At 46.4% G+C, this 144179-nt stretch overlaps 1 protein-coding gene across 3 annotated transcripts; it reads right to left on the bottom strand.

The window, feature by feature from the left end:
• Nucleotides 1-7917: 7917 nt before the first annotated feature.
• On the bottom strand, nucleotides 7918-75371 carry TAF1B (TATA-box binding protein associated factor, RNA polymerase I subunit B). 3 transcript variants are annotated; one of them, XM_042933701.1, is made up of 15 exons: nucleotides 75321-75371; nucleotides 73631-73729; nucleotides 70546-70633; nucleotides 67212-67309; nucleotides 64317-64406; nucleotides 59340-59493; nucleotides 51802-51958; nucleotides 45793-45892; nucleotides 24944-25091; nucleotides 22993-23170; nucleotides 22380-22426; nucleotides 19637-19727; nucleotides 14985-15055; nucleotides 14091-14313; nucleotides 7918-8357 (listed from the first exon to the last, which is right to left on the bottom strand). In XM_042933701.1, exons 1-15 carry the CDS (start codon nucleotides 75336-75338, stop codon nucleotides 8153-8155), a joined length of 1767 nt encoding a protein of 588 aa, XP_042789635.1. In that variant the 5' UTR covers nucleotides 75339-75371; the 3' UTR covers nucleotides 7918-8152. The 3 variants fall into 3 exon arrangements, with proteins under 3 accessions (XP_042789635.1, XP_042789636.1, XP_042789637.1); XM_042933702.1 differs by lacking the exon at nucleotides 75321-75371 and adding an exon at nucleotides 74898-75078; XM_042933703.1 differs by lacking the exons at nucleotides 45793-45892; nucleotides 51802-51958; nucleotides 59340-59493; ... (3 more) ...; nucleotides 73631-73729; nucleotides 75321-75371 and adding an exon at nucleotides 32166-32290.
• Between the last annotated feature and the right edge of the window lie 68808 nt (nucleotides 75372-144179).

Consider the following 144179-nt stretch of genomic DNA (forward strand, 5'->3'; position numbering starts at 1 on the left):
CGGGCTCTGCTTGGGATTCTCTCCCTCTCTCTCTGCCCCTCCTGTGCTCTCTCTCTCTCAAAATAAATAACGAAACTCCTAAAAAAAATAAAAACACTTCTATTTGGTTCCAAACCAACATTTGCAAGGCAGACAACCAGGTGCGATAGTGAAACGGGGATCCTTGCGGTGCATAGCTGATGAGAAAGTAGGAAGGTTTTCGCGACCTTTTCCCTTTTTCCCATCACTCCTTCCATCGGAGGCGTCTCCTGAACATCCGTGGAATGTAGGGTTCTAGACGGAGCATGAGAAATGGCCCCCAGTGTCAGAGGCTCACCGCCCGGCTCGGACAATAGGACACGTGCGGAAGTAGGTTTCAGACAGAGGACGTGCTGTGGGTCCCGAGGAGCGAGAAGACCCCTCCCCGACGCTGTGGAAGGACCCGAGGGCCCTTTCAGACGGAGGGAGGATGAAATCAGTCTGAGGGACAGAGCGAGCTGGGGGCTGGGAGGCGGGGACCAGGTGGGAGAACAGAGAGGGGGCCGGGGGGTGCCAGGTGATGAAAGGCAGGCTCTGGGGCCACCCCACCTGCTCTGCCCCTCGGGCTGTGGTGAGGAGGGGGGCAGGCAGGGGAGTCGGGAAGGGTCTGAACTTGATCAGACGCAGATCCCTGGGCTGCCCTTGGAGAAACTCGGTGGGTAGACAGGGAGGCGTGGAGAGGGGTTGACATGTGCAAGGTGTTTTGGCATCATGGCCAAGCGGTGAGTGGGGGGGAGACAGGGCCCAAGCAAGGTGACCGAGGACCCCAGGCGGAGGAGACCTTCCCTGGTGTGGATTTTGTCCCGGTGTGAATTTCTAAGGAAAGAAAGGTAAAAATAAATGAACATGTTTATGATATTTTCTTCTCCTCCAACGTGGTAAAGGACACATTTTTCCTACTTCTGGCTCTGGAGTTAAATTCAGAGACCACCTTTTTCATTTTAGGTAATGTTTAACTTCATCACTGAATCTGAATTAATGTGGACAACAATGGTGACAAAAGGTAATTACATTTAAGTGGCATTCTAACTTAAAAATTCTTTTGGAAATATCTGTGAGTCACCCAGTTCAACGCAAATATCCATAAAACATGCACTAATCGTTCCAGAAGGAAATAATTGTAGCAGAAGGGCAAAAGGCCAAGTGAGCTGAGAAATACCAGGTTCTTAATTTATAAAGTCAATAAAAGCGCTCTTTTGTAAGTCCTCCTCAAGTCATGGCGCATTATTAGGTAAGTCTGGCACTAACATCACTTTATGCTTAAATACTTCACAAGGATACGGAACAAGGGAACGTACCCTGAGAGCTTCTCGAAAACATTTTGTGAGAGACTTCATACGGTGTGAACTTACTCAGCTTTCAAGAATACAGAGGCACTGTAAATGGAAAAAAAAAAAATGTCACTGGCTATATGCCCAACATGAAAACACACACTTTTAACTCGCTGCAGTGTATAATAATTCACAGAGCTTTGGAAATTCTACTCAAAGTTTTCCTTAAGTCTTGGAAATAATGCGCCTTCTCCCCTAAGCAGTATAGCTTTCTGTGTAAATACGGGGTTGAATTAATAGTGCTTTTTTTTCTCGGCTTTGTGCCAATGGAGGAAAAAACAAAAAACAAAAAACAACCCAAAGGGCTAACAAAGAACTACACACTCTCCCCGGGGTAAACGTGCTGCCCCTGCTGGCCCCGGCCCTGGGCTCTCCTCCTTCCTCTGGGCTATAGAAGGCTCCATCCACTTTCGTGTGGCAATGACACGCCTGTTGTGCCCCCAGAGAAATACTGCCCTTTGGTGAGATAAATAAACAACGTTACTTCCCCATGATGATGTCGCTTTACCCAATGTAAGAGGGGCCAAATCTGGCAGGCAGAAGAGCCCTCTCTCCTTTCAAGTCTAACCCAGAATTCCAAACTGCCTGAAGAAATCCACGTTTTTTGAAGGGTTAAAAAAAACAAACCCTGGGGTACCTGGGTGGCTCATTTAAGCCTCCGCCTTCAGCTCAGGTCATGATCTCACAGTCTGTGGGTTCGAGCCCCGCGTCGGGCTCTGTGCCGACAGCTCAGAGCCTGGAGCCTGCTTCGGATTCTGTGTCTCACTCTCTCTTTGCCTTGTCCCTGCTAGCACTCTGTCCTGTCTCAAAATTAAATAAACATTACATTTTTTTTTTTTTAAATACCCAAACCAAGGGAGGGAGCATGGGCCAAATGGGTAAGGGGCATTAAGGAATCTACTCCTGAAATCATTATTGCACTATATGCTAACTAATTTGGATGTAAATAAAAGATAAAATTAAAATAAAAACATTAAATAATAAATAAATAAATAAATAACCCAAACCAAAAATGTATGTTCAAAATTTGTGATATCCGCGTAGATTAACAAAATATTTAGGTCAGTGTTCTATATTCTCAGGAGAAAAGATCCTCATCGCACCTCCCTGAATTAATTTTTTAATTAAAAAACTTTAGAGGTTTTTTATGTTAATCTTCTAGATCAAACTTAAAAAAAATTTTTTTTTTAACGTTTATTTATTTTTGAGACAGAGAGAGACAGAGCATGAACGGGGGAGGGGCAGAGAGAGAGGGAGACACAGAATCTGAAACAGGCTCCAGGCTCCAAGCTGTCAGCACAGAGCCCGACGCAGGGCTCGAACCCACGAGCCGTGAGATCGTGACCTGAGCGGTAGTCAGACGCCCAACGGACTGAGCCACCCAGGCGCTCCTACTGGGCTCTATTACATCCATATGGCACTTTGCCTACTTCTGCCTTATTTCATAACCGCGTACCTTTCTAGTTTAGAAATAGCTGAGGCAAGTATTCAAACAGAGCTAGGCCTTGAGGAGACCACCTCCAGGGTGTCCTGTGCCCATGTGGGGGGACTGCAGCAGAGAAGTAATGGCCGCCCACTCCAAAGGGCACCCACTGTACTAAGGCACGCCTGAGCGTGGAAGGGGTCCAGAGGCACCTTCGCTCTCCCCGCCAGAACATGGGAGGCAGCTGGGGGAGCTGAGGGCTGTCATTCCTCGTGGACACCCCGAGCCTGTGGGAGCTGAGCGGAGCGATCAGCACCCACGACCATCTGCATCAGAGAGCTGGCAAGGACCTTGAGGACACACGTAGGGTGGGGGCTCTTTCTCCATCTCACCCTTGAACCCAGAGGCCATCTAGGGAAGGAGACAGATTGGTGAAACAGCCCTGATCGCTTTACTAAATATTTATCCCAAAGTGGTCGTTTTAACCCTGAAGAGACGAAGATGTCTTTAATTGGTAAGACTAAAGATCCAAAGCTGTATCTTTGCTGCCCTCCAGCCCTACCCAACAGGATGGAGACGAGGGAAAAGTTACAGATAATAAAATCAAGTGGCATAATTTTTGTGTATTGAATGTGGCCAAATACATTTTGACTCTGTTGGGGCGCCTGGCTGTCTCGGTGGGGCGCGTAACTTTTCATCTCAGGATGGTGAGTTCGAGTCCCATGTTGGGCATAGCGATTACCTAAAAATAAAAATCTTAATAAAAAAAATTAGGCTCTGCTAATACTGTAAGCTTTGGGGAAGCAAAAGCTGTTTAAGTCTCAGGAGAGACAGTATAGTTCAGCAATTTATTCTAGACTGTCTATGTGACTTTGGGCAAGGTATTCAACCTCCCCCATGTCTCAGGTTCCCCATCTGTAAAATGGAATAATAATACCTACATCATGTAGTTGTTGTGAGGGATAAACTAATAACTCATTTATTAATTTAACTAATAACTAATAATTAATTTAACTAATAACTCATTTATTAATAACTCATTTATTAATTTTAATGAAAAAATACGGAGCATTTAGGAAAACATCTGGCATATAACAGACCTTATGCAAGCATTTACTATTAGGTCATTCTCTAAGACTAGAACAAAGCTGGATGCTAATAGTTATAAAGTATCTCACAGAATGTCCTGGTGGTAGATGATCAACAGCTGTTAGGAATTAGTTTACTCGTAATACCCTAGCATCATAGTTTGCACATATAAGATGTGAAGACTTTGACCTTGAGAGAAAAGACCGCAATGAGATATTGCTCATTGCCTGTCAATAGACAGTCCCCCCCACCTTTCCCTGTTAATAGTACCCAAAGTTTGCTCAAATGTAAAAGAAAGATCCTTAATCCTGGGGAAGGTAGGAATGCAACAGACAGCCCGCTCCCCCGACCTTTCTCTGTTAATAGTACCCTAATTTTGCTCAAGTATTAAAGAAAGACCCTTAATCCCAGGGAAGGTACGAATGCATCACGGTCATCTAAACCAGTCATGGTAATCCTATCCCCCTTTGCTAGTTATGGTGCAGTTCTGGCCAATGGACGTAAAGAACACTCTACCAGAGGGCTTCTAGAAAAGGTTTTCTCCCCCCGAGAGATTCTTGAGAAAGTGTTTAGTCCTATTCCCTCTTTGTACCAGGATTTGTCTGTGTGGAATTGTAGCATCCATCTTGTGACCCTGAAGTAGCAAGCTGGAGAACAAAAGGCCACCATGCTTCGAACCACCCGAGCGCCAACGGTCTGGGTCCCTGATGGGATTGCTGGGCCCCTGAACCAAATCTGGAACCACTTACTTCCAGAGCTTTCATGAGGTGTTAAAAGAAAAAAAGATTACCTCTGATTTAACAGTTAGGGATTCTGTTCATTGTAGCCTAAAAGCATTTGCTTACCTCCCATTCCCTGTCATTTATTTTTGAACTTTACCGATACGTGATACACCTGTGGTTCTCACATTAGTGTGCACAGAATCACCTGGAGGGCTCCACGCCGAGTTTACAAATCGGCAGGTCAGGGATAGGGCCTGGACTTCTGCATTTCTTTTTTTCTTTTTTTTTTTCTTTTTTAGATTTTTGTTTTTAATGTTTATTTTTGAGACAGAGAGAGAGACAGAGCATGAACGGGGGAGGGTCAGAGAGAGAGGGAGACACAGAATCCGAAGCAGGCTCCAGGCTCTGAGCCATCAGCCCAGAGCCCGACGCAGGGCTCGAACTCACAGATCGCGAGATCGTGACCTGAGTTGAAGTCGGACGCTTAACCGACTGAGCCACCCAGGCGCCCCTGGACTTCTGCATTTCTAATAAGTTTCCAGGTGATGTCAATGTTGTTGGTCCAAGGATCCCACTTTGAGAACCACTGTGTAGATACGCAAGACATTTTTATTGAAATAAATTTACAGAAATATCCATGAATCTTCTTCCTGGCAGTGGAGAAAAGAAAGCTACTGAACAACATTTCCTAAGAACACAGATGCAAAACCTCTTAATAGTTCAGCAAAATAAATTCAACAATATGTAAAATGGATGAGAGATCATGACCAAGTGGGGTTTATACTAGGAACGCAAGGTTGGTTTCACATTTGAAACTCAATTGAATTTCAAATGTGAAACCACATTAACTGGCTAAGAAAGAGAAAATGGGGACGCCTGGGTGGCTCAGTCAGTTAAGCATCTGACTTTGGCTCAGGTCATGATCTCACGGTTCGTGGGTTCAAGCCCCGTGTCAGGCTCCGTGCTTATAGCACAGAGCCTGCTTGGGATTCTCTCTCTCCCCCAAAATATATAAACCTAAAAAAAAAAAAAAAAAAAAAAAGAATCAAGTAGACAAAAAATAAAACAAGAATTAAAAAAAAAAGAAAATGTACCATTATCTCAAAGTTGCAGGAAAAGCATCTGGAAAAAAAAAGACCAACATTAATTCCTGATTAAAAAAAAAACAAATTCTGCAATCTAGGAGTAGAAGGAAACTTGCTGAACTGCAAACAGCATCCATGGAGAGCTCTATCTATACAAACCCTCTAGGAGATCCCATCTGGCCCCGCAATTTTTAAATATTACTTATATTCTGGTGTTTTCCTACATTGCCATGACCCCAGACCTCTGAACCACAGACCGACCCCCAGCTTCGTCCTTTGACATGTCTCCAGTGTCTGATCAGCATCTCAAACTCAACGTGCCCCAAACAGAACAGATTTCCCGATCCCCCCTCTTCTGAGTCCCCCTGTGGTATGCGGCCTAAAATTAAGGCCCAATCCCATGTGGTGTCCTGACATCTGGTGAAACTGGGAGGGCCCCAAGTGGCCTAACTGCAACTTCCCCTCCCTACTCTGCTCCGTGGATCGGGTCCCCCAATGAAACACACCTCATGAAGAAGACCAAGGGGCTGCTGAGTACCAGGTTTGAGCTCCCCGCTGCCCATCGGATTATTCAAATAAGCCAATGACACCCTCGGGCAGGAACCAGGGGTCACTCCTTCCCCCTGATACTGCAGAGCCTGCCTCCCACGCTCCCGGTTGTTCCCCGTTCCCAAGCGTGCCCGCCCCCCCTCCGCCTTGGCCCTATGTTGTGTGCTGTGTCCTCTCCCGGGTGGTAAGTACATACGATCCATAAACTGCTGTCAACCTCATCTATTCAATGTCAGGTACAGTGTGTTTGGCTAGTCCCACAACCTTCTAACCCAGCGGTTAACTTCCGTCACAGGGGGAACAGCAGGAAATTAAAGGAGCCCCACCTTGATAAATGGTACCTTAATTAGCTACTCGGGAAAAAAAAAATTGGGGTATTTTGATTTCTCACACCCACAACCAATCTATCACCACATCCTTATTAGTTCACACTTAAACTGTGTCTGGGATCTAATCCCTTCTCGCCACTTCTGCATCGTCTGTAGTCCCCACCACCGTCGTGGCCCCAACAAGGACAGTAGGCTCTAATGAGGCCTCTGCCTCTGCACCGTGTGTTCACCACAGGGCAAAGCGGGCCTTCTAGGACACAGGTTTGATCACATCATTCTTTTGCTCAACATTTTCTAATGGCTTCCTATGACACCTTTGGGATCAAACCCAAAGCCCTTGCCAGGGCCTTGAATGCAAATTCTTCCATTTCATGTGCTATTAATCTCCCTTTCAACCATAACATTCCAGCTGCCCCGGACCACAGGGTATTCCTTGAATCCATCAAGCATACCCCTGCCTCAGAGCCTTTGCACGTCTCCTCTGCCTGGAATAACCTTCCCCTGGAAGGTTATTAAGCTCCACGGCTTAGGCCACTGGTTGTACTTCATAGCAGTTGATCTCTGCTCAAGGTCACCTCCCAGGGGCCTTCCTCAATCTCCTTTGATAAAAAGGCCCACCCTTATCACCCTTGCCTTGCTTTTTCTTCATCGTATTTCCTTAGCCCAACTATTATATATTTGGTTACTACCTGCCCCCACCCAATTAGAGTAGAAGATCCTTCAAGGCAGGGACCTTGTTTAATGCTGTTATCTCCAGTGCCTGGAATATGCCCGGAACACAGGAGTTGCTCAGCATTGCGTGAATAACCTGTGAACAAGAAGGCCTGACTTTCCAATATCCTCACCAGATAGTCGAAACCTTTATAAATCTTTGGCAATCTAACATGTGGGAAATAGTATCTATTTTAATTTGTATTTCTTTAATATGACCGGGGTGGAGTATCCTATCATTTTTTGGCTTGGCCTTTGTATTTCTCTTTTCCAGAAAGCTACCTTTTCATACCTCTTGCTCAGTTTGCCTTTTTTCTGTTGCTTTGCAAGAGCTATTGATACATGAAAGAAATTAGTCCTGTGTCCGTCATGTGCTGCAAATATATTTTCCTAACGTGCCATTTGCCTGTGGCTTTGTAGTCTTTCCCTTTTGGCTTCTGGTTTTGGGGCATGCTCAGAAAGTCCTTCTGCACTCCAAGATCATCCAGACAGCTATACTCGTTTACTTCTAACACTGTAACGTATATGTGGATGTAAAGGTTACGACGTTTGGATCTTTGATCCATCCGGGATTTCCTCTGGGGCATAAAGAATAAGGAAGCGATCTAGTTCGGAAAGCAAATTTAGCTTTAAAATACAATGAATACAAATTTCCAGGTATTATTTATAAAACTTATTTTAATTTTGTCAAGGAACATTCATAATTTAAAAAATAATACAGAGTTCACTTGTTTTCCAATACATGTTTTTAGAAGCACATTGGCTACATATGTGTGTCTATGTAAGCATGTATATGTAATAAAATTCTACTTTCCGCGATTCTCTGGAATATTATAATTTGACATTATTGTCACTATTGAGATATTTTCCCAAGAGAGTTTCGATTTCATTTTTCTCAGTATTTTCTCCCTTTCCTGGATCTTGAAGATTTCTTTTTCGTTTTCCCGTATTTTGTTTTGAAAAGTCTCTTTTCAATTAAGCTCACTTCTTCATGGAGAAAAGAGGTCTTTATCCTTAGCAGGAAGGCGAAGAGGTTTATTATAAACTGATAACTCAGAGAAAAATTTGATTCTTCATAGGTCGTCACATGTTTACAATAGCTAGAAAGGGAAGAAAAAGGAAGAAGTTATCTCAAAATGGCCATTTGGAAATGTATGCACCTATCCCTGACACATCCACTAAACAACCTAGCAAGTATATGCGGTTCGGCTTAAAATAGTACTCTGAGTTGGGAGGAAACTTGGAACACTGGCAAATCTCCTTAATTGTAGAGGACAAGAGGTCAGCACCACCCATAGCTACCAGGCCAGGGTACCGGACGCCCCAGAGCCAGGCCTCACAATTCCTCGCCCAGACGTCCTTCCGTCCCAGGTGGACTGCTCTCCTTATCCGGCTCGAGGCAAACAACGGCACACAGGAAGGGATTCTGGGCGTATTTTTTAAAATAAAAGAAAATAAATAATCCCTAATCCCCACCCAAAATAAGACACCAGCCTTGATAACGTAGCCCGCAATCTTGTGCCTATTACAGAAACAAGAGTGTACAAAGCAATTTCGCTTATCTTAAAAAGTAGTAGAACCTGAATCTGAGCAAATCTCCAACTACCACCAAATCTCTAATTACGGATCTCTAACTCATTCTAACTCTCCGTCTCTAACTATACTAAGGTGTAGGCAATCCAGGGCACAGATGAACTGGTCTCAGGGGCTGTGATCAGCAAAATGCAGGCTATGGGAAATTATACAGAACAAAAGGCCTGGGTTCCTCAACAAGTAATTTTTCCCTGCCAGGGGTAAAAAAAAAAAAAAAAAAAAGGCATACAAGGGGAATTTACAAACGAAAACACTTAAGGAACACCTTGGCTACTTGCAGTGTATAGGCCTTATTTGGATTGAATTCTATTAAAAATTTCGTAGCAATTGGAAAAATCTAAACATTGGCTACATGTTTGATAGTATTACAGAATTACTATTAGTTTTTAAATGTCTGATTAATGCTATATGGTTTGGTTTTTAAAAATATTATGACATTTGAGATATGCTTCCAGATAATCTGGGGGTGGGGGTGAGGAGGGAGTCGGCGTGGGTGAAGCAAGTCCAGTCACGCTAACGGCAGTTAAAGCCGAATGACAGGTACAGGGAGGAGGGTTCATTAAACTAGTCTCTCTATTTTTTAATATACTTGACATTTTCCATAATAAGAAGCTTAACAAACAAGTAAACAACATACACAGGATATGCGCTTTTAAGATTTATCTAACATAGATGATCCTCGGTTCCTGAAAGTTAATGTTTGCCCCACAAAACTCTGCCCCCGTCAGTTGTGACTACGGACAACTATACTTGGTTCTCTGACCTGTAAAATAGGAAAAGATACCAGTGCCTGCCGCCGAGAGTAGACAAAAGCATTGAATGAGAACATATATTAAGCACTTAACCCTATGGTTGGCACATAGCAGGGGCTCAAAAATGTTCACTTCCACTATACTCCTTTGAAATTGATTTTTGTTTTCACTTAAAGTCTGAAGACTACTCGAATGATGATATACAACAAAGCCAACCTCCTACCATATTCACTAAGAGGAAATTTAAAAGCCTCAACTATTCATTGATTGGTTTAACAGAAATCAAATATAAGCCATTTACATGAATTCTCACAAAATGGTGCCTCTTTTCTTTTAAATTTCAGCTATTGTAAGAGAGATTCTTTCAGACAAACAGTTACAACCAAAAGGGTTGTTACCTTGGGAGGCTCTACCTCTATACCAGAAAGATAACAAAAGGCATACAAATTATTTGCTCCCATAAGGGCTTTTATTTTTAAGCTGAATCCCTAGGAATACCTTCGAAGGATTATATTCTTTATCACAAACTCAGAAAACTATCCTAGAGTTATAAGCCATCAAACTGAATATAACATACAACAGTTTGTTATTGCCAAGTATTCTGCTGTGAGAAGAACAAGGGCCAGCTGATGTTCCTTGATCTCTGACACGGAAAATAAATGAGTGTGGCAAATGGATGCTATAAGAATATGCTTACACAAACAATTTTATGTGAAGGGATGAAGCATAGGTTTACATTTAAAAGAGGGGGCAGTCAGTGTAAAGGTACATTTGAACTTCCTCATGAGAGCTTCCTTGAAAGAAGTTCAAATGTCTGCAAAAAGAATAGTTTCGCAAGTCTGTATACGTACAAAAATAAACCTGCTAACACGAGTTGATGTTTTGGTGGTCTGAAATAGGTTCAAATCTGGCATGTGACATATTTGAGTACTTTTTTTTTTACTATAGTTTAAAATACTAGTTAAAATTAAAATTTTTATTTATTTTAAAAAGTTTTTAAAATATTTACTTATTTTTGAGAGAGAGACAGACAGGCAGACAGACACAGCGTGAAGGGGAGAGGGGCAGAGAGAGAGGGAGACACAGAATCCGAAGCAGGGTCCAGGCTCCGAGCTGTCAGCACAGAACCTGATACGGGGCTTGAACTCATGAACCGTGAAGTCATGACCAGAGTCAAAGTTGGATGCTTAACTGAAACCCTAACCGGATGCCTCTAAAATAAAAAATTTTAAATTCAAATAAGATTTTTGTGGGAGCAAAAAAAAAAAAAAAAAAGTGTGTGTGTGTGTGTGTGTGTGTGTGTGTGTGTGTGTACATCCAAAGCCTCTCCATTTCCCATGGGTGGCAACTTGAAATACCATGGCTGCTCCTCTTCCTGCGGAAGGGGAGAGGAACCACGGCTCGTCTCAGGGAGGTCAAGGGCAGACACCTGATTAGCCAGTGCCTCCAACAGGCCTTCAGACCGAGCTAACTGCCAGCAACTGGCCTACCTACAGACGGGCGCTTGTGGCAACTGAGGAGTATGAGGGGCATTTTGATTCATGAAGACGGCTGGCTCCGCCTCGGGTAAGAAGGATAAACGGCCTCTCGTCGAGAGGTGCTCTTGTCCTCCTTGCCTAGTCCCCCAGGCCTGAGAGTTCGCATGAGATTTTACAGACGTGGGTCTTCCGTGTGACAAAATTCTCTACGCAGCTGAAGATCTGCTCTCCTCAGCATCGGAACACCTCATTTTAACCATTTTGTACGGACACCTTCTAAAACCGAATGATACGTGACTCGGGTATCTTAAACGGAGCACGTTCGATATAATGTGTTTTAGCCTTTACAATTATATTGTTACCGGCTGTCCATTTTTGCTGTAAAAATACTAGAAAATACAGCTAAGAAAAACAAACCCGAAGAGAATGCACACGGCGTGTGGGTCTTGCTCTGTGTTCAAGCGGAGACCCCATCAGGCTTATCTTGTGGCGTGGAGGGACTGGACTGTGTGTCATGAATGAACTGCAGACCGCTGTCATTTGAATTCTTCTGTCTGCTTCTGCTTCTGATGCCGGCTCCTCTACCGTTTACCGGGTGGGTGTCACTTACGTTTGCTGTCAAGATGATTATCGGCACAGCCCTTGTCGGTGTCCCTCCTACTTTGTTTCTTTTGATGGTGCGGAGTTTGGAAATCAGACAACTCGGCCTGACAGAAATACACCCGAAGGCAGAGTAAGCAGGCTGTGAGCGAGGGGCCGAGGGGCTTTCTGAGAAAAGTGCATCAGCTCTAGTCCTGGACCCTGGGGCGTTTTTATTGGTTCGCTGAAGCCTTTTTTGCTCACCCTCTGGTTCTAGGCTATGGTCGAAATAGGCAAGGTTGACAGAATTTTGGCGCATAAAGTCACGGTATCACTGATGCTTCGTCTATAGGTTATAATTTTTAGCCTTAACAGTTGACGCAGAGAGAAAAAAATCTCCGCTGTTTCAACTCTGGCTATGCCAAGGTCTCTTTGTAACTGTCTTCTATCACCGTATGACATCTGTGAAGAACGTCTAGAAATACACTGACTGCGCCACGGGAAAAGCATAAAGGTACAATGAGCGCCTCCCTCCCTCCCTCGGGACTGACCCTGCAGGTGGACGAGACAGAAGGGCGCCAGGTCACCACTTCCTAACGTACGGGTCTCACGCGGGGGCCCCTCACTGGCCGGGACTACGACCTTTTCTCTTCCTTTCGATGAAATCTGAAAACCTGAAAGAGTCGTTGCGCTGACCACTGCAAAGGAATGTATCACCTCAGACACGGAGCTGACCCGGGGGTTGGGATTCCAGCATTTCCCTGTTGCTGCTAAGACGGCGGCACCCCAGTCATTCGAGACTCTGCTCAGCCTTTCTTAAGCAGTAAATTTGAATGCAGATGACTTCATTTTGTTATTTACTTTTGGATTTTCTACAGTTTACTTACCTTTGATTGACACTCAACTTAGGAAGAGAAACTCTTTAACAGAAAATTAGGTTTCCTGAAAACAATGATCACAGTTATCATTTACTGAGATTTACTAGGTGCCAGACACCAAACACCTCATTTAATTCTCATCTCTATTTTCCACTCATTCATTCAACGAATAATTGGCGAGCACCTAGGCCCCGTTTTAGCCTCTGGGAGCTTTCATTAATTCATTAAGACAGAGTCCCTGCACTCAAGGACCTTACAGTCTATTCCAGTGTGAGAAGGCAGGCAAGTAAGCAAATATAATAACAGTCTAGTCAATAGTGACAGAAGCTATAAGAAAGAAAAAATAGGCAAGAGGAATAGGGGGTGATGAGGTGTGTGTGTGTGGGGTGGGGGGTAGCTGGTGCTAGTTTAGACAGGCTGGTGAAGAGAAACTACAGCAAACATCTGACAGAAGTGAGCCCTTGAGGACACAAGGAGGAAGGCCACTCCGGGCTGGGGGCACAACAGGTGCAAAGGCCGGCGTGAGGAGGGTGCTTGGCCAGCTCGAGCAACGGCGAGGAGGCCGGCGTGAGCAAAGGCAGTGAACACGGAGAAAAGGAGGGAAGCAGGGAAGGTCAGAGAGCTCTGGAGGGTCTTCGGACTTTCCTGTGAGTGAGAGGGGAGCCCGTGGAGGTTTCGAGAAGAGGGCAAAGATCGGCATCACGCGCTGTTTGCGCCACGGGAAAAACAGAAGGACGTGAGCCCCCCCCTCACTCACGCAAACGCTGGTTTTGCAACTGGGGCAACAGAGCCGTAGAGCGGGAAGTGACCTGCTCGCTGTGGGCAGAGCGGAGCCGGGGGATGGACAGCCAGCTGCACTGGCACATCCTCTTTACGGGGAGACTGCCGGACAGACGGTTTCTATGCATCAAGACTGAGATTAGTATCAGATGAGCTTGGTGTAAAAATACAAAGTCACAACGAAAAAAGTCTTTATATCCTAAAACTCTTTTCAGCTTTGTTGAGATAGTATCGACATGACGTCTGTTAAGTTCAAAGCGTGCGACGTACATATCGTGAAAGGATTATCGCAGTAAAGTGAGTTAACACCTCCATCCCTAAAACTCTTAAACGGGACTCAATGCATTAATTCCAATTTTCTTGATTCTAAGCCCAACATCTTCTTCTTCTTTTTTTTTTTTTAATTTTTTTAACGTTTATTCATTTTCCAGAGATGGAGAGAAACAGAGCATGAGCAGGGGAGGGGCAGAGAGAGGGGGAGACACAGAATCCGAAGCAGGTTCCAGGCTCTGAGCTGTCAGCACAGAGCCGATGCGGGGCTCGAACCCACGGACCGTGAGATCATGACCTGAGCTGACATCAGAAGGTTAACCAACTGAGCCACCCAGGTGTCCCGCCCAACATCTTCTAATTCCAACAAATGACTTATCTGGTCCTCACGACAGCTCTAATTTTAGGTGACTTTTTGAATTAGAAAAGAATACTGCTTCATGCCAAACGAGGGATTTCATGATTTTTTTTTTATCCTTTGATTTTTTAAAAGCATCACATACCTTCTACAGAATTTCTGGGTACTTAGCCAGTAGAGTGAGTTCTTGGTTGTCAGTGACTGGCCTTTGTTCTTCAGGATCCCCTGGAGGCTGTGTCCGTGGAAACAGGTTCTAGCCGAGTCTCCTTCAGCCCAGTTGAACTGAAAACTTGAAGGCTTTTTTCTTCCAACAGTTGGTGTTGAATCAACCAATGTGCTAAATTGTTTTTGTAGGTCCACCACCATTTCTGGAAATGGGAGGAAAAAAGGAAAGGAATAAAATGAAAACTAATGTTAAATCACAGATACTGCCTGTAGTTTGTTAGTAACGTACTAACTAACGTCGGTTTCTGAGTTTTGATAAACGCACCAAGATAATGAAAGGCGAAAACAATAAGGGAAACAGACTGGATGAGGGACACTGGGGAACTACTTAAAAAAGACTAAAATGGTAAATTTTATATTATATATTTTTACCACAATTAGCGGGGGGGAAATTAACAAGACAACCTAAAGGCAATTCTCCAAACCAAAGAGTTCTGAGTGTCATAGAAAGATAGGATTTCAGATTTTGGTGGGAACTTAAGTTCTGTTTTAAAAAATGCAACGTTCCTGAAATAGATTCCCATGGAGATTTCTTGCAGATGATGATGTTTCTTTGGATGTGCATTGAAACGCTTGTTGAAGAAGTAAAAAAATTTCCTTCGGCACTCACTTTTTTTTTTTTTTAACTATTTTTATTTATTTAACGCAATCTCTACACCCAAAGTGGGGCTCAAACTCATGACCCCCATATCAAGAGTAGCATGCTCTTCTGACTGAGCCAGCCAGGCACCCCTAGGCACGCCCTTTTCAAGTCAAGATATTTAGCTTTTCTACATGGTGATGCTACGGGGGATTAACAGAAACCGCAACTCACCTCTTCTTTTAAATGCCACTGCTCTGTCAATGGATGAGTGGTAGAGTGGCTTTTCGCTTTTCCACAGATACCTGCACAACACAGAAAAACATGCGGAGTACGATGGAGAAGAAATGGACCTAAACACAGTTCAGAAAAGTTTCTCTGAAGCGATCTCTGAAATTCCTGCTGTTCAATGTCGTACCTCTGCCTTGGAATGACTACTGACACGGGTCTGTAGCACTTAGGTCATAGATGTAAGTGAGGAGCGCTGAAGGTGACAGCAAGCCAACAGAATGACGTGCTCATCCCCAAACTCTCCCAGGTGTCATAAGGTCCTGAAGAAGCTATGAATTATATAAAAATGTAGAAATGGTTTCCTTCACCATAAAATTCTCTTGCTGTCTGTTCTCATAAAGTGAAACCACCTAAGAAACAACTGTTCTTTGTGCCTTGGCCAACTGCCCTTTTGCTGAGGATTAAATCAGAGGTGTCCTGATTCTGGTAACTCATACGAGGTGAACAGTCAGCACCAAGCTTCTGATGTAGTGATGCGATCGATGCTGATAAGTGACAGTTTTCCTGAAAATTATGTACGAACTAAATTTTAGTGAACCATACATTTAAAATATATCCGAGAGCTTGTCATTGAAACTTATGGGGAACAAGTTTGTGATTCTTTCAAATATCTTTTTTGTTATTTATTTTCTTAAATAATAAGCATTAACAATGTACTCAGGGGGGAAAATAATAAAGAAGTTTCCTAAATGCTTTAATCCCAATCAGTGGATAAACCCGCTATTAAAAATTCCTTGTGGAGGTGCCTGGGTGGCTCAGTAGGTTGAGCGTCTGACTTTGGCTCAGGTCACGATCTCACGGTTCGTGAGTTCGAGCCCTGCATCGGGCTCTGTGCTGATAGCTCAGAGCCTGGAGCCTGCTTCGGATGCTGTGTCTCCCTCTCTCTCTGCCCCTCTCCCCACCCAAAATAAACAAACATTAAAAAATTAAGAAAAAAATTCCTTGTGATACCTAATCTAGATAGATTTTCTTATGCATTTATAATAAATGCCTCTACAGGTAGCAATTGTGCTATAATCAAGAAGGCATTATTTCCTTGGGGTCATACGCCTAGAAAATGGGAAAAGCGATGTAAAATGACATTTTAACTGTCTAAACACTCCTTCTTTAAATTTGTACTTTGCTTACCTCTTCCCCAAACTATAAAAGCTACAAAAAACAGAGGCACGTCACAAAGTCCTAATGTTTTCTGTAGGAATCCTATATCCTTCCCACCAGTCTTCCCATTCTATTTCCCAACTATTAAAACCTAAGGTATAATTTACATACCCCCCCTCCCCCACAGCTCAGTGTACAGGTCGGCCGGCTGAGACACACACACACACAGCAGCGTAACGACCACCATGGTGAGTATACAGAGCAGGCCCGTCGACCCAACGTCTCCCGTGCCTCTTCACAGACAACCCCTCCTCACGCTCTCACGTCCCTGATCTTGAGCCACTACTGATGTTTTTCCATTTCTCGAATTTAGCCTTTCCCAGAATGCCATATAAAGGGAATCATACCACATGTCACCTTTGGGGACTTTTATTCAGCATAATGCATTTCAGTCATTCGTATTGTGGATGCATCCGAAGTCTGTTCCTTTCACTGCCGAACAGTATCTCATTGTACAGACATATTCCGCTTGGTTTATCCATTCACCTGCTGGAGGGCATTTGGGTTGTTGCCACTTTTTGGCCATTGTGAATGGAACCCGTACAAACATTCGAATGGTGATTTTTACGTGAAGTTGTCATTTCACTTGGGTAAATATGTAAGAGTGAAATTACTACATAGTGTTATTAATGTTTAAATGTATGTTTAACATTATGAGAAACAGTCAAACTTCCAAAATGGCTGAACCATTTTGAATGCCCACATTTGGTATGGTCTTTTTTTGTTCATGTCGCTTTGGTTTTGGCCATTCTAACTGGTGTGTAATGATATCTTGTTGTGGTTTTAATTTGCATTTCCCTATTAACTAATGATATTGAGCATCATTTCATACATCTTTAAAATTTTTTTTTAAATAAGGTCAGCTGCTGCTTCTTTTTTTTAATGTTTATTTATTTATTTTTGAAAGTGTGTGAGAGAGAGAGAGAGAGAGAGAGAGAGAGAGAGAGAGAGACCCCATGTGCGTGCATAGGGGGAAGGGGCAGAGACAGAGGGAGACAGAGAATCCCAAGCCGGCTCTTTGTTCTCAGTGCAGAGCCCAACACGGGGCTTGAACTCATAAACCATAAGATCATGACCTGAGCCAAAATGAAGAGTCAGATGCTTAACTGATTGAGCCACCCAGGGGCCCCATACATCTTCTTTAGTGAAGTATGTAGTGAAATTCAAATCTTTTGTCCATTTAAAAAATCGGGTTTTTTGTCTGTTTTCTTACTGTATGAGAATGCTTAATATTATTCTAGAAACAAATCTTTTATCAGGTATGTGATGTGCACATATTTTCTCCCACTGTATCGCTTCTCATTCTCTTAACAGTGTCTTTTGAGGATAGATATTCTTTCTTCTGATGAAGTCCAACTTAGAATTTCTTTCTTTTATAGATCACACTTCTGTTATCATATCTACGGAATTGTGCCTCACCCAAAAGGCTGCAAAGATTTTCTGCACATGCTTTTAAATTTTCCTTCATGTTCTTCCCAGCATCTTCTGTAACAACTGGAAGTCATGAAGACAAACTCTTAAGCTGTGATTAGGCTTTCAACTACTGTTTATTAATGTTTTTCATGATCTCATACATAGTGACCTATACTTAGCTACAGGAGACACTTTAACATTCCTCTGACAACATGGAAGATGATGTTCAGAATAACGGGAGAAAAAAATTACAAATTTACATCAACAATAGGGGTGGGGTAGGGTGAGACAGACAGGTAACAGATTGCACACACAGGGGCTGTGTGCCCAAGCACTGGTCAGTAGTGATTCACTTAGCTCAGAGAACCTACTCTATGAAGAAGGATTTTGGTAACAGATCCCCTGGACAGTCTCTTCCCTGGGCACTGTTCTCCCAGCCATTTTGAAGATGCCATTTTGAAAACAGACATCCTCTCTTTGGTCAGTAAATTCTCCCCTAGAGTAGCTAAAAGTCAGCAAGTCTTTGAAGTGCAATTGAACGCTGAAATATCAGCTGGGGTTCTAACAGCTATGTCTGAAGTGTGAGCCGGTGCCTGGTTTGAGCTAATGCATGCCTAGTTCCCACCGAGACGCCAAGTGGCACGGCCCCTGAATACCTAGCCTCTCAGGATCGGTCAGGTCGGCCTGCTGGCACCATAAAAGGCCCAACGTCTGGTTCTCCAACATAACCTGAGACAACGGAACAAACTCCTGTTCTTGCTGCTAGTATTTTACCTGCTGAGACCCAACGACTGAGGAGACCTTCCTTCTCTGACAAGGAAGAGGAAGGACCCAGTTTCCTGGGTCCCCACAGGCTGTCAGAAGAAGTTCCCGCCCCACCTCTTCTCTTCCATCACTGTGTCAAACCTGAATCTCGAGAAATTGCTACACCTCTCCCCTTTCTGGCAAGGATCCTCCTCCCCACAGGGCCTCATTCAGCTCCACAAGTCTGTTTCTCTATCTAAAAGCTCTCTCAAATGTAGATGAAAAATTCTACCTATGAAAAATTCTACCTGTGAAAAGTGAAATTTAGGTCTTAGAGCACAAAGCAGGCATTATTATCCCTATTTCATTGATGAGGAACCTGGAGTTGAATGAATTCTCATTTTAACTCATTTGAGGAGCCTTTATTTTTCTCAAAGTATACAAAATTAGTTGATCAAATGAGGGTTATTCTCAATTTACATACAATACACAGACATTAATTTTTTCTTCAAAGTCTTGTAAAGACTCAAAGTTCTAAGAATCGATATAAAACTCTTCAAACCAGAGATCAACAGAAATGTACTCTATGTTATATAAAATATAATGTCTACGAAAATTTACAAGCGATCCAAATTTCAGTGCACCAAGGCTAAAAAATTAAGTAACTTGCCCACGGTCACACAACTAGTCTGTATGCAATCAGGATTCAAACCCAGCACTGTCCGTCTCTACAGCTATGCTCTTTCCACTCTATCGCAGTGAACCTACATCAGAACGAGGGTTCAAAGTCAAATGGCAAGACCGACTGAATTAAATATCTTCTCTTTCAGTTTTCTTCTGTTTTGCTTTTTGTGGGGATCTTTATTTGGGGGAATATTCCAACTGCCTGTGTCAGACTGATATCTGTAGTCTTTGTGATACTGGAAAGCAGATGAAAAATGTTCAACTTCGAGAAAGGGGAAGAAGGAGGAATATTAGAAATGGAGGTGAGACTCATGCAAATTATAAAAAATTAATAACTGAGTACAATGTGGTGCTCTGGATTGGATCCCAGGTTAGAAATAGGACATTAATGGAAACACTGGTGACATCCAAATAAAATCTGGAGTCGAGTTAATAAGAACACAAAAAACAAAGTTGATTAGGATATATGGGCTAGTATTTCTAGAAAAAATGTCACAGTGCTGATGAGTCTAACTAATGAAACTTCAGCTTTCAAATAGAAGGTAACAGACCTAGAAATCAAGTAGGTAAATCTAGAACTAGAAGAGATAACATACTTTGCCCTGGCTTCCTCCCATTCTTGTTTTTTCTCATCAATAGATTTCTTCATAACTTGGTACCATTTTCTGAAATCAAACCATGGCTTATCTGAAAGAAATGAAATCCATGATTAGTAGCCAAATAAGTCACATTATAACCACATACCTTGTTCATTTGAGTCTTCATTCATTGACACAAACAAACACTATGGAGTCAACATTTTGGGGATTAAGGAGCCACTGTGTCTGTACTCCCACATGATTCCTGAGCAATCCGTCACTAAGTTCCTACCTATATTGTGGCCCTAACTAGATTATACTAAAACCATCTCTGTATATGCCTGTTTCTCCTACATTTGACTATCATCTCCTTAAGAAGAGAGGACATATTTTAGCTGTCACTACAATCATGACTCTTCTTCCCAACCCAACACCCAGCATAGCGTCCGGCACATGGTGAGGCTCCGATATGTCTGCGAATACTTTTGAATTAAGGAACAAATGACTGATAAATGTGCGAAATGGCACTGTAATAGTTGACTCTGGACTTCCAGTTTCATCAGTTCCTATTCCTGTTCTTCCCAATCTGAATCCGAATCCAGAGAATCTAGAGATAAGTAAGAAAGGGGATTGTACTGAATAGCTGGGATGAGTGTGTGCTCAAGATGTCGAGGTTAGAGAGACAACAGAATTGAATGTAGTCGAATATAAGAATTCACTCCTCACTCTTTTACTCAATCCACATGGGGGGATGGGATGATTTCAGAGGGAAAAAAACAAAATTAAAGGTAAATCAGAAGAGAGGATTATAGAGTGAGGGAATCAGAAGAAAGGAAAGGAAGATTATTTTAGTGTCTCTAACACCCAACATGGGGCTCGAACTCACGACTTTGAGATCAAGAGTTGCATGCTCTTTCGACTGAGCCATCCAGGTGCCCCAAGGCTGAATTTGTTTATATATTTTCTAATGAAGACAGTCTCCTTCAATGTGTACCTAAGAATCTTTTCAAATGGCCAGTATCATCATCACTGAATTCAATATGGCATCATAGACCATATTGCCACAGAGGAGCAGGAATTACCAAAATAGCTACGAGGACAGGGAAAAACTATAGTGATTCATGCAACACAAAGTTCTGTGAACTTAAATAAGCCACAACTTCGTTAAACCTCAAGTTCCTCATCAATAATGTGGGGAGGCAGGGGACGGTGGACAGCAGGGAAGCAGAGAGGGTGGGGACGGCGACACTCGCCCCGCTGACAGCAGGGATTTATCTGGAGCATCACAGGGCAGATGATATATCAGAGCCCTCTGTTTACTCTAAATGTCTACACAGTCTATGATGGCCCTTTAGCCTGAGAAGGGACATTAGAAGACATTTTGTTCAACCTTCCACTCTGTGTCGAAACTGACATGAAGCAATGTACAGAAAGAAGTATTCTGCACATATTCTGGAAAGAACTCACGAACTGATTTCTACCGTTAAATCCAAGCTCCTAAAACCAATGTAGGTGCAATATTTGGGGGGGGGGGGGAAAGGTCAAACTCTTAGAAACAGAGTAGAAAAGTAGTTTCCAGGGGCTGGGGGTGGGAGATGGGGACAGGTTGGTAAAAGGGTACAAAGTTTTGGCCCTAAGATAAATAAGGTCTGAAAATCTAATGTAAAACATGGTGAGTGTAGTTGATTACACTGTATTGCATCATGGAAATCTGTTAAGGGAATAGGACTTAAATGTTCTCTCTCTCTCTCTCTGTCACACACACACACACACACACACACACACACACACACAGGATTAAAATGTGAGGTGATACATGTGTTAATTAACCAGATGAGAGAATCCGTTCACAGTGCCAACAAATATCAAATCACCATGATACACGCTTTAAATATCTTACAATCTTATATGTCAATTATAACCCAATAATAAAGCTGAAATTTTTAAAAAAAAAAACCAATGAACATAAATCCTAGTGAGGGAACTAAGAAACTAGAATTGAATTTAAGAATTCATATATTTTCCAAACTGCCCTGAATTGCTCCCAGGCCAGACACTGTGTTAGGCAGTAAGATACATTTAAAAAAAAGAAGAAAGAAAGAAAGACGTGGTCCCTCCCTCTGGAGCTCACAATCTACCTCTCTCTCTCGCTATCGCTTACGTTGCCCTTACTCTCTGCCAGCTTTTCTTAGCACTTTCCAGGTCCTGGCCACCTACCAGGGCTGCACATACCTTGCCCACCAGCTCTAGTTCACCGTGCGAAACCTCCAACAGAAGTTTGTTCGGGAGCGGTTGGGCAGGAGTGGTAAGTTCCGATCTGGGGAGTGGCGGGGTCACGAGCGGGTGTGAAGGGAAGGTAGAAGTTCGGAGAATAAAGGCGGCTTCGCCAGGGGTCGGGGGAGGAGGGGGGTAGGAAGGAAAACATTTCAGGTGGAAGGACCAGGGTGAGCAAAGGCCGAGGCGTTAGAACAGACGGCACAGTCCCAGAAGCGCCAGCATCTTCGCGGTCTAGTGAGGAGAAGCTGGGACTAAAAAAGCTGGCTGGTGTTTACACAGAGCAGGAAATCACTGAAGTTTAGTAGCCTAGATGTATAATTAGGTAATTATATGAAGAAATAATTCTGGCGTAAGGTACAATTTGTATACATGTGTGTATATGTGTGTCCTTGCATATTTTTCAAAGTTTCTTCCTTACATCTCTTGCTTCTTTTAATCCATCACTTGCAACCACTTTGAAGTTGAATGATAAAAAGTTAAGTACCTTCTTTGTTGTTTTCATTATATTTCTCAGCGGTATTAGACAGAGACCTGGAAACACCAATAAGCAAGTCAATTCATTGAGAAATCACTTCTTCGAAGACGGTTGCATTTTGAATTCTTCTTAAAGAAAAGAAAAGTGTAGAATAGTACTTGACACCGATGCCAACTTTGAATGGAGAAGCAAATCCCTACACGCCCTGCCATTGTTTACGGGCATTCGGGAGGGGGGACGCTTCAAGATTCCTTTACTCTCCGAAATGATCTTTGAAGACACACAGCGCCAGGAGCCTACAGGCATACAGATAAAGCACTACAAGATTCTTTAGGATCTGTGTGTGATGATTTAAAGTCCAGAATCAGTGAAGCAATGAGAACATGTGTATCTACCTCAAAATAGCAAGAAAACGCAAGGCAAATAACTTCTAAGGTAGAATGAAATCTCTGACAACGAGCTGAGTCAAAATTCTTGTAAGAAGTGATTGTCGCTACTAGCCCGTGTTCTACAACAACTGAGAGGCTCTATTTTCTGTGCAGATAATATATGGAATCCTTTACCTCTGATAATTAGGTAAAAACAGTACGATTTTTTCCTCATAAAATCGATATACACTTACCATTCTAAATTGTCATCCAATAAAAAGAGCAGTTTCAATACTACTACGATAACGGCGACAGCTTGTACATCATATTTAACAGTTTTTGCCATTTTAGCTATGGGGTCAAATGTCAGAAAATCCACTTCTCCTACTCCAGTCATTTTTACCACTTGGCAGGTTAAATCATTCATTTCATCTGTTGAAGAGCAAAACAGCAAAATGTGAAATAAATTCTTTGCCTAACTCGACCACGCTAAACTGTACCTCTGTAAGACAAGTTTTATCATCTTAAGACGCGGTACGATGCTAGAACTCAGAGGCACACATTTTGTGAAGAAAAGAAACACAAAAATGATATCTGTATAGAAACACTAATGGCAGAATCCTGGCAAGGCGTAGCTCTTCCTATTTGGGCTTCCTAAGACATCTACTATTTATAGGACACATTCTGGTACCTAACTCACAGCCACACACTAGTTTTCTATCGTTTCATACAGGTTTCTTGTCTGTGTTTCTACAGCAATTTGTCACTTGAAACTAACTCCCTTATAAGACCAAGCGCTTCTCTACGAGTATACACTCACTCGCTGGCTGACACGCTGGCTAGCACGCTAGAAGGTTCGATGCATATTGAACTTGATGTACTGCTTTCCCAAAGACATTATATGTTCAGTTTAGCCTTCACCTATCATTCGAAGCTGAATAATGTGGCACTTGAAACCAGACGGCCTAGCTAGGGCCTATATATTTAAGCTTTCGATCATTACCTTTGTGACTCTGGATTAGTCACTTCCTCATTTGTAAAATGGGTTATGGGAGGATAAGCTGAGATTAAGGAAGATAGTACAAGTGAACATACTTTGAAAACACTGTTACTAAACAAATTTCTTTACTCACTAAGTACATAAGATATGCAACATTCTACTTTAACTAATTTAAGCAGAATAGCTGTTATTTATAAGAGCATAATAAATTGTAATGAATTAAATTGCAATTTGATGCATGCATTCAGTCGCCATTTCCTCTTGACTTTATTTCCCTCTCTATCCAACAGCAAGCCCATGAACCAGACGCTTGCCATGAGCCGACCTGTGTCAGTTACATTTTGGTAAGCCCCTGTATTCCTTCTATTACCTGGTGTAACATTTGTGCATATATTATGTTATGACATATTTATATTTATTTTTACCGTGAAAATTACACTACACAATTTTGAATATTGCTTTGTTCGTGAACATATGCATTTTCCTTCCCCATTTAAAAACTATATTCAATCACATTTTTTATATTGCTCAAGCAATAGGAGAGGCACACCATGTTTGTATTTTCTCTTAAGAACATAAGTCCTGAATTTCTCACATTTCTAGTTTAGCAAGAAATTCAGGAATGGATTCCATTGGCAGATTCCATCGAGCTACCTGTGTCTCGGTATATTGTGAACAAGGTCTACCGAGGCTGTCTTCACATTTGTGTTTCATTGCCTCAGACAGTTCACTGGGATCCTACCAGACTGATCTCTGTTTGTTTTAGGGACTGGAAATAGCATTATGTTACCAAACAATAAAAACATTACCATAGGCGAGCTTCTGGGATTTTTTTAAATTAGAATTCATTGTGTAATAATCATGCTTCACAAAGCATTGTCTTTTTTTTTCGGGAGGGGGGCACCTAGGTCATTAATAACACATATTGAAACGTTTGTTACTTTAATCGCACTCAGCAAACTTACTGTAAAACCAAGCAGATCCCTCGTATCAAAACAGAACTCTTTAATTTCTGAACAATGTCCTTTTAACCTTGTTACGTGGTCTGAAATATTTTAAGAAAGGATTGTGAAATTAAGCTTCATGTTACTATGGACCCTGTCAGGTGGCTCTAATAGTCAGTGATTCGAGAGGATTCCGTATTTTGTTCATTATAATTCTACAACTCGATAACAGCTTCCTCACCACATACCCCACACACTTACCAGGGAGATTGACTTCCATCAAGTATTTCATACACAAGGTGTTTGGATGAAGATAGCAGTCTTCAGTTATGTCTGGAAAACGTGGCAAATCTAAGAATTTGGCCATTTCAATCATTTTTTTATAGATATCCTCATAGGTAGGCCAAGACTGAAATAAAAGATAATCAAGGTAGCAACTTTCGCAACATAAATTCCTTTTAGAAAATATTTTCTGATTTTAAGAGTAATACGTATTCACCGAATAAAATTTGGAATGTGGAGAAAAGCATTAAGAGGAAAACACCCATAAATCCTTACTATCCTCTTAGCAGTTTAAAACAGTAATAACGCTAAATAAAAAGGCCACTAAAATTCCATTTGGCTCATAAAACTCCTCCTGGCCTTCCCCATGACAGAGCGAAATCCTTACTTCTTGCCAGTCACAGAAGAACCTGGGGGAAGGGACAAAGCTGTGACCCAAACTGGAGTTACAGAGCCATCGTGTCTGCTCTGCTGCACGACCTCCCTCCCACGCCTCCTCACCACACCCTCTCATTCACCTTCAAAGTCCTGGCTACCAAGTTTAGCTTACTGTTTCGCTACGTTCACATGCTTCTGCGTGGCCGGTAATACCAAGGCTTAAGTCTACTAGGTGAAAATGCACAACTCAACTTCTCCCATATGACTGCATGTAAGATTCTCTTATAGAATTCAGGAAAATCTATGAGCCATTATTAAGACATGTATGCTGTTCACTTTCAGATCACCCCCGTAGTTTAATTGCTATGCTATTTTTATTTTTGCCAGTTATAAACATCTTTGAAATTAATACTACATATAATTTTGCCTCATTTACTCATCCATTCACATAAAAAATGTTAAATCTAGAGTCTACGCGAGGTACTTTGGGAAAGGTGGAGATGAATAAAACAATGCCTTCAAGGAGTTTATAACCCAGAAAGGTGTGTGAAAGGTGTGTGAAAATAACCACAGTATAAAAATAGAAAGTTATCAAGTAACTCAAGTAAGATTCTTTTTTTTTTTTAAGGCTTATGGAATTTCAGAGAAACTAACGTTTCTGATATGGTAGGACCCTGCTAAAGACAAACATTTTGGCCACCTGGTTGGCAGTGTTCAAGTTGAACATGTGCACATTCTTTGGTGAAGCAACTCCATTCCTAGCTACATACCCCCAACAGAAATGTACATGATGTCCACATAAAGACACGTGCCAGAACATTCTTAATAACGCTATTTTCAAAAGCCCTAAGCTGGAAACTACCCAAATACCATTAACGACAAGTAAATTTTGATATAGTCTCATAAAGGAGCACTTTGCAGCAAGGCAATGAACGCTCTGCCTGCAACGACCTGGATGAATCTTCAAGACATCACGTTAAAGGAAAGAAGCCAGGCGCGGTAGAGAATGAGCCATGCATATAAAGTACAGAACCCAGCAACTCGGCACCGAGCTCCTACGGAGTGAGAAGTCAGGACAGTGATCACTCTGGAGTGGGGGCGGGGGGAACGACTAGAGTGAACCCAAGGGTGGAGTCTCAGAGGTGTGAGTAATGCTGTTTCTCCCTGTAGCAGTGCTGCCTTTTCAGTTTTTTTCAAATGTTGAGACAGAGTGATTCTACTTGTACACCGAAATATTGTACATTGTATTCTAATCTGCGAATTTAAAAGAGAAAAAAGGAAATCAAATTCTCATTGACCTTCGAGATGAACTGGTCTTTTTTCTTCATAAAATTACTTCATTTAGAACAGTTGCTTCGTTTTGCACGAGACTTGAAGTGTCTTTTCAAGTTAAGACAATTTTAACATTACCGACAAGATTTATGGCAATTCTAATCCTTTTAAATTTTTTTTTTTAATGTTTTATTTATTTTTGAGACAGAGAGAGACAGAGCATGAACGGGGGAGGGTCAGCGAGAGGGAGACACAGCATCTGAAACAGGCTCCAGGCTCTGAGCTGTCAGCACAGAGCCCGACGTGGGGCTCGAACTCACGGACCTCGAGATCATGACCTGAGCCGAAGTCGGCCGCCCAACCGACTGAGCCACCCAGGCACCCCGGCAATTCTAATCCTTTTAAATAATGCAGGCAGGATGTAGAATTAAGCATTTTTATCTGCAAACAAAATAAACACCAGAGCACTGAATGTTCCCCTTAGAAAACAAATCATCTCAAAAAACCAATTTGATGTATGATAAATTCATGACTAGTATCATGTACGATAAGTTCATGACTGTAAGGTCCTTCATGAAAAGCAATCTGGGAAGCTAAGAAGACCCAATATATTTTCAAATGTCCACGCTAAAAGCTGGTAGGTCAAACTAAGTATCTGGTGACAAATAGGCTACCACTCTTTCACCTATGAACAGAGGGTAAAATAATTATTAATAATGCAAATCTACAGATTTATATTATAGTTTACAATTGATTCTAGATTCTCCTAATCTCCATTCCGTAGGGTAGACTTCACTTTCAAGTGTTTCATTTATTTTTAAACAGACTTTTCCTTTTTGGCTAACACTGAAAAGCTTTTTTCAAAAGGCGGCTAGACGGTCTTCAGCATCCTTCCACTTAATGTTTACCAGTCTTCTACAACTGTTACACACATAGGTCGTTTCCAATTTTTACACTACTATAAATAATGCCATGAATGTATTCGAGTAACACTTAAATTTGATTATAAAAATAATACATGCTCATTACAGAAAAGTTATGAAATATAAAATACTATAATAAAGACAATAAAAAATGCTCATAACTTAGGGAAAGCCACTGTTAGGATGTGGGGGGACTTTTCTCTCAGCCCTTTGGGGCATATTCACATTTATAACACCGGGATTTCAATTCGACAGCGTCTCTGACGACTCCATTTGAGTATCTTTCCACTGTGTCAGACGTACACGCTCCAAACTGAGTTATTTCTCTTCCATACCCCTACTTTTAGTCCTCCGTTGGTATCCCTTACCAAGCCACAAAAACCCAACATCTGGAACTCGTCCTCGACAGTTCCGTTTCTTACACACCACGTGCACACAGACTCTTTGCCTCAAGGCTGGGTCTGGAATGCTGCTCGTCCCCATCCCTTCCATAACCACTACCCTCCTCTAAGCCTCCATCACCCCAGTCTGGGCTCCCAACCAAACGGTATCTCCATATCCGCTTTTACCTCTTTGAAACTAGCAGCAAGAGTGAGATTTCAAAACGAAATCTGACATGTCACTCGTCTACTAAAATCTAATGGTTTACCTTGCTCTTAGGCTAAGCTCCCATCTGTCTGAGAACCTTTGCACAAACCGAATTAGCTGTATAAGTTTTGTCTCCTAAATTTTCACCTAACGTTATATTTCGTGTGTATTTTCTAATGTCATGAGATAGCCTTTGAAAACATCAATTTAAGTCATTGGAAAGTATTCCCCTGTGAATCCAACATTTCCTTATTAATGGACATCTATGTTAGATATACGTTCCATGCATACATATCAAGCAGCTATTAAAAAGCAGCTATTAAAAAGGCTTTTTAAAAGCTTTTTTCATAGGCTGTTCCATGACTTAGGAAAATATTCACAGTGCAATACTGAGTTTAAAAAAGCAAGAAAGAAATTTGTACGTAGTCTTCAATCCTAATTTTGCAAATATGTTAATGCACATTAAATAAGACAACTAATATAAATGTTAATGGCATCCGTGAGAAATTGGATTGTGGGTGATTTTTATCGCCTTCTTTATACATTTCATTGTTTTCTACATTTCTTTTAATCATTCTGAATATATTTCTTTCATAAGAAAAAAATAAATATTCAAAAACATATTACAGTAGTCTAAAAAATTACACATAGAATTACCATATGATAACGGCAATTGCGTTTCTGTGTAGATGTCTCAAAAGAACTGAAAGCAGGGACTCTGACAGATATTCGCACGCTAACATTCACAGCAGCATTATTCACTACAGCCAAAGGTGAAAACAACTCAAACGTCCAAGGATGAATGGATAAACAAAATGTAATATTATTTAGCCTTAAAAAGCAGGACGCCTGGGTGGCTCAGTCGGTTAAGAGTCCGACTTCGGCTCTGGTCGTGATCTCGCCGTCCGTGAGTTCGAGCCCCACGTGGGGCTCTGTGACGACAGCTCGGAGCCTGGAGCCTGCTTCAGAGTCTGTGTCTCCTTCTCTATCTACCCCTCTCCCACTCACGCTGTGTCTGTCTCTCAAAAATGAATACACGCTAAAAAATTAAGGGGCACCTGGGTGGCTCAGTCGGTTAAGCGTCCGCCTTCGGCTCAGGTCATGATCTCACGGTCTGTGAGTTCGAGCCCTGCGTCGGGCTCTGTGCTGACAGCTCAGAGCCCGGAGCCGGTTTCAGATTCTGTGTCTCCCTCTCTCTCTGCTCCTCCCCTCCTCATGCTCTGTCTCTCAGTCTCAAAAATAAATAGAAACATTAAAAAAAAAATTTTGTTAAAGAAATTTTCATCTCTGACACACGCTACCACTTGGATATACCTTAAAAACATTCTCCCGTGTGAAATAAGTCAAACATAAAAAGACAAATACTGTATTACTTCACTTCCGCACAGTACTAGAAGAGTCAAATCCAGAGAGGCAGAGTATAGAACAGTGGCTCTCTACCCACCCTAACTGGGGCTGGGGGGCAGGGTGCAGTGGGGAGCTGGAGTTTAATGGGGGCAGAGTTTCAGCTTGTAAAGATGAGAAAGGTCCGGAGACGGGGATGGTGGTGGTTGCGTCGCAATGTGAGTGTACTTCGTTCCGCTGAACTGCACACTTAAAAATGGTTTAAGTGGTAAGTTTTAAGTTATTGGTGCCACAATTGTATTTTTTTTAATAATTTTGAAGTATTTTTTAACGTTTATTTATTTATTTTGAGAGCAAGAGATGGAGCACAAGTGAGGGAGGGGCAGAGAGAGAGAGAGAGAGAGAGAGAGAGAGAGAATCCCAAGCAGGCTCCACATTACTAATGAGGAGCCCAACACAGGGCTCGATCTCCCGAACTGTGAATTCATGACCTGAGCCGAAATTAAAAGTCAGATGCTTAACCAACTCAGCCACCCAGATGCCCCTACAATTTTTAAGAGGTATAAAAAAGGAACCTAAATAACATCTGTCTAAAGGAAAAAAAAACAAACACAACATATTAGAGAGGTCATAATTAGAATTAGAAAGTTGAAGATTAAAAAAATCAAAATATATATAATCTACATTCAAAATCTATTACTACTTGCTATTTTCTACCTTTATTTTAAAATACCTTAACAATAAAATGCCTTAACAATAGAACCCTACATGGGTGGGTTTATGAAGCTGTAATTATTAGATGTGTAACACTAAGGTATGGGTCTGCCTTTCCCTGAAGACAAAATTTACAGAGCAAAAAGAAAATACGGTAGCAGAATCTCTATCTAAAAATGATCACTTAACGGTTCTAGTAGAATACGGAAAGGGACGGTCTTCTTAGCGTCTCAAACGAGGGAAGATTAGAACTGAACGTGGCCACTGCACGCCATTGCTGTCCCAGAGGACGCCATCAAAAGGATCAGAACGCTCCCCTTTGCCTGCAAAGACACACGAAGTCCCTGCAGGGCTGGGCCGTGGACTAGCCTCCCCATACAGCCGTCTGCTTCCACTGCAACTAAGGCCAGTTGGCGGGGCCTGCGCGGCTCGCTCAGCAAAGAACCTTAGGCGGAAGGCTGGAAGCCCGGCTCCACGGCACTGTTTTAGAGAATGAGACCACAGTGAAACCTGTTTGTTCCCGTCCCACTGTCCTCAGCCCACAGAAGACTCAATGAATCGATCTCTGACATCCAAGGAATCTTGTGCTTTATTTTATTACCTTTTGTCAAGATTTTATTTTTTAGTAATCTGCACCCAACATGAAACTTGAACCTACAACCCCGAGATCAAGAGTCACGACGCTCCACCAACTGAGCCAGCCAGGCACCCCAAAGAATCTGTACTTTGCACAAGTTCGCCAAGATATTCTTAGGCACCCCGTCCCCCCCCCCCCATAATAATAAAATGCAGTGGTTTTCCACCCTGATCCTTCCTGCAGCCTGGAAGAGTGCCTCGGATGGCGTTCCCCCACAAGCTTGAAAAGAGCAGTGCGCCCACGAATCCCAGGGCCGGTCAGGATATCGTGGGAGGTCAGGAACAAAAGAAAGCCTCCGCTGGCCTCGGTCCACGCTGTGTGGCAGCAGTGACTCTGGAAGGAGTGGGAGTGAGGGAAACTGAGAACACCTGTTCTCCTTACACTCCCCTGAGCCCTTCGGCTGCACCGAAACCCGCCAGATTCTTCTTCTAACAAAGATTGCACAAGCAATCCCGAGAGCTACCCGTGGCCTACAGAGCGAGGGGGTGCGCGGAGCTAGGGGGAAGCTGGAAGACCCGAACGCCTGCGTCTGGAGCCGCTCCAGGAGCGTCTGACAGCTCTGGGCGGTCCTTTCCCTCCTCCAACCGACGGGGACCTAGTCTCACAAAGGGTGTTAAGACAGCTCGGAGGCAGGATGAATCATCTTGGCAAAGTGCCACTCAGTGGGTCTGGCTGAACTCGCATTACATCTTTTCTTTCTACTCATTCAGAGAGAAGATCAGAATGTTGCTGATCAACATTCAAAATACTGGAGATGTACTTCAGAACGAATTTCCAGTTTCCTCCTTATCCCTTCTTGCTGAGTCTAGCGAGGGATGACGAAATGCCTAATTCTTGAGAGGATTTAGAAACACTGTCAAGGAGCACAGCAGAAGAACACGGGTATGACATACTCTCTGTGTAGAAACCGGTCTGTGGGTTTAACATCCAGAAAAATAAGGAAAAGCAGTGCAGAAAAGATGGACCACCCTCCTGTCTCCAAGTCCTCTGCAGAATAAACAGTATAACAGAGACAGGTATGTCTAGGCCCAGCTCCAGTTCAAGCGGCGATCTGATTATTTGGGGCTCGGCCTCGAGAGGGTGTCCCTGGAAGAGACTACAGTTTAGCTTATTCCACCGGGAGAACTGAGAGACTTTTTCTAGAAGTAAACAATGCTTTGAATCAGCACCGTGCTCCAGAAACGTAAGTCAAACATACAGCAGAAGAGGCAGAAGCAGAAAAAGGAGGAGGAGGTTATCTCTAAATTTATTAAATAAATAAGAGGAAAAGCCTATCTACCTGGAGTTGGGAATCACAACTCAGCAAAAGGAGACGGTGTGAAACACTAAAACTTAACTCGCGCACCTTCACCTCTTCTGAGCTTTGCTCTTCAGGGAGGGTGACGGCAGGAAGAGTCAGGCGCTCCAAGTCTCCGGCTCGGAGAAAGAAAACAAACCACATCGACCGTCTCTGGGTTCTGGATTCTGTTCCCCCTGGTTTGAGTTCCGCCAGATTTGTCATTATGGGGACACAGGGGCCCACTTAAAGGCCAACGGAACAACTTAATGGAGAAAAAGAGGTCACCTAGGTTGAAGGTTTAAGGGTCTTTAAAGCTCTTTTGGGGAGTGGTGGTTTGTGTTTAAGGTGTGCTCAACTGTCTAGAATAACAAAAACAAAACAAAACCAAACACAGAAGAAGAAACAGTCCAGGCAGCCCACACACAAAACACTGGCATTATCTCCAACGCCATCTCCTAGAACAATCGCACCTTTTGTCGTTGCTGGTGGAGGTACAGCTGCCGAAGGAGCCAAGACTTACTGGAGAAAGCTAAGACGTGGAAGGACGAAGGAAAATGCTTCCTTTGTTAACCAAAAGCCATTTCCATTGAAAAGTTTCAACATACCATGGAACAGTGAATGCACTTTTGTGAGCAAAGGCAAAGCGTACAATGAAGAAAAGCTGTCCGTCAATTAAATAAACAGTCATCTGAAGACATCCCAAACCTGCCCCCTTTTTCTTGAAAAAGGAGGGGACAGGAGAGAGGGAATGCGACGTATTGCCAGATGTGGCCGAAGATGCATCTCAAAGGTATAGCAATCGTGCTACGTAGGGCTTCCAGAGGGATACAAATTCACTTAATTACAAGAATAAGAAATCGCAAGGTTAATATGTTTTTTAAAAGGCCACAAAGCTATTAGAAATTCTTCTAGCATGCGCTAAAAACAAAGTGCCTGGGAAAGCATTTTATTAAATTTCACAAATATTCCAGTGAGTTTATTTTCCTTCATGAAGCAATGCCTCCAGACAGGTAAGGACAAGCTAGAGTTTCTGTTACCCAACAGCAGGCTCTGGTGATAAACCTGATTACAATACCCTGTCAGAGGTGAACTTCCTGCTTCGCTATTAAAAAAAAAAAAAAAAAAAAAAAAGAGTACAGTGCCTCACCCTTACTTATTATGGTTGTTTTGAAGCAAAGATTCAGCCGAGAAAAAGCTAATGCTACATGCACCTGTTAATCCAAACTTAAAACAAGACTTTCCATTACAGAGAAACACTAATAAGAAATAAAAGTAATGTCAGAAGTAACGACAAACGCAGGAACATATCGTTGAAGGAGGAAGGCTGAAATGATTTCCACGGGTAATATGATTCACAAAACGGTTCACTTTGCATTTTTAGTCTGCTAAGTGGTTGTAAATCTACCATGTACTAACGTAAAAGACTTTTTTCTGTTCAAAGTCTAGTCTGGAAGTTTGTGGTGAACACATTACTTTATGTGAAACAGGGTCTTGGTCTGGGGGATGGGACTATTTTAGAATTATGTCGTCAACTTGCACAAAGACAGGCCTTACGAACAAATACAAATTTATGAACCGATAACCAATGAGGGCTCACCAAGTAAATGGAAAATAGCAATCTGTTATGGGCCCAGGATGAGAGCAGGGGAAAACCTGTTGGAGTCCTCCTTCTTAAGATGTGTCTGTTCTCCAAATATTCTCCTGATTGCTGCAAAGCAGCTAATGTTCAAATTTCACATATGTGTACTAAAGAAGGTTAAAAAGCCAGTATTCTGAAAAGTAGAGGATCCCAAAATTATTTCAGTTTGATTCTGGAAGGGTTATGTGATTATTTCTACAGCAGACCGACCTTACACCCGACGTGTAAAACCTGGGTACCATTTCTCTTCTCCCGGGAACTAGCGATGAGGGGAGACCTGGGCCAAGCATGCTGGGTACCGGGGGTACCGGCCGAGGATCAAACTAAATCACAGATAATCCACGTAAGTCACTAGTTTCACACAGCAAATATGAAGGATGACTTTCCAAAAAGAAGGGTCCTCAGTGTAGCCTCACACATGTCTTTTCTGACCAAAGTAATTCATTATTGGTTTCAGTATATTGGTGAATAGCACGAATTAACTGGTAAGATTATTTATCTCACGCAATGGTTTTCATGAGTGATACTGACACACCCATAACTGGCATTTTCGATGTCCTTGTTTATACATCAAAGTTATGTCCGTCATACACTTATTGCTAAAACATTAGTAGAATGCTTTCTTATTTTTTTTTCACCAAATGCCACTATTTAATGGCCTCCTCATATTTTATGTAATAAATACATCTGAAAGTTTCCTACTTGGGTGGAAAAAACTCCCCAACAGATCAATTTGAAATCCCCTGAAAATAAAGTATTTAAACGTATCCCGGTTTTAGCTATTTCAAATCATTTAATCAATAAACAAAGACTGAATCCTTACCATGTATACGGAATTATATTAGGTCTTATGGATAAAAAATAATAGAAGCATTAAATATGGCTCAAAGAATAGTCGGGGATGCAGGACACATACAAACAAACCCATGTATCCCATATTGCCTTTTATTCCTATTTGAGAAATTCTATTTGGACAACCCTCCAGCTGCCTTTAAAATCTGAAAAATACAAAAGAATACATGTAACATATTTGTAATCTTGAAGCCTGATAATAAAAACAACACCCATGAATCCACTACCTGACTTAAGAACTAGAAAATCACCAACACCGTTGTATCTACCAGTATATTCCTTCCCTCCCCTTCCACTGCCTCCCCTCCCTCTAGAGGCATAACTAGTATCCTGAAGTTGCTCATCACAAACTTACTTTTTTTTAAATTTTTTTTAAGCTTTATTTATTTTTGAGAGAGAGAGAGAGAGAGAGAGAGAGCGAGTGGGGGAGGGGCAGAGAGAGAGGGAGACACAGAATCCGAAGCAGGCTCCGGGCTCCGAGCTGTCAGCACAGAGCACGACGCGGGGCTCGAACCCACAAACTGCGAGATCATGACCTGAGCCGAAGTCGGACGCCTAACTGACTGAGCCACCCAGGCGCCCCTCAAACTTACTTTTTAAAAAAGTAATATCATACACATAAACATACTTAAATAAATATATTTATTTTACCTTCTTTTTGACTTAGTGCAAATGGCATCACACTATGTGTAGTTTTCTGAATCTTGCCTTTGATACTCAATAGAATGTTTTTTACATTCATTCATGTTGCTTGTGGCTGTAGCTATTTAATATACCAGTGTGTGACTGTCACTTTTTATCCATTTTCCTGTTGACATTTAGATTGTTTCTAGTTTTGTTTGCTTTGTTTTTTTCATTACCTAGCTGCCTTCTTTAGCCTTTTATCACCAAATACAAAACTCCATCAATAAAGAACTAGCCAAGTACAGGGTGCTTGGGTGGCTTAGTTGGTTAAGCGTTTCTTGATTTTGGCTCAGGTCGTGATTATGCTGTGGGATTGAGCCCCACATCAGGTTCTGTGCTGACAGCACGGAGCCCGCTTGGGATTCTCTCTCTCAACCTCGCTCTCTGCCCCTCCCCCTTTCATGCTTGCTCTCTCTTGCTTAAAAATAAACAAATAAATAAACATTAAAAAAATTTTTTTTTAAATAAAGAACTAGTGGGTTCTTTATTTAAACCCACTGGGTGGGTGGCTCAGTCAGTGAAACATCAGACTTCGGCTCAGGTCATGATCTCACTGCTTATGAGTTCGAGCCTCGCGTCGGGCTCTGTGCTGACAGCTTGGAGCCTGCAGCTTGCTTCACATTCTGTCTCTGTCTCTCTACCCTTCCCCTGCTCACACTCTGTCTCTCTTTAATATAAATAAACATTAAAAAAATTAAAAACAAATAAAAAATAAAAACAAATAAATAAACCGTGACATATTGTCTGGTTCAGTTCTTAGAAAAATGAAGAGTTAACTAAATTGTAGTTATGTAAAAGAATATCTCTCTTCTTAGAAAATATACACTAAAATATTTAGGGGTAATGGGCCATGATAGATATAACTTACCCTCAATGATTCAGATATAAAATTGCACAGATAGGTAGCTAGACAGACAGTGAGAACAGCACAAATGATAAAACAAGTGGGATAAAATGTTAAGAGAAGTTGAGGATCCATGGGTGTTCTTTGTACTATTTTTGTTTTTGCAACTTTTCTGTAAATCTAAAATTCTTCCAAAATAAAAAGTTTTCCAAAAAAATGTTCTCAATATGAGCAAAAAAGGCAAAGTACAATGGTTATTGCTACCAAGACATAATCTCATATTATTTTTATGTTTACACTTTCCACCAAAATCTCTAAGAAATTACTCCCCTATCTTACCCCGTCCCCTCACTCAAGAGTAACTTAAAAACAGTCAACAAAAGAGATTATTTCTAGGGCAAGTATTTTGTGTCAACAAAAGCCTATAACCGTGACCTTCCAATAACACAGTCCAGCTGGGTGAAAATTTTTAAACAAAGATCATACTAGTCATAACATTCATGAATAGAAATTATAATTTTATTTAAAAATCCAAGAATGAATGAGCAGTGAGATACTTTAGGCATTCAAGTAAGAATTTTTTTAGGTAACGCTCATCTAAAACACATTTGACTACTGAGTCTACTTGTAAATGTCTACAGATTAGTATCTGGCATACTTCCATTTCCCCTCACCAAGGATTAAATACAATGGGAATTGACTTTCCACCATAAACACGGAAGTAGAAAAATCCATGAAATAACAGTTTCAGGCAATGGACACAAGAAGCATAGGACTATAATCCCTGAAAGAAGAGAAGTGAAAGGCCCGGTTCACTGCCTGGAGGCGGTCTCCAAGCTGTGGTTCAGGGAGTGGGGAGTGAGACAGAGCCCTGCGGTCTTGCTGAGTTGAGGAGACAGAGACTGGTGCTCCCGAAAGCTGAGGTGGCGATAATTTGCAGGCAGAGTACCAGCGAGGATAAAACCACACACAGAGAGAACTCTGGAGATCTGCAAAGAGGTCCTCTCAAGTCTTTGGCTGAGTGCTGATTCATGCATGTGTGAGGAAAAACCCAAGGCCGGTGGGGCGGGGATGGAAGGGTGTCGGGGGAGAAATCACTGGATTTTTTCCAATGAATCCAAATAATTCCCAGAGCTCATACAAGGCACCAGCTGCAGTAGGAAGACTTCATAATACTGGGAGTATTGGATAGAACTTTCTGAGGGAGTATACCATAGTAGCAGGGTTAGGTTAGTCCCAGAATAAAGGCCTTAGACCAGCAATGAAAAAGCTTAAAAACAAGCTTCTAAAGGATCAAACTGATCTCTAAATTACCTAATTATACACCAAAACAAAGATCCAGTATTCAACAACATAAAATTCACAATGTCTGCATCCAGTCAAAAGTTACCAGGCATGAAAAGAAGGAAAATATGACACATAATCAAGAGACAAACCAATCAATAGAAACAGACCCAGCAATAACAGAGACAATAGAATAAGTAGACAAGAACCTTAAAATATCTACTATAAATGCTGGCCATATACTCAAGGACGTAAAAGAAAACAAGCATAACAAGGGAAATGGAAAAAACAAAACTAAAGTGAAATTTCTAGAAATGAAAATAAGAAGGTTCTGAAATCAGAGCCACACTCATTGGGTTTAACAGCAGATTAGACATTCAAGAAGTAAAGATCAGGGAATTTGGAGACATGACCATATCCAAAACAAACACACTGGGAAAGAAGATATAAAAACCAAACAAACAAATAGACCAAGAGCCAGAAGCCTTAGTGAGCTGTGGACAATATTAAGTGGTCTAACATGGAACTGGCATCCAAGAAAAAAATCAAGGGGAGGGCAGAAAAAAATATGTAAAGAAATAATGAAGGAAAAAATTCCAAATTTGATGCAAACTATACACCCACAGATCTAAGGTCAATGAACCTCAAGCATAAGAAACATAAAGAAAACCACGCCAAGGCACATCGTAATCCAACTGATGAAAAAAAGTGATAAAAAGAAAATCTTAAAAAGCAGCTAGAGGAAAAAAGACACATTACATAAAGAATAGAAAAGACAAGAATCAGAAATCAGGCAGGCCTATATATGACAAACCCACAGCTAACGGCATACTCAACGATGAAAAGCTAAAACCTTTTCCTCTAAGATCAGGAACAAGACAAGGATGCCCGCTCTCACCACTTCTATTTCACATTATATTAGAAGTCCTAGCTAAAACAATTAGGCAGGAAAAAGAAAGAAATTGCATCAGATCAGAAAGGAAGAAGTAAAGCCACCTCTACTTGCAGACGACATGGTACTATATATAGAAAACCCTAAAGCTTCCACCAAAAAACTATTAGAACGAGTAAAGAAATTCAGTAAATTGCAGGATACAAAATCAATATATGAAAAACAGTTGTGCTTCTATACACTAACAGAAAACCATCAGAAAGAAACGAGTTCTGTACACTGAAAACTATAAGACACTGATGAAAGAAATTGAAGACACAAGTAAATGGAAAGATATTCTGTGCAAGTGGGGTAGCAGGATCACTACCGTCAAAATGTCCATATACCCAAAGCAATCTACAGATTTAATGCAATTCGTATCAAAATTCCAATGTCATTTTTCACTGAAATAGAAAAAAACAATCCTAAAATTTGTATGGAACCACACAAGATCCCAAATAGGCAAAAACAATCTTTAGAAATAAGAACAAAGCTGAAGGCATCATGCGTTCTGATTTCAAACTATGTAACAAAACTATAGTAATCAAAACAGTACGGTATTGGCATAAAGACAGACACACACATCAAAGGAACAGAATAGAGGGCCCAGAAATAAACCCGTGCATATATGGTCAATTAATTTACAACAAAGGAGCCAAGAATATCTATGGGGAAAGGACAGTGTCTTCAATAAATGGTGCTGGGAAAATTGGAAAGCCACATGCAAAAGAAGGAAACTGGACCACTATTTAACGCCATACACAAAACTCAACTCAAAATGGATGAAAGACTTAAATTTAAGACCTGAAATCATGAAACTCCTAGAAGAAAACATAAGGGGTAAGCTCTTTGACTTCAATCCTGGCAATGATTTTTTGGGTTTGACAAACCCCTCCAAAAAAAAAAAAAAGGTGCAAAAATAAACAAGTAGGACTACATTAAACTAAGAAGTTTCTACACAACAAAGGTAACCACCAACAAAGTGAAAAGGCAAGCTATGGAATGGGGAAAAAATATTTGCAAATCCTGTATCTGAGGAGGGGTTAATATCCAAAAAAACATAAAGAACTCACATACTTTCATAGCATAAACAAAAAAATCTGATTAAAAAGGGAGCAGAGGAACTGAATAGACATTTTTCCAAAGAAGATATACCAGTGAACACCAGGTACATGAACAGGTGCTCAACATCACTAATCATCAAACTAAAACTAATACAAACTAAAACCACAAGGAGACGTCACCTCACACCTGTTAGAATGGTTACTATCAAAAAGACGAGGTAACAAATGTTGGCGAGATTGTGGAAGAAAAGGGAACACTTGTGCACTGTTGGTGGGAAGGTAATTTGGTGCAGCCACTAAGAAAAACAGTACGGAGGTTCCTCGAAAAGCTAAAACTATAACTACCATATGATCCGTCAATTCCATTTCTGGGTATACACGCACAGGAAATGAAAACACGGGGGCGCCTGGGGGGTCTCAGCTGGTTAAGCAACCCACTCTTGGTTTTGGCTCAGGTCACGGTTCATGGGATCGAGCCCTGCGTCAGGCTCTGTGCTGACAGTGCAGAGCCTGCTTGGGATCCTCTCTCTCCCTCTCTCTCTCTCTCTGCCCCTCCAGCGCTCGCTCTCTCTCAAAATAAATAAATGAACTTAAAATAAGAAAGTACGCTGGACACCAGAGAATGGGAGCAGGGAAGTTCAACACATGTAGCGGTGCACTCGTCCTTGAGGTGGACTGTGAGAAGCTGAAGATGAGTATTAGGAGTTCTAGAACAATCTCACACATACAGAGCCCACAGAGCTACAGTTAATACACTGATGGTGGAGAATAGAATCATAAAAAAAAAAAAAAAAAAAAAGTCAGTTCAAAGAAGGCAGGAGAACAAGGAAAAAAATAAAAACTAGCTGGGACAAATAACAGCAAGATAGTAGATTTAAACCCAATCATATTTATAATTACATTAAATGTCAACGGTCTAAACATAGAGTTATTTTAAAAACATGTAATTATAAGGCAGAGAATATCAGACTACATAAAAAAAATCAAGACCACCACATACTGTCTACCGGGAAGCCACTTTAATTTTTTTTTTTTTTAAAGCACCAGCAGGCATGAGCGTGCATGGGAGAGAGAGAGAGAGAGCGCGCGCGCACAAGCAGGGGAGGGGCAGCGGAAGAGGGAGGGAGAGACTCCTAACCAGGCTCCGAGCTCAGCACAGAGCCAGATGTAGGGCTCAATCCCACAACTGTGTGATCATGACCTGAGCCTGGATAAAGAGCTGGATGCCCAACCAAGTGACCCACCCAGGCACTCCCCAAGAAGCCACTTTATTTATTTTTGTTTGTTTGTTTGTTTGTTTGTTTTTAATATTTATTTCTGAGAGAGAGAGAGACAGAGCGTGAGCAGGGCAGGGGTAGAGAGACGGGGAGAGACAGAATCCAAAGCAGGCTCCAGGCTCTGAGCTGTCAGCGCAGAGACTGACACAGGGCTCAAACCCACAAACCACGCAAGATCATGACCTGAGCCGAAGTCGGGTGCTTAACTGACTGAGCCACCCAGGTGCCCCAGAAGCCACTTTAAAAATAAAGATGTAGAGAGGTTAAAAAATTTGTTTAAGATATATTAGGCAAATAATTTTTTTAAAAAATTGAACTGGCTATATTAACACTGAACAAGGTAGATATGAAAGCAATTATTATCAGGGGTGGGAGGGGTGGGAGAAAGGACGTTACATAGTGAAAAGAGTCAATTCGTCAAGGCAAAATATCCTAGTTGTTATGCACCTAGTACCTGAGCTCCAAAATACTTGAAGCAAAAACTGATAGAACATGAAAGAAAAGGTGGTCATCGTGGTTTTAGATTTAAATATGCCTCTCACGGTAACTGATAGGATGAGCAAAAATTAGTCTCAGAGTAAAAGTAAAACATGCAAGTAAACACTAACTCATTTTGCTTCTTTAAAAAAATTTTTTTTAATGTTTATTTTTTGAGAGAGAGACAGAAGCGAGTGGGGGATGGGGAAGAGAGAGAGGGAGACACAGAATCTGAAGCAGGCTCCGGGCTCTGAGCTGTCAGCACAGAGTCGGACATGGGGCTCGAACCCACGAACCGTGAGATCATGACCTGAGCCTTAAGTTAGACCCTTAACCGAGTGAGCCACCCAGGAGCCCCTCATTTTGCTTCTTAATTTACAAAATATTTATTAAGTCTCAAATTATAAAAACTTAGGAGGCGCAGAGAACAGTCTAGATTTGATACAATAGTGAGAACATACTATTTCAGGCTGAAAACCCGAATCACCAGCAGATATAAACGTGGCTCTAACAGTCGCAGGCAATCCTTCCCCCACTGCCTATGAGGGCAAAGCCACTCTTAGCTAAAGGCTTAAGCCGGTCTTCTGGGAAACGTAAGCCACACTGGCTACAACAACAGCAGTTTCTTGATTGTGTGCCCTATGTCACTCTTGCAGTCATTTACACATTTGGCAACAAGGGGATCTATTACTATTCGAAAGGACAAGGTATATATTTTTCAAAATAATTATTTTTTATGGAGTGAAGTTTGAGTGTCTCTGTGAGTATAAAGTGAAACCAAATTTCTAAACTCAAAAGGAAATTACTGGTTAGCCACCACTCCCAAGCATATAAACTCAGCCCAGGAAGCAATATCCTCTGCAAGAAGCTGCATTTATGGTAACCAAAATTAGAAAACACTATACTGAAAAGCAAGAATCATATCCATGAACTTCCTGGCACCTCCTTTCAGAAAACGTAGAAATGTGCATATTCAAAGTGGGTTTTGTTTTATTTATTTTTAACAGAGTTTTAAGATGAAAATTTTAATTTCCAAAAATGATACGTTTTTTCCCGCCCAGTAGCGTGAGGATAACTCTTCATCTTCTCCTCAGAGGAAAAGCTTTTCCATCCTGAGACCTAGAAGGTGTGTCCATTTCGACGTCTGTGATTCACCTGCACCTTGAATATATTATGTCAAATAATCCTCAAGAAAACCCTAATGAAGTAGGTGTTTACTTCTTCCCAAATCACATCTTTTCTTAGGCCTGTTTCCTTATTGAAAAACTAAGAAAAGTGGACTCAGTGATCTATAAATTTCCCTCCAGTTTTAATATTTCATGATCCATATAAAAGATCCCAGTGTCTATTTCTAAGAAGCTTACGATGTGGTTAAGGAGTTAAATACAAGTAAATAATTTTAGGCACTAGCAAAAAGTACAAATAACCTCAACCAAGCAACATTATCGATATAACTTGAGTGGTGAATGGTTCTGAGAAATCAGGTTAAAGCCCAGTCAGTTAGGATGTAAGACACAGAACATACTGAAGATTAAGGAAGACGAGACAGAAAGGGAGAGGAAGGGGAAGGAGGGGAGAAGCGGGGGGTAGGTGGAAAGAAGGGAGGGAAAGAGAGAGATAATTTTTTATTACCCAAGACTACACTGGGGCGATTAATGCAAAAATGCTGAGTTCCATTGGTCCCTCTAGAAAAACCACACAAATATAAAGACACAGACTGAGAATTACCGAGCTAAATGTCTTTTCCTTTCAGGGAACACTTGAACGAGGCTCAGATAACTAACCATGAACAATTTTTTAGCAGTTAAATTTGAAATTACTAATTAACGAATTATACAGATTTTCAAATCAATTATTTTTTTGATGTTTATTTATTTACTTTTGAGTGAGAGACAGAGAGAACAAGCAGGAGAGGGGCACAGAGACACAGGATCCAAAGCAGGCTCTGACAGCTCAGAGCCTGACACGGGGCTCAAACCCACGAACTGTGAGATCATGACCTGAGGTTCGTGGGTTCGAGTCCCACGCTGGGCTCTGTGCTGACAGCTCGGATTCTGTCTCCCTCCCTCTCTGCCCCTCCCCTGCTTGTGTTCTCTCTCTCTCAAAAATAAATAAACGTTAACAACAACAACAACAAAAGATGAAAAACCGATCAACCTTGAGTGCAGGCTAGTTCTGAAACTAAAAACTTGAGACAAACAGGGCTCCTAAGGTGGTAGGAACATCTTCTACTTTGTAAATATCTCCCTGACTTTACTCAAGTTCAGTCGCTCCACCACACCTCTGGCAAATTAGCTGGGGTCCGGAGTGCGGACTGGAAAAACAGGATGTGTCCTCTTGTCCCCAGTCCTCTAAATAAATTACCACAACCCTCCAGTCACGGAATGAATAAGTCACAGGAAGAAAACGTACAGCATAGGGACTACAGCCGGTGATATTGTAATGGTGCTGTAACGGGGCGCCCGGATGGCTCAGTCGGTTGGGCCTCTGACTTCGGCTCAGGTCATGACCTCCTGGTTCATGAGTTCGAGCCCCACGTCCGGCTCTGTGCTGACAGCTCGGAGCCTGGAGCCTGCTTCGGGTTCTGTGTCTCCCTCTCTCTCTGCCCCTCCCCCGCTCAAGCTCTGTCTCTGTCTCTCTCAAAAATAAACGTTAAGAAAAAATGTGATAGCGCCGTATGGTGACAGACGGCGGCTACGCTTGCGGTGAGCACCGCGAAATGGACAGACGTGCCGAATCACCACGCTGCATACCTGACACTAATGTCACACCGTACGTCAACTGTACTCAAATTTAAAATTTGTTTAAATTAAAAATAAAAATACGTGATCACAACCCTGCCCAATCGGAGAAACAGACTAACGTGCCTTTTCATAAAGATCCATCTGTCAGGAAGGCCACTCTGGCCGGCCAGCCTGTGCTTCGTGCCAGGACACGTGACCCACACGGGCACTTCCAGCCCAGATCATCCTCCCGTCAGACCCCCTATCCCCTGCCTTCCGGTTTCGGGTGCCATCTCCACCACAGGGCCACCTCTCGGTTTTGGTAACCAGTCCGGAGCTTCTTCGCTGCCTCGATGACCTACTTCCACTTCCTGTCCCCGCTTCTCATCCAGTGCTCCCTGCGTGGCGGGGTCCCACATTTGTCTCGCTCCAAACTAAGGCTGCCTTGGCCATGCTGGACTACGGTCAGAGTGAGAGTGCCAGGCAAGTTGCCTAATAGCTCTGTGCCTCAGTTTCCTCATCTGTAAAATCAGGGTAATAATAATATGTACTTCACAGGATTGGCCTGAATAATCAAGGAGTTCATAAAATATGTAAAACGGGGCCTGGTACATAATAAGTGCTACCACTATTATTATTTCTTCTTTGTCTCTTCCAGGTTCAGTGCTGGCTGCAACCATACCCTCCTTCCTTGTGCTGCCCGTGGACGCACACCACCGCAAGTCCAAGTGCACGAGGGACTCGTCTCCTCTCTCCCGGAGATGGAATAAACGGTGAGGACACAGAGGCAGCACGGGGAACCCGCCTCCAAACTTGCTTCCTCTCTTTAAATCTACAGGACCTGCTCCTGCACAACTGGTTCTGAAAGTGGAGCCATTTCTGGTTTAAAACTCTAATGTTCCCTGCAGATCACTCGTAGTGACCAATATTCTAAATTCAATGCAGATGTAAAATGTTACGGTCTTGTGCAAGCTTGTTTATCTGCATTTCCAATCATCCAGTCACTTCTGGCTCAACGCTTCAAAATCAGTACTTTATACAATTGTGTTTTCATAGCACCTACTTCAGTGTTTTGAAGAACCAGCGTAAAAAGGAGGGCAGAGCGGCAGGCGAACAGAGCCCAAGATGACACAGTGAGGAAGAGGCTGCAAGTTCGGTAGCTCCAAGCCGGAGACTGCCGACTGTATGGCCTTGGCATTCGTTCTGTCTCCCCGAGCTGTTTGCTGAGATGTAAAATTGGGATGACAGTGAACCAGACTTATGCAGGGGTTTAGTAAGGATCACAAATGTCTCTTGAACGAAACCACAGACGATGTAAGGTGGTGAAGGTTGGGAAGGCTATAACAATCATTCCTTAAGCGGGTAAACAGAGGATAATAGTTATAGTTAGGATCCTGCAAACCTTCTGATGAAGAACAAAGAGAAGATAATCTGAGCACTATAAACAGTGATAAAGACTGCTAATTAAAGGGACAGAAGCCCTTCCACCGGAGACATCTGAAGACGGATCTAGAAAAAGACTAATAAGCAAAGGACTGAAAATTGCACCTCTTGAAACAAGATAATAACTTTCTTCTCTTTTTCTCAAAAGCAACATAGTATGCAAATAACAAAAAACATTTTTTTAACTTGAGATTACCTAAAGGTCTCTACATAACACTTGTAAAATTCAGTCTTAACAATATACCCATTGGCAGTATGCACACCTCACACTATAGCTGTCTTTTTAGGATACCCTAAAGGATTAGAAGAAACCACGTGAGGAAAATAAATTATGACAAACGGGCAGAACAAAAACTAGATGCCACTTTTTAAAAAACTCCCGACACCAAATAGTAAGTCAGGAAAGGAATACAAATCACCATACTGTTTTTGTGTCTTATTAGTGACCACCAAGTAAAAAAAGAAAATAACTTGCCTCTATAGCAAAGATTCCTTTGTCACGCCCATATAATTTCATCTCTTCTGGAAAATGCTGAAAAGCATTTATGTAAGGAATATGTCCCTCTTCAACAAATCTGTATTTTGGAAAAGAAAGCTTCAGTAAGGAGTATGTACTGATTTCGCAAAGTAGACAAAAGGGCCGAAAACATCGTATTTCAAAGACAAGGTAAGACTCAGTTGAGAACGTCGTTTCTGCCACAAGATGATCAATCTGAAAATATCAACGATTCTCTGTGCCCACGTGTGGAGAAAGCATTTAGCCAATTATCTAATGACATCTTAAGCTTCTAAATAGATTAAGTCTTTCTAAGAAGTATGCGTCCTACTTGTCAACTCACCACCAGGCTTGCAGACACGGCATCCTTCTACCCCTCGCTCCCCTCACAGGATTAGCATCTGCTCTTTTACGTTTTTTTTTTAATGTTTGTTTATTTTTGAGAGACAGAGGGAGACAGCATGAGCGGGAGAAGACAGAGAGAGAGGGAGGGAGACCCAGAATCGGAAGCAGGCTCCAGGCTCTGAACTGTCAGCACAGCGCGCGACACGGGGCTCGAACTCACGAGCTGTGAGATCATGACCTGAGCTGAAGTCGGACATTCAACCGACTGAGCCACCCGGGCGCCCCAGCATCTGCTCTTTTAAATCACTTCCTCAGGGAGACCTTCCTGGACCCATTTTCCTCATTAGAACAGCTCCCTTGTCTACCCTCCTGTCACCAGGACCTGCCACTGGAAATAATTAAGGGAAGGGACCTTGCCCATTTGCTTATCACTCCACCCCAATGTCCAGTACCCGGTAGCTGACCAAATATCTTGAGTAAATTATTGAGTTGAAGAAAATCGCACCTATACATGTATATAAATACACACACATATTTATTTACAATTCATTCATTAATTCAACAGAAATTTATCGAGAACTAAAACCCAGCACTATTCGAGGCTGTGGGCACACAGCAATGAACAAAACAGGAAAATACGCTTGTTCCCGAGGAGTTTTATGTCCCGTGAAAAGAGAGGACAAACAAAACAAACAAATGGGATCTACAGTCTGTCAAGTAGGAAAAGATGGTAAGGAGAAAACTAAAGCAGGGAAGAGCACAGAGTGAGGCCTGGGGTCTTGCAACCTGGGCCATATATACGTATGCATCTGTTAGACTTTTAAAATAGGAAAATGGTTAAGGAAAATAAGATAAAGACAGGAATAAACTAGTATACAAATGTTCTGGGTCAAAGTCTCTGCTGTTGCTAGAACTAACCTGACATCTAGTTTTTAGCCTTTTATGTGTTAAAGAATATTGATTCAACTTTAGTTTCAGATTAAAAATGTGATTTAACTTTTTAGTCTACTGAAAGTTGAGAATTAAGTAGTATGTAAAAACGGTGCTTTGTGGGGGTGCCTGGGTGGCTCAGTCGGTTGAGCGTCTAACTTTGGCTCAGGTCATGATCCCACGGTTCATGGGTTCGAGCCCCACGTCGGGCTCTGTGCTGACAGCTCGGAGCCTGCTTCGGATTCAATGCCTCCCCCTCTCTCTGCCCCTCCCCCACTCGTGTTCTCTTTCTCTCTCTCTCTCTCTCTCTCTCAAAAACAAATAAACATTTTAAAAAATGGTGTTTTGTGGAGTTTAATGATAAAGCAGGCTTCTTTGGAGCAGCCCTATAGGGAAAACCACCCTCACCTAGTGTTCCTTCATTTCTTTCATTTACAAAAAGTGTTTGTGCATAGTGATCGGTATTCAATTATTTTGGAACTACATTCTTGGTTTTTTATATACAGGGCATATTACATGCTTATCATTTTTATAACTATGTAGTATTCCATGATGTGAATATATTCTTAATTTATGTAGTCATCCCCGCTATGTGATAATACATTTACGACAGCCCCAGGTGAGGATTAGTTCAGAGGGAATAAGACCTGAAGAGCCCCCACCGTGGTCCTAGCAGGACAGACAGATGGCTGTGGATGAGCCAGTACAGACAGTGCCGCAGTGCCCTACAGAGGCACACGCTCAGTGCTGTAGGAGCACAGGAAGGAATATAAACCTGACCAGGGGAAACAGAGACATCCACACAGAGCAGGTTTTGGCCATCTGGGGTTTTAACAATCTTCACCATTTATAAGAGTGCTGCTCATGACCTCTTTCCAAGTTTTGTGGGTTTTTAATTTTTTTTCTTTTAGAAAAATATAGAACTTTTCCAAAAAAAGAGTCTGAATCAATCCAGGAAGCTGACAGAGGAATTGCCAGAGACCAAAAGCCTCCCATATGCCCCTCCTGACCACGTTCCCTGAAAACAGAGTCTCTGTTTATAATTGGGAGGTGGTATTTTGCAAAAGTTTTAATCTGTGACAGGTTGGAAATTTAACAAATTGCTTCTCCATCACAGATCATTTAAGAAGTAATGCATCGGCGTTAAGCCGGGTCCACCTGCAAAACATCCGGAGCCCACGTACCTTGTTCCATTTCTGCTGCCACCACCCTAATCCAAACCACTGTCTCTTGCTTGAAATATAGCAAAAGATCTCCCAGTCCCTCTGCTTCCACCTCTGCCTACCTAGAATCCATTTTCCTCAGAGCTGCCCGAACGGTCAGAAAACGTCTCCCCTGCTAAAATCTTCCAGGGGCCTGCTATCACACTTAAAAGCCAAATTCTTAATGAGTGTGGGGTTTCCTTCTAGAGTGACGATTATCCTCTGGAAATAGAGGTGATGGTTGCACAACCTTGTAAATATACTCAAAACCCCTGAATTGCACATTTAAAAGGGTGAACGTTATTGTATGTGAATTATACCTCAATTAAAAAAAACCCAAACTCCTACCCTGGCTTACAAAGATCTGGTCCCTGCTTATTATCTCCCTGTCCTCACCCTCCTACGACTCCTTCAAATTCTTACTCCCGTCCCACGGGCCTCCTCTGCTCCTTAATCACACAGACCGTGCTCTTGCTTTGGGCCTTGGCACTGACGACCTCCCTCGACCTGGAGTTCTAGCATTTCTGATACTCACTGCTGCTCTGCTCCCATTCAAAGTGCTTCTCAGTGAGGCCTTCCCTCATGGCCAGTCTACAGTAGCCATCATCTGACTGCAATCTTCCACACAGCACTTCACTCATCATTTTTCATTTATTTCAGTGCTCATCTGTTTCCTCCTCTGGTCTTGAACTTCACGAGAGCAGGAACTTGTTCTGTATGGCTCACAACTGTAATTCAAGGGTCTAGACTCTAGAATAACCCCTACGTCGAGTAGGTATTCAATAAATATTTGTGGAACGAATGCACGTTGGCTATTTTTATTACTATTGTTATCGCTGGGGTAGTAGGCAGGCTTCTTTAAAGGCTGCCTTAAGATTTATGAATTTATTCTAAGGACTATGGATGCTGCTAAAGGATTAAACCGAGCAGTGACACGTAGGACGAGTATAAGAAATATGGGTACTGGGGCCAGGCTAGTGATGTATTTCCTTCAAATCGATGTTCTTTAAATACTTTTCCAAGTTTGGCAGTAGTTCTCCAGCTTTAGCATCCATGAGACTCCCCAGGATGGCTTATTAAAACAGAGGCTACCAGGCCCTACCCCCAGAGTTTCTGATCCAGAAGGTTAGAATGGGTTAGAATTTGGTTAGAGTTTGCATCCCTAACAAGCTGCCAGGTGACGCTGTTGCTGCTGGTCAAGGGACCACACTTTGACAACCTGTGACTTGCAGCTCCTTCTCTGAGAAAAATAGACAAAGAGGATCAGTGGTAACTATCTCCCTTCCTGTTGCCCCAGGTAATTAGGCTCGGTTCCCAAATTTGTATGTCCCACAGAGCAAAATAAAAGCCCTCCAGCCAACTAGATCCAATCTCCTTGAAGGTACTTCAGAAATCTCCTTTAAGGGAGGGGAGGGAGGAGGGAGAAAGAAGGAGGGAGAGGGAGAGAGACAAATGTGTAGGATCTTGCCCCCATCCTTCCAAACACATATAATATTCTCCCTGAGAAGAATTACCGGTGAGTACTATTTTCTACATCTTGTGAGATCTCTAGCAGTCTTGTTACTCCCTTATAGATTGCCCTGGGTAGCCGGGCAGCCCCTTTACTCAACTGGGTAGCCGGACAGCCCCTTTATCCAACTGGGTAGTTGGACAGCTCCTCTACCCAAGTGGGTAGTTGGACAGCCCCTTCATCCAACTCTAGCGACGTGATTTGATTGTTGTTTCTGGGTTATCGAAAGGAAAATAGAGAGACTGTAGACACGGGACCCCCTTGGGAGGTTGCTAAGTAATCCAGGTGGATTCCAGAGGGGATGGGGAGAAATATGGTTTCAAGTATGACTGACAGGACGTAATGACTGACTGCAGACGTGGAGAGAGGAAAGAGTCAAGGATTCTGAGGTTTCTGGATAGGAAGAAACGGAGTGCATGGTATTTACGAAGGAAGAAAACATGGAGAGAGAGCTGAATGAAAGACAAAACTCTTTCCGCCATGCTGATTTTGAGATACCGTAAAGACGCCCCAGTAGTGTCCAACAGGCAACCGTATGTATGAATAGACGGGTCTGACCCTCACTAGACAAGTCTGGGCTGCAGATATAAATTTGGGCGGCGTCATCATCATATAGATGGTAATTAAAGCCTTGAGAGAAGATGAGATCACCCAGTGAAGGCATATGGAGCAAGGTGAGGTTTTTAACTTAACAGTAAAATTCACTGAATAATGGACTATCTGCATGCAGAGTTAATCACCCCTGAGAAAAGCCTTGTTATTTGGTTGATGTGGCCAAACTCAAAGGCACTATCATCATTTACTGGAGGCGTTTTATTTAATCAAAGGGCCTAGTACCGATGATGGTGATGAAGACAACGAAACAATAATAACTAGCATTGAGTTCTTACTATGTGCCAGGCACTGTGGTGAGTGCTTTTCGTGGACTGCTCATTACTGGAAGTGGTTACAACTCTGTGAGGTAGATATTATTATTATTAGCTCCGTTTCACCAGTGATGAAACAGAGGCAAAGAAAATTTAATAATTTACTCAAGGTCACATATAAGTGGCATAGCCAGGATTCAAACCCAGGAGTCTGGTTCTAAATCTATGCTCTTAAAATCACTCTACACACGGATTAAACCTAATGCTATTGTTTAGAATATATATATAGGGGGTGGCTGGGTGGCTCGGTCGGTTAAGCGTCCAGCTTCGGATCAGGTCACGATCTCGCGGTCCGTGAGTTCCAACCCCGCATCGGGCTCTGTGTTGACAGCTCAGAGCCTGGAGCCTGCTTCGGATTCTGTGTCTCCCTCTCTCTCTGCCCCTCCCCTGCTCCTGCTGTCTCTCTCTCCATCTCAAAAAAAATAAATAAACATTTAAAAAAAAATAGAATATATATATAAAGCAAGAGAGATATTAACACGCTAATGATTTTGGCACATCCTCTATTTAATGAGAAAGGCTTACACACAATGCCCTAATTTACTCATTAACTACAAAACACTGTAAATTATCTTGAAAAATGTAAATACTGGCCATCTACTAACAGGTTTTCCTAATAGTTTTGTTTTCAATTTATCTTATAAACACAGACAACCTGTATTTTAGCTTTTGACGGCACCAATGTATGCGTCGGGGTAACTACTAGTAACCATATTCGCCAACATCAAGGTCTTCTGTTCATCTTCTCTCTTAGAAATGCAAAATACTTAATACCACTACTCAGGTACTTGTTACTTTTCATCTTCAAAGCATTCTACTCACAGTAGATAATTAATTTTCCAACACACCGAGTAAGGTAAATACCATTATTTCACTTATATAAAGCAAGAAACCCAGGAGATGAGCCACCGGCCCAGGGAGGGTTACAGTTCAGAATTGGAACCCAGGGTACCCAATCTTTCCGTTCTCTTCCTCAATTGAAGCCTCCTTGACAAATTCAAGATATCCAAAGGCTGTCCCCCCCGTTCACACAGATAATCAGCAAAGACATCATCCTACGAGAGGCCCGGCTTACCTCAAAAGATCTGAGAGAGTAACTGTCTCTCTCTGCCACAGCAGTGACAGGTAGCAGAAGGCAAGTGTCCTCGGCACCGTCATCTTCACGATCCCCTTCTCCTTTCGTAGTGAATATTCCACTCCATCAAGAGATCCAGAACAGATGGAAGCTGTTTCTTAAGAGATAAATGGAGATTTTTTTTTTTTTAAGAGCAAATAACTATTTGGACAGCCAAAGAAGAAAAACCACAAAAAAATCCGAAGAGGCATTTTCAATATCTTAAAATCAAATTATCATTGATACGATCTTTGCAAAGAGCAACTGGCAAAAAAGAGCAATGATGGTTTAGAGAAAATTGGCTAAAAAGGTTAACAATTGTTGGTTCTTTACGGGAGTGGGATGGGCTGAGATTCTAAAGAGGGACTTGACCTGCCTGAATGTTTTCATAGTGAACTGGAACAATTTTTCAGATAAGTAAAAGGAAAAACAATTACAGAGCAGAGCAAAGCAAAGCAAAGCAAACAGCGTGGAAGTGCTTTGGTCCAGGCCCCAAGCTACGTGTCCCTTTTGTGTGAGGGGCTCTCCGCAACACCAGCCAGGACAGCACCTCCGCCCACTGCCATCCTCCAGGCACCCTTCCCCACAGGACGTTATCTGTCCTCGCTCCTTCCTTCAACACTCCCTCGTCTCATTCTTTGTGCCCCTGTTCTAGGTCCGGGGAATGAACAGTGAACAGGGTCGCACATCACTTGGAACTTAACATTCTAGCAACGGGAGATGGTTATTAAGGAGAAAAAAAAAAAAAAATGCAACTGACAGACGGTGGTAAGGGCCACACAGGAAAATGGCAATGCAGGGGCGTACAAAGTGACGGGAAGACAAGAGACAGGTGCTACTTTACATGGATGGTGGAAGAAACCTCTGGGGGAAGGTGGCATCTGAGCGGCGACGTGAATACGTTCAGACAGGAAGTCTTGAGGAGCTCAGGAAGAACACTGCGTTCATCAGCAGGAGTGAACTCAAAGGAGCAGCAAGGAAACCAGTGTGGCGAGAGCACCCCGCGTGAAGGGAAAGTGGTAGGAAATGATAAGGAAGAAAGCGATATGGGCGCCTGGGTGGCTCAGCTGGTGAAGTGCCTGACTCTTGATTTTGGCTCAGGTCATGATGATCTCACGGTTTTTGAGTTCGAGCCCCCTATCGGGGTTCCACGCTGTCAGGAGCGGATTCTCTGTCTCCCTCTCTCTCTGCCCCTCCCCTGCTTGATCTCGCTCTCTCTCTCTCTCTCTCTCAAAATAAATAAATATACACTTAAAGATATTTTTTTAAATATCACGCAGGGCTTGATAGGTCACGTTTTGTATTTTGGACATTATTCTGAGTATTATGAGGAGTTTCTGGAGAGTTTCAAACAGAGAAACCACCTGATCCCATTCATGTGTCTAAAAAGCTCTCTCCGGCTGCCGCACGAGGAACGGAGCTGTCGGAGGGCAGGAGTGGACACAGGTCACACCAGCCAGGACAGAGATGACGGGCACTTGGGCTGGGACAACAGCACTGCAGGTGGTGAGAAGTGGTGGGAATCCGGACATATTTTGAAGGCAGAGTCAGAAGAATTTGTTGATGGACTGAACACGAAGTATGAGAGAAAAAGAGAAGACAAGGATGATTCTCAGAGTTTGGGCCTGAGCAACAGGAGAACGGAAATGCCATCTACTGAGATAAGGAAGGCGGCAGAAGTGCAAGTCTGATGAAAGAAAATTAAGGTTTCAGAATTACACGTGTTAAATGAAGGCCCTACTAACTGCACAAATGGAGATGTTGAGTAGGCAGATGAGCATAAAAATCTGTAGTTCAGAGAAGAACCTCGAGAGAGAAATTTCTGAGCCGTCATGATACAGCTGGTGTTTAAAGCTGGAAGGAGGGTAAGTAGAAAGCGGAACTAAGAACGACCCCCCAAAACCCCACTTTCTTGGATAAAACTCTCCAAATTACTCCTCAAAATCCTTTTTTCCAGCTCCTATAAATCCTCTCCTCATAGCATTTATCAGTAACTGAACTTTTTAATGAATGTGTACATTTATTTTCCAGCTCCTCCCACTACAATCTAAGCAGGTGGCTGACCTTGCTTGTCACCGGGTCCCCAGGGCCTCGAGCAGGCCCTAGCACAAAGGAGGAACCCAATAACTATTTGGTGGCAAACAGGCCAGCAGTTCAAGACTGTCGTCCTAGTGAAATGATTTTTAGAACATGCAAAGACTCAAGGTCAGGGCACGTTGTGGCAGGACCGTCTATAATATGAAGCAAATTAAAAACCATCGGGGCACCTGGGTGGCTTGGTCGGTTAAGCGTCCGACTTCGGCTTGGGTCATGATCTCACGGTCCGTGAGTTCGAGCCCCGCATTGGGCTCTGTGCTGACAGCTCAGAGCCTGGAGCCTGCTTCCGATTCTGTGTCTCCCTCTCTCTCTGACCCTCCCCCATTCATGCTCTGTCTCTCTCTGTCTCAAAAATAAATGAACGTTAAAAAAAAAAAAAAATTTGAAAAAACCACGTAAGTGATGCGAATAGAAATTTAATTCCAGGCAATGGAATACTGCATGCCAATTTACTTAATGCTTCTGTCGATGGTTCTCAAAGTAGAGTCCCTAGACCAGCTGTTGGGCAGCTCAGTCAGTTAAGTGTTCGACTCTTGATTTCAGCCTAAGTCGTATCTTGCGGTTCATGAGTTCGAGCCCCGCCTCCGGTTCTGTGCTGACAGGGCGGTGTCTGCTTGGGATGCTCTCTCTCCTCTCTCTCTCTCTCTCCCCTACCCCGTTGCTCTCGCTCTCAAAATAAAATAAACTTAAAAAAATATATATTTTTAATAAATAAAGTTTATTTAGTTTTGAGAGAGAAAAAGAGCTCATGAGCGGGGGAGAGGTCGAGAGAGAGAGAGAATCCCAAGTGGACTCTGCACCGTCAGCATGGAGCCCGATGTGGGGCTCGAACTCACGAACCATGAGATCACGACCCGAGCCAAAGTTAAGAGTCAACGCTTAACCGACTGAGCCACCTAGGTGCCCCAGCAATAAAATTGTAAAAGCTGGAAAGCATATGGACAGGTGATTACTGCCCTGGCAGCGTCGAGAAAGCTGGATTCAAAACCAGCGATAGGGAAAACCATAAACCGATGTAACTTTTCCCTGGGGACCTCTAAAGAAAGCTCCAGAATCGGTTAAATCTTGGAAACCGGGTGAAGGTAGGTCTAACACCAGAAAGATTACTTGAAAGTCCGATTGAGAAGCAGTCAGACGCTCAGAGTCATACGCCAACCCCATCTGGCAAATGCCTGCGCCTTCCCAATCTGGGCAGAAAATTGTGAAGTTTCTTCTCTGGAAAGAGTAAAATGAAGGGTCTCTGGAATAGGGCATATATCAGTCATACATACAGTTGAGAGCAGGATATTATGAAAAACAGCAGGATGAAGTGCCAGTGTACATATTGAGTACTGAGACAGCCCCCGCCCCCACCCCACATTCCTCTCAGGCCTTCTTCCCACCCAGTTCCTAGAACAGCCAGGATTACACCCTCAAACAGATGACTCAAAGAGATTTCTCTTGAAAATCCTATCAGCTCAGGGGGAAAAGATTTAAAGATGATAATGCTGGAGGCCTGCTAAGAAAATAATCCAGCTAGATCATGCACAGTGCGACTAGCAAAACTCACTATGGATACGAGGCTTTCACTCAATTTTTCAGTCTCTTTATTTTTTTTTTTTTATTTTATTTTTTTTTAATGTTTATTTATTTTTTGAGACAGAGAGAGACAGAGCATGAATGGGGGAGGGGCAGAGAGAGAGGGAGACACAGAATCAGAAGCAGGCTTCAGGCTCTGAGCCATCAGCCCAGAGCCTGACGCGGGGCTCGAACTCACGGACGGCGAGATCGTGACCTGAGCTGAAGTCGGACGCTTAACTGACTGCGCCACCCAGGCGCCCCTTTCAGTCTCTTTAAAAAAAAATTTTTTTAATGTTCTTATTTATTATTTGAGAGAGAGAGAGAGAGAGAGAGAGCAAGCAGGGGAGGGGCAGAGAGAGAGAGAGAGAGAGAGATACAGAATCTGAAGCAGGCTCCAAGCTTTGACTGTCAGCACAGAGCCCAATGTGGGGCTCGAACTCATGAACCGTGAGATCGTAACCTGAGACAAAGCGGGGTACTTAACCGACTGAGCCACCCAGGTGCCCCTTTCAGTCTCCATTCTTAAGAAGACCAGCCATGTTAGCCTCATAAATATTTGAGGAAAACCTGGAATACAAGAAGCAGAGGACAAAACAAGTCAAGGTCAAATATTATCACTTATCATATCAATATCCTCAGGAAAATAAGAAAAGATGCTCCACAAAAACAAGGGAGTAAACCAGGAAAGATGAAATAGGGTCAAGGAAGTAAGGAACTTAACAAAAGGTAAGAGCATCTTCAGGATGGTGGTAAAGAGATCCCAAAGACAGCCATGTCATACGTTTAGGGATATTTCATTGTAGATTAGGGTGGGTCAGAAGCTCCACCAAGACTTCTTCTGAAGATGAAATTGGTAGAATATCTAGGAAATTGAGAGATTTTCAGAACTTGGAGGAAGTGTGGAGATACACTAATAATAAATTATAGATTAGTAATAAGTAAATAGAAAACTAAGCAAGTGACAAGACAATTATCAACTCGGAGAAAACCAAAGGATCTATGAAAAGTATAATCATAGCAAGTTACATAGCTCACACTAAATGCTGGGCTAGGAAAAAATTATAATCGTATTGGAAGACAGAGAAAAAGAAATGCACGATCGTGCGCTGGTGACTACATGGGGAAGGTACAGTGAGAGAGCTGTGAAAGAGCCAAGATTTATCTTCTGTAGTTGGAATTTAACAGCTAACGTCCAAAAGCAGAAATCAAGATGTCATACTATAAGCATATGGTATAGAGATATGGAGGTCACAGGGGCGCCTGGGTGGCTCAGTCGGTTAAGCATCTGACTTCGGTTCAGATCATAATTTCACGGTTGGTGAGTTCAAGCCCCCCATCGGGCTCTGTGCTGACAGCTCAAAGCCTGGAGCCTACTTCAAATTCTGTGACTCCCTCTCTCTCTGCCCCTCCCCTGCTCACGCACTCTCTCTCTCTCTCTCTCAAAAATAAACTTTTTTTTTTTTTTTTTTTTTTTTTTTTTTGCAATATGGAGGTTGCAGAAGAGCTGAAAATGAATGTCTCTTGGGAACAGCACATTTAGGGGAATAACAGACTACAATTTTTTTCATATCAAGCATTATAAATCTATTTGAATTACATGCATATAGAATTTTGATTAAAAATTTAAAGAATGTAGAAATAGTTTACACTTTCACAAAAACAAAATACTACATCTCCCTTTCTCCCTATGTATACATGAATAAAAAACTTTCTGGAATGATCTACAGCAAAGTAGTTTGGTTTTGGATGGCACAATAACTGATGATTTTCTTTGTGACGCTCTGTATTTCATAGTTGTGAAATAAAGGTTGTATTAGTAGTCACTTTACATGTAGAAACTAAAATAAAGCTCTAAGGATCACCATTTACTAAAAGCAAACACCAAAACAAAAACTCTTAACATAGAGAAACAATCTGGGGCACCTAGGTGGCTCAGTCGGTTAAACGTCCTACTTCAGCTCGGGTCATGATCTCACAGTTCGTAAGTTCGAGCCCCACATCGGGCTCTGTGCTGACAGCTCAGAGCCTGGAGCCTGCTTCACATTCTGTATCTCCCTCTCTCTCTGCCCCTCCCCTGCTCGTGCTCTGTCTCTCTCTCAAAAGTAAATAATGAACATTAAAAAAATTGTTTTTTAAATAAAAAAGACATAGGGAAACAATCATGGTACTCTAAAAGGCTTGGATGACTTCAGACCTAGTCCTGGGGACAGTGGAGTTCAGGCCCGCCTGAAAACGTGGAAAGGAAACTCCAGAGATCCACCGCGGCCCAATTATTCTACGATTCTAACTTCTTTACTTCTTTGGACACAAAAAATAACTTGTCTGAGATCTGTGTCACTGTGCAGTCCAGCAAGTAATGCAGATATGCTGATAAAAGGAATTTGCTCTTTAGGGGGAACAGACTTGCAAAGAAGCAGTCCACACAAGAAATGCTTTGTTAAAAACTATATGTAATCATACAACCCAGACTTCCACAATCCCTAACACCAGACGATTTGGAAGCAATCTCCCAAAGAACTCTGTCAGCACACATCAAGATTCTAGGAATCTATAATAAGAGCCTGGTCCGTTCTCTGAGGTCTGTTTTCCACCATGTTTATTTTATTATTATTATTTTTTTTTTAGTGTAGTGTAGAAACAATTGAAATCATGAATAAATGTGTTGGGGAAGGTCTATACCTGTTACCTTAAATATACTCCTTATCTATTTTAAATTATGGAATTAAATCAGAAAGTGAAACTCACACACGATACGATAAATTTTGCTTCAGTCTATGATTAGAAGTCGGATATATCATCTTTGACTCTTACCAATCTTATCACTTCGCTAAGATCTATCATTTCTCTGCTGCAACTTTTCTTTGGAAATTCTGAGCCCACACGTACATGATCTTTATTGAGCTTCGTTCTTTCTGGATCCACTTATTGTTCAACACCCTTTAAAAATGACACAAAGGGGTGCCTGGGTGGCTCAGGCATCCTACTCTTAATTTCGGCTCAGGTCATGATCTCACAGTTTTGTGAGTTCGACCCCTGCATCAGGCTCTGCGCTGACACTGAGGCGCCTGCTTAAGATATTCCCTCTCTCTCTGCCCCTACCCCACTCATGCTCTGTCTCTCTCAAAATAAATAAATAAACTTAAAAATTTTTAATAAATAAAAATCACATAAAAATACTCATGTGGAGACAATGTACCTTTTTAAAAAACTGCCCTAAGATTTCATTTAATTTACCTTTCTCCTAGCCATATGATTTACCAAGTCATTGCTTCTTGCTAGGCCACATTCCTTTTCTTGAAATACGCAAAGACTGGACTAAATTATTTTTTTAAGTTTTATTTTATTTTGAGAGAGAGAGTGAGAGAGCGAGAGAGCGAGAGAGCGAGAGCGGGGGAGTGAAAGACAGAGAGAGGGGGAGGGAATCCCAAGCAGACTCTGCACTGTCAGCACGGAGCTCGATTGGGGGCTTGAACTCACGAACTGTGAGATCATGACCTGAACCGAAGTCAGATGCTAACTTAACCGAAGTCAGATGCCACCCAGGTGCCCCTGGACTAAAAATTTTTTTTTATATTTATTTATTTTTGAGAGAGAGAGAGAGAGTGCAAGTGAGCTGGGGAGGGGCAGAAGGAGGGGGAGACACAGAATCTGAAGCAAGCTGCAGGCTCTGAGCTATCAACACAGAGCCCTACACGGGGCTTGAACTCACGGACTGTGAGATCATGACCTGAGCTGAAGTCGGGAGCTTCACTGACTGAGCCACCCGGGTGCCCCTGAACTAAATTATTTTTAGGGTACATTACCAGCTTTAAAATTCTAGGTAGTCTGATTCTCACTTTTACCTGATTGTGATGCTTTGCTGATGGGGAAAGGCTTCTGAGCAAGGCCATCAGGCTGAGACTCTGTTCCACTTTCAACAAAAGAAGGGCAGCTGAAGTCACTCAGCAGCTCAGGCTCGCTCTCCCAGTCTGAATGACTTTGGTTATCTTCTAATACCTATTTGCAAAATAATATACATAAAATTATTACACAGGAACTGAAAATGCAGTGAATTTCCACGAGCTTAACCAAGTCCTGCCCATCTGAAACACCTAAGGCAAACTACTCCAGAGAACTGCAACCATGTGCCAGATTCCGAAGACCAAAAGACCTCACCCTCCACCACGTGTCCCCTAGCAGCTCCTGGCGGTGCTCCCGGAGAAGGGCTGCAGACGAGGCTAAGCAAGGAAACAGGTTGCCAGCAGACACATCAGGCTTCCTTCTCCCTGTGACCAACATCTCCCTTGTAGCTCTAGCAGCTACACCAATGGGCACGTCGATAATGACCCCATGCACAATGCTGGCTTATCTTCACTGAGCCTACCTGGGAATTTTCGCTTTGCATCTACGATAATGCCATTTCTCCTCCCTGGACTATCCTTTCTTCTCTACCTCTCCAATCCGTTATTTACTCAATCATGCTGTCTCCCAACCAATTCTTCTTCCGAAGAGTTCTTGATTCCCTGAATTCCTGTGGCACTTTACTACTTATAACACTTAACTGACAAGGATATACTATCTCAGACCGTTGTTTAATCTTTCACACACGTAATGTTGAAATGTGGCTGGCTACAAAAAGGCCTCATCAGCTGACATTACCTTGGGGAAACTGATCACACTCAAAAGGCCACATTATCAGTTGTGCAGACCAAGAGACTCAATCTTAGGAAGAAGAGGTAAGACTCATGTTAAGGACACTCACAAGAGAATAAAGTAAAATCAATCAATCAATCAATCAATCAATCAGGGATGAGATGCTTGTGTCCTCTGTTATGCATTTCCCCTCTCTACAGGTAAGCATGAGACAAGGTACACAATGAAACTGGCAGATAAGCATGGACTCACTGAGAAAACCAAAGCAATCAGAAAGCAATGCCCACAATCGTATGCAGGCGACCATCTGCCAGGAACTTGACTCTCTGTCTGATTCTTCTGGCAAACTATCCAAGCTCCCATCTAAAAAGGCAGCTTCTCCCTCTGGGCACCCAATTCCACCCCGTCTACTCAAAGATTATCCCTCACTTCTACTGTCTCTCCATTGAAAATTTCTTCTCTCCTGTATCATTCCTATCAGTACACAAATATGCTATCATTTATCCCACTTAAAAACACACACACACACACACACACACACACACACACACACACACACACACACAAACCTTTCCTGGATTCCATCTACAACATAAATTCTTTACACTTTGCAGCTAAATGTCTTGGAAGAGTTATCCAGACTCACTGTCTCCAATTTCTGTCTTCCAAGTCTATCTTACACCTCATTCTTGTCATTTTTAAACATCTTTTTTTTGAGGGAGGGAGGGGCAGAGGGAAGAGGGAGAGAGAGTGGAGCCTGATGTGGGGCTCGATCCACGACCATGAGATCATGACCTGACCAAAACCAAGAGTCTGCAACTTAACTTACTGAGCCACCCAGGCACCCCTGAAGATTTTATTTTTGAGTAATCTCTCCACCCAACGCGGTGCTTGAACTCACAACCCCAAGACCAAGAGCTGCATACTCCACAGACTGAGCCAGCCAGGAACCCCTTTTATACGGCATTCTAATCAAACTTGTGGTCCCGCTACTCTACTCATCAATTTTTCGCCCTCTTCCTTCCTGGCCAGGCAGCAGTATTTCTCACAGTTGATCACTCCCCTCTTCTTGAAACTCTTTGTTCTTTCGTTTCCAGAATGCCCCCTCACTCTCCAACCTTCCTCCTAATTTACCAGTTCGTCCTCAGACTTCTTTGTTGATGTTGCTTTTATCCCAAACATCTTAACCCTAGAGCGGGCCAGAGCTCAGTCCTTGGTTCCTTTCTCTGTCTTTACTCCTCGATGATATCATCTGGTCTTGTGGTTTTAAATACTACCTACTATATTGTTTTTGATTCCAAAATGCTCTTCCCTTCCCCATGTTTTAATATCCCTGGCATCAGGGTGTTTCTTACCACCAATGGCATGTCACAGTTTGATTTACAGAATTATTTTCTTTCTCGGGGATATGTAAAATAACGGCGCATCTTCCAAATAATGGCATTTTAGATTTGATGATTGTAATACATATTGAGAACATCCGGGGGAACCTGGGTGGCTCAGTCGTTTGAGCGTCCGGCTTCGGCTCAGGTCATGATCTTGCAGTCTGTGAGTTTGAGCCCCGCGTCAGGCTCTGTGCTGACAGCTCGGAGCCTGGAGCCATCTTCAGATTCTGTGTTCCCCTCTCTCTCCACCCCACTCCTGCTTGTGCTGTGTCTCTCTCTGTCTTTCAAAAATGAATAAACATTAAAAAAAAGAAAGAGAGAGAACGTCCAAATTTATATCTCCAGCCTAGACCTCTCTTCTGAATTGAAGGCTTATAAATCTAACAGTACCTGCAGTTTCCTCTTGGATGTCTAATAGCTGTCGCAAACGTCACATGTCCCCAACTGAACTACTGATTTTCCTGTTCCACCTGTAATTTCAGTTGACGGTAACTCCTTCCTTCCAACTGCTTAAGCTCCAAACTTAAGTCATCCTTGATGACTCTTCTCTTTCTCTCACACCCCATATCCAATCCATCAGGAAATTCGGTCGACTCTATTCCAGAGTTTATCTAGGATCTTACCACTTATCATTTCCATTGCTACAACTTGATCCCAGCCACCATCAGGTCTTAATCTGGAAGAGGGCTTTTCAAACCTTCGTGTGTGTAAGAAGCACCTAGGAAACGTGTTGAAATGTAGACTCTGACTCAGTAGGTCTGAGTCAGTCCCGAAATTCTGCATTTCTTCCCCTAGATATCCTCATGGCTTACTCTCACCTACGATTCCTCATCAGGGAGGGGTGGCCTTCCCCGATCACTCCATCTCAAATAGCACCCTTTCCTGCCACCCCCTTTGGTATTTCCCTTACCCTGATTTATGCAATTGCTTGTTTGCTTTTTCTGGAAGTTTTAAGTCGCTTATCTTGCCCAAGATCACACAAGTCACAAGTAGTGAAGCCAGGATTCAGATGCACTCCTCTTACTATTCTTGGCACAGTCACATTCGAAGCATAAAGCAATTACTGAATATCTGAGGAGACTAAGCTTCTCACTTAAAAGTACTTGGTCCTTTTTCCTTTCAAAATCGAGTATATTCAAAATAGGTATACTCTTCAGTAAAAATTATACACCAACTTGCATATCAGGTTAAAATTCTGCATACACTTATTTACTCACCAAGAAGATTTTACTGTGATGAGAATATTACTTTAGACTTTACACAGGTGTTTAGTCAAGTTAACAAAAGTTTTTACAATATCTATTTTTTTATGTTTGTTTATTTTCGAGAGGGAGAGAGCACGAGCGGGGGAGGGGCAGAGACAGAGGGAGACAGAGAAACGAAAGCAGGTTCTGTGCTATCAGCGCAAAGCCTGACATGGGGTTTGAACCCACAAACCGTGAGATCATGACCTGAGCCGAGATCAAGAGTTGGGTGCCACCCAGGCACCCTAAACCTTTTTAAATACCTTAAGTTAAAGCAAACCGTAAGAGAGTCTTAAGGACTGAGAACCAACTAAGGTAGATGGGGGGTGGGGGGGGAGGGGAAAGTGGGCGATGGGCAGGGAGGAGGGGACTTGTTGGGATGAGCACTGGGTGTCGTATGGAAACCAATTTGACAATAAATTATATTTTAAAAAAATCAAAAATAAATAAATATCTTAAGTTCCCCTAAACATATTAAAATGTCAGAGAGAATTCCAGGTTCTGATTCAAATTTTCTATGTAGTAGATAAAACCCCAGTGTACAAATATAACCAACAAATACTTTAGTTGTGTAATTCTAAAGATCAGGTTCTTAATAGTCTGGATGGTTCTTTCTTTTCTCTTTCAAAGTGTCACCATAGAACCACATAGTATCTTTTGCTTTTCTTGAGAAGTATCTGCCTCCTGAATCAAGAGAAGATAATGTTTCATAACTCTATCATTAAAAAGTATTGTCCGGGGGCACATGAGTGGCTCAGTTAGTTAAGCATCTGACTCTTGATCTCAGCTCAGGTCATGATCTGATGGTTCATGAGTTCGAGCCCCACATCAGGCTCTGCTCTGACAGTGCGGAACATGTTTGGGATTCCCTCTCTTCCTCTCTCTCTGCCCCTCCCCTGCTCGTGCCCACTCCCCTCTCTCTCTCTCTCAAAAATAAATGACCATTAAAAAAAAAAAAGTATTGTCTGTTCATGTCTCCTAAGGCAAGGGAAATAAAAGCAAAAATGAACTATTAGGACCTCATCAAGATAAAAAGCTTCTGCACAGCAAAGGAAATAATCAACAAAACTATAAGGCAACCTACAGAATGGGAGAAGATATTTGCAGGTGACATATCAGATAAAGGGCTAGTATCCAAAATCTATAAAGAACTTTCCAAACTCAACACCCAAAAAACAAATAATCCCGTGAAGAAATGGGCAGAAGACATGAATAGACATTTTTCCAAAGAAGACATCCAGATGGCAAACAGACACATGAAAAGATGCCCAACATCGCTCATCGTTAGGGAAATACAAATCAAATTTCTTAAAAGAAATTGCTTAAACTTCTACTTAGAACTTAACTACAAATTTCTTTGTTTCAACTAGTCAGATAAGAAATCCAAATTAATTCCAATGTCTAGATCAGTGACCTTGTCCTTCTGGACTATAACAGAAACATCTTCACTGACGATTCTCTGACAAACATCATAAATCCAGATGAGGCTGAACCTGTTTTCATCTCTACCTCATACTAGAAATGTCTTTTAATCCTGCGTTTCAGACTTGTGACTTACCGTAACTTTTCTTCTACAAACTGGGTTTTTACAATAGGCCTGCTTGCTCTTCTGAAGGTAGCGCTTCCAAAAATTATGTAGAACTTCATTCTAAGGTAGAAGGGAAGTGAGTGGTAATTCAGGTCACGCCAAACACACCGGTACATCTCTACCACATGTACTTCACATACTGCCCTCCATTCAAACGTGTTCTTACCTTCCTTACCTACTTTCTTGAAAAAGAACGATCATCACAAAATCTGTGTATCAGTATATGGCAGGTATACGGCAAACACTGAATAAATTCTTCATTATCTTTGATCTTAGAGAAAGAAGAGACTAATTCTGTAAAGGTCACCTAGTTGACCCCCTCCTTTCGCAGGTTAAGTAAATTAAGAATCAGAGAGGGGCACCTGGGAGGCCCAAGTTGGTGAAGCATCCGACTTCGGCTCAGGTCATGATCTCACGGTTCGTGGGTTCGAGCCCCGCGTCGGGCTCTGTGCTGACAGCTCGGAGCCTGGAGCCTGCTTCCAATTCTGGGTCTCCCTCTCTCTCTGCCCCTTCCCGCTCGCATTCTGACTCTCTCTCAAAAATAAATAAACATTAAAAAAATTAAAAAAGAAAAAAAGAATGAGAGAAAGCAAGCAACTTCTACGTGACTACACTTCTGGTTAGAAGCAGAGCGGCTATTGGGTCCAGGCAGAAGTAAAATAAAACAGGACAAACAAAACAAAACAACTTCTCTTTTATTCAGCACCTACTAGGCATGAGGCATCCGTTAGCTCTGATACAACACTGCAAGACAGCCATTATCTCCATTTTACCGCTACAGAAACTGAGTAAATTGGCCAAGATGACCCAACCACTAAGTGGAAAAACCATGAATAGGACTTGGAGTCAGTTTTGATTCCAGAGCCTGTGTTCTTAGAGTGATGCCGTTCCTATGCCATTTAAATGGTCAGGTCTAACGGGTTATGCTCATTGGCTAATTTCAGACAAACTGTTTTCAGGATTAACCCCAATGAAGTGGGTAGAAAACTATATAGGAGTAAACCCTACTGTATCTACTTGGTATAACTATATGCGACTATAAATTGAAAGCATTTATACAGAGGATGGCTTGAAAGAAACCAGATTCCCAAACCCCCAGACTACCAGCAATCTTCCCTAATTTAATGACCGCCATGGATGCCATCTGGTCTCTCGTGTTTTTGGATTTTTAATTCCTATAATACTTTTCAGGGTAGGCCCAGGGTCCTTTTAGGCTACAAACTGATCTAGAGGGCATTCTTTTTGGCTTGCCTCAAACACTGGTTTGAACAGCGAAGGCTCCTCTACAAATCCTTCCTTGGTGACTTCAGTCCACATTGATCTTTCTCCCTTCTCTTTTTGCCCTTAATGTCATTTATGAGCACAGCATTCTATCGTTTCATTTTTTTTTTAAAGTTTCATTTTTTTTTTTAAAGTTTATTTATTTTGAGAGAGAAAGAGAGTGCAAGCAGGGGAAGGGCAGAGACAGAGGGAGAGAGGGAATCCCAAGCAGGCTCAGAGCCCAAGGTGGGGCTTGATCTCACAAACCAAACCGTGAGATCATGACCCGAGCTGAAATCAAGCGAGTCGGGTGCTCAATCGACTGAGCCACCCAGGCGTCCCTCCACCATTTCATGTTTACTCATGCCACATGGGTGACAACGCTCTCTCCAACTAGGCTGCATCTCTTAGTACCTGGTTTCCAGTAACGGGCACGAAGCAAGTGTATAATAACTGCTTGTTGCTAAATAACTGGCTTTTTAAAGAATTCCTGAAATGGCTTCAACCAGATGAAGAAACGTGAAATTCACGTACCCGTAGGGATTGTGGTACTCTGGAGGAACAGCAAGTCCAAGTGTGGTCCCGGACCATCAGTGTCACCTGGGAACTTGTAAGAAATGCAAATTCCGGGGGCACCTCGTGGGGTTCTGCACTTGGGATTCTCTCTCTCCCCCTCTCTGCCCTTCCCCCACTTGTGTGCACTCATTCTCTCTCTCTCTCTCTCTCTCTCAAAATAAATAAATAAACATTAAAAAGAAAAAAGAAAAGAAAAGAAAAGAAATGCAAATTTTGGGCCTTACTCCAGACCTACTGAATTGGAAACGCTAGAATGAGGTTCGGCAATCTGTGTTTTAATCAGCCTTCCAGGTGATTCTGGTACGCATTCAAGTTTGAGAAGCACTGTTTTAATGCATCACTCCCCAAAATGCATTCTGAAACTCAACTCCTGATAGATACACACACTAGAGGATTTTCTCAAATTGTGAATGCCACAGGCTACTTCCCCTTGGAAATCAAACAATCACGTAACACAGAGAAGGCACCAAAAAGTCTGCAAGGTTATTTGTTTTACTTTATTTAACCCAATGTTTCCTAAATGCTGAAACTAAATATGTTTATATTTAAATATATTAATATTTAATATTGAAGACTAAAACCTTTCCTTTTAAGTTTATTTATTTGAGGGAGACAGAGACAGTGCAAGTGGGGGAGGGGCAGAGAGCGAGGGACAGAGAGAATCCCAAGCAAGCTCCGCACTGTCAGTGCAGAGCCCGACGTGGAGCTTGAACTCACAAAACCACGAGATCATGACCTGAGCCAAAACCAAGAGTCAGACGCTCGACTGACTGAGCCACCCAGGTGCCTCTGAAGACTAAAACCTTTTTTATTTTCTTTTGGATGCATTGCTTATTTATGTTCTGTAGAGCACACTTTGGAAATTATTGGCCTAATAAAAAGATTAAAGAAAAAACATCAGAAAAAATGATTCTTTCAGTAGCCCTAGTGTCATTACTGATAGCCCTACTTTTCTCCTTAGTTTCCCTCCAAATCCTACTATTATTCAAACGAAGCATAAAGCTAGCCTCTAGACACAAATGGACTCACCTTTAGTTCTGGGCCCACTCCAAGGGTCTTTAAGGCTTCCGCTTGTTGATAAAGTATGTGCTGAAAACCTTCACACACATACCAATCCCAGCCTCTCTCTAAACAACAAATAACATACTTCAGACATGTGCACTCCTATTTACTACAGGCTACCACATAATTACAACTAGGTTTTACACATTACAGCTGGAATTTTTTTGTATACCTGAGTAGGAATACTCTCTCGTTTCCAATCTGGCAAATACGTACTAAGTGCTAAAGCTAAACCCCGTTTTTATAATTCATCAGATTTTAAATATTTTAAGTTATCTACAATTTTTCTGAAATACTCATGGAAAAGGCAGAAAAACGAATAGTCAACATATTAAAAAATGAAATAAGCTTTAAAAGTATATACTGAACCCCAAAAGGTACTGTACTGGACAATACCCGGCAGAATCCGAAAGGAAAGAATGTTCGACACTCAGCCTTGGCTTCTCCAGGCCTCTGTCCCGGTCACAAAGAAAGGGAACGGTGGGTATTTGGAGAATGAACGAACAAAAGCCAAGACGCGAAGGTCTAGGAGTGCGGAGAGTGCTCTAAGAACATTCTAAGAAAATACAGTGCTTGATGGCATTCTGCTTTTCTGGAGACAGTTACAGGTTGCAGGGAGAAAATGGAAGCAAGGAAACAAATACTTCCTGAACCCTGCCTTGGCACCAGGTATGTGCTGAATATTTGAAATATATTATTTTCTTTAATGCTCAAAACAACCCTAGGAGATTGTGAAGAAATCTGCCTCCACAGCAGACAGAGCTACATGTTTAAACAGAACTACCAGTTAAAGAAAATATTAAAATCGGCTAAGACCCTAATGTTTTACTCCTCTCTGCTGGACAAATATCCCAACTCTATGGAAAACATGTTATCGGCACCTTTTACACATAGTTTATGAAGTCTGTTAGTAGGACTCCAGGCTCCCCTCTCCCCGCAGGATGTCACAGGACTCCTACTCCCCACCCTGTTGACGAACCCAATTTCTGGAAAGGGTCTTGGGTTGTATATGAGTAAGAGAGAAAGCCTCTAATTTTGATGCATTCTGAAACTGAGGGAGTTTAAGCTCTTAAAGCTGAACACGTGCGCATTCTTCTTGCAGAACACCATTCTTACAAAATGGTAAAGTCGTATTTAAATTCTGAGTTCCTATTTTATAGAACAAATGGTATTACCATTCTCATTTTACTGATGAAGAGACTATGTTGGGTCAAAGAAGCTGAATATAAGACACTTGACACCTAATTTGAAGCATTTAAATCTCCTTCAGCAATTTAAGTTTAAACTATACATATTTTTTTTTTTTTAAGTAGGCTTCATGCCCAGCATAGAGCTCAGTGTGGGGCTTGAACTCACAACCCTGAGATCAAGACCTGAGCTGAGATCCAGAGTCGGACCCTTAACTGACGGAGCCATCCGGGCACCCCTAAACTATACATTTTATCTACTTAAGTAAAATACAGATTAATCAAGTTTTATTGTAATAAAATTTAATTAAAATTAATCAGCTTTTAGCCTAATAAAAACAGTCACTATTAAAGGTAAAACAGAAACATGAGTTAGCATTTAGGCATTCTGTCTGTTATTCATCTAGAATATCAATGTATTTCATATAGACGTTTCACGAATATTTATATATCTACATTTCATGGATGTGTGTCCTTAAAGCTACCTTACAACAGTGTACAAGAATCCGCTGTTACCATTAGCCTGGTTTCATATTGGAGAATCTGGCCCTGGGTAGTCACAGAAATAAAAAGCATCAGACTTGGGGCACTCAGGTGGCTCAGGGGGTCAAGTGTCTGACTGTTGATTTCAGCTCAGGTCATGATCTCACAGTTGGTGGGATTCAGCCGCCTGTCGGGCTCTGTGCTGACAGCGTGGAGCCTGCTTGGGATTCTCTCTCTCTCCCTCTCTCTGCCCCTCCCCTGCTCGTAAGCGCACACACTCGCTCTCTCTCACTCTCTGTCTCAAAATAAATAAATAAATTTAAAAAAATTAAAGCATCAGACTTTACCTCAGATTCTTCTCAGTAATGGTTAATTATATATACTCACTAGATTAATGAAATAGGTCACCTTTCAATGCACACCCATGTTGAGACTATTTTAAGGAAAATGATGTTCCTATTTTAGAAGGGTGTGTTCAAAATTCAGCGTGAGAAATGGATTTCTAAAAGATGAATATTATGTTTAACTCACCTATCCTGACAATTTCATAGTTGAGTCATTTCAGAAAATAAGCATTTTTCTTTAAAAGCACAGAAAATCATATTCACAATACATGACATAGAACAGAGAAACATATGCCAACAGATAAGAAGAAATACACTCCATTATCCTTTTTTGCACAATAGTTCCTCCACTGGTTACCCCTGTCAGAATGGCTGACATTAACAACTCAGGCAACAACAGATGTTGGCGAGGATGCGGAGAGAGAGGATCTCTTTTGCATTGTTGGTGGGAATGCAGACTGGTGCAGCCACTCTGGAAAACAGGATGGAGGTTCCTCAAAAAAACTAAAAATAGAACTGCCCTACGACCCAGCAATCGCACTACTAGGCGTTTATCCAAGGGATACGGGTGTGCTGTTTCGAAGGGACACATGTACCCCTATGTTTATAGCAGCGCTATCAACAATAGCCAAAGTATGGAAAGAGCCCAGATGTCCATCGATGGATGAATGGATAAAGAAGGTGTGGTCTGTATATACAATGGAGTATGACTCGGCAATCAAAGAGGATGAAATCTTGCCATTTGCAACTACGTGGATGGAACTGGAGGGTATTATGCTGAGTGAAATTAGTCAGTCAGAGAAAGACAAATATCATATGACCTCACTGCTATGAGGACTTTAAGAGACAAAACAGGAACATAAGGGAAGGGAAACAAAAATAATATAAAAACAGGGAGGGGGACAAAACGGAAGAGACTCATAAATATGGAGGACAAACAGGGTTACTGGAGGGGTTGTGGGAGGGGAGATGGGCTAAATGGGTAAGGGGCATTAAGGAATCTACTCCTGAAATCATTGCTTCACTATATGCTAACTAACTTGGATGTATATTTTAAAAAATAAAAAATAAAGTTAAAAAAAAATAGCTGCTCCACTGGAAAACCAACTCACAACAATAAGGATAAAAACAGGATATGCTTTTAAGACATTTACTTCCGATTTTACCATCAACAATTACCCACTTTAATTCCACTTTGGATGAGCCATTTACAACTCTGGCAACTTGTCTAAAATCCATTTAAAATTCCATCCCACATCTCTAAGCACATATGAAGAAAGGGCTTACCAAGTTTTCTTTTTCTTTTAAGTCCCCGGTTGATGGCTTGTATTTTAGTATTAGGAATAGCCCCAGTGTTTATGACTTCCTTTGATCTCTGCAGGAAACAGACAGACCATGAAAAAGATGGTTTTACATCTCCCTAAATGTATTTCCAAGCATCTCTGGGAAGCATAATGAACCAAACTGGGAGCGCCAGGACCAAGGACAGTAACATTTCGGGAAAATTATATCAACTGTAAGATTTTGGTTAACCTTTATGTTGCTTTTTCATTCCAGATTTTTTCACTACTTAAAACAGTACCTGGAACACAATAAACGCTAAATAAAAGTCTGCCCAATTAATAAACTTTTATTTTAAATCACTTTCTAATTTTTTCAAATGAAACCTAAAGTCAAACTTCCTTTTTTCCTCCATCCAAACACGCTCTGGAATGAAGAGAGCTGTATTTATTGTAACCAGCAATGCCTACACTGCATACAGATTTGTTTCATCCTGCTGTTCTACGTATTTGAATAATACAGCTTTCATTTCTGAAATTATAAAAGTACTACTTTTTATTTTTACTCAAACCTGCAGAATTTTAGCGTGATAAAGAGTGAGTAGCATAAATGGTGAGTATAACTCATCCCATAGTCTTCGACTCCAAGTGCTCTCAAGGGCTGGTACCTAAGATTCTGCCTTTCTCACAACCAAAACATAAAAGCATTAAGTCTTAATGATGGGAGAAAGGTGAAGATTTCTAACCAAAAGGCAACATTTATATATGTCTCTAAACTTAGAGATTGGAATGAAGTTTATCGGCAGCCTTCACTAAGAGTAAAAGAAACACCTTTAACGATAGGATTTGGGGAATGTATTTCCTGTAGTCAGAGAAACCACATTCAAAGCAGTATTAGTGGACTGGGTTGGCCACACTGAAAACAAAGATCCATCAGAATACATACCAAAGCAGTTACCCTACAAAGACAGGTACAACTTAAGAAGTAGGCAGGGAGGAGCGCCTGGGTCGCTCGGTCTGTTAAGGGCAAGCGTCTGACTTAAGCTCAGGTTATGATCTCACGGGTTCCTGCGTATGAGCCGAGCCCTGCATCGGGCTCTGTGCTGACGGCTCAGAGCCTGGGGCCCGCTTCGGATTCTGTGTCTCCCTCTCTCTCTGCCCCTCCCCCGCTCATGCTCTGTCTCTCTCTCTCTCAAATAAACATTAAAAAAAAAAAAAAAGAATGCTACATTCTTGACAAGTTACTCTACACAGGTTGTCTTTCAAGTGTGGAACTAGATGGTGTAGTGGTATTAGGATCTTTCAAGTTAAAGTAACTACAGGTTTTATCAGACAGAATCAAATAGGAACATTATTAAAGACAGAAATAAAAGACGCAATTAGTTAATGGAGTTTAATTTCTACGAAAATAGCACGCTGACTTCATCTGCCAGTGACGAACTGTCCAATTAGATGCAATCTTCTTTCGCTGTGTTGACATTTGCACGGCCACTGCAGAAACAACGGTGAGTAAAACTGCTAGTGCCTTCCGTGCACCCGAGCAAAGAGTATCACACTGCATCTGTTTAAAGTGAATGAGTTGACGTGTTTACATCCGCATATGCATGTGTAACTACACGCAGAGATACACGTATAAACATCTTCACAAAACCATCGCCACCACCAAGGTAATAACACGTATCCACCCCCTCCCCAAATTTCACTGAGCTAGCATTGTTTTAGCTGTTCCATGTGATTTAAATGGGAAGCAGGCATAAGAACTTCAGCTGCATACTGGAAAACAATGATTGCTTCAAGAAAAGCTCTTGCGGGGGCGCCTGGGTGGTTCAGTCGGTTAAGCGTCCGACTCTTGGTTTCAGCTCAGGTCATGATCTCACGGTCTGTGGGTACGAGCCCTGCATCGGGCTCTGCGCGGACAGTGAGGAGCCTGCTTGGGATTCTCTCTCTTCCTCTCTCTCTGCTCCTCCCGTGCTTGCTCTCTCTCTCTCTCAAAATAAAAACATAAACTTAAAAAAAAAGAAAAAAGAAAAGCTCTTGGGTGAGCTACAAGGTAAATTAGCCACTTTCCTCAAGGGAAAAAGTTTTTGTTAGTTGCTTTACATATTTTGCCCAAGTTTTTAGCTGTTTAAGGTAGGAAGATAAATCCGGTCCCTGTTACTCCATCTTGGCCCAAAGCAGAAGTCTACACGGTTACTTTTCTCGGTCTCAAATCTGCCTTTCTTAAGTCTATATGGTGAAGGTCATATTTGCTCCTCCCCAGCTCTGTGGACTTGAAGCAAATCCTCTTCCCGAGAGGAGTCCTGGCACGTTTGGCCTGTCCAGGGGCAGACTGCCCACACCTTTGATCATTTTGGTTACAGTGGCCCGAATGTGTGGTAACTAGAACAGGACGTTGCACTCACAGTGTGAAGAGGCCTCACTGACCAACGTTACACAGGACAGCATGGCAGTCTCTAGCGTCAGAGGCAGGTGCGATGGGGTAAAAGGAACACTGTAGTCAGAAGACTCAGGTTCACGTCCGGGCTCAACACTTTAGACTTGTGCGACTTGGGCACACTCACTCAGCTCGTGAGCCCCACTTGCCCCATCAGGGACCATAATAGTATATCTCACAGGTGAAAATGAATATTAGGAGAAAATGAAATAGTGGATAAGAAAACACTTTGCAAATCTGTAAGGTATTAAATAGAGGTAAAATGAGAATGAAGCATATTCAATATTCCCAACGGTACTCAATCTAACATTGCATCTTCCAAACCTCAAAGCTAGAACACATTAAACACTCTTACAGAAGTATTAAGAAGAAATGCATCACCTTCTAAGTACAATTTTAATTATTTTCCCTTACACAACACAGTCTGAATCATGACATCACTTGTAAATGAGGCCCAACATCATTTCAAAAACCCATCCTGAATGTGATTTACATGTTCCTTAACTCATGTAGAAGCAGTGAAGATTAACATTCTTGGAATCTGCCCACGGCAGGAGTGACAAAAAGCGATCAATTACTTGGGCACTATGCCACATAACAGGCTAAAACTGCAATTTTCAAAACATTGGCAAACGCATAAATGATGTCTGTTACTTACTTCTGTAACGTTGTGGCAAGAAGTGCAGTAATATTTGCCTTCATCAGTAAGACCCCAAGAGACAGCAGCACACTGAGTGCACCTTTCTTTGAATTCTTTCTATAGGAGCAGATAGAAGAGGGGTTACTATCAAATCATATTCACCACATTGCATTTCTACAAAGAAGGTTCCCTGGATTTTACCCTATAGATTAAAAAAAAAAAATCATAGACAATAAAAAAATATATCAGAGAGATTATCTATAAGAAGAAGAGCCGTTCAGTCTTTTGGACAGTTTGAAATGGAATTAAATTATTTTTAAAAGTTTCTAAAATATGCAGTGGGGGAGGGGAGAAAAAGAAGAAAAGGTGATGGGGTAAAATGTTAAAAAAGATGAGTAAATAAAACTCCTTGAAAGTGCTGCGAGGAAAAAAGACGACAAGATTTAAGAAAAGACTTTAAAAATAGAAATAGGGGCGCCTGGGTGGCTCAGTCGGCTGAGCGTCTGACTTCGGCTCAGGTCATGATCTCAGGGCTCATGAGTTCAAGCCCGTGGGGCTCTGTGCTGACAGCTCAGAGCCTGGAGCTTGCTCCTGATTCTGTGTCTCCTTCTCGCCCTCTGCCCCTCCCCCACTCGCGCACTGTCTCACTCTGTCTCTCAAAAATAAATAAATGTAAAAAAAAGAAGAAGAAGAAGAAGAAATAGCAGGCCATTTGCAACGTCCTCCGTGACACTAAAAACACAGATGACAAGAGAACCAGATTTGTATTGGGGTTGTTTCACGTTTCGATTTATTCATTCAGCAATATAAGGAGTATTACCCATGCATGTCCTAGGCATTTAACTAGGTGCTGGGGATTCAGTGGTGAGCAAAACAGGATCCCTACTCATGGCAAATACAGGTTAGTGGTGAGTTATAATGATCAATTATAATGGTGAGTTAATGATCAATTTCATTCACCTGGCATTTACAGACGTTAACCATCCATCATTCAATAACCATTTATTGAGCATCTATAACGACTAAGCCCTTCTACCACATGGTGCTTCCGTCCATACATACACTGGCACTAAATTCCTGAGCCCCAGCGTTTAGGTCTTTGACCTTGTCGTTGATCTAGCTACCGAATGCTCCTTCAATAGGGCCAAAGGGTGCAGCATTTCATGTAGCGAGTTAGAAATGAACGCCGAAATCATTTCAACAAGTCGGTAAAGTTTGCAATGACCCCGTACTGAAAAGCGGCATCACCTCGGCGCGGCCCGAACCCGAATTTGGGATCCCTCACCCAGCCGGCGGCGAGGATTCCCAGAGACACAGGCGGGGGTTGCGGAGGAGCCGGCGGGTGCCAACCCCGACCCTTCCCACGCCCACCCCGCCAGCAAGGAGAACCCGTGGGTGGCCCCGCCGACAGGGGACGCGCCACGTGGGTGGCCACCGCCACAAGCCCCACAGCTTCGGCCTCCCCCGGAAACACACCCCTACGGACTAACGCCCCGCCCTCCCTTCAGCCGCGACCTCACGGGGCCAGAAACGCCAGCCGCACCCCGGGCCCGCCAGCCCCATCCCTTGCCCCGCCCCGCAGCCTTCCGCCCGCCCTCCTCCCGCCAGCGGCCGCCCCCACGGCCGGTCGGCGTCCTCCAGCCGCTTCCCTCGGCCTCCCTCCCCTCCCGCCCCGCCGTCGCGCCCCCAGGGCGCCCGGCTCCCTCACCGCCTCCTCCAGGTCCATCGCGGCGCCGCGGGGCCCGTTACCCGGGCAGCGAGCGCGGCTTCCGGGAGCGCCGGGCGGAGCCCGCCGGGCGGAAACCGAGACCGCGGCTTTGCGTTCCCGGCGCCTGGGGCTGCGGGGAGGTCCCCGCCGGCTCCGGGAGGGAAGCTCCGCCAGCCCCGCGGCCCCCTCCCAGACTGCATTCCTCTCCTAGTCGTCGTAACCCGAGCCGACCGGGAAGAAACGGGGCGGTGCCTCACACCGAGCCGATTCAGCCCCGCTCCGCTCGCTGCAGAACCGTCTTCCCGCTGCGCGCGGCGAGGGGGGCGGTGGCGCGGCCGACGGTCCCCAGCGTGGACTCGGAGCGCTCCCGGGTCTCCACTCCGCGCTGGCTTTGCACGGGAGAGGCCTGGGGTTCTGGAGGGAAGAACACGTTTTCGCGGTAGACCCGGATTCAATCACCGTTTTCTGTGCCTCAGTTTCCTCCTCTGTAAGAGTTCGATACTAAGTGTTAGTCTGTATATTTTTTTAATGGTTATTTTTGAGACCGAGACAGAGCGCAAGCAGGGGAGGGGCAGAGACGGAGACACAGAATCCCAAGCAGGCTCCAGGCTCTGAGGGCTCAGCACGGAGCCCCACGTGGGGCTCGAACTCCCGAATCCTGAGAGCCTGACCTGAGCTGAAGTCGGTGGCTTAACCAACGGAGCCACCCGAGCACCCCTACTAAGGATTAGCCTTAAGCAAGCATTTTACTTGGAAGCGGTTGGAGGAGTTACGCGATCTGACTTAATGTTTGACAGATCAGTCTGAGCCTTCCGGGGAGAAGACACCGATGGGGGCAAAGGTAGAAGTTGAGAATTGACTGAGTAGGGGCAGACCGTGGGCGGAACAGTTTGAGAGCAGGGTAGAAAGGAGCCCCGAGTTGGATTCTGGACCTATCAAGTTAGAGATGCCGGTAAGACATCCAGGGAGGATGAGAAGGCAGTTTGTAGCATTCACAGGCTACTCCTGGACTGGAGACATACACTCGGCAGTGCTCTCTGTCTAGATGGTATTTAAAGTCATGAGACCAGAGGAGATCACCAAGCAGGCGGCTCTTTATTCACTCGCTCCTTACTTCCCTGGCAGTTCACTTATTTCACAAAGTTGTTAAACACCCACTAGCTGCCGGGCACTGCGCCAGCAATTGGGAAATAAGAGCTAAACAAGACAGACTCCCTGCCTTCCAGAGACTCCCAGGCCAGTGGCGCAGCCCATCTCGTTATTTTTTCATGGCACCGCACAAATGTTCTGTCCGGTTGTGTCACCCATGGCATTTGCCAAGCTTGGCTCTGTGCAGCTTCAGACTCTTTCTGAAAAATCTTACCTATCGTTAGAGCATTAAGGGTCGTCGTATGAACAGCTAGACCATAAGCCTCTTATTTTCTAGATCAGCCCTGATTTCAAATGTTGAACTGTTAGAACAAGAGGGCAGCACCGAATGCTCAACTAAATAGTTAATGTATTGAACTAAATATGAGATCAGGAATCTTTGTCTTTTTGTTATTGCCGTGTATCCAGGGCCTAGAACAGTATTCAGCTCATAGAATGTGATCAATAAATATTTGTTGAATGGATGAATGATTTTGTAAGATTTTCATGTATACGCAAAGTAGTTTAAACAGATGACATATCTTGATTGGAGACTTTGGGCGTGGTTGCACAGAAATGAGTCACAGATTTTTCCAGCCATTCCTTACCAGAAAATTGTTTTGAGCAAAGCCAGCCCTCTGGAAGATGTTGTCATAGACTGTAAGAATTAAAGGAGTGTTCGAACAGAGAAGCGCAGTTCTTAAAACTCTGGCTCAGGTGCCCTATTTGCCTGTCAGATTGGCACAGATAATTTGAATGGACTCTGCCTTATGCTGCAGGTGAGCGTGAATGTGGGTGTATTTCTGGAAAAAACGTTGAGCTACATACAGGTAATGTTGTGGGGCAACAATGAGGTAACCCCAAGAAGAGGAAACAGGGAAATAAAATTAGAATTGAGATAATAGACCTTTAAAGCGTCTAGGGAGTCTCTGGGCCAAGATTTGATTCGACATCTTGATGGAAGGTATTAACATATCTAAAGAAAGAATGTGTACATCAGAAAGAGATACATTTAGCCCACCTGGTGAAGGTGGACCTAAATTTCCGCAAGGACCCCAGCTGTGCTATTATGCGCCGGCAGCTGCTATATGTGACATTCCACGTAAGTGACAGCCGGTGGGACCGACACTAACCGCTACTCAATTCTGCCAATAACTCTAGGCTAATAAATTTGCAATTTTGATGAGATGGACAAATTCCTGGAAAAATACAAGTTACCAAAATGTATGTAGAAGAAATAGGAAGTCTGAGCAAGTCTATATTTATTCAGGAAATAGGTACGCTGTATAAATAAAAAACCTCACACAGAAAACCCCAATCTCAAATGAGTTAAAGGTAGTAAATTTCTACCAAATGTTCAAGAAAGAAATAGCAGGGACGCCTGGGAGGCTCAGTCGGTTAAGTGTCTGACTCTTGATTTCAGCTCAGGTCATGATCCGTGAGTTTGAGTCCTGTGTGAGGCCCTGTGCTGACAGAGCAGAGCATGCTTGGGATTCTCTCTCTCCCCATCTGTCTGTCCCTCCCCTGTGTACCCTTGTGCTATCTTTCTCTCTCTCTCTCTCAAAATAAATAAATAAAGTTTAAAAAAAAAGAAGTAGCCCCCATCTCACACAGACTCTTCCGAATAATGGGAAAAGCACATCTTATGAGGCCAGCATAACTCTGACATCAAAACACGGCAAGAATATTCAAAGAAAAGTAAAAATTGAAGTCCATTCTCTCTCAGTAACATAGATGAAAAAATTCCAAACAAAATACCAGGAAATTGAATGCAAGTCCTTTGTTATACTGAGCAATATATATAAATAGTTTAATAAATCAAAACCAAGTGGAGTTTATTCTAGGAATGTAAAGTTGGTTTAAGTTAGAAAATACATAAGTCAAACAGTAGTGCAAGAATAGACCAAAAGAGGGGCGCCTGGGTGGCTCAGTCAGTTGAGTGGCCGACTCCGGCTCGGGTCATGATCTCACGGTTCGTGGGTTTGGGCCCCGAGTCGGGCTCTGTGCTGACAGCTCAGAACCTGGAGCCTGTCTTCGGATTCTGTGTCTCCCTCTCTCTTCCCCTCCCTCGCTCAAGCCCTGTCTCTCTCCCTCTCTCTCTCTCTCAAAAATGAATAAACATTAAAAAAAATTAAAAAAATAAAATAAGAATGGACCAAAAGATCAATGGAAGAGAACAGAAAGTCCAGAAACTGACCACCCCCCCCCCGCCAAAAAAAAGTAAGATAACCCGGTTTACAACAAAGGTGCTACTAAAATTCAGTGGGAAAGCAGTTTTTCAATAAAAACTATGATCAGTGGAACTTTCGTATAAAAAAAAAAAAACCCTACATCACACCATATACAAAAAAATAATTTGAAGTGTATCATAGCCCCGCGTGTAATGATTAAAGCCATAGAGCTTCTAGGAAAAAAACCAGAAGACATCTTTCTGACTTGAGATAGGTTTCCCAAAGAGCACAATCCTAAAAGCACTATCCGTGAAAGAAAAGATTGTTAAATTGGACTTGATTAAAATTAGGAACTTCAGTTCATCGAAAGACATTGTTGAAGCGAACCAAAGACTGAGAAAAGGTGTTCTCAATGAATGAATTCGGCAAAAGACACCTACAACAAATAGATTCCTACCAATCAGTAAAAAGTGAATAAGTAGACAACCCAATTAAAAAATAGGTCAAAGACTTTCACGACAATTTCAGGATAGTTAAGAGATCAGTAAATAAACAAAAAGGTGCTCAACATCATGAACCCTTAGAAAAATGCAAATGAGAACCACAGTGAGAGCTCCGGCAACTGGCTAAAGTTAGACAGCATCGAGATTTTGCAAAAACCTGGATAAATAGGCCTCTTCTACATTGCTGATGGGAGTGTAAATTGGCAGCAATACTTTGGAAAATTGGTTGGAAGCAATGCTAAATATATGCTAAGACCCAGCAATTCCACTCTTATGTACCAAGAGAACTTCGTGCATAGATTCACCAGAAGATGTATACAAGTCTTTTCATTAAGCATTCTTTATAATAGCCCCGAATCACAAGCAACCACATGTCCACCAAGGGGAGAATCGATAGCAAATTATGATGGCATCAGACCGTGGGATACTATACAGCAATAAGAAAGAATGAATACCTGCTACCTACGACAACGTGGATGAATCTCACAAAATAATGATGTGCAAAGGAAGACTGTGGTGGATTTCAGATGGGCTTCAGTTCTTTGCCACTCGTCCCATTAAAAGATGAGATCCAACTCCCCGCTCCCCGAATCAGCAGTGGTCTCGTGGCCAGCTTTGAGCAATCGAATACTGAGTCAATGATGTCGTCTAAATTCCACACGATGGCTGTTCGGCTTTTGCTTTTCCTCAGATGTGCTTTTCTGAAAGCCAGCGGCTGTGGCAAAAGGTCCAACTCACTTGGGACGGCCATGCTGTGAGGAAGCCCAAGCGAGCCATGTGTATTGGAGAATCTACACAGAGGACTGAAGTGTCTGACATGTGAGTGAAGCCTTCTTGGATCCCCCAGGCTAGCAGGGGTCGTTAGCTCTATGCAGCACCCCCGCCCCATGCCAGGTGGAACAGAAAACCACCCAGCCAAATTCCTGACTGACAGAATTCTGAGTCAACAAAAATGGTTGTTTTTAAGCCAGCAAATTCTAAGGTAGTTTGCTACACAGTAATAGATAAGCTACAGAAATGGGTACTCGAAGTAGAATGTTATGTAACAAGAACCGAAAACACATGTCCAGATCCTATCCTATCCAAACACCTCGTCCTCGAGACAGCAGCCTATCAGAAAATAATTTTGAGGAGCACCTGGGTGGCTCAGTTGGTTAAGCACCTGACTTGATTTCGGCTCAGGTCATGATCTCACGATTCATGGGATTGAGCCCTATGTTGGGATTCTCTCTCCCTCCCTCTCCCTTTGCCCCTCCCCCCAGCTCGAACACTCTCTCTCTCTCTCAAAATAAATAAACATTTTAAAAAAAAAGGATTTTGAACATTCAACCCCATTATACAGATACATACTTTTGTATAAATTATATATATGCAGGACTGTTCTAGTGATGTACATTATAGGACACCCATAAATATCAAAATAAGCTAAAAATATAAATTATTAATGTAAATAACTTCCCTTTCAATGAAAATATTAGTAATATTGTAATTAGAGTAATCTTGGCTTAACACTATGTGATACAGAGATTTGTAGTTCTTGTCTTAAATGCAGTTTACTTTAATACTTCTTTTTAATGGTGATCATAACAGAAACAGATACCTCACAAAGATACAGAAACCAAGTATTTTTATACCAGTGGAAACATCTGCAAACATTTATTCTCAAAATGCAATCTCCATAGCACATATGTCTTCAAAAAAAATGGTTACTTTTTCATGCCTTAAACAAAGGAGTGCCTAGCATGTGCCAAAGACTGTTTTAGGCACAGAGAATAAAGCAATGCACGGAAAGAACCTCTAACCCATGAAGCTTATGTTCTAGCTGGCAGAGTCACATAGCAAATACATATGTAAATCATTATGAAAACATAATAACATAAGTAAATATTTCAGGTGGCAAAAGTCTTCCATGAGGAAAAAGAAAGCAGAATATGAAAATAGACAGGCGGAAAGGTTGGAGATCAGAGTTGCTATTCTGGACAGTGGTGGGGAAGGCTTCTCAAATAAAAGTGACATTTGAGAGAAGATTTCAAACAAGTGGTGGGGGTGGGGCGATGGAGCGCCTGGGTGGCTCAGTCAGTTAAGCATCCAACTTTTGGTTTCAGCTCAGGTCTTGACCTCACTGCTCATGAGTTCGAGCCCCATATCGATAACCTGTCCGTGCGGAGCCTGCTTGGGATTCTGTCTCCCTCTCTCTCTGCCCCTCCCCGGCTCGCTGTCTCTGTCTCTCTCAAAATAAATAAATAAACTTTTTTTTTAAGTTGAAAAGAAGTTGGGGGGGGGGTACTGAGCCATGCAGACATGTGGGGGATCAGCCCTTCAGGGGAAAAGACCTTGCGACAGTGAGGTGGCCTTGAGTAAGCAAGGAGATGTGTGGCAGAGGCCAAGAAGTTGGAGGCCAGATCATGGATGAGATCTTGTGGATTATAGGAAGGACATCGGATTTTATTCTCAGTGAGATGGAAAGCACAAGAGTGACAGCAGCTGATCCATAGTTTAGAAGGGTCCCTCGTTGGGGGGGGTGGGGTATGGACGATAGGTCGTAAGAGGGCGAGGGGAGCAGGGAGATCACTTGGGAGGCCACTGAAATAGCCCACGTGTGGGCTCAGGGCAGGGCGAGGGTGCAGACACCGAGGAGAAACAGTCAACTTTGGGGTAGATTTCAAGGGCACAGTCTTCCTGATGGATCGGTTGTGGGGAGCGAGAGAGAGAAAAGAGTGACTGCAAAGTTCTGGATGTGAACCCACGAAAGAATGCAGTTGCCATTTTTGGAGACCGGGCTTATGATAGAAAGTCCACGTATGGGCTTGTGATAGAACGTGGAGGAAAGAATCAGGAGTTTGCTGGGATGTTTAAGTTAGTGTTGCCTACTCAGTATCCAGGTGAGGGTGCTGACTACACTGTTGAAAAGGTGAGTTTGAAGTTCCAGAGAAAGCCAATAACTGGCAGTAGGAATCCAGGAGTCAGGAGCCTGGATAAAGTCATCAAGGGTTTGTGGATAGAAAAGTCCAAGGACAGAGACCGGACCACCCCAACACACTGAAGTAAGGAGCAAGAAGGAAGATCCAGAAAAGGAGGCTGAGGGTGAATGCCCTCGAAGTAGAAGAAAGTCAAGAGCATATGGTATCCTGGAAGCCAAGCTAAGAAAGTATGTCCAAAAGGTGGGAGCCATCAGCTTCGTCAAAGGCCCCTGAGAACCACAGCAAGATGAAGACCGGATGTGACATGGGGTCATCAGTGCCCCTGACAAGAGTGGCTCGTGTTGGGGCTGAAACAGGATGGGTTCAGGACGAATGGCAGGAGCGTGCAGACCACCCTCGCGAGGCATTTCTTGGTGGAAGAAATGGCAGCAGAAGTGCCATTGCTGGTAAGCAGTGTCAAGTCAGGGCAGACGTTTGCTTGGTTTCGTTCCTTTGCCTGCTTGTCTAAGATGTTGGGAGAGAGGGACCGATTTCAGGGGCTCCCCCTGAGCTGGGGAGAGGGATGGATCCGGAGCTCAGGCAGAGGGATTGGCCTTGGCATAGACGGTTGGTTCCTCTGTGTCAGGACCATAAAGGAAAGGCCCGTGGCAGGCACTGGTGGGGACGTGGGGGAAGGACCCTTCTGACTGTCCCCGGTGAAACGGGAAGGAGGTCGTGAGCTGAGTGTGACAGTCCAGGGTTGCTGGAGGTCCAAGGAGAGGCCGGAGGTGTAATACCTCGGGGGCATGGGAGCGCTGAATCGGGAATCTGGTAAAGCATCAGGGGCCCCCTGGACGGCTGAGATTAAAATATGAGGATAAGGCCAGTCAGCACACCATTCAGCTGCTTACTTTGTGGAGACATCCCCTTTGCCCTGGAGGGACAAATTAAGTGTATTCACGATTTCAAAAACACCTGCCAGGCAGGTGACAGCCACCGGTCACTGCAGGAGTATTTGCCTTTTTGTTTAACAAGAGAAAAGATAACTCATCTGTGAGCCTGACAGGTCTCTTAAGTATTTTGCCACCAGATATACAACAGCCTTCCGTGTGGAACAAAGGTCTGGCGTGGATATTCGGCTCATTACAGGTTACGGTGAGGCTCCCGTGACATCCGAGAGGTCCCACGTGTATAGAATCATCTACGCCCTTGGCCTCCCACAGCAACGCTCACCAGTCTGCCTGCAGCCTTCGCTGCTGGGGAAGGGGGCGGTGGGTGGATCTCCCACGGCCTCACCCCAGTTCTTCTGTCATTGTGGTCAAAGCAGCTGCTCCTTCAGGGGTTCCGTGGACACCGTTGGATGGCCAAGTAGCTCTCAAAGAAAAGACATGATCTACTGTGGAGAACATTCCTTCTCTGATGCGTCTTCCCACAGACGGCCCCTCCCAGCGGTCCTTTCCACGTCCCATGACTGAAGTGGAATCCAGTGACTGCCATGAGCAAGGACTCACTAGAAATATATTTTGGGAGCCTGGGTGGCTCAGTTGGCTGAGCGCCCAACTTCGACTCCAGTCATGATCTCGCAGTGCGTGAGTTCGAGACCCGCGTCAGGTCACTGCTGTCATCCCGTCGGGGCACAGCCTGCTTCAGATCCTTTGGTCTCCCTCTCTCTGCCCCAACCCCACTTGCGCTCACTCTCTCTGAAAGTCAAAACACAAAACAAAACAAACAACAAAAAAAAACCCCACCTAAATAAAACATTTAAAAAAATAAACACTAATAAAAAAAAGAAATATCTCTATTTCATGCATCTGCCTAGCCAGCCTTCAAATCGCAAACCTGTGTCATTCTAATTCTTGTCTCTTCTAAGTTTTCAGCCGTTTCTACGTCTTGCAACAGTATTTGTCATCTGTCATTTCTGCCATAGCTATCATGGCCGGTGATAGAAAACAGAGAAATACAAAGTTATAACTTTGGGGAGTCGAAACGTGCTCGAAAGCCACGTAAGTATACGGGGTGACTGGGGTGGGGTGAGGTGAACAGAATTTTTATAGGGTCGCCGGGAAGTCTTCCGAGAAGAAGGGCCAGTTGATCGAAGATGGGAATGCAGAGAGAGCCACGGAGATGTGGGGAAATACATCCCAGGGAGAGTGAAAAAGGCCCTGCGGCCGGACTAAGCTTGGTGTGTTTGAGAAACAAAAGGAAGCCAGTGTGGCCAGGATAATGGGTAAGAGGAAGAGCCTTGAGCCTCAGGCTGAGCGCACCGGGCAAGGCCCTGACTGCCCACAGGTCTCCTGGACACACAGTTTGGTATAGGCACTACAGCCACAGTCTGTCCGACACATGGTACCAGATGTCCCCAGTAATCCCACCTCCTGGCTACCTTCGTTGGCTCCCACCAGGGAAGGGAGAAGGGGGAAGAGGGAAGGGACACCTTGGAGATCAACTGGGGGCGGTCAGCAGGTCGTGGCTGCCTTGTACTTCCCCCCCTTAACCCGCGCCTGCCTGTAGGGATGATGGCCTTCATGGAATTTTTGCTCAGAGAGAGCTGGGGATGGCCTGGGGCAGTAAAGTAGGGGGTACTAGCCAGGCATTTGAGGCTTTGTTGGAATAGCAGTATTCCTTCAATAGGAAGAGGCCGCGGAGGAAGGAAGGGGCGGAGGATTCCAGGGTGTAGCTCCCACTTTTCGCCATTCTTCCTGAATTTCACCCTCATTTGAGGGCATCCATTTGTTAAAACCCACCACACGCCTTCTAGTCAAGGGCATTAACAACATGGTTTCCTTAGTAAATCGAGAGCTAATGCATAGCTACCATTTTCTGAGCCACACCATTCTAAACGTGTTAACTCGCCATCAGCCCCATTTTACAGACAAGAAAACTAAAATGGAGAGGTTATCGTGGTCTGAGCCAGGGGTCAAAACTGAGTAGCCTCACGGAGCATGCAGTTTTGGCTGCGATGCTCTAAGCCTCTTGGGAAGGACTGGGCTCAACGTCATTAAACATGGCGCTCGGCAAAAGATTTCCATGACTTAGCCAATAATGAGATCTTGAATATGTAAGAATCTCGGGTAACCCTGTAAGGATCAGAAAACATTTCAATATAATTGTTCTTGGTTGTATAGCAGCTGAGAGACAATTCATTGCCACAAACAATATCGTTATGAAGAGAAACTCTCTGGGGCGCCTGGGTGGCTCAGTTGGTTAAGTATCTGACTCTTGATTTAGGCTCAGGTCATGATCTTATGGTCATGAGACTGAGCCCTGCATAGGGCCCCCTGCTGAGCATGGAGCCTGCTTGGGATTCTCTCTGCCTCTCTCTCTCTCTTTCTCAAAAATAAATAAATAAACAACCATTTTTTAAAAAGAGAGAGAAATTCTCTATTTGACACTACAAGCCAACCTAGTGGCTACTGATTTATTGGGGACGTTATTAGAAAAGTTGGATGCACTTCCCTCTGTCATATCATAGCTCCAATAGGGGTGTTATTTAATTAGTGAGAACACGTCAAAAGATCACGCCAGGAATTTCTGAAAACCAACAAATGACCTAGAAATTATTAGACTGATTCACTGAACGCTCTATGTTATAACTGACATCATTTTACTGGCAGTTTTATTCTATAAACAGAAGTTTGACTTATTTAGAAGATAAAAGGGAATACACGTTTTTAAAGTTTATTCATTTAGTTTGAGAGAGGGAGAATGCACGAGGGGGGAAGGGGAAGAGAGAGAGGGAGAGAGAATCCCAAGCAGGCTCTGCACCATCAGCACTGGGCCACTGCAGGGCTCGATCTCACCAACTGTGAGATCATGACCTGAGCCAAAATCAAGATTCGGGCGCTCAACCAACTGTGCCACCCGGGCGCCACAAAAGAGAATACATTTTCAAATTTTGATTTATATAGGCTTTTGTATATGAATATATGATTGAAAATGAGTATATATATTATTATGGTATATGTATAATATATATCATTATGGGTACTAATAGTATATAGTAATATATATTATTACGGAGATTTTGAATATTCCTTCTGAGGCCATGGTTAGGCATTTCAATTTAATTCTAAGTGTGCCGAGAAGTCACTGAAGGGTCTTGAACAGAGGAGTGGCATGGTCTGATTTACTCTGAAGTGTTGTGCAGGCCTCCATGAGGGAATGGACCTCAGAGGAGAAGGGGGAATGGAGGGGACTCATCGGGAGGGTCAGCGCTTGGATTCGGGTGCCAGAGTGGGCGAGGAGAATAGATACTCTTCGAAGGCAGAGCCAACAAAGGACTGGGTGTAGTTGTGAGAAAAGGAGAGAAATCGATGATGAGGTCATGGTACAGCCTTTCACTGGGAAGGTTATGGGCAGATCAGTTTGTGGGTCGGGGGCGGGGAGTACCTAGAGTTGGGACATGTTCAGTGATTTATCTGTAAGAATTACAAGAGGAGGGGCGCCTGGGTGGCTCAGTCAGTTAAGCATCTGCCTTTGGCTCTCTCAGGCCATGATCTCATGGTTCGTGGGATGCAGCCCCACAGTGCAGAACCTACTTCAGATTTTCTCTCTCTCTCTCTCTCTATCTCTCTGCCCCTCCCCTCCTCTCAAAAATAAATAAATAAATAAATAGCCTTTTTTTTTTTTTTAAATTAAAAAAAAAAAGAAACACAGAGGCACCTGGGTGGCTCAGTTGGTCAAGCATCCAACTCTTCTCTTGATTTCAGCTCAGGTCATGATCTCACAGTTCATGGGATCAAGCCCCACACCAGGCTCTGCACTGACAGCACAGAACCTGCTTGGGCTTCTGTCTCTCCTGCTCTCTCTGCCTCTCTCTCTGTCTTTTTTTCTCTCTCTCAAAATAAATAAATAAACATTAAAAATAAAAATAGTAATAATAATAAAAGAAATACAAGGGAGATATTGAATAGGAAGTCAGACAGAGGAGTCTGGAACTCAGGGGAGGTGTACTGGCTGGGGATGTGAACTTGGGAGCCATGGTGTAAACATGAGATTTAAAGCCCGGGACTAAATGCAGACACCTATGGAGTGAGTGTAGACAGTGGACGAGGGGAAAGGGGCCAGGGGCTGAGACAAGGGCCCCGCCGCAGGTAGAAGTCAGGCGGAACAGAACAATCCAGCAAAGGTGGTAGAGGGAGACCCAGTGGACGGTGGTGACCAGAGCCACATGGAAAGGGCTTCGAGAAAGAAGACTGTCAAAGGCTATTAAGAGTTGGGTGAGCCTAGCTCGGGACCCAGCAAGAGAGTCGTCATGGACAAGATGATTTCAGGCAAGCGGGAAGGGTGGAAGTTTGGTTGGCATGGGTTCGAGGCAGGACAGAGAGGAAAGAGTAGACAGTAAAGAAAGACAAGGCCCATGGGAGGTTTGCTGAAAAGCAGAGCAGAGCATCGGGGGACCGTGCAGGGTGCCACGGTGGTGCTGACATGGGCACATTTGCAGCATGTCTGTCTGCTAATGAAATCTCGGCTGGTGGGAGAGAGAGGGGAGCTTACAGGCAAAGTCCAAGCAAAGCCCTTGAGTGGGTGAGAGGGACAGATCTGGCCCCCGGTGAGCCTGAGGGGCTTCAGAATTCTGTTCTGACAAGGCCGTGGGAATTCCGGGAATGTGACCACCACTCCACCAGACAGGGGCCCTGCTCTGGGGCCCTGGTGGCCACAGTAGAGCTGGTCCCACCGCCTCACTCCCCACCCTGACTTCCTGATGCTTCTAACAGCCCAGGGACCGGGAGCCGGCACACATCAGCTGAAAGTTCAGTTAAGGAGGTTCCACTAAGTGCGGAAATAGCTTCTTCTTTTTTTAATCTTTTTTCATGTTTATTTAATTTTGAGAGACAGAGCGTGAGCAGGGGAGGGGCAGAGAGGGAGACACGGAATCCGAAGCAGGCTCCAGGCTCTGAGCTGTCAGCACAGGGCCCGACGCGGGGCTCGAACCCACAAACTGCGAGATCGTGACCTGAGCAAGAGTCGGACGCTTAACCGACTGAGCCACCGAGGTGCCCCGCTAAATACTATTTTAAGGAGGCAACAGAGCAGAGACTGCAATAAGGAGAGTCCATTTGAATCCGGGCCCCGAGCCTTACTGGGTCGTGTTGCGTCGTGACCTCGGCAGGTCGCTTCTCTGGGGCTCTCAGTTTTCTCATCCGCAGTATGGGGATAATAACTTCAGCAAAATACTAAATAACACGAAATACTGCTGAGATCGTAAAGTACAAATGAGATGGTGGAGGTGCAAAGGCTTAAACTGTCACGAGGCTGCATTTACTAGATCATTCCGCCCGTCTGCCTCACTAAACAGGCGCAGCTGGTAGGCAGAGGCATTGCTAAGGACACATTCCCGTGTCACTCCTCTCTGTGGGTTTAATTTTCATAACTAGACTTCTAAGGTTTGTTTTGTGTTGTTTTTTAAGATAAGAGCAAGTCTCGGCTCCTTGTAGGAGCCTCCCAATTTCATCACAGACATAAGCGTGTCACTTGAGGATCGTTGGTTGAAAGGGAAGGGCGGAGACATATTATTAACTTCAAAGCTTTCTTGGAGCCTATTAAATGTTAATCACAAAGCACAGGGATAGTCCTGAAAGCAAACACTTCTCAGATGCCCGAGCCTTCCTCCTCGGGCTCCCATCAACACTTCTGCTGCAGGGAAGAGAGAATCTAGGACATCCCCCACCAACGGACCTTCTGGGGGCTCCAAGGCCTGGCTGTGGCCTGGTGTGTCCACAGCCGAAGCCGAAGTCTTCTGCGGTTTGCCTGGCGCTGGGAAGAAGGCTGAAGGAATGAGCACCTGCTGGTCACATTGTGTGTCAGGTGCTGCACCAGGCCTACCACACAGGTCACCTCATCACTGAGCTGGGACACCGTCATTCGCTTCTCATCAAACAGGAAGAAAAACTGAGGCTCGGGAGGTCAAGTCGGGTCATGTGGCAGGAAGAGCGGGAATCTTAATGCAGTTCTGTCTGTTCCAAAGAGCTCACTCTTCCTGCTCACAGACTGGGTGCGTTCTTCAGGGAATGAGTAGATGGATGAATAAAGTCCCCTGGATGCAAAATTGCCTTGTCAAAGGACATCAACAGCCAGAAGGCACAGCCCCAATTAAACAGAAGCAAAACAGCGTTCTAAGATTATGTGAGGTACTCAGAGTTTGCCTTAAATAACTCAGGAGTTTCCCAGACTCTTGAGTGATAAGATCTCAGGTAAGTTGCAGAACCTGTTGGGGGCTGGCTTATCCATTTCTGGTCCTGGGGCCCTCCCCTCCATGCCCCTCTCTCCTTTTCAGGAAACCAACTCAACAGAGCCATAGCTCTGGCTGTGCTCTGTAAAATCCTTGAAAGAGTCCTGGCGGGTGACCATCCCATGGCCAAGACGACCTACATGATCCATGGGCCCCACACAGAATGAAAATGTGCCGCCCCTCGTTCAAAAATTAATAAGAATTTCAAGGTGGCCACAGCAGAGCATTAAACCAAGCTCAAGGCCCTTCAGAGTACGGGGTCCTGTGTGACTGCACAGGCCGCACCCCCCATGAAGCCAGCCTTGCTTGTAGCCATTGACTCGGGACAAGAGGAGAAGAAATCTTCAAAGGGGGTTGGTAGGACATCACGGGAGCACCATAAATAAGACAAACAACATAACTGTGAAGATTGGGTTCTGGTTTCTCGGAACATACAATTCCAGAATATAAAGTTTCTGAAATTCATCTAGAACTACTCTTCCATTTTATAGATGAGGAAATTGAGATCCAGACAGAAGCAGTGGCTTGGGGAGTCATGGGATACCACAGAGAAGGAAACCCCTCTCTGAAGTCCAGTCTCCTTATCACTGAAACAGCACAGGGCAGGCTGAACAATGCATTATCTCCTTTCTTTTCTCCCCAGCTCCCACTAAAATAACAGTCACATAAAAGGGTTAAGTCCACAAGGACCAAGGAAATGGAAGAGAAGGCAGGGGTAATTAAAGAGGAATTTGAGAGTGGGTGGGTGGGGTAGGAGGAAGTACAGCCTGGAAACAGGGGAACTGAGTGAAAATCTGAATACTGCCCTTAACCTCTTTTCCAGAATGTCAGTAGCAAGTTTTACATCTCCTCTGGCAGGAGATGAGAATCTTCTCTCAGTGTAAATTCCAGAGACTACCATTTGGTATTCTTCATAGTGAACTGGTTTGAACTCTGTCCTATCAGGCAGAAGCCCTAGGGCCCAAGTCTGGCTTATGTACAAAGAGCTTTCTAAGCTGCCAAGTGAGAAAGGATGGCCAGCCACCTCCACATGTGGGGGAAAGCTTCTAACTTGAAAGACAGAAAACAAAGAAGTGGTAAAAAGAATTGGGAGAAATCAGACAGCTTCAAACCTGACAGTCTCCCTGAAAAGTGTGAGGATGATATTGTATCCATGAAACAACCAGAGGGCTTTAAAAAAAATCCTGAAAATAAGGAAAACCTCTGTAAAGTTAAATATTTGAATCAAAATAAAAACTTAATATTAAAAAAGTCGGAGAACATTCCAGAAGATAAAACAAAAAGACAAAGAAAGAAAGAAAGAAAGAAAGAAAGAAAAGGAAAATAGCAGAAACAAGATAAAGCAAGAAGAAACATCTACAAGGTTCAAAACCAACTGCTAGAAATGCCAGAAAGAGAGCCCAGGGGATAAAATTAGCAGGGAAATGATATAAAGAAATGTCTCAGAACTAAAGCATGAATTTCCAACTCAAAATGGCTAGAACAAGGAGCGAAAAAGACTCAGAGTCAGGGACATCACTGTGAACTTTTTGAATATCAGGGATACAGAGAAGATGCTATAAATTTCTAGAGAGAAAAAGAAAAGAATCAGAATCTATGGACCTCTCGACAACACGCTGGAATCTAGTGGACAATGGACCAATGCCTCCGGTATTCTAATCTACACCCTGCATTTCTATATTCAACCAAATTGTCTATCGAATAAGGGTAAAAGATTTCAGACATGCAAGAACTAATATCATTTACTTCCCTCGTACCCTTTCATTGTAACTTTAGTAGAATACTAGAGGTAATGATCCAATAAAACAAGGGAATAAACCAAGAAAGGAACCCATAGAATCTAAGAAGCAAGGGATCTAAAGCATAAGAGGCAATGTGAATCCCCACAACGATGGCGAATGGAAATTTCCAGATGACACCTGTACAATGTCCAGTCTAAACTAAAGAACGTGGAAGGAAGGCTCTGCTCTAGGAGTCAGATGCGTATGACTTATTGGAGATGATGGGAAACATGATTGATAAAATGGAGGTCGATTTTACTGGGACATTAGGAAAAATCAGTGATGTGTAGAAAATCAGGCATGTGGGAAGAAAAGGAGGAAATGAGTAACTCCAGTAAAAGTGAAGGACTGAATAAGAAATTTGGTATGAATACAGTGTTAATTTGGTTCTCTAGTCAACGCCATTTGTGCAGTCATGATCAAGTATATATTGACTATCGATATAACTAAAATTGTTTTATAACTATGTTGGAGGGATAGGGAAGGGGAAGAAGTAGGGATGTATAGGATATCTCAGACCTTAGTCATCATTTGGGAACTCAGGATAGTGTCTCAAAATTTAAGTAATAAATTAAGAAATGTGGATAGCTCCAGTCCCGTGGTTTGAAATGTCATCTATAAGACTTCCAAGTTTAAGATGGTGAGGGGAAGGGGTGCCTGGGTGGCTCAGTCCGACTCTTGATTTCAACTCAGGTCATGATCCCAGCGTTGTTGGGTGGACCCCCGAGTTGGACTCTGCACTGAGTATGGAGCCTGCTTGAGATTCTCTCTCTCCTTCTGCCCTTTCCCCACCCACCCCCACACCACCCCCACACGTGTGTGCTCTTTCTCTAAAAAAAAAAAAAAAAAGGTGAGAGATGATGAGGGGAATATTTTCCTACATTTTTTTCTCTCAAAATTACCTCAAAACAACAAGGAAAACAACAAATAGAAACACAAACTCTATCCTTGACGTTAGAAGACATTGCAATTCTGAACCCCTAAATATGAAGCTACTAAGTTGGCTGGAAGAATGACAAATGACAAAAAAAGGTAAACAAAGATGAATCCAAATGCCAGTAGAAGTATAATTTATTTATAATGAAATTCTCCAATTTTAAGTATACATGAGTATATGAAACCACTATCAAAAAAGCGATTGATTGATTTATTTATTTTTAATTTTTTTTAACGTTTATTTATTTTTGAGACAGAGAGAGACACAGCATGAACGGGGGAGGGGCAGAGAGAGAAGGAGACACAGAATCGGAAGCAAGCTCCAGGCTCTGAGCCATCAGCCCAGAGCCCGACGCGGAGCTCGAACTTGCGGACCACGAGATCGTGACCTGAGTTGAAGTCGGACGCTTAACCGACTGAGCCACCCAGGCGCCCCTCAAAAATGCGATTTAGAACATGGCAGTCAGTTCCCATCTCTAAGCCCCAAACCTCTAGCCATCACTGATCTGCTCTCATCACCATAGACTTGCATTTTCTAGGACTTTTCTTGAACTTCATATAAATACATACAGTGTGGAGTCATTTGTATCTGGCTTTTTTCACTTAGTAATGCTTTTGTGATTCATCTATGGTGTTGCATGTATTAGTAGTTCATACCTATCAATTACTGAGTAGTATTCCATTTACATATAGAATTTTCTTTATTTATCAACTGATGGACTTTTGGATTGTTTCCAGTTTGGGGGCTACTCTGAACAAATCTGCCAGGAGCCTTCATGTACAAATCTTTGTGGCAGACATATGTTTTCATTTCACTTGAAAAATACCCAAGAGTAGAATTTCTGAGTCATATGGTAAGTGAATGTTTAACTTGGTAAGTAAATGCTAAAGGATTGCTTCACATTGTGGCCAAAACTCGGCCTTGTCAACATTTTAAGCGCTATCCATTTCAGTGGGTATGTAGTAGAATCTCGTTTTGGTTTAAATTGACATTTCCCTAATGATTAATGATGTTGAACATCTTTTCATGTGCTTGTTTGGCATCTGTATTTTTGGATAAAATGTCTACTCAAATCTTTTGCCTACTTTTAATTATCTTGTCTCATTATTGAGTTGTGAGAATTCCTTTATATCTTGTGAACACAAGTCCTTTATTTTATGTATGGTTTGCAAACAAAGTCTCCCAGTGTGTGGTTTGCTTTTGCATTTTCCTAATTGTGCTTTCAAAAAACACACATCTTTGGGGCTCTTGGGTGGCTCAGTCAGTTGAACATCTGACTCTTGATTTCAGTTTAGGTCATGATCCCAGGGTTGTCGGATCAAGTCCTGCATGGGGATCCATGCTGCGTGTGGAGCCTGCTTGGGATTCTCTCTCTCCTCCTCCTCCTCCTCCTCCTCCTCCTCCTCCTCCTCCTGTGCTCCTCTCCCCTGCTTATGCATGCTCTCTCTCTCAAATATTTTTTTAAAAAAGCACACATTTTTTATTTTGATGGTCCAAATTATTGATTTTTAAATGTGCCCTATTTAAAAAATTTTTTGGCCTAATGATGATTAAGACTTTCTGTTATTTTTTCAAAATAAAGTCTCTAGTTTTAGTTCATTTTTGTGCATGTAGCCAACCAGTTATGCCAGCACCTTTTCTTGTAGACATTATCATTTTCCCTAATTTAATTGTCTTGGCATTTTTGCTAGAAAATCAGTTGACCATATTTTTGCAGGGGCCTATTTCTGGACTTTCTATTCTGTTCCATTGGTCTATATTATATATCAACCTTTACTTCAAGACCATACTATCTTGATCACTGTTAGCTTTATGGTAGGTCTTGAAAATAGATTGTGTAAGTCCTCCAACTTTTCTCTTTTTCAGTATTGTTTTGGCTATTCTATACACTTCCCATTTTCACATACATTGAAATTTTTTTTTAAAGTTTATTTATTTTGAGAGAGAGAGAAAGCACAAGTGGGGGAAGGTCAGAGACAGAGGAGAGAGAGAGAGAGAGAGAGAGAGAGAGAGAGAGAATCCCAAGCAGGCTCTGCACTTTCTGTGCAGAGCCCCATGTGGGGCTCAGACTCACAAACCGTGATATCATGACCTGAGCCAAAGTCAGACGCTCAATTGACTGAGCCACCAGGTGTCTGTCCACATACATTTTAAATTTTGCTTACTGAATTTTAAAACAACCCTGCTAATATTTTTCATGTGACTGTGTTTAATCTACAGATCAATTTGTGGGAGAATCGGCATTGGTGGGAGGAGGGGGAAAATTGGCATTTTGACAATATTGGCTCTTCCAGTCCATGAATATGGTATATGTCAGCATTTACATTCATCTTTAATTTCTCTCAGTAATGTTTTGTTGTTTGCAGTGTATGGTAATTGCAAATATTTGTTAAATTTATCCCTATTTCATAATTTTCTCTTTTTCTCTATGTAAGTGTGTGTGTGTGTTTGAGAAAGAAGGAGGGAGAGTGGGAGGGAGTTTTCTCTATGTTTCCCAAAGTTGAGCAAAAGAAAATTGGCTAATTAAGGATTGTGGTTAACTGAATTCCAGTTAAGTAAGATTTTACTGTATTTGGCATTCACACTAACACCTCTGATTGTGTCACACCCGTGTTCAAAAACCTTCATTGGGAAATAATTATGGGATATGCTCAAAGAATGTAGTATCAATTTACAAAGGGAGAAATTGGAAACAACTGAGCAGGCCGATTAACTAGATGATGCTGTATTCTTACCACGCAACCATAAAAATGACATTATGCAACAGTGGTTTTCAGAATGGGGTCAGGGTGTCTTATAGGGTCAAGTAGGCGTCAGGGCCTCCACTCATGTTCTGATCACAGTAGCCTTTTTTTTTTTTTTAAGTTTTTTTTAAAGGTTTATTCATTTCTTCAGAGCCAGAGAGACAGAGTGTGAGCAGGGGAGGGGCAGAGAGAGAGGGAGACGCAGAATCTGAAACAGGCTCCAGGCTCTGAGCTGTCAGCACAGAGCCCGACGCGGGGCTCGAACCCACGAACTGTGAGATCACGACCTCAGCTGATGTCTGATGCCTAACCGACTGAGCCACCACTGTAGGTGCCCCTATAGTGTAATATTTTTTAAGGAGAATACAAATTCTTCAAGGCTTTCCACCATCTAACGCTGAAGGTCTCTCTAGACTCTGGCAGACTCTCTGTGCGACTCCACATAGAATCACCAGGTTAGCCTCGAAGAATTAACTTCCCATTTCCTGAATACGTCCTGCCTTTTCCTGTCCCACGCCTTTTCCTCAGGCAAGTTCTTAGCACAGAATTGTCTAATCACATACCCTCGCTTCCTACTGGAGTTCAACCTGTTCAAAATGTATGTGATAAAATATAAGGCAAAGAGAAAAACAATTCAAAACTGTATCGAGAGCATGATTTCAACTAGTTAAAGAAAAAAATGGAAAGAGAGAACTGGAATGTGATTTACAGCAGCAGCACCTATGTGTTAGGATTATCGATCTTTTGTTCATTTAGATTGGTGGGGTTTTTTTGCATTTTATTACACTTTCCAAATCTATAATGATTTATTCACATGGTAGAAAAGGGGAAAAAATCCATACCCATTTTAAATGTGTATTTATTTTTGAGAGAGAGAGAGCATCAACAGGGGACAGGCAGGGAGAGAGGGAGACAGAGGATCCGAAGCAGGCTCTGCACTGACAGCAGAGAGCCCCATGGGGGATCGAACTCACGAACCATGAGATCAGACCTTTAACTGACTGAGCCCGCCAGGCGCCCCGATACTCATTTTAAAACCTGTATCAAATGTTAGCACCTCCAAGAGCCTTTTATAAAGAATAACAATAAGGGGCGCCTGGGTGGCTCAGGTGGTCAAGCATCTGACTTGGGCTCAGGTCCTGATCTCATGGCTCGTGAGTTCGAGCCCCACGTCGGGCTCCGCGCGGACAGCTCAGAGCCTGGAGCCTGCTTCGGATTCTGTGTCTCCCTGTCTCTGCCCCTTCCCCGCTCTCACCCTGTCTCTGTCTCTCTCAAAAATAAATAAAGCATTTTCTTAAAAATTAAAAAAATAATACTAATATATTTCTTAAACTCTCCGGCCTGTGCTTGGTGCATCACTTCACCTCTCTGAGCTTCTGATTCCTCCCAGGGCTCTAGCAACGATTAACGGAGACCACGTGACGATGCCCCGCAAACTATAAAGTGCTTTTCCGGTGCACGTCGCATCTGATTCCCCTACGAGGCTGCGGCTCAGTCACCCCAAACTATCTACCAGAGGTGACACTCACCAAACGGCTATTGACTTAAATCTCCCAGCTGTTCCAAAAATGGAGCAAAAATCTCTTTGTATCCTGAAATGTCACCAGTAGACTGGGACTGGATAAAGGTCTGTCCTCCCGGGAGCCTATGATTTTCATCCAGATTTGACTTTCCGTTGCTGTTCCCCAGGACTCGGGGCCCTAATAAGCCATCTAGCACTGGGCTAGCAATCACTGGGCTCCAGCACAGCCCCTGGGTGCTCTTCTGTGTTATTAAAAACAGGAAATTACAGGCCAGAGCAACATTTACACGGAAGATGGCTCTGCAGCCATGGCCTTTATCAACTGGATGGGTTGTGGGAGAGACGGAGGGAAGCCACCTGAGCGGTCTAGTCCAGCTTCGCGTTCCTCAGAGGGTCCTCGAAGCCCCCAGAGAGAAGTGCCTTGCCAAGGGCACATCCTAGTTAGCAACAACTAGTTAGCACTGGAACTAGAGCTGACATGGCTGTTATTTGATTCGGCTGAGATTGCTCTCGGAAAGCGGGAATCCCTACTCTACTCCACACCCCTCAGCACTAAGCAGAGCCTGGCCATCGCTGGTCCTCCACGAGTGTTCGGGAACACAGCATGAATCAGCACGTCTCTTTCCTTGACATCCAGCTACTGACCTCAGAAGAGATTCTTTCCGGACTCAGAAAGACGGAGCCATCCGTTTAGGACCAGGGCTCTCTAAGCTCTGGAGTGATTTACAAACATTGGCCATCACAGTTCTATTACAGGTAGAAACAACCGTGGAAGTCATAATGATGAGAACCAAGCGACAGACAGACCAAAGAAAGACCTGCTAAACAGAGAGAAGATTCCGGTCTTGCCAGAGCCTCCAGATTTTTTTTTTTAATTTTTTTTTAATGTTTCTTTATTTTTGACAGAGAGAGACACAGCCTGAGCCGGGGAGGGGCAGAGAGAGAGAGAGAGAGACACAGAATCCGAAGCAGGCTCCAGGCTCGGAGCCGTCAGCACAGAGCCCGACGTGGGGCTCGAACTCACGGACTGTGAGATCATGACCTGAGCCGACGTCGGACGCTCAACCGACTGAGTCACCCAGGCGCCCCCAGATTAAAAAAAAAAAAAAAAAAAATCAGAAATTCTCACTTTTACAGAAGTCTCTGGACTTTAAGATGCCGACCTAAAATGTTTTAAGACAATCTGAGGCCAAACAAAATAATTTCGCACAAGGGGGCCCAGTGTGTCTGCTGCTTCCAGGATGGACGTTCGCCTGGCCTACGGCGGAGGAGTCTGGGCTCTCGAGGCCTCTGTGGCTGGGGGGAAAGACCCTTGGAAGTCAAGCACTACTGGCCGAGTGACTAACTCATCTGTCTAAGGCTTCAGGTCCTGATGATGGAAAGCATAATACATACCTCGTGGATTTGCTGAGAGAATTAAATAAGATCGTACAGGAAAAAGTACTTTGTAAACAGGCGACATACCGAAAGTGGATGTACAAATAATAGCAATATGTAATATAATCTCTTTAAGCCACCAAGATTAGGTGGTCCTGAGTTTAAGGCACATAACCAACCGCAGGCCTTAACTCCTTGAACTGCATTCGAGACCCTAACCGAGAGTACTACAGAGGGTGAAGCATTTGTGGGCCCGGAATGAACACATCTAGATCACAGTCAGCACCTCTTGGAACGTTCATTCCAGCGGCAAGATGTGGGAGAAAATAAAGAGTTGCAAACCAGAATTCTGCCCCAGTGTTGCCACCAGAGCCCCGTGTCGCTGGGTAAGTTCTTTCTTCGCTCTGGGCCTCAGTTTCTCCATCAACAATGTGAACACACTGGACCACTTTCCTTCCAGCTCCAGGGGTCTTAGATTTTAACATCCCCATCAGCGCTTTTAAGGATTGGGATGCCTGGGTGGCTCAGTCAGTTAAGAGTCCCGCTTGATCTCAGCTCCGGTGTTGATCTCAAGGTCACAAGTTCAAGCCCCGGGCAGGAATCTGCACTGGGTGTGGAGCCTACTTAAAAACAAAAGACTAAACAGGATCGAGGCAATAGATGCCAATGAGCTCCTTTCACGGCCCATCCTGATATTTCTGGATTTCTGGGAGGGAAGGAAAGAGGAGTCCCTGACTCCTACCAGCTCAGCTTTCTGGTGCCCGAACCTGTACCCTGCTGCGGGGGCTCTGCCTGCGGGGGCCCTGCCTGTGCCCCCCCTGCCTCTGTGACCTCGTGCTGTCACATCATAGCCAGATGTCAGGCAGGCCCTTAAGACCCACAAGGCCTATGTTCTAGAAACTTCTAAAAGTCTCAGATTCACAAACGCCAACAGAGTGGACAACTTCTCCTAACAACAGGTGCCAAACACTAGAATTGAAGACATTCACAGGCACAGCTTAGCTACAGAGCCCTGGGAGCCCCACAGCCACGCCGGGGTCACGGCGGGTTTGGGCACCTGTCCCCAGCTCTGTGCTCAGCCACCCAATAGTGCGTCAGGAAAATGGCACAGTACCGCGTGGGGTGGCTTCGGGACAGCTCGCGTGAAACAGAGACTCTGAAAGCGGGACATCGCAGGGGAGCCTTTGGGTTCTGAAGAGTGAGAGTCCACGTTCCCTGCAGCCGGGAAGCTTTTTCAATATTTTTCACAGTATTTCCGTTACTTCCCACATCTCTGAACTCTTCCCTGGAAAACGCTGCAGATGACAAAAGACATTCTGGGGGTGCCTCACCAGCGCCATGTGAACGGGGCGGAAAGGCAACAAGTGAGCTTCTTGTCGCCACACATGGAACCGAGAGCGCGGAACACGGGGAACAACGCAGCGGGCGCGACAGCCTGTCTTTTATTGGTGTCTGCGTCCCGCAGAAGAGGGAGATGCTTTGGGATGAAACGCCAGCCGCCAGGCCTGGCTCTCTCACAGCTCAGTGCCTTCCGGTGTTACAAACACTTGTCACCTGCTTCTGTCCTCGCGACTGGGTGCAAAGTCCCTGGGGGAGCCACCACGTGATCCTGGAGGGGGCTAAAAGTGGCTGGAATTACTGAGTAGCTGCTGGGTTCCCAGCGATGTTAGATGCTTTTCGTGTCAATGATGTCATCGTCCTGCCACCTTAAGAGGCCGGTTATGGTCATTCCTGCTTTTCGGAATGAGAAGATTAACACTGGATAAGAGGAAGCAGCTTGCCCAACATCATACCACTAAGAAAATGGGCAATCCAGAATTTTGACGCATTTCTATGTGTCTCTGAAGCCCGGGAATGAGCGAAAAGGAAAGGGTCATTTTCTGTAAGTGTAGAGAAAACACTAGAAAGGAAACACCAACACGTTAACGATGCTTCTTCCTGGAGGGTGGGGCCACAGGAATTTTTTTGTGTATCCTTGTGCTTTTTCCCTCTTTACCTTTTTGGCATTAATCCACTCCTCGGTCTGTGGTAGGCAGTCATCTGTAGTCTTTAAAATAGCCTCTCTAGGGGTGCCCGGGTGGCTTGGTCGGTTAAGCGTCCGACTTCGGCTCAGGTCATGATCTCGCGGTCTGGGGGTTCGAGCCCCGTGTCGGGCTCTGTGCTGACAGCTCGGAGCCTGGAGCCTGCTTCGGATTCTGTGTCTCCTTCTCTCTCTGGCCCTTCCCCTCTCGAGCTCTGTCTCTCTCTCAAAAATAAATAAACATTCAAAAAAATTTCTAAATAGCCTCTCTAGCATCATTTAGGATTCGAAATAAGTCAGAGAAAGCAAACACCACATGACTTCACTCATATGTGGGATTTAGGAAACAAATGATCAAAGGGAAAAGAAACAGAGAGAGAGACAAATCAAGAAACAGATCTTAACTATAGAGAAGAATCCCTCAACCAGAGGGGAGGGGGTGGGGGATGGGTGAAATAGGTGGTGAGGACTAAGGAGGGCACTTGTCATCGTGATCACCGGCTGTACTGGATGTAGGTGTTGAATCCCTATATTATACACCTGAGGCTAATATTACACTGTATGTTAACTAACTGGGATTTAAATAAAAACTTAAAAAAAAACCCACTAAAACTAATTAATTCCCTTTTCCCTCATTTCCTACTGTTGCATGTTAGATGCTATCATTTTGTGCTCTTGTCAGACGTGTGCTGTTTTGAAGCACCTGGTGGCTCAGCTGGTTGAGCATCCGACGTCGGCTCGGGTCATGGTCTTGAAGGTTGTGCTTTCGGATCCCGCATGGGGCTTTCTGCTATCAGCACAGAGCCTGCTTTGGATCCTCTCTCTGCCCCTCCTCCACTCGCACTCTCTCTCTCTCTCTCTCTCTCTCTCTCTCTCTCCCTCTCTCAAAAATAAATAAACATTGGGGCACCTGGGTGTCTCAATCAGTTAAGCATCTTACTTTGGCTCAGGTCATGATCTCACAGTTCATGGGTTCGAGCCCCGCGTCAGGCTCTGTGCTGACAGCTCAGAGCCTGGAGCCTGCTTCGGATTCTGTGTCTCCCTCTCTCTGCCCCTCCCCTGTTCGTGCTTTCTCTCTCTCTCTCTCAAAAATAAATAAACATTAAATAATAATAAATAAACATTAAAAAATGTCTAAATGTGCTGTTTTGTGTATATTTAACTTACCTAAGTGGGATCAGCAAAAAAAAAAAAAAAATTAAAAAAATCTCATTTTGCTTATTATGCTTGAAAATACTCTGCATACAAAATTGTTTTTATTATAGAAATGTTTAGACTTTTACAAGTAGAATAATATAACCCCGTACATGTCCATCACCCAGCTTCAGCGATTGCCAGTACATGACCAATCCTATCTGTACCTCCTCCCACTTCTTAAACCCTCTAGATTATTTTGAACCAAATCACAGACATACTATTTCATCCCGGACGTATCCCAGGCATAATATTTCAGTATGTGCCTTTAAAAGATAACTGCGTTTTAGAAAAAAACAAACTCTATACTATTGTGACACAGAAACAAAATAAAAAGCGATTCCTTAATGTTATTAAAAACTTAGTCAATGTACATAGTTCCCTGGTTGACCTGAAATTTTTTTCTTTGTTAAATTGTTATTAAAGATTCCTACATTGTGATTACTTGCTATGTTTTGTCGTCTCGTCTCATCTATTGCTGTCTCCTCTATTTTATTTTCCTTGTAATTTTTCGTGGAAGAAACCGGATCTTGTCAAATTTCCCACACTCTGGATTCTGCTAATTGCCTCCTGTGGTATTGGTTCACATGTCCCTCTGTCCCTTGGATTTCCTGTAAATTGCTGATTCGATCTAAAAGTTTTACAGACTCGGGGTTGTTTTGCTTTGTTTTCTTGTTTTTGTTAGTTTGGGGAAGACCATTTGGAGGTACACATACCTGGTTCTCTCTCCTTTGCGGTGTTGTCAGCCATCATGGCCATTGCCCAGATCCGTTACTCCGTAAGAGTTGCAAAATACTGGGAGTATTCATTAGTCTTCTCAGGCTGCCATAATAGAATACCACAAACTGGGTCGCTTAAACAACTAAAATGTATTTTCTAAGGTTCTGGAGACTGGAAGTCCAAGATCAAGGTCCTGGCAAGGCTGGTTTCCGGTGAGACCTCTCTCCTTGGTTTATAGATGGCAATTTTCTCACTGCGTCCCCACACAGCCTTCCCTCTCTGGGCATGATAAAAGAAAAATGGCTGGCGTCTCTTCCTCTCCTTGTTAGATGAGGGCCTCACCTTGATGCCTTCATCTAACCTTAACGACCTCCCTTGAGGCCTTATCTCCACACAGGGGGATAGGGCTCCAACATGTGAATTTGGGGGCAGGCAAAATTCAGGCCACAACACAGATATTTTCATTTCTATCATTCCTTGTTTGTTTATTAGTTGGAATATGTATGTAAACAGAAACTTTCCTTCGTCACCTGTTTGCTTTAACTCTGAGGTATGATTCATACCAGAAAAGCAGGAGACATACTTACTTCTCCTTATTTATCCACTTTCAGAATAATGCAGCGGTCTCCTAGTATCGTCTAAGGAGTAACCAATGCTGTTTTTGCTTCTTTGTTCTTTTGGTATCATTGCAAACTCATGAGCATAAACACATCTGATTGTTTTCATCAGTTGAGTTATCAACCTTATTAATGCTCAGATTGCCCAATCTTTGGCCTGTAGAGGCTTCTTCAGGTTGGATGCTGTCCTTTAACATGACTGATTTCTTGAATTGCTTCCTTGTGAATCTGGTCTGACCTACCTAGACCTGAAATCAATCATGAGCTTCCCCGTGAAAGGCACCACAAACGAGGCCACAAAGAACATCCTTGTCCATGTGGAGGGGTGGAATCGCTGGGTCATATACTGGATTAATCTCATTTACAGTTAGGTTAAGGAGGAGCGCCTGGGTGGCTTAGTCAGTGGAGCGGCGGACTTGGGCTCAGGTCGTGGACTTCGGCTCAGGTCATGATCTCGCGGTCTGTGGGTTCGAGCCCCGCGTCAGGCTCTGTGCTGACAGCTCAGAGCCTGAGCCTGCTTTGGATTCTGTGTCTCCCTCTCTCTCCGTCCCTCTCTCACTTGTGCACTGTCTCTGCCTCAAAAATAAACATAAAAAAAAAAAAGAAATCTTAGAATTATTAGGTCAAGGAATTCAATTAAAAATTTCCAGATCACTCCAGAGGATAGCTGCACAAATTCACTCTCACCACGCAGAATAAGGGGCCTTTCCCCACTTCCTGCCCCTTCCCGGCACCTGGTTTATTCAGCCCTGTGGTGTGGGAAACCAACATTTTGTTGTTCTGGTTTCCTTTTCTCTGATTACTGATGAATTTAGCAGAGTACGTTTGTCTGCCTTTCTGGGTTCTTTCTTGTAAACCGCCAGGCTCTCTTTAGAAAAGATTATATGGTGTTCGGTAAGAACTGTTTTTTTTCTCTATACGAGGAGCCAATTTTCCCAATCCATTTACCTACATAGATAGATAGATAGATAGATAGATAGATAGATAATCTTTTCCCTATTGATAATGATGCCAAATTCTTCTTTTAAGTTGCTAAATATTCAGGGGTCTGTCTGCCCCATTCTTTTGCCTTGGTCTGTTGGTCTGTTTAGTGCTATTTTTATTAAAATGGCTTTAGAGCCTGTCTTAATTTCTGGTAGGGTCAATCTTTCCTCTCAGTTTTAAAAGTTAACTTAGCTGTTCCAGGAGCTTTTATACTTCTAGGTAAATTTTAAAGTAAATTTATAAGCTGCTGTAAAAAAAAAAAAAAAAAAAATCTTGTTCTCTTAACCTGGAAATGTTTCTCAGCTTTTATCTTTCATGACACCAACATATTGAAGGATACAGACCTGTTATTTTGAGAATGTCTCTCAATTTGCATTTGTGGGATCGTTTCCTCAAGATTTGATTCAGATTACATGATTTTGGCAAGAATGCTACCTGACTGACACTGTGTTCTCCAGGCCTTACACCAGGAGGCACGTCACGTCAGACCGTCCTGCTGTATTCATGTTTACTTCGAGCACTTGGTGAAGGTGGTGCCCTCCAGACTTTTCCATGGCCAAGATCATGGTGTTTGTCTCTTTGTAGTTACTGAGTAATCTCTGCGGAGATACTTTGAGACTGTAAATATCTGGTATCCAACACTCTTTCACTCCATGGTTTTAGAATCCTTGTTCAAACCAGTTATTCAGTGATGGCTGTGAAATGTTTCTTTTCGAGCTCCCGTGTGTCTGCATCTGTCGTCTTTCTGCTGCAAAGAAAAGCTTTCCCATCTCCCCCAACTTACGTGTATGTTTCATTTTTTAGAACTCGTGCGTTCTTGTTGATTCGATGTGCCATCATCCATGGCTGTCGTCATCCTTCTTGAAGCTCAAGTTGTCCCAGGTTTGGCCAGGGACATCCTCTCCAAGCGGACGTGCTCACTGAGCTTTTGACATGTCCCCATCATTTGTACATCACTTCCTTTACTCTCAGGCGTAGCAAAAAGCTCCAGTCTCATCTTGTACTTTTCCTTTCTCAGCCCTGAAATCACCTACTTCCCCCAAGAAATCCTGGTCCCTTTTAATGGAGAATGGTATTTAAGAACCAAGATCTGGACGTTGTGGTGCTTGGTGCTGCAGAGGTGACATAGAAGTTGAGCGTGGAAATGGATTTTTTTTTTCTTGAAGCGTAAGCTCATTCTAACACCTCTACACAATGCCATGAAGTTTTTCACCACTGTTATGGGTTTATTTCCCCCCAAAAGATGCTTGAAGTGCCGAACCCCAGTAGTGAATGTGACGTTAGTTAGAAAGAGCCTCTTTGCAGATGATCAAGTTAGTATGAAGTCACTAGGGTGGGCCCTAATCCAATATGGCTGGCGCCCTTATATAAAGGGGAAATGTCAACACAGACACAGAGAGAATACCGTGTGAAGAAAGGAATGCTTCTACAAGCCAAGGAATGCCACAATTGCCAGTACACCACTGGAAGCTGGGCTAGAGACCCGGAATAGTCTCCTGCTCTCAGCCCTCAGAAGGAACCAACCCAAGCTTGATCTTGGACTTCCAGCCTCCAGAACCGTGAAACAGTAGATGTGTACTGTTTAAGCCCCTCAGTCTGTGGTACTTCGTTCGTGCCTGGGAAACGACCCACTGACCTTTCTCCAGTACTTACTTATGTCTCTTCTCTCACAGTGAAAACTGGCTCCCAATATCAACGTATGGACCCATTTTCTCCGTCTTAAGATACACAGAAATTGTTTCAAAATCATTCCACTCATGTCTCTACCAGCCACAAAATTATTAAGTAAAGTTCAAGATTTTCTTTTTTCCACTTCCTTTTGTGTTTAGACTGAGGATATAAAGTACTGTGTTCAAAGTTATTTGCATTAGTTCTTTCTCGCGTGTGGTTGTGTTATCCATTTGATACATAGTTTAGTTTTGTCATTTAGGCTTTATTCAATTTTGCAGATGACCTCCCCATTCATACTGACTAGACTTTATTTACTGAACACGTTACATGTGAACAAGGTTCCAAAGTTTGTCAAAACTATGCAAGAAAAGATGCAATCAGAGAAATACCATTCTCTCTCCTTTCCCTTTTAATCCATTCTCACCGACTCCTTTAGGTTGTTTTGTTAGTTTCTAGTTTACCTCTCCCGTGTTTCTTTTTTGCAAAAATAGGCAGATTTATGTATATCGTCTCGTTTCTCTTACACAAAAGATAGCATGTCGTATACGCCCTTTATTTTTTTTCTACTTAATATATTTTGGAAATCATTCCATAACAATTTTTAGGGCTCTTTCACAATTTTTTACAGCTGCCTACCACCCCCCATTTTATGGGTGTACCACTTCTAATTCATGCAGTCTCAGATTATGGGCATTGGGGCAGTTTCCAGTAATTTGCTGTTACATACAATATTACAATGAATATCCACGTACATACATATTTTCATGGTGTTGGAAACACATGTTCGGGATAAATTCCTGGAAGTGGGATTGCTAGGGCAAGGGTTGGGCTAGGGGAATGCGTGTCTAATTTAGTCTGGTTTTGTCAAGTCCCCGTAGGGTTTTACCGTTGGATTTCCACTCGCAAGGTACAAGAATGCCAATTCTTCCACAGCCTCTCCAATATGGCGTGTTGTCAAGCTTTGGAATTTTTGCCAATCTGTTGGGTGACGGTGCCACCTTAGCGTCGTCGTCACCATTTGTATTTCTCTCACTATGAGCGAGCATGTTTTTCATACGTTTCAGGGCCATTTTCTTTCATTGTGAATTATATGTTTGTGGTCTTTTTGCCCAGGTCCCTATTGGAATTTTGGTCTGTCTTCCAAGTGTTAAAGAGTTCTTCAAATGTCAATCATATTAGTCTTTTATCTTTGATGTATATTACAAATATTTTCCCTCATCATGTCATGTCGACATTGAAAAGCTTCTTTTCTTTCTTTTTTAGCTTTTATGTAGTTGGATTTCTGTTTTTAGTGTTGTCTATTTATTTATTTTTTATTTTAAAGAGAGTGTGCATGAGCTGAGGAGAGGGGCAAAGGGAGAGAGACAGAGAGAGAGAGAGAGTCTTAAGCAGGTTCCATGCTCAGCACTGAGCCAACATGGGGCTTGAACCCACAACCCTGGGACCATGACCTGAGCTAAAACCAAGAGTCAGACTCTGAACCAACTGAGCCACCCAGGCGCCCTAGATTTATCAGTTTTTAAAACTACATCTGGATTATGTTCGAAGTGTTCAATGGCTAAGCATTAACAGCATCCCAGTTAAATCCTTCACCAACAGAACACCGGCCTCACTAGATTTTGTCAAATGCCAGTAATTCTGGACTGAGCTAATCTGCTCCTCTTTCTGAAACTATTACGGCAAATAACAGTAAGACTTCTTCTTATAAAGGCAGATATATATACATGTATATATATATGCATAGGTATGTATACATGTGTATATGTGTATATACCATCAGTCTCAGAGCTAGACAGACACAGTTCTGAGCTGGCTGTCATGGTTTATCACAGAACCTTGTATACCTGATTTCATCTCACTGAGCCACAAGATGGTCCCTCGCTCTGAGTTCAAACTGTAGCCACCTTCCAGTTTCAGTAAAGGGATCTGGGACAGGGCAGAACTGAATGTTAATACCAGACCAGCCGGTCAACATGCCGTCCCTGTGAATTAAGCAGGAGACGGCCTTGAGCACCAGAGAAAAGTCCCACAGTCAAAGGAAACTGATCTTACTGGTTATTACAATGGGCCTATTTCTCTGATATGATTTGAGGCACTTCAGAAGGCTTCCCCCCCCCCCCCCAACATACTTGGTCATCTTCAAATATGGGCCTGCCACTCTGCCTGAAATTCACGATGGGTCACTGCTTTGGACTAGGACACTGAATCCAGGAGGTTCCTGTTAAAAACCCCTACCGTCACCAGATAGTGCTGTGTGCACACACGTCACCTGCTCATACAATACTGGGGGCGCCTGGGAGGCTCAGTCAATTAAGCGCTGGACTTTGGCTCAGGTCATGACCTCACGGTTTGTGAGTTCAAGCCCCGTGTCGGACTCTGTGCTGACAGCTCTGAACCTGGAGCTTTCTTCGGATTGTGTCTCCCTCTCTCTCTGCCCCTTCTCAGCTCACACTCTGTCTGTCTCTCTCCCTCTCTCAAAAATAAATAAACGTTAACAAAAAATTTTTTTTGTTTTTTTACAATGGCACAGACTGACTGGCGGGCTTATCCGCTCTCTCTTAGCACAGTTTTGAAAGAATGGGACATAAGGAGGATACACCTTGATAGGAAGACGGAGCCTGGGCTCAGGGCCGGTACAGGGCATTGATCTGGGAGGATGTGTCCTTGGGTGGCCATCCAGAAAAGGATGTGGAGCTAGATGGTGAAGGCACCGGGCAGACCAAAGGCTTCCAAAAAAGGGGCAGTGGTAGAGTCTCTACTAACTTCCTCCCTGCCCAGGGCCCTAGTTCAGAACACGGCCTCTTCCCTAGTCACCTACCTGCCTTTTCTTTCCATCCTTCCCTCACACGTACCCTTTCCGTGGCTCCCTGTGTCTTCTGAGTCCTGAACAAACTCCTTATCCTGGCTTTTAAGGCTTGACTCTTCAGAAACCTGTCCCTCCAGTTTCGCCCACAGACCTACCTGTATTCTCTGAACAACAATATTGGGGCGTGTGAAATGACAAGAACGAGGTATCGTGACAACCGGAGAACCGTGATTTAAAACTAAGACCCTTCCCACAAATCCAGGCTCGGGCCCAGCAGGGCTGGGGGCTGTCTGCAAGATGCACTTTCTCACCCGCCAGTGCTCACAGGGCTCCCTCCGCTTTAACGGCTCCTTCCGCATCCCGGGCTTCACTGAGCCCTGCGCCTTCTGGAAGGCTCCAGGAGACCCCAGTCTCCTCGTGGAATTCCAGTGGCCGTGGGGGAGGTGTGCGGGCGCCACCTCGTGGCCGCGAGCCCTCATTGCACCAAATGTAGACCCTTGACCCACCAATGGGCTGATCTAAAGGTTGGCGGCCCAGGACCTTGGGTGGGAAGACCCACGCTGCCAGCCCGCCTGTCCCGACACCCCACCCCTGCCAGGACAGCCCACTGGGGGTGCCCAGGGCCTCCTTCCGGGCAAAGACGGTTTTCGCCCTTGGAAGGGGAAGGTCCCGGTTGTCCTATTCCTACACATTATGTATGACTCTCCCTCCTCTTTCTCCCCACAGGGTCTCACTAACTCTGAGGCCACCGAGTGGGGCTGGGCAGAACGCTGCTCTGCTGGGAGGCAGTGTGGTGTGGCGGGTGAGGGTGAGCTTGGGGGCCACGGAGGCCTGAGGTGACCAGCTCTGCCATCGTGGGCACACTGCTTGACTTCTTGGGGCCTCGGGTTTTCATCTTTTTAAAAAAGGAGATAATTGGGGCGCCTGGGTGGCTCCGTCGGTTGAGCGTCCGGCTTCAGCTCAGGTCACGATCTCACAGTCCGTGAGTTCGAGCCCCGCATCGGGCTCTGTGCTGACGGCTCAGAGCCTGGAGCCTGCTTCCGATTCTGTGTCTCCCCCTCTCTCTGCCCCTCCCCTGCTCATGCTCTGTCTCTCTCTCCAAAATAAATAAAAACATTTTAAAAAATAATTTGAAAGAAGAAGATAATTATGTATGCCCTAAGAATTGGGGATATGGATGTAAACTCTGGGCGCCTAATAGTTGCAAAAAATGGCAACTGTTAACACTATGAACTTGAATGGCAGCCTTGCACCTTCTCCAGGCCCTGTCTGGGGGCAATGCCCTCCGTGGGCGCCCTCATCACTGATGTGGTCGCTGCCCTTCCCAGCCGGGGAGATAGTCGGCGGCAGGTACAAGGTCACCTTCCACAGCGCCAGGCACCCGTCTGTGTCAGAGGCACGTCCCGCCATGGGAGCGGCACCTATAGGTGGACTAGACATCTCACTGCCGCCTCCACGGGCAGGGCGCACGAGAAACTTCTCTGGGGTCTGATCCGAAGCCCCCTCCGCCGGTTTCCGTCCTGGTGGCTGAGGCAGGGACGGCAAAAGGCCCCGCGAGTGTGGTCAGTACCTTCTCTGAGCTCTTGGGCCATGAGATCCTTGTGGCCTCACTGCCAGGCACCTGAGAGAGAAGCCTGACCTGCCATCCCTCCCCCAGGACAAGCGGGAAGGGGATGACTTGCCACACGGAGGCCCGGCCACCACGTGAGGCCTGATCTGGATGCTGCCGGTACAGTTACAAACACTAACAGCGGGACGGGAGCAGCAAACATTAATAAGGACACAGGCAGAGCATCTGCCCCGAACCGGCCGGACACACACGAGACAGAAACTGAGCTCGGAGGGGTCAAATGACTTGCCCACGGTCACACAGCTGATGGGGGCCGATGCCTGGTTTCCTAATGGGTCTGCCCGCTCCCTCTGGCCAACCTCAGGGCTTCTCCTATTTTTTGAAGTCGGTGGGGCGGGGGGTGGTGGTGTTAGTTTCCTGGAGCTACTGTCATAAGGTTCCACAGACCAGGCGGCTTAAAACAACAGAAACGTACCCCTTGCAGTCCTGGAGGCTGGACCACCCAAATCCAGGTGTCTGTCCGTCATGTTTCCTCGGAGACTGGGCAGAACCCCTTTTTTTGCCTCTTGCCAGCTGATGGCCGTCAATCCTTGGCACTCCATGGCCTGTAACTGTGTCATTCCAGTCCCTGCCATTCTCCGTGTGTGTCACTGTCTTCACATGGCATTTTCTCTTCTTATAAGGCCACCAGTCATACTGGATTAAGGGCCCACCTTAACGGCCTTACCTTAAACTGGGCTACATCTGCGAAGACCCTACTATTCCAAATAAGGTCCCATTCACAGGATAAGAACCTGTCTTTCAGGAGCAGGGGGGCACAACTCAACCCATAATGGGGAAGAAACTCTGCTGGGGTGAGATGGGGCCAGGAGTTCCAGATGTGGAGTATCTTTGAAGCCCCAGTTTTTAATCTTAAAAGTTACTATCTGTTTAACACTATTCTCTATTACAAATTCACGTTTGTTTTAATATGAAATAGTATTTCTTCAGATCTTTTGACCCTTTGGAGGGGGGGACACGTTTATCCTATGGCTTCATGAGCCTTCAATACATTTCTGGAACTTTCTCAAGTGAATCTGTGGCCCAGTTGGAAAAGTATAAACCAACCTAAATTCACTTAGTTCCCATAAGAACCCAGGGAGGCAGGTATATTTAACTGAAGAGGAAACTGGCTCATTGGTGGTTAATGAGCTGCCAAAGTCACATCCTAATAGATCGGGAGCCAGGACCAGAATTTGGTGCTTCTGGCTGCCTGATCAGCTTTGCAACTATAAACATGTGACCAAGGGGAGAAGAGGGAAAGAGAGAGAGAGAGCGCGTGCGCCCTCCCAACATTTGGGGAGGGGGATTTGGGTACCTGTTGTGAAAATCAATGACACGACTTCTGAGACATTCACACGGTTTTCTGCGTGGCAAAACCCGTAACGTTTTCATTAAAATAGAAGAGAAAATCCACTCCCACCACATTCAAATGTTATATTCCTAAATATTCACGTTAGACGTGCCCTTCAAGGTTTCTAGGGGAAAAGGAGGGGGCGAACTGTTTTGTATTCTGCTTGTCACTTGGCGGTTGCTTAAAAGGTCATGAAGTGGGGCTCTTGGGAGAAGGGGTCTCCGGTCACTACCAAGAGCGTCTCTAAGTAAAGTTCCTCATTAGAGCGGCGTCACCACTGCCTTAACCCAGTCCCCCCAGCCCCCCGGGTCACCCAGTCACCCACCCCTCCGTCCACGCAGCAAGCCTCCTCTGGGCATCTAGCTGCACCAGGCGAGTCACCACCGAACGACACACAGTCCTGCCGCTAGGAAGCCCATGCACAGGGAAACCAGCGTCCTCGTGCCCCAGAGAGGAGCGGCTGTGAACCCCGAGAGGCTCGGGAAACTGCGAAGTCAGCGTGTGGGCGAGGCTGCGTGTGCGTGTGCGCGCATGCGCGTGTGAGTGGGCGTGAGCCCCACTCCCGCCCCCACGCCCATTAGCCGCAGCGCGGCCTGTCTGCTCAGTTTCACCGTCGTGCCCGGCCGCTCCCATAATCCGCTTCCTTGGGGTGGGTGAAGTCAGGACACCTGCTGCGGACGTGAGCACCTGCTGGGTTGCCCCGCGCCTTTTCCAAGCCAGCCCCCCGGGGGAATCCGGGCTGGGACACCTGCACACCCCGTCCCCTCCCCCGGGGTTGGGCAGCCTAGCCTTCCTCAGCGTCGCCAAGCTGGGCCCCGGGGAGTCTGTGTCCATTTTTTCTTGGCTCCCAGAAGCCAGCGACCTTTGCCTGGGGGTTGTGTGAGCCCCTGGTTTTCACCCGCGGATCCTAAGGGTTGTCCAGGCAGGATTCGCTAGAGGAAGGAGATAGTTAAGGCGACCCCCATTCTGGGTGGATCAGGGGGCGTCTGTGGCCTGCGTGGGAGGGTTTTGCTTCTTAGTTATGCTGTTTCTTGGGTGAGGGAACATCGGCTACTGTTTCTGAGCATCTTTGTGCAAGGTGCTGTGTTCCTCACTACAGACCGCGTTGCTAATCCCCTGAACAAGAATTGCTCGGCGGGAATTGCTTGTTTTATTTTGCAGAGGGGTTGAGTTCAATTGCTCAGTGTCTCCCAGCCAGGACGTGGTGGGGCAGGACTGCCTGCTGTATCCTGTGGCCTCTTGGTGACGTCAGCTCCTCGGTCCTGTCCTGGGAGAGGACCTCAGGAGGCAGAGCCGAGGGTCTCATGCAGCAGCCCGTGTCGTGTGTCAGTGACAGAAACCACAAGGAAACCGCAGGGGCCACAGTGCCCCAAAGTTCTCCCAGCTGCCTTGTCGGCGTTCCTGAGACTTCTGCGCTTGAACCTCTTTGGAGGGCCCACCCTCCGGGCCCCCAGCGCTGGTATGAAAACTGGCAGAGACCTGTCCCGTGTAGAAACAGCTTCCCTGGTCCAGGATCTCTGAGACCTCATCACTGTTGTGACTCTGTGGTTCCCGGGGAGGGACCTGTGGCCCAGAGGGGATCCCAGAGCTGCCCAAGGTCACCCCGCAAGTAAAGAGTGCATGTTTGAGGTGGACATGGGACGATGATAGGGACATTGGTGAGTGTCTGAAATTGAGATGTCGCCTGCATATCAGCCCCATGGCTGGTTGTCTGGGGTCACATCCCATCCGAGGCCACCTGCGGGAGTGTGGCAACTCTTATGGCAGGAGGAATAATAGAGCAGTAATAAAAACCCCTGCCACTTTCAAGGCCCCCTCAGTGCGGTAGTTATGCTGAGCCCTTAGCCTGTATGGATCATCTTTGATCTGCAGGATAACCCTGCAGGCAGGTGTTCTCATTTCCCTGTTGAGGACCTGATGGAGGCAGAGAGGTTATTGACCTGAAACCACACAGTGTGTGTGTGTGGGGGGGGGGGGGGGGGGAGGACTGATCCTAAATTCAAAAATTTTTGATGTCTATTTATTTTTGAGAGCGAGAGACAGAGCGCGAGCAGGGGAGGAACAGAGAGAGGGAGACACAGAATCGGAAGCAGGCTCCAGGTTCCGAGCTGTCAGCACAAAGCCCCACACGGGACTTGAACCCACAAACCATGAGATCATGACCTGAGCCGAAGTCGGATGCCTAACCGACTGAGCCACCCAGGCGCCCCACTGGTCCCAAATTCAAGTCTTCCTGCCTGACCCCCAAAGCTTTTCAGTAGCACCCCCTGACTTTCTAGAAGCTAGCCACGTGATTAGAAATGTGCTTTTAAATGTGATTATTTGTGTATTCTCTTCTACCAGACAATAGGCTGAGCCAAGGGAAGAGGTTTTCGCCCATGTCAGGCAGACAAGGAGCAGCAAGTGATTGCCAGGCCGGGAATGGATGTGGGCTCGGGGCATGTGGGACGAGAAGGAGGCCCTGAGGGTGCAGGGCACTTCCACAGTGAAGGATGGGGTAGGGAAGGTGTGCCATTGAGGTAACATTAGTGATCAGACCAACTTGGGCAATGCCCTGGAAGCCAGGGGGCACTGAGGTTAAAGGTCCCCAGAGACCAGGGAAACGAAGGTATGGTTCTTGTGAAACCCCAAAGGCAGCTTTCTACCCATGTATCTATGCACTCAACACATCATTCTCGAACAGCTACCTGTGCCAAGCACTGTGGCATGTTGTCTATATGCCTGTCTTGCTGGGGGGCTGGGCTGGGACCTAGGAGATGGAGTGTGGTGTTCACTGGAGGCTTTTCAGAATGGGGACAGCAAGGGGGTGGGGGCGGGCTGGACATACGGAGGGAAGCGAAGGGACAGTCTCGTGGAGAAGAGAAGCCGTACGATGAGCTCCTAGTAAGGTGCTGCTGGACTGTAACAGGGGCCAGAACAGATCATCTCACTGCTGTCAGAAGTAACCCAATTTAAAAGAGAAGGTGGCCCCCTGAGAAGAGGAAGTGACATGTATAAAGAAGTAAGCATGTGGGGTCAGGGATGATGGCCTTGGTGGCCATAGCTCTTGAGCTCTTAGGGAGCACTTCAGCTCTTTGAGATCCAAGCCACAGTGACGGGGTTGTGCTCACTCCAGCTGAGTTGGCTCAGAGGGAAGTTTCTGGATCACCAGCTAGTCATTGGCCAAGGGCCACCCTGGGGACTGAGCGAATGCCCGTCAAGTGGCTTCGGGAGCCCAAGGCCGGTGCTCCCAGGTGAGCTGCCGGGCAAGCCCTGGGAAGCACAAGGAGCAGACGCCTGGGAGGGGCATCCAGAAGGAGTCCAAGGGACCCGGGGCATCTGTGTGGAACCTGGATGGCATCTGCTAGAGGGGGCGAAGCAGAGGGAGGGGCCAAGGGCTGGCCAGGTTGATCCTGGGACCTGGATGTGCTCCCAGTCTGTCCCCCGTCCCCCCGTTGCCCTCCCAGCCCGTTTTCAAGCCTGGGCCTCTTGGGCTCAGTTTTCTCCAGAGACTCTTTCCATGGCCTCCCGTGGACAGGAGGGGATGTCTCCTCACTACATGGCAGGGGATACTCACTGGGGGTCCAACTCCCCGAATAAAGACTTTCCACCACTCCCCTCTTTCCCATACCAGGCTTCTGTGGTTCCACCCGCTCCAAGTGCTTTGAGAGTCGTCAGCTGTTCTGTGGGGTACCCTTGACCTTGTCGCTGCCGTCTTCCTCTGCAGGCCCTTATGTGAAACTTCGGTGCTATTACATCAGTCATCTTGCCTCCATTTGCTTCCAAACAGTCGGTGAACTCTCACTTGCTGTTGTCCCTTTGTCTTTGCGGCCCCGTCATCCTCCAGGGGCAGGGAAACCGTGGGTGATACAACGACCCAATCTGTCATTGCATGGGGAACCAGTGCTCCAGCTGTCCTCCCATCAGCCTGCCTGGGACCGATGCCCAGCCCGGTCATCGGAGGCAGGACTGGAGTTGGGCTTTGGAGCCAAGGTTCTGAATCAAGCAGAGGCAGGGCTTGAGTGAGAAGTCAGGGTGCAGGGCAGAGTTCCAGGTGACTGCCAGGCCAGGCTGAGAAGTAGGTATGACAGGCTGGCCGGGACAGAGCACACAGAAACTGGGGCTCTGACGAGGGCAGGGTGAGCTGGTGGGGCTGCCCTCCGAGGCCAGGCCTCAGGCTGTCCGGTCAGGGCACATCCTGGATGAGGAGCCTGAGGAAGCAGGAGGGAGGTAGTGAGTTGTGAAGCCCCCAGCCCTGCAGGAGCAGAAGGAAGGGAGAGAAGACAGGAGAGACGGAGGTGTGGGAGGGACTCGGTGGGCACGGCAGGCAGTGTCCTGGCACCAAAGCAGCAGAAGCCGTGCCTCCCTGGGTCGGGGCTGAGGGTGTGCTCTGCTTTGGAGCAGAAGCTGTTTGTCCACGGCCCTCCATGATGGCTCCTGGTCAAGGTGGGTTGTTGGCCCTGCAACCCAAGGTGAGGCTAAGCAAAGGTCCTGGGGTTGGGGAGGAGAGGCCGGTGGGCATAGGGTCATGTAACAGGAAGGAAAGGAGATAGACAGTCCAAGGCTCGAGGAAGCGTCACTCTGGAGGAAGCCACCCAGTGGCAAATGGTTAAAAAACATGGCGGACTTTCCTTGGGGGAGCCTAGAGACCAGGGGGCTCTGTCCCTTGGGGCAGACTCTTGGGGGAGAGCCGATTTATTCAAAGTTCCATTAAGATTCATCTCTGACTGCACCGTAGCAGTAAGAGGCAGCCTGTGTGGCACACGCCTGGACCCTCTGCAAACCCATCTTTAAACTCATCCTGTGGTGGGAAGGAACATTCAGCGAAGAGCCAATGTGGGCGGGTCAGGGAGGGGCGGCGCCCAGCCGGAACAGACAGGCATGCTTCCCTCCCAGACAGGCTACTGCAGCGGCCAGGGTGGCAGTCTTGCGGGGCTCAGAGCCAGACTTGTCAACTTGCCAGGATGGACCCGTCTCTCCGAGAAGGAGGCATCCTGACCCAGTTCACATGACTGATGTATAAAATGTCAACATAGCCTTTCCTAGTGAGACACGAACGTCGTGAAGACCAACTTTCTGCCTAGGCGTGATTAGTGCATTTTTGTTTCTAGGAAACAGAAGTTCACTTGGGGAAAATGGAATCAGAATGTGGGAGTTGGACCACTTAGATATTTAATGGCATGAGACTGTTCCGGCCCATATCGTCACCTCCTTGATGGGATGCCTTTGCCAGCAGCCAGATAACCTCGATTTGCATTAACTAAGCTCCTTGGACTGTATTTGGGGGATGTCACCAGCCTTGGTTTCCATGCTCGAACAAGCTCTTAGCTCTACAGATTAGCACTTTTTAAAAAAAAACAGCATTAAAAATAACTCCATCAGGGGTGCCTGGGTGGCTCAGTCGGTTGAGAGTCCGACTTTGGCTCAGGTCATGATCTCACGGTTCATGGGTTCGAGCCCCGAACCGGGGGGGGGGGGGGGGGGGACACCAGTTCAGAGCCTGGAGCCTGTTTCAGATTCTGTGTCTCCCTCTCTCTCTGACCCTCCCCCATTCATGCTCTGTCTCTCTCTGTCTCAAAAATAAATAAATATTAAAAAAATTTAAAAAAAGAAAAAAGAAAATAGGGAAGGAGCACCTGGGTGGCTCAGTAGGTTGGGCATCCAACTTTGGCTCGGGTCATGAGCTCACAGTTCATGGGTTCGAGCCCCGTGTCGGGCTCTGTGCTGACAGCTCGGAGCCTGAAGCCTGTTTTCGGATCCTGTGTCTCCCTTTCTCTCTGACCCTCCCCTGTTCATGCTCTGTCTCTCTCTGTCTCAAAAATAAACGTTAAAAAAAAATTTTTTTTAAAACTCCATCAAAGGAGAAAAATTGCTCATTCTGTTGTATCAGGGGTTTTTTGATTACAAGAGGTGAAACTTAAGTTAACTTCAGCAAACGTTAATTTATCGGAAGGAAATGTGAGAGACGGTGTCTGGGTTCTCCGGAGACACAGAGACTGAGGCTGAGAGAGATTTATTTTAAGCAGTTGCCTCGGTGGCTGTGGGGGTTGGCAAGTTCAACATTTGCAGGGCGGGCTGGCAGCCTGGAGACTCAGGCAAGACTCCTATGTGGCAGTCTTGGGGAGGATGCCTTCAATATATCTGGTTCTTCTCACATTTTCAGTTCTGGAGGCCAGAAGTTCAAGGTCAGGGTGTCAGCAGGCCTGGTTCCTTCGGAGGGCTCTCCTTGGTTAATAGATGCTGTCTTCCTGTTCATACGGGGTTCTCCCTATCTGTGTGCCCGTGTCCTCTGCCAGGATCCCATTTCCAAATAAGCTCGTATCCTGAGGTACTGGGGGTTAGGACTTAAATACATGAATTGGGGGGAACGCAATTCAGCCCATAACAAGACTAAGTTCAGAGGCGAGGAGAGAACCAGGCTTGGGCGTGGCCAACAGCCAAGGCGGTTCTAGAGGCTTTGCAGCAGGAATTGCAGGATCTGACCCGGCAGCTGCCTCTTAGCTTCCCCGGAGGACTGGCCCCCTACGTCCACTTGCTGTGTCTGTCCCTCATTCAAACTTCAAATTCTAGGGAGGAGCAGTTGACCGGCCCGCTTGAGTCACGAGCCTATCCCTTAGCCAGGCAGTGGGGCGGAGAGGGAGGGGCAGGCCAGCTGTGGTCCCACCGGGACGCGCCGCGGGAGGAGGGGTCACTCCGATCTCGCATGCTGGGGAGCTGTTAGGAAGAGGAAATGGAGGCAGACAGCAAATAGGTCCAGCCCTGTCTCTTTTCAGAGGCGGTCACCCCTCTGCCGAGGTCCGAGCGTACTGATTTCATGGCCTGATTCTCGGAGAGGTTTCACAGAGGTGGACTTTGAGCCTCAGAGGCATTCGAGATGCCTGTGGTTTGAGCTGGCCAGAGGCCTGGCTGGGAGCCAGGAGGCCCAGGTGTCCTGGATGTCCTCCGGTCAAGCCCTGGGCCCGGGCCAGCCCTCTCTTCCAGGAAACACTTGGCCAGGTGAGTTCTACGCACCCGGTCTGAATGCCTATACTTGCAGTGTGTGCGTGGAGAATGCTCTGGGCTTGGCCTCCTGGGTTGCTATAGCTCGCCAGTCCCCCTTTCCTAATCTCCTCCTAAAAAACTGGTGTCGGGGAGGGAGCTGAGGCTGTATTTCAGGGCGGCTGGCACAGCGAATGCACCTGGCTGTCAGCGCTTGTCTGCCAGGACCCAGGAAGAACCCGCCGGCCTCCCTTCCGGGTACGTGGGCCATCCACCTGCGGGCCCAGGCCAGGCCTCCTGTGAGGCCAGCCCCCTGTGCCGCCCAGACTCCCTTCCTGTCTTTGACGGGGAAATGCAGAGCTTTTCTGCACCCAGCCCACCACCACACAGACTTCGCCGGGGACAAGAGAGGACTGTGCGGCACAGAGGTAAGGGCGAGGCCTCCCCCAGCCCTGGGCATGCCCCTGCCCCCGTCCCTACAGCCCAGCCTTTGCTCAGAGAGGACTCTGCCTGTGGCCAGTTTGCCATGCAGCATCTCTGGGCACAGCCACAAGCCGGAAGCCCAGGGTCTGATGGGCCACAGGGCCTGGGACTGTCAGAGGAATCACAGAGGCAAAGGTGTCTGAGCTATAGGAAACGTCAGTTAGGAGATGAGGCTCAGAGAAGGGTCAGTACTTCTCAGCTGGCAGTAAACCAGATGCCAGGCTGGTTCCCAGTCACTGACTTCTGCTGCCTGAATGTTTCTCACACGGGGTCCCCCTGGGACCGTTTGGGTGCTCAAGAATTCTTTTTCTTTTTTTTTTTTAATGTTTGTTTATTTTTGACAAAGAGAGAGAGAGAGAGACAGAGCACGAGCAGGGGAGGGGCAGAGAGAGAAGGAGACACAGAATCCGAAGCAGGCTGCAGGCTCCAAGCTGTCAGCACAGAGCCCAACGCGGGGCTCGAACCCGTGAACCGCGTGATCACAACCTGAGCCGAAGTCAGACGCTCAACCGACTGAGCCACCCAGATGCCCCAAGAATTCTTTACAAAGAATCTTAACTGGAGCATTTGTAATCCAAGCAAAATCTGAAAAGAATTATCACGGGCATGGTCTTGACCATCCCGACAAAGCTCTTATAACTGGGGACTGCCGTGGACTGTCGGGGCCCACCCTGCTTCGAGGACACTAACCATGTGGGGCTGTTCGAACTACTGCAGGCTGATGAAGAACTGAGAGAAGCCAGATGACATCATGGCCCAAGGGAGGCCAGCAGGGAGGGGAGGAGAGGGGCAGGGCCCTGCCGGAGGGGGGCGGGGGCTGTGGCTCTGGTGGCTCCGAGGTCTGTGGGTTCCGGACAGCCTCTGGTAGCTTCTGAGCATGTAGCTTCTCTGACACAACCCTATGACTCACGTCTCACCCTGGCTCAGCTACTGGAGCCCCAAGCCAGAGGCAGAATTTTCTAGGCTGTGTGGCAACAAGATCAGCTATCCTGAGAAAATTGGCCGGTGCTGAGGTTGGGGGCGGGGGTTGCAGCAGAAATGGGGAGGCTCTGAGTCATTCCAGGGCGGCAGGAGAGCTGGGGGCCTGGGAGTGGAAGGGTCACAAAGAAGAAACTACCCCCCCCCCCCACACACACACACAGCACTCTCCATCCGGGTCCTTAAGATTTCTGTGCCTCCAAGTGGCTTGGTTGTGCATGAGCTACCCTCTCTCTACTCGCGGAGAGGCACCTAACACAGGGTTCTTCATTCGCTCCCTGAGGACAGCCTCGTGGGGAGGGGCTGAGCCAGGCAGGTGCCAGGACGCCCATGGCAGTCCTTTGTGCCCTGTGTGGAACTGGACTCCTCTGGGACAGGTGGATGTCCTCCCATGGTGCATTGGGTCTCTGCGATGTTGGTCATGGGTTCTGTTTGGGCCTCTGAGAAGCCACGCTCTGCCCTGCCCTGGAGGTGTTGACAGAGTGGCCTGGAAATCTGGGTCAGCAACGGGCAAGTCCCTACAGGTGGGCCCCAGTGCCAGGAGAGACAGGCCTGGCTCTAACAAAGCTATGAGCTCAGCTGGGGACCGAGAACCCACTGTTATGACACATCTCATTTCCGTGCCCGCCCAGAAACCCTTTCTGAGGAGGCAGCGTGGCATAAGGAGAGGACAGGAGCTCGGTAGTCACCCAGGTTCTGGACCCGGCTTGCAAGTCTGACTGTGGATCGTCACAGCCAGAGGGGACCCTACGATGCCCCCACTCCCTGGGGTTTGGATTGGGGCATCTTAGGGTCCCCTCTGGCTGACCCTTTGGCTGCTGATTTCCTCTGGAGCTGGCTGGCTGGTCCTGCAGCGGAACAGAGATGAAAGAATAAACCCTCACAGTTATCAAAATCCTTATCCCCAGCCTTCCCAGGACAGCCTAGACCAAGGCCACAGGTCCCCTAGGGTCACTGCTTCAAAAGGGGGACAGGCCCTCAGCCGACTCCATTTGAAGCCAGGCTCCAAGAAGCTTAAGAAAGGGTTAGGTTCTGCAGGCAGTGGGTGTGAAAATTCCTTTGCTGCAGATGCTCTGAACAATTCATGAATTTTTCTCTCATTTATACATTTACCCATCCATTCATTTCTCCTGCTTGTCCGTTCATGAACAGATCAGACTCAGCTGATGCCCTCGAGCGGCTGCAGCAGCTTCTAGGCTAGAGGAAGAGTGATGGTCCCAGTTCATCCAGTCCCAGGCAGCACCACAGACCTGGGCTTGAGGCATCATTCACGAGGGGGCAGGAGGCCTGATGGGGACAGAAGGACAGCTCTGCACTGAGGGTCCCAAATCCCCAGGGAGAGAAATGCACAAAAGCTGGGTATTATCATTATTTTCCCATTTCACAGATGAGAAAACTAAGACTTAGAGAGAAAGGTGGGTGGCCCAAAGTCACACAGAGTCCAGATTGACCCAGGAACCTGGAGATTGTCAAGAGAGGAGGGCAGGAGCAGGGGAGCAGGGAGGGAAGGAAGAGAAAAGGAGGTCTCTGGAGCTCAGGCTGGAATGGGCAGGGGAAGTGCAGAGATGTTCCCCGCCCCAGACTGGCTCCACCTGGCCTTCCTCGGTCCCTTTGCCTGAGGCCTGGACCCTGGGCTCCCAGGCACCCACCCCTCCGGCCCCACCTTGTCCCTGCGGCACAGCCAGCGCTCCAGCTGCTGTGCACTCCTGCCCTCTGGTGGCAAGATCTGGAAACGTCACCACTGCACCCCTGGCCTGTCTCGTGGAAACTGGACGCAGGTCAGTTCAGCGCCTTCTGTGCCCCAGACCCTGAGCTGGAGATCAGAGAAAAAGGGAAATGGCCTTGTTTCTGCGAGCGCATGGTTTAGGGGAGAGGCCAGAGGAGAAACAGACCCTGACCATACAATGAGGAAGGGACTTGGCGGGGAGGAGCTTGGGGTGTCACGTGATAGGACTGTTTTAAAACGAGGCAGTCCTGGGGTGCCTGGGTGGCTCAGTCGATTGAGCGTCCGACTTTGGCTCAGGGCATGATCTTGTGGCTCGCGAGTTCGAGCCCCACGTCGGGCTCTGTGCCGACAATCCCTCTCTCTCTGGCCCTCCCTGCTACGCTGTCTCTCTCTCTCTCTCTCTCTCAAAAATAAATAAACATGAAAACAAACACAACAACAAAAAAATGAGACAGCCCTAGGTCTGTGAGTAGGGGCCTTTCCCAGATGCAGCCCCCACTCTGGAGGCCCTAGGTTGCCCCTCCGTAGTGGGAAGTGTGCTGCAATAATGGTCTGTCTGAAACCAGAGTCCCAGAGCCACAGGGGACACCTGAGGGAGGTTTTCAGCCGTGTCTGCAGAGGAGCCTCAGGGGTTGTGGGGTGCGTGGGGGTGCGTGGGAAGGGTCCCATGGTTTCTCACTGTCCTCACCCGGCCTCACACTGGAGAGGCCAAGTAACAAGTCGGTTAAGTGCTGGGTTTTAGAGCCAGACCGCACAGGGCCTTACAGCGTCATGTGACCTTGAACAGGTGTCTCGGGACCTCAGCGTCCCGATCGGATGCTGGTAGAAGACTGTGACCACCTCCGAGGGGTGTCGTGGGGATTAAAGACGTGGGCACAGGAGAGGCACGTGGCACAGCGTTGGACACGTGGTGAGTGCCGTGTACTCCGGCCCTTCTTTCTTTTGCAAGGTGTTTCCTCGGTCACTGTCATGGCAGATGGTGCCCATGGGGGCAGAGGCCCAGGAAGAGGTGTCTCACCTGAGGACACTGTGGGAGCCGTGGCCGCACTGAGCCTGGAGCCCCGGAGCCGGGCACCGTCCGTTGAGATCACGCGGGAGCTGGTTGGAAATGCAGACTCTCAGGCCCTGCCCCAGACCCACAGACTCAGAATCCGCACTGTAACAAGAGCCTGGCTGATCTGTGTGCCCGTTACAGACGCGGAGTGAGCGTGTCTGGGCAACTGCACGGAGGTGGATGAGGAGCTGCGGGTGATGCCAGCCCCCCGGGGCAGCACCTGTGCCTGGCTCTGGAACTCTCGGGGCGTTGGCTCCTGCAGTCAGCCAGGCCTGCTCATGGTCACAGCTGCGCTGGCGAGTGAGTGCTGAGCTGGAAGCAGGCCCCAAGTCCCCGTGAGCCTAAATCTCCCCGGGGGAAGTCAGGAATCTGAGCCAATACATGAGGAGAAAACTGGAATTGGCCAGGCCGACCTGGGGGCAGCGGATGGGGATTCCAGCAAAGGGGGCGGCCTGTACCAATTCCTGAGCTGGTGTTTTCAGAGGACAGGGTTTTGCAGACTTTACCCGAACACTGTCAGGGCCCAGGGCAGTTGGAAGCCCCCGTGCTCTGTATCTGCACATTCAAAAGTTATAAATCAAAAACTCACAAACTATTAAATACACTCTGTTCTAGCCTCTTACCTTGATGAATAAGCTTCACCTAGAAGTGCAGGTTCAAATTTAGAATTTTTGGCCTTCTTGGAGTCCGGTTCCAAAACACGATGGTGTGGGGGCGCCTGGGTGGCTCAGTCGGTTGAGCGGCCGACTTCAGCTCAGGTCATGATCTCACGATTTGTGAGTTCAAGCCCGGCGCCAGGCTCACTGCTTTCAGTGTGGAGCCTGCTTCAGATCTTCTGTCCCTTTCTCTCTGCTCCTCCCCCACTTATTCTCTCACGCTCTCTATCTCAAAAATAAATAAAAAGCGTTTTAAAAATTAAAAAAAAAAAAAAAAGACAAAACACAATGGTGTGGGCTGAGCCAGGTCCTGACCATACCACACCCCACCAGGAGGACTCACACATGCGGGCACACACACACACGCAGTGGGCCCAACCCTCCCATACCACACCCCTCCCCCTACACACAGCTCTCCTTGGCATGTGCACAGGGGATGGGTGGGCCCCAGAATGAGAGACCCATGGAGTCCCTGGAGAGGGGAGGATGGTCTGAGAAGACTCATTCATCATAACCCTGTGAGGAGGGCCCCAGCTGAAGAGGCCTTGTGACAATTAAAGTATGACATACCCTCAATGAGAAGATTCACTGATTTCAGGGATGTTAAAATGCGGAAAAAATATGCATCTTAGATTCTGCCCCCTGCCCATGAGAATTTGTTTAAACTGAACATCAATTTGCACAGTATTAACAATATTAACAATTTTCAATCATAACAATATTTAGTCTTCCAATCCATGGACATGGGATGTCTTTTCATTTGTAACACTTTTCAATCGTAACAATATTTAGTCTTCCACTCCATGGACATGGGATGTCTTTTCATTTATAACAATTTTCAATCATGACAATATTTAGTCTTCCACTCCATGGACATGGGATGCCTTTTCACTTATAACAATTTTCAATCATTACAATATTTAGTCTTCCAATCCATGGACATGGGATGTCTTTTCATTTATTTAGGTCTTGAGTGTCATTAAATGATGTTTTATAGTTTTCCATGTAAAAGTCTTGCACTTCTTCACATGGTGTTTTTATATTCATTTCCTCTCTGAAGACCTGCAAACCCTCTGTGAAGTAGGCTTGGTGGTCATGATTAACTCCATTTTGTAGATGAAAGAAGCCTCAACCAATTAGTGGCAGAGCTGGGATTTGAACCTGTATCCCCTGTCCTCCGGCAGCGCTGGGGCTGGACTTGCTCTGGTCATGGCTGCTTGTCCCAGCACCTCCCTGCACAGGAACAGGACGTCTCTCCTCCATCCCTGTGCGGGGGAAGCTGCCTGGCTGGGTGGCAGTCTCCTCTTCCCCGCTGACTTGGAGGGTGGGACAGGGGCAGGGCTGGAGCCAGAAGCTCAGGGTCAGGGAAGGAATGTCCAGGGAAAGGTTCTCCATGCAGGCCACAAGCAGGGAGGGAACCTGTTTGGTTTTAACGTTGTCCTCCGCCCTTGGCTGCAATGAAAATCACTGGAGTGCTTTAAAAATTCCCAGTGTCCAGGCTCCACATCAGACCACTTAAAGCCTAACTCCAGGGAGCAGGGTCCAGAATCTGTGATTTTAAACTGCCCCGGTGAGTCTGCAGCCCGGGCTGGGAACCACTGGGTTAGATGTTGAAGTGAGCTGTCAGTCCTGACCCATCACTCTGCCAAGGTGGTGGGGCAGAGGACTCCAGACTTCAGACCCACACAGACCAGGCCACCATCCCAGGTGTGAACCTTGGGTCTGTTTCACAAGTTCTATGTCCCTGGACCCTTCACCTCTCTGAACCTCGATCTGTTAATCCATAAGATGGGGACAATTACACCTACCTTGAGACGGGTAGTCTGTCTCTCTTCCCTTGAGTCTGGACGGGCCTGTGATGGCTTTGACCAGGAGGGTACAACAGAAGGGGCACTGTGCCGGCTCGGGGCCAAGACTTCCGCCTCCTCGGCCTCTTACGTGACTTTCCCGGTAAGGAGAACAAGACTGAGAGACAACTTGCCCGGGTGGATGGGGGAACAGTGTTCAACCCCTCACTGCTTTCCTGGCTCTGAAGGAGGAAAAGGCAACATCTGGAACAACAGACTTGGCCCGGCTTTCCAAGTCTGAGTCCCTGTTCTGCCGTTCCCCTGCTGTGTAACCTTGGGCTGGTTGATTACCCTCTGTGCACATATGCCTCCTCTTTTGTCATTATCACTTAGATGATAATAATGGTGCCCACCTCAGGGCTGTTGCAGGGTTTAACTGAGAGGGACACCTAGCACTATGAACCCTACATGTGGTAGCTGTTTGGCTCACTGACTTCCAACGGCCCCTATAGACACCAGGGGGCAGGGAAGCCTTCTCTGGGTGGGGGCCCCTTGGCTCTGTCCTGATGAAGTGGCTGCAGATTATTTTTAACTGGGAGGCCTGCCAGCCTTTGTGGCGAGGTTATTCGGGGTCCGGCCGCAGCTGTGCAGGTCTGGCAGCTTGTTTTCGAAGAGGAAGCCCGGAAGGGCCTGGGAAAACCCCCTGTTTCCCACTAGTCCCCTCGTTTTCCCTCTGGAAACAACAGAGCCATCCAGGGGGTCTCAGGGTGGGGCAGGATTTCCCCTCTCGGGGAAGGGCCCTCACTTCCGCCCCAGAGCTTGTGCATCAGAAATCAGGCGGGGCCGGCGGGGGCAGCGGATGTCCCATCCTCCTTGCCAAGCCAAGGGCACCGGGACCCCACCTTTGGTTGAGGTGTGATCCAGATGCCAAGTGGACCTCCCGGTCCCTGGAAGCATGGGGGCACATCCTCCGGGCTCCCCAGCAGATGGTCCTGCCCGAGTCGGCCCAATTTCCAGGAGCCTCAGGGCCCCTCCTGCCCCTCATAGTGAGTCTCAGCCCTCCTCTGTGCTTCTCCCTGGTGAGGCTTCCTGAGCAGCTGAGACAGCTCGTGTGGGGAGCCTTTCCCCTCACCACCCAGGCCCTTCTACCTTCTGGCTTCTGTGTCTCCTCTGTTCACCCTTCCTCCACCTCAGGGGGCTCCCCTCTCTTCCCTCCCCCACCTCAGGGGGCTCCCCTCTCCTGTCTTAGAATCTACAATCTCAGATCTCCACTTTGTCCTACTCAGAACAACATCCTGGGGCCTAGGGGTCCCTTGAGAGGAGGTCCTCTCTCCTCAGCAAAGACAGTCCTTCCCCCCTGCCAAGAGACATTATGATACCAGTCCCTGAAATGATGTTAAAAACTCCTTGTCACCACATCCATGTAAGTATTCGAATTTAACCTGCGTACGTATGTGTTCCTTTGACGTCTGTCCTGTTTGGTGCGTGTGGAGACAAGAAATGGGAGAAGGGCTGCTCTCTAGTTTTTGGCAACAACGTCCCCCTTCCCCTGTCTCCCCACCGATGTTTCCACTGTGGGTTGAGGTCCTCACCAGGTGCCCAGGACTTTGGCCTTCCCACAGAACACTGCGTCGCTCCAAAGGGCTCAGCAGAGTGCGGGGACTCTGGGAGGACTGGGGAAGGAGCACGGCAGAGCAGACAGAGCAGAGGTCACGACTCAGATGACGGGGACTTGGAGATGATCTGACCCAGCAACTGATCAGATCTTTTATTGTGAGACAATATAAATGGAATTTGCCGTTTTAACTAAGCTTGAGTGAACTGTTCAGTGGTGACCGGTTTTCATGGCTGAAGTGACACTTGTTCGGATAAAATCTTAAGCAGAAGCCTGATGTGAAACCGTTAACGCACTGCTGCCCCGTGGAGGGCTGGGCCTCGGGCGGGGATGGGGGGGAGCGGGTGAGGTGCAGGGAGAGGAGGCTCCCCCCCACCCCGCCCCCCGCCGCTCCCCATCAGGCATTTGGCCCCCTCACCCCCTGCCCTCCAGGTCTGGTCCCACCCTCCAGCCCCATATCCGCTTGGGGATCTCCAGCCACGGGTAAAGGCACTTTGGACAGTGGCTCATGGTGACGGACAAGAAGGTGCGAGGCCTGAGCCTGCCACAGAGGAAACAGGTGCTTCTGAAGCATGGAGGGTGGCTCGTCCTGTGGGAGAAGGACTTGCTTCCTGGCAGAGCCCCACGGAGGCACATTTCTGAGGCCACCGGGCATCCGTGGGGGCCGGGCGGTGAGCTCAAGATGCAGGCCCGTGGGCGAAGGAACCTGGCCACGGGTCACCCCCCGGGACCCTTGTCCAGGAACGTTTGGCCTGAATAGGGCAAACCGGCTCCGTGGAACATTCCTGGAGTGTTGCATTTGCCCATTTGGATGAATTCCTCCTGACTTCCTCTGAGTGGAAGGCGGGTCGTGAGTGAATCCCACGGGGGAGACGTGAACGAGGGAAGGGCCTGCAGGGAAGGAGGCCCCGTGGCCTTGGTGGGCAGGTTGGGCTTCCAGCTCCAGGCAGAAGCTCTCACTCAGGAGGAGCCTCAGGAGGGGATGTGGTCCATCTGTCCTCCCTGCAGCGCACAGGCCACACCCCCTGTCGTGCTCTCCAGCAGCACAGGGGACTTGGTGTGGCCCCGCTGGGGTCCTTCGGTTTCCCGGAGAGCCAGCTGGGGCTAGAGGTGGCTGAGCCGAAGCAGGCCCTGCCCAGCCCGCACACACCAGACACAGTGCGGGCTCTGGGTGGTGACCAGGACAAAGGCCGAGGGCCCTGTCTCGAAGAACCTGGTCTCCCCTCCCTTGGCCCACCAGGGGTCTGTCCTGCTTTGGGCACTTTCTGGGTCAGAGGTAGAATGTCCCTCAGGGTCCCTTGCGGTCAGTTGTGGCTGAGAGGACGCGGCAAACACAGACAAAGCCGCGGGGCCCTTTGGAGCCGAGGAGGGCCCGATGACAGCCCCCAAATCGCTTCCCGAGGGTCCTGGAGCCACTGTGCTGTGCTCTGCTGGTTTTCTTCGAAAACTTGAGACAGGCCCCGAGACTCTGGGCTTCCCCGGGAGTTTCTGGGGTGCAGCGCTAGGATGGATTTTATAGCAAAAGAGCCAACATACTTGAAGGAGGGGAAAGAACCAGGCAGGAGGTTCTCTGCCCAAGTTGAAACCTGGTGAGGTTCAGGGGGACTGGCCGTCCGGAGCCTGCCCCGGGCCCCTGAAGCCACATACTCTGTGCTCGGCGGCAAGATGCCAACAGACACACTTCTTCACTTGACGCAGTCACCTTTTGAGGTGGGGGGGACAGAAAAGTGAGCCCCTGAGCCTTTGCTCCAGGGACTGATCCTAGCTGCCTTGAAATGCATTGAAATCCCTCCCGTCCCAACTGCCGAACGTCAAAAGCATCCTAAAAGCCTCTCCGAAGAAGGTAGAACAACGTAGGCGGTAAATATTGGAGGTTTGGGTGAGAACACTCATCTTTAGGAAAGCCATGGGATGGCCGGAGAGGGTTCCGGGAAGAGAGGACACAGAGAGCTGCAGGTGACCCCCGGAGACAGGCTCTCTGAGGGGACGCAGGCTGAGGACATGTTTTCCTGTTCGCTTTGGAATGCTGTCAACCCGGAACCACACAGAGACAGTGAATTGAGAAAAGGAGACCAGAACCGTCAGCCCGAAGTTGGTTTGCAGAAACTCATCGACGCAGTGAGCTCGAGCGCTTCCTCCCACAGGGTCGGAGGAGGAAAACGGAGCACAGGGTAAGTTCTCGGAACAAAGCGCTTACTTACAGCTCCACGAAAAGTCTCCACACCGAGTGAGCATATTTGCAGTCGGAAATCCCACAGCCGAGATTTCAAATCCTGCCTGGGCTTCACTAAGAACGCGTCACGGAGCGTCGCAGAACCGTAATCGAGGAGGGAACGTACTGCTCAGAAATGGAGGAGAAATTTCTCGTCCTGCGTGGAAACATCAGCGCCACTCACAAGTGGGACTCAGACAGGAAGATGAACAAAGACCTAGAGGGAGACCTGGAAAGAACCACCTCCTTCTACCAAAGCCCGTTGTCCCGAAAGAGGAGAAAGCTCCAGAAAAGTGGACAGCGGCCCCTCCCCAGAGAGAGGGCTCAGCGGGTAAGTGGAGACGGCCCCACAGACGCAAGCTGATGGAGGCGGAGTTAAGGTCCGGCTTTTCCCAAGTGGCCTCTGGCCCCCACTCAGCCCAGGACAGAGGCCAAGGGACCAGGGGTTCTGGGGCTCCTCACGTCCCCAGGGGAGGAGGCTGGCTGAACCACGAGGGCTCAGGGACCCAGGCCACACCTGGGTGCCACCCACAGCACCAGGCCCCACACGTCCACACAGCACAACGCTTGCCCAATTTCTCTCTCTCTCCCTCTCTCAAAATAACTTTTAAAAAAATTTTAATTTAAAACATTTTTTTAATGTTTATTTATTTTTGAAAGAGGAGAGAGAGAGACAGAGTGAGAGTAGGGGAGGAGGAATAGAGAGAGAGGGAGACACAGAGTCCAAAGCAGGCTCCAGGCTCTGAGCTGTCAGCACAGAGCCCGACACGGGGCTCGAACTCAGGAACCATGAGATCATGACCTGAGCCGAAGTCGGGAGCTTAACCCACTGAGCCACCCAGACACCCCAAACATTTAATTCTTTTGAGAGGGGTGCAGAGAGAGGGGGAGAGAGAATCCCAAGCAGGCTCCATGCTGACAGCAGCACTCAATCTTACAAACTTTGAGATCATGACCTGAGCCAAAATCAACAATCTGACCCCTAACTGACTGAGCCACCCAGGCACCCCTGCCCCATTTCTCTCTTAAGAGTAATTTTGATGAGTATTTTTAGTTGTTTGTTTTTATTTTAATTTTTTAATGTTGTATTTATTTTTGAGAGAGAGAGACAGAGCACGAGCCAGTGGGGAGTGCGGGGGGCAGAGAGAGATACAGAATCTGAAGCAGACTCCAGACTCTGAGCTGCGAGCACAGAGCCCAATGGGGGACTCAAACTCGTGAACCACAAGATCATGACCTGAGCCAAAGTCAGATGCTCAACCAACTGAGCCACCCAGGTGCCCCTATTTTTTTGCATTTTTAAATTTTAGAGAGAGAAAGAGGGCTCACTAGCAGGGGAGAGGGGCAGAGGGAGAAAGAGAGAGAGAGGGAAAGAATCCTAAGCAGGCTTCAGCCCAAAACGGGGCTTGATCCCATGACCTGGGATCATGACCTGAGCCAAAATCAAGAGTTGGATGCTCAACTGACTGAGCCACCCAGGCGCCCCAATATTTTTAGTTTAATTGCTGCTATTTAATTTTTTTAAATGTTTTTTATTTATTTTTGAAGGAGAGAGAGAGAGAGCATGAGCAGGGGGAGGAGCAGAGAGACAGGGAGACACAGAATCCAGAGCAGGCTCCAGGCTCTGAGCCGTTGGCACAGAGCCCGATGGGGGCTCGAACCCACAAACTGTGAGATCGTGACCTGAGCCGAAGCTGGACGCTCAACTGACTGAGCCACCCAGGTGCCCCCAGAGCTGCTATCTAATTGATGCTACATTTGCTTTTGCTGAGGTCCAGTAGAATTGTACTTCCTAAGATAGCACTCTTCAAATAGAGATGATTTAATATAATTATTATGAATACGATATCTCTACTTCATTGGACTCTAGAATTGGATAGGGTAAGGATTGTATTTTGATTGAAACAAAAGTTCTGGCAAACAGCCTCTCCTTTGCTGTCCTGCTCACTGCTCCCTTGTATCCAATAAGCTTCTATCACCTCTAAAAGAAAGAAAGAAAGAAAGAAAGAAAGAAAGAAAGAAAGAAAGAAAGAAAGAAAGAGAGAAAGAGAAAGAAAGAAAGAAAGAAAGAAAAAAAGAAAGAAAGAAAGAAAGAAAGAAAGAAAGAAAGAAAGAAAGAAAGAAAAGGCCCACTATTACTTAAACCATAATGGAACTTGGACGTGCCCAGATGAAAATGTGTGAAATAATAAACACCATATGATACGCTCTGAACTGTTAGAAGAATTGCATGGAAGTAAATAGCTGCCTTCATAGATTCTGATTAGTTTTTTGTTCGTTTTTAAGTGGGCTTCATGCCCAGTGCAGAGCCCCGCGCGGGGCCCAAACTCCCAACCCTGAGATCAAGACCCAAGCTGAGATCAAGAGTTGGACGTTTAACCAACTGAGCCACCCAGGTGCCCGATGCTGATCAGTGTCAAAAGCAATGCAACGCACCCCCCCCAAAACCCGATGACACCCCCAGCCGAACCTGTTAATAGTGTTAATGGTTTAGCTGTAAATTCGCAGACTAACTTAAGGGAATTAACACTTTACCATCAGTAGTTTCTTGGTTTTGATTTTCTCTTCACTTGCGTCATTCCACGTAGGGTACCCTTGGCTGCTTCGGTGCTTCTAGATTTCATGCAGCGAAAATAAAAGTGTTTCCCCTGGGCGAGGGAGAATGGAGGAGAGTCACCCTCACACTCCCAGTGCCTTCTGAGGGGCTTTTCCACGGATGCCTCCATCCCTCCGTGTTGCACCCGGGGAAACAGAGAGACAGCGATTTCCCACCGCCGCGTGCGTGGCAGCGCAGAGCTGAGAACCCCGGCTCGTTCGTTTCCTGTCTGGATTTGAGCCGTATGCTGCCCGCGGAGAAGAAGCAGCCTTCTCAGCTCCCACCTGGGATTCGAAGAAAATTTAATCAGCTGCCTGGTGATTTCCGGGGTACCTAAGAGCCAGCTTTTTCGACCTGTTTGCAGCGCGACCTGATGTGTCCTTGGCAACAGTGGTTAACAGGAATACGGCCTCCCCCGGGGCCCGGCGTGTCCTTTCCTGCCAGAACTGCCATCCCATGCGAAGGGCAAAGCAGCTCGGGCCCCCAGCCCCGGCGTGCGGGCTGTCTTCCGCTAAGAGCTGCTTATTTTTAACCCAGAGGAAATCTGCCCAAGAAACAGGATTTCCGTGCTCGCCGGACTGATTTTTCTTTTTATGGGCTATAAGGACGTAATGGGGAGAATTTCGCCATTGGACGAAATCGCTTGTTTTTAACAGCAGTATTAGACGGAGAGCCTAAAACTGGGCTGTTCGCGGACCCAGGAGGAAAACCCCACTCCACTTCCTTATACGGATGAGGAAATGAAAGCTCAGCAGGGTCGCTGATTTGCCCAAAGTCCACACCATTTCCTGGCGGTGTAGGACTCGAGCTGGCTGCCTTTTAGGGGATTGGCCTTTCCGCAGATCTGGCTCGCGGACGGCAGCGCCTGGCGGGAACCGTCGTCCCGGTGGATGGGCGCAGGCCTGTTCACAGACTTTATTAGCCGCGGAGATGCATTCTGGGGCTGCCTGAGATACCGTCTCCATTCTCCTGGCTCCCTTGTCTGCCAGCCGTCAGCCAGATGCTGGAAACCTGACGTCTGCAGGGAACCGAGTAAAATAGGCTGGGTGGGGCCGGCGTCCCGCACCTGCCTGTCCCTGCGTGAGGTCTGAGCCTGGAGGCCACGAAGTCTGTCCTCTCCCAGCTCAGTCAGCGCCTGGGGTCTGTCCCGGTCCTGAGGCCCCTCCTGGACTTTCGCAGGTGCCTTCGACAGCCCCTGCGGTTGGGCTCTGCCCTCGTTGTGGGGGCGAGATTTTACCTCTCCCCTCTCAGGTCTTCAGCCGGGTCCGGAAATGAAATTGATCTTGAAGGAGGTGCACCTGGGCAGCTCAGCCGGTTGGTTCAGCATCCGACTTCGGCTCAGGTCATGATCTCACGGTGTGTGAGTTCAAGTCCCGCATCGGGCTCTCTGCTGTCGTCGCAGAGCCTGCTTTGGATCCTCTGCCTCCCTCTCTCTCTGCCCCTCCCCTGCTCATTCTGTCTCGCTCTCTCTCTCTCTGTCTCTCTTTCTCAAAAATAAATAAAATATAAAATAGAATAAATTGACCTAGAAGGATTCATTGGAGGTGCACACAGATCTCTGTAGGTACTGGGGAGCTCCATGGGAAAACGAAGCCCCAAAGAAGTGATGAAACCTGAGTACTTACATGTTGAGCAAAGCGGGGCATCTGTGGGGGAGGAGCCAGCATATATGGGGAGACTAAAGGCAGCCAGCTGGCTGCTCGAGTTCTGCTGCACAGAGTTCTCCCGGCCTCAACTCCCCATCTCCTCCTCCTGGAACAGGGAGGTGGGCTGGGCATCCCCACCCCCACGCCACCCCACTCTGACCTGTGGGCAGCGGGGACACCTCTGGGGGTTGGGGGCAGGCAACAGACCCGTGAAGGTACCCACTCCCGGGGGACATGTTGAAATCAGCAGGGAAGTAAGTCTCCCGGCTGTGGACCCCGCTGTGCCCCAAGGGTGGGAGCTGTGGCTGGTCACCCCGTCTGCCATCTGGGCCCCCTGTTTGCACACAACACTCGCCGGCCACTGAACCGCCTTCCCCTGACCTACAGCGGCCGCGTCTGCCTGGATGACTCTTTCGTGCCTTTAAAGATGCAGTTCAAACAGCGTGTCCCCTGCCGGTGTGGCCTTGCTCTGAGTTAAGAGAGGAGCTTCTGGAGGCAGAGGTTGGCAAGTCCAAAGCCACATTTCAGATCCCATCAAGCCCCCTCCTGTGGGCTATTCAGAGGGCTCACTCCTGCCACTTTACAAGGACTGTTCTGTCAGAGCACCTTTCCCCCACTTTTCCTGGAAAAATTCTACCCATTCTTCCAGAACTGGTGGCTAAAGAGCTATTTCTCTAAAAAAAAAAAAAAAAATCCCACCACATTGAGTTAGGGACCAGCAGTAGACAGATGTCCTCTCTGGGGCTTTTTGTCATCTCTCCCCATGCAGAGTGCTGGTCCCCAGCCTCCCACCATGGACACAGAAGTCCCCGTCCCCTGCCTCTGGCTGCCAGGCCCTGACTCTGCCGTCAGTGGTGGCAGTGGCCATGCTGGGGCCCGGAGGAGGAGACCAGGATGGGACAGCAGCAGGGTCTGGCCAGGCTGCCGCTGCTTCTGGCCGATCTCACCAGGGCTCCCTGGATTCCTGCCTCAGTCCGTCAACTTTCCGTCTACTCTGCAAGCCCTCTACAGCCTTGAATAGCAGCAGCAGATCCCTGGTTTGCTGCAGACAGGCGGGGTTGGTCTCTGGTTTTGCAGCCAAGAGCCCCGAAGGATGGAGAACTCTGGAGAGTCTGTGCTCAGGCCTCCCCTGATGTGGTAGAGGTGCCTCGGTGCTTCTACCAAAGATAATGGCCTTGACCCCTCGAGCCCCCGCTGAGAACTGGGAAGTCGACAGATGTTCTCACGTGGGTCCTCCAGGGTCTAAGATCTAGAGTGAAGTCCACGGGCCCCGAAGGAGCAAGTGGAAATGCACCGGAATTACCGGAGAACTTTTCAGCACAAGAGCACGTAATGAAGTGTGCCTAGCTGCATAGACCCTCCAGCCCTGCCTCTCAAGGCAGCTGTACTCCAGCCCCAGCTGCTGGGAGGCCAAGTCCCGTTTCTGAGGCAGCCTGCGTCTGTGGTGTGTTAGTGATGGCCCTACATTCTCTGACGTTCTCTCCATCGAGGAGTGAGGTCTGTGTCTCTTTGCCTTGAGTCTGGGCACGCTCCAGGACTGCTTTGCTAATGGAACACAGCAGAAGGAAAGCTGGCCTGGTATCTGGCTGGGCCCAGAGAGGCCAGGACTTTCTATTTCCTCCCTCCTGGCCAGTCTCTCTGGGAGGTCTGAGCCACCCCAGAAGAACACCAACCGTCCCGGGACCGCCGTGGGCGTCGTCCATAGCAAACAATAAGTACGTACTAGGCTGTGTGCTCAGTTTTTGTTTATGACCCCCAGAGTGCATCTGGGGGAAGTCAGGGCCATAGGACAGGGTGAGCTGGGTGTCAGGAGGGCCTCGGCAGCCAAGCTCCGGCTTGAGGACTTATTCTCTTGACAAGAATGAGCCTGTCGTGGTTTCCTAGCAAGAGGGGCAATCTCCGTGACTATGAGCGGGAAGGTCAGCGGACGGTAGGCAGCATGGACTAGAAGGTGCCTGAGGCTGATGGGGAAGCCAAGCAGGGCTACTGCAGACTTCCAGGCGTCCGAACGTTGGCTGGAATTCAGAGACATCCGTGCGGAGGAGGCAGGGACAGATGCAACTCTTCCCCGAGCTGTGGCGTGCTCAGCCGTTCTCTCGCCCTGAGCTCCTTTGTCCAAGCGATCCCTGGAGTCTCTGATTCAGTAATTCCGAGGATTCACGATTCCATGATTCTGTGATATGAAACGCCCGTGTCTCTAGAGCTCTGTGATCTAGAGGAACCTCCCAGTCAGCACTTCCAACATTCTCTGATTCACGCCGTGCTGAGTCAGCCCATGGGGCTCCGGCCAGCCCCTGGCCTGGGACTTCTCTCGGGAGTCGGTACAAGGCTGGGTTTGTGGTTTTTGTCTTTTTCTATTTAGTCAGACGGGGGTCCATGGGAGGGCCCCTCACCTCCCTGCTGAGTGGCCGAGATGGGGCTAAGGCATGTTGGGAAGGCCCAGGAGTAGGATGGGATGACGCAGAGCCCCACCTACAGGGGGCGCTGAGAAGTGCTGCTGGACCCCAGGCACAGGATCCATTCTGTCCTCGTCCACCACTTGCAAGGCACTCCTGGGACTGTGATTCCCAGTAGGAGCCGTTCAGAGAACAGCACCTGGGGCGGGTGGGGTCCTGCCTGTTCTTAAGCCACAAGCCGGAGTTACCCTTTGACATCCATTATCACCCCAGTTGACCATAGGCCTTAGGACATGGGAGACAAGCAGGGTGGCCTGTGATTTAGGTCAGAGGGAATGTAGGGGGATGTTAGGGGGCAGGGTTAAGGGTGGGGTACAGCTAAAGACATGTTGGACAGAACTGGGTCTCCCGCAGGTAAACTGGGCTGGGACTCAGGTGGAGATCAACAGCGTCTGATGTGGAAAGATGCCTTGCCCACAGTGACTCCATTGCCGTCTCTGACTCCCTGTGTGACCCCAGGCCAGTCCTCTCCCTGTCTGAGCCTCCATTTCTCCATGTAGGAACAAGAAGGCAGGATCAGGGGACTCTGAAAAGTCCTGCCGGCTCTGATGGCCCAGGGTCCCATGAGTCGGTCTTCCTCCTCTCCCCTCAGCTCCCCTCATAATATCAAATTCTGGGAATGAGGCCCCCTCACCAGGTTGTTGTGAGGTCCATTCATGGAAGCATGAAAAGCCCTTGGCATAGTGCCCAGCACACTTGCTATCTGCTGCCAGTGGCTCTTTCCAGAGCTGTGTATGGCCCTCTCTGCCCCTCCAGGCCCTCTGGCTCTCCATGTGTACAGGAGTCTCCCTGAAGGCAGGGCCACTCTGAGATGGTAATGGGAGAAGGAGTCAGCATGGAAGGACAGCCAGGCCTGCCTCTACTCCAGAGGTCTCTCCTGGCCCTTCCTGAGCCAGTCTCAGAGGTTCAAGAGCACCTCTAAGAAGGAGATTAAATGGGCTTTCATTAGTTATGAAAGGTGGGGAAAACATGATCTAACATCCATCCACCCATCCATCCATCCATCTTTCCATCCATCCATCCATCCATCCATCCATCTTTCCATCCATCCATCCATCATCCATCCATCCATCCATCCATCCACCCATTTACCCATCCACCCATCATCCTTCCACCCCTCCTCAATCCATCCATCATCCATTCATCCATCTATCCTTCTATCCATCCAATCATCCACCTATCCTTCCATTTTTCCTTCCTTCCATCTTTCCATCCAGTCATCCATCCATCCATCATCTATCCACCCCTCCTGTATCCATCCATCTATCCTTCTATCCATCCAATTATTCATCTATCCTTCCATTTTTCCTTCCTTCCTCCTTTCCTTCCTTCCTTCCATCCTTCCATTCTTCCATCCTTCCTTCCATCCATCCATTCATCCATCCATGATCCATTGATCCAGCATTTATTAAGTGCCCACTATGTCTAAGAGAGTGCACACTACCCCCATGGACAACTTTCTATGCTCCTACCCTACTCTGTTATTATTTATGCTTCGTTCTTCTGTTCACTGTCTCCCCCGCTAGAATGTCAATTCCATGAAGACTTTGTCTTATTCACCACTGCATCCTAAATGTCTAAAATCAAGCCTGGCACTTACTAGGTGCTCAAACGCGTTTCAATATATGAATTTAATGCCCCCCCTCCCCCAAGCAACCGCAAGAGTAAGTATCATCATCCTTAATTTATAGATAAGGAAACAGGCCCAGAAAGGCCAAGTGACTTGCCCACAGTTTCACTGTTAGTTAGAGGTGGCGTGAGAGGCGAAGCCAGGTTTCCACAGCCGGGTCTCACTCTTCCTACGGCTCCATGCTTCATGGCAGGGAGAGGAGAGCATAACTGCTTCCAGCTGGGCAGTCGGGGCAGGCTTCCCGGAGCAGGGGGCCGTGGGCGGGCTGAAGGGTGGGTAGGACTTCCCCAGGCAGGGGAGTAGGTAAGGAGAACCAGCTGATGGGACATCTTTGGCCAAGGCCTGGGGGACAAGATGGTGTGGCTGACCTCTGGGTAAAGAGGGATCCACCTTTGGGGTGCGAGATCCACCCAAAACCCTGCCAGGCTTCTTGGGGAGATAGAAGCAATCTTCTGTTCCTGCTTGTGTGTCTCGTTAGGGACTCAGGGCTGCGTCTGGCCTGTCCTTGTCAAAGCAACTGTCAGCAAGATGTGTCTCCAAACATGCTGAAAGTGACTTTCTCCCAGGGAGTGAGCTCAAGGGCATCTCTGCCGTACAGAGGCTCCCCGGCCCAGAGGAAGGGTCACTCAGCCAGCCCGGGCGGGCGGCTGGTCTGGGAGCCCCTACTTGTGCTGACCCATCTGCTGGGCAAGCACCGTTCCCTCGCTGGACCTCAGAGTCCCCGTTTGTAAACAAAATGCTCTCTGCAGCCCTTTCGTCTCCATGCTACCTACACTAGTGGCCTCGCCCGAAGCTGACACTTCCGTGCATGTCACTGGGGGGGCGAGTCGTCCTGACACATCGGACACCGCTGATGACTCCAGTCACCCCGCGAAAGGGCAGGATCAGTTACCTCCATTTTCTCGGATGAGGGAACCAAGGTTTGAGAGAGAAAGTCGCTGCCCGGAGTCACGAAGTTTGGGATCCGAACTCTCCCTCTGAGCTCCCGGGGGCTGAGACCGGAGACACAGTGCTGACTGAATTCGCTCGGGTCTCCAGCCGGTGGTGTCCATCCCTGAGCTCTCCTGTCATGCCACCCTGCCCCCCACCCCCACCCTGCAAAGGGGCACCCCCTAAATACATTGGAAAAGACTTCCCTCTTCCTCTTACCTAAACCCCACGTTTACGTTTGGGCCAATACACAACGTCTCTATATGGAATTGCCCTGTTGGGGCCAGCAGTGGGTTCCCACACTGCCATCTGTCCCAGGGAGGAAAACTCAGGCTAACTTACAACCTGACCTCATTTTCAGAGGAGATTTTTTTTTTTTTTTTAACCCAGAGAAGCTAAACATAGCATGGAGGTATTCTTGGTTGGGGAAACATTCTCGGGGCCAGGCTGATTGCCCTAGAAGTGGTTTCTCTGGGTACAGATAGGGTTGACCGCGCCTTGCCCCCTGGCGACTGACCGCTAAGCCCTCACGGAGGCCAAAGCGTTTGCTCCGGAACCTTGAGCACAAATTTCACTTTGCTAGGCTTCTTTATCTATAAAGGGGGAGTAACAACCCCTCCCGAGGGCTGTGCGGATCCAACTGGTTAAAGGAGGCCAGGAGAGAGAGAGTGGGAAGGGGGTGGAGTTCAGGTGGGGACACAGACCTCAATTTCTGCCCTGGTTCTGTCACTTCCTGGCTCAGCGGCCTCATACAAATTATTTAATAATACTGTTCACCTCCCAGGATTATTTGGGGTGGGGTGGGGTGGGGTGGGGTGGGGGGTTAATTTGATAGAAATCGCCTTAAGACAGCTCCCCAGGGGTTTGCTGTGTTAGGGGTTATTGTTACCAACAGACCCTTAGCAGCCTAACATGCCAACAAGTGGGAGCACAAACGCCCTGCACAGCCTGATGGGTTCAGGGCCAAAGGCGAAGGGCGTGACGACCTTCTGCAAGGGAGCTGCGGGGCGCTGAAGTGGGCGGGGCGCATGTGGGTGCGGTCTGGCTTGGGGGCGACACCTTGAGCTCTGGGTACCCTCTGGGTAAGCTCCGGGGAGGGGACCAGGACCCGAAAGGTCCGTTGACCAAGCAGGGAAAGCGCACGTGGCAGTAGCTGAGAGCCCCGGTGAGGTTGTCTGTCTGGTTTCTCCGAGGGCTGTGTGCTGAGACATCTCCTTGGCCGGCTTCCTCCGGAAAAGACACGGGTCCTTCCTGAGCTGTGGCTTTGTCAGGGGCAAAGGACCACGTGGGGGCCGGGGTGGGGGAGAGAGGAGAGCCCCTGGCTGGTGGAGTTTTAGGGAGCCGGTCCAGGTGGGAAGTCACAGGAGCGCCCCAGCAGACAGAGGACAGCACTGCTCTCCCTTTCTTGTGCCTCTCGGCCACTTGTGTCTGTGCCTTTGGCCTGAGGCCTGTCCTTGAGGGACAAACATTCTTGTAGGTTGTGGGCATAGTGCGTGTCAGGTCTGGACAGAGACAAGATGGCTGCGGACACGGACAGGAGGACTCTCCCTGTAAATCCGAGAGGAGGGTGTCATGACCCCCGTGGGCCCACGGGGAAAGGGAGGCTGGCAGATGTGGGGGGACAGTGGGCACTGACCATCAATCACCTCCCTCCACCGCATCCAGGGCTTCTGTCCAGCAGTCCTGAGCCCTTGGTCCTCTCACACAGCCATTCCGGGGACAGGCAAGGACTGAGCAAAGCCAGGGGAGGGAGGAGGCTCAAAGTGAGGGTCACTTGACTTTTCTCCAGCCAGAGGCTTGGGGCTCAAGGGACTGTCGGGGTGGGGGGGGGGGGTCTGCTGCCACAAAACCTTTCAAAGGCCCTAGCCCCGGCCCCTGCTCCCACATGCTACTTTTCAAAGAAATCTGGAATCAAAAAAAGAAGAAAGCTTCTATTTTTGATGAGGCACCAGTGAAATAGAGGCTTTTCAATTATTAAAAATCCAGAAATAAATTATTTACTCAGGCCAGATATAAAGCCTCCTTTTCCATGGACACCAACCCCACCAGCACACTGCCACTAATTTGCTGTGTGCCCTGGCAGGTCTGGACCTCGGTGTTCTCATCTGCAGAGTGGGTGGGGACCAGGCAGGGGGCTGGACTGGATGGTCTCCGTGGCTCCCGGGTGCTGGAGGGGCCTCCCAGGGCCCCTCAGCCTCTGTTCTCTCTGCCCCATTTGTCTTCATCCCACATGCTTTGCCCTCAAGGGTCAGACTCTCCCTCCTGCTCCTACCTTCCCTGAGCGGCCCAGGTGCGGGCAGGAGACCAGCGATTGTTAATAATTATATCACTACGTGCCAGGCCCTGCCCAGTGGTTTGCACATTCCAACTGATTTGTCCTCCAACCACCCCGCACGGTGGATAATGCAACGACCTCCAATTCACAGCCAAAGAAATTGGGTGCCGAGTAGCCAAGCCGCTTGCCCGAGGTCCCCCCTGCACCACAGGGGCCTCAGACCCATCTACCTCCTGACGCAACCGTGACGTCCCGGAGCTGACGTGCCCCTTCCCTCTGCCTCTGCCCTTGCCGTTTCCTCTGCCTGCCGTGCTATGCCCGCCCCAGACCAGCAAAAAGGTCACCTCCTCCAGGAAGCCTTCCCACTCTCCATCTGCGCCTACGCCTCCTTGTGAAAGTTCAGTCTGCGGATCATCATCATTTACACCCTGTCTTTCCCGCAGGCTGCGACCTCCTTGATGAATTTCCGCATCCTCAGGACCCAGCACGGTGGCTGGTATAGCCCAGAAAGTGGTTGTGGAGTGAAGAAGTAAGTGAATGAGTATTTGAAGGGATGTAAGGGGGCGGCTGTTGGTTGCCCCAGGGCCTGTGCCCAGGAAGTCCCCTAAATTTTACCCATTCCTGGCATCTCTGAGATTATTCTCCCACCGAGGGACTTGGCTTGGTAAAGAAGACGTTGGGTTGCCATGGCAACGGATTTTTTTCCTGCCAGAGCAAACATTTCCACAGAAATCCCCATCGATGTCTGCCTGTGCGATGCCCTCTCCTCCCACACCACCCCCGCCTCCCCCGGTGCCACTGAACCCAGAGTCAGCCCTTCTCCCCCTGTGGCCTTTCGCTGGGTTTCTCAAAGCCACCCTATCCAAAGCTGTATCAGACTGAGTCAGGCTCAGTCAGTCTGGGCACGAAGGGGTGCCCCAGCCCCAGGCCATCAGCACTGAGGAGTCAAGCCTGGTCATCCTCAGAAAGGGGAAACAGCAGGGCTCCCACCCCCGGCCCAGGCTGGTTTCACTCTGCCACCTGCCAGCCCCACCTCGCCTCAGACAGGGGCCTGGGCTTCTCCCCCTCTTTCCTCCCCAGGACCCCGGGGCCAGGGGGCCTCATGGGCTTCCCTTGACAGAAGCCAGGAAGGGGCATCTGGAAAAGTGCAAGGTCTCAGGCCAGGCAGGAACAAGGCGGGATAAAAAGACATCTGCCGGTAGAAGCTCAGAGAGATCCGGTGGCTTTCCCAAGGGCACACAGCTAAGGAGTGGCAGGGACAGGGTCTGAACCCTGGTCTCTCTGGTGACAAGGCCCAGCCTCTACCCACTGTCCTGCCAGGTTGGCCTCCACCTTCCTCTGCGCAGAAACAGGGGACAGATGGCCCCGTCAGGAAGCACAGACCGAACGCCTGGTTGTTCAGACGGGGCACTGACGGGCCAAGGGTACAGCCCGTGGTGCCCTGCACCTCCCGTATGTGGACTGAGGAACTGTCAACCCTCTTGACTATCAGACCATCAAAGAGGTGAAGTGACTTCGCCCAAACTCACAAGTGGCGGTCCAGGAAGTAGGTATCGTCTCTGCCAGACTCTGTGACCACCTGCCATCTGCCCACATCCCTGGACTCCGGGCGCTGGCCGTCCTGGTGGGGGCACTAAAGGAGGAGGGAATGGGGCAGGTGGAGGAGGGTGGCTGGGTGGGGTAAGAGCATAGGCCGGGCCAGCCCAGGGACCAGCAGCCAGGAGAGCCCCCTCATGCAGGCAGAAGGGCCCAGATTGCTGGGCAGGCTCCTTCCCACAGGAAATCGGGGACATTGGGACTGTGGGGACGGGAGGAGCAGTGGAGCAGGGACGTAGGGCCTGCCTGGGGGGAAACTGAATCCCAGTTCCACCCTTACCCAGGGTGACTTTGAACTTGGGGTAGTCATTTACTTGGGACAGCTCTTTATTCTCTCTGAACCTCAGTTTTCTCACCTGTAAAATGGGGGTAACGCTAACAACCTCCTGGCTTGTTATGAGGACGCATTCAAGGGAGACTCAGCAGAAGGTCGCTGTTCTTTGTGTTTTGCGCCCCGTGGAGCACCCAAGCTGCCACTGCCGCTCTTGCCTGTTGGTGTCCCCTGCACATGGCACGTGGTAGGCATTCGATACACGTCTGTCCAGTTGAATTTATTGGGGACCCACCACAGGCTCTGCTCAGACTGTCCCTGCCACTCTGGAGGTGGGCGGGGGGTGAGGTCCAGTGTTCTTCATCCCATCTCACAGAGGTGAAGACTAAGGTTCAGAAACGTCGGGTAGGTGGCTCGCTCTCAGAGTTGGTTGGCAAGGACTGTACCCTGACTTATTACCTGACTCCCGACCCTGTGTGATTTCCAGCCCGCTGGCCATCAGGAGAGAGGGTGACGGAGGAAGGGGAGCCAGCCAGCCCCTCACTGCCTTGCATTGCCACTTACTCCCCTTTGCTTCCAAGCCCACACCCTTGCTGTGGGCTTTGCCTCGGTGGTGGACTCAGCACAATTGCCTTGAGGGAATAGGACCAGGGTGGGGTGGCACCCTGGAGCCGGGGACCCCATAGTCTGGCTTTGGAGACCAGCTAACAAGCTCATCGCCTCATGCCCAGTCTGCAACACAGGCAGCTGGTCCTGCCATCTGGAGCACCTCAGCCCCCTCCCCCCCCCCGTCCAACCCCAGGAGCCCACCTCCCAGCCCAGCACCTCCGATGCTCGCCCTCCCTCCCCAGGATCTGTGGATCTGTGGCATTCTGCCGCCCACACAGAACCTGTCTCCCAAGCTGCATCTCTGGCTCCCATCTCCATGGCAACGCTCACCACCCCCGCGCAGGACCGCTGTGCTCAGCTAACCCGAGGCCTGTGCCCTCCTCTCTGGCTGCCCACTTGGGTTGAGGGGACCCCCCCCCCCGCACCTGCTCGAGCCAAGACTCAGTGCTCACTCGTGCACCCGCTCCCTCCCCCACGGGCCAGAGTGATGTGTGTGCACACATCTGGGCAGAGCTGTGCACAGGTACGTGCGTGCACCAGCCAACTCTGGTCTGTGGGGCCTGATGGCCCCCCCAGAAAGGCCTAATTGTGTGTTGTGCGTGTGTCCCCTGTGTGGGTTTGAATCTGTCCAGGTTTGCGTGTTGTCTGTGTGTCTGTGTTTGTGTCCCTGGCAGAGGCTGGGGAGGGGCGGGTCCATCCGCCTGCGTGTGCCAGAGACTCGGGGACCGCACTTGCTCTCCGTGCACTCCTCCAATAGCAGCAGAAGGACCCCAGCTCCAGCCCATTCTCTGGGGAAGTCCAGGGCCCAGCAGTGGCTGGCAGGGGGCCCCACTGGCCATCTGTGCTGTGCTCTCCTCCAGGGCCAACAGTTAATCCACGGACACGACCTGCTTGTCTTTGGCCCTTGGAATCCACATCCTTTTGCCCTGAGGCGCCACCCAGCTCCATTTTCCTGTGCAAAGAATAGAGGCCGTGGAAAGGGCCACCGTCGTGCATCAGCAGAGAAGGGACGTGCGGCCTCGGTTCTGCTCACCGCTGGCTGTGTGACCTTGCACAGAACACAGAGTCTCTGAGCCTCAGTTTCCCTGTCTATTCATGATGTCATACGGACTTTCTAGTTCTGACTACCCGGAATTCCATCAAAGACAACTGTCGAAATACTCCGTTCCCTTGACACGGGATATTTCCGCTCTTCATGGCGGCCTTTGTGGCTCGTACATTATCTCCAGCGGATAAGGAGGAAATGGAAGGGCAAAGGAGGGAAGTCACCCGGAGGCAGGGATCAGCCCCATCTGCTCTTTCTGCCACCTGCTCCCTGCAGGGCTCTGCCCACAGGCTGCGGGGCCAGAGCTGCCACCCTCCTGGGCAGATGCTGGGGCGGGAGTGACAAAGGGCACCAGCCAGCTCCACTGGGAGGCCCCTCCTCACCCCTGCTGCCGACGGGGCCATAAATCAAAGAGGGAAATGTCAGAAGGAAAAGAAAAAAGGCAGAGCAATCATGCTCCCCCGGGGCTGGCGAGTAGTAACACGCATGGAGTGTCGAGATCAACAAGGACTTCACGGGGGGACGGGCTAGGCTCAGACCCAGGGCAGTGTGGGAACCAGATGCCTCAGAGCTGGATCAGCAGGTGCAAAGGGGTGGAGGGGGCCTGGGACCTCCAGGTACTGGGCCGAGTCGGAGGAATAAGGTGCCGGGGCTCCGGGTAGGGTGATAGAACCGTGCTTCTCAGATTTCCCCGCACACACTGGTCACTGGGACGCTTATTGAAATGCACACCCTGGTCCAGCTGGTCCGAGGCGGGGACCTCAGCCTTCGCATTTCTAACAAGCTTCCAGATCTGCTGCCACTGGTCTGGGGCTGCACCTTGAGTCCCACCAGTGTGTGCTGAGACGTCCCACACTCTGGGTTTGAACTTGGATCTGCCCTTAATTAGCTGCGAGGGGGCAAGTGAGTCCCAACTCACCCTGCCTTAGTTTCCTCACCTATAAAATGGGGGTGATGATAGTACCAACTGCAAGGAGGTGGTCGCGGGGGTTAAAGAGTGAATCTATGGTAATATATGTAAAAGCACTTGGATGGTGCTTGGTGAGCGTATTAGTCTAAAGTGCTGGG

The sequence above is a fragment of the Panthera leo genome, chromosome A3 (assembly GCF_018350215.1).
Source record: "Panthera leo isolate Ple1 chromosome A3, P.leo_Ple1_pat1.1, whole genome shotgun sequence".
NCBI lineage: Eukaryota > Metazoa > Chordata > Mammalia > Carnivora > Felidae > Panthera > Panthera leo.

Bases quoted from the DNA above. Each gene is read 5' to 3' on its own strand.
- TAF1B (XM_042933701.1), bottom strand. The intron at 70,634-73,630 runs GTAAGTAACAGA...TGTTTCCTGCAG, and splicing joins CTTGCCACAACGTTACAGAA to AGATCAAAGGAAGTCATAAA. The intron at 67,310-70,545 runs GTAAGCCCTTTC...TTTGTTGTTTAG, and splicing joins TAAAAGAAAAAGAAAACTTG to AGAGAGGCTGGGATTGGTAT.